The sequence below is a fragment of the Amblyomma mixtum genome, chromosome 10 (genome assembly GCF_055824585.1).
Source record: "Amblyomma mixtum isolate Tamu chromosome 10, ASM5582458v1, whole genome shotgun sequence".
NCBI classification, from domain to species: Eukaryota; Metazoa; Arthropoda; class Arachnida; order Ixodida; family Ixodidae; genus Amblyomma; species Amblyomma mixtum.
The window spans coordinates 37,488,755-37,611,163 of NC_143021.1; the positions used below are offsets into that span (position 1 = coordinate 37,488,755).

Genomic DNA, 122,409 nt, shown 5'->3' on the forward strand with positions numbered 1-122,409 from the left:
GTGTCATTATGCTTGGCAAGGTAAGGATGTTTTTGCCTGCGCACGTGCTCATAGAGCCTCATACCTTTCATTCACATTATAGTGCATTCAAAGATCTACGCTTTTGAGTACTTCATCACTCCCCTGCTTTTTCTTTTCGATGTTTTAAGCATGTGCAAAGTTGCTTCTCGCTGCTTTGTGGTTAGCGATTAAATTCTTCGCTGGAATGTCTTTTTGCTTGCTTCGAAATTTTCTTTGTTCATTGCTGTTATCTGACTAGCAAGGTATCTCACACATAGGCTGAGCTACTTTGTTTTCTGGGTGGTAATTCTCAGTCTTTAGTTACAGTCGCGAAAAAGACACAACACAAGGCAGAAAGACGGGACTAAGCGTCGGGAAAATTCTCAATCGCTGGGACAAGTTTCTTTTAACGGTCTTGTTATTTAACTTTCACTTTAATTCTGGTGAAAAGTGCTCTCTTTAGCTATCTGCAGCTAACACAGATTGTGACGATTCGTGCGCATACGCCTGCCAGCACAAACCCGGTCAGTGACTTTCCCTGGAAGCGGCTGAGCGCACCATCCTGGCGTCGTGTCGCAACGGAGAGACATGGCCACATAAGATGGCCGTCGACGATTCCCACGGCGGCGGTCGACCCTGTCACGAGGATTCCATTAAGAGCTGCGTGGAGTGAACCTGGTCAGCCACTTTCCCAGGAAGCGGCTGACCGTAACATCCTGGCGTCGTGCCGCAACGGAGAGACATGGCCACATAAGATAGCCGTCGACGATTCCCACGGCGGCGGTCGACCCTGTCACGAGGATTCCAATAAGACCTGCGCGGAGTGAACCCGATCAGCCACTTTCCCAGGAAGCGGCTGACCGCACCATCCTGGCGTCGTGTCGCAACGGAGAGACATGGCCACATAAGATGGCCGTCGACGATTCCCACGGCGGAGGTCGACCCTCTCACGAGGACTCCAATAAGAGCTGCGCGGAGTGAACCCGGTCAGCCACTTTCCCAGGAAGCGGCACCATCCAGGCGTCGTGTCGCAACGGAGAGACATGGCCACATAAGATGGCCGTCGACGATTCCCACGGCGCGGTCGACCCTGTCACGAGGATTCCAATAACAGCTGCGCGGAGTGAACCCGGTCAGTCACTTTCCCAGGAAGCGGCACCATCCTGGCGTCGTGTCGCAACGGAGAGACATGGCCACATAAGATGGCCGTCGACGATTCCCACGGCGGAGGTCGACCCTGTCACGAGGACTCCAATAAGAGCTGCGCGGAGTGAACCCGGTCAGCCACTTTCCCAGGAAGCGGCACCATCCAGGCGTCGTGTCGCAACGGAGAGACATGGCCACATAAGATGGCCGTCGACGATTCCCACGGCGCGGTCGACCCTGTCACGAGGATTCCAATAACAGCTGCGCGGAGTGAACCCGGTCAGCCACTTTCCCAGGAAGCGGCTGACCGCACCATCCTGGCGTCGTGTCGCAACGGAGAGACATGGCCACATAAGATGGCCGTCGACGATTCCTACGGCGGCGGTCGACCCTTTCACGAGGATTACATTAAGAGCTGCGTGGAGTGAACCCGGTCAGCCACTTTCCCAGGAAGCGGCTGACCGCACCATCCTGGCGTCGTGTCGCAACGGAGAGACATGGCCACATAAGATGGCCGTCGACGATTCCTACGGCGGCGGTCGACCCTGTCACGAGGATTCCAATAAGAGCTGCGCGGAGTGAACCCGGTCAGCCACTTTCCCAGGAAGCGGCTGACCGCACCATCCTGGCGTCTTGTCGCAACGGAGAGACATGGCCACATAAGATGACCGTCGACGATTCCCACGGCGGCGGTCGACCCTTTCACGAGGATTACATTAAGAGCTGCGTGGAGTGAACCCGGTCAGCCACTTTCCCAGGAAGCGGCTGACCGCACCATCCTGGCGTCGTGTCGCAACGGAGAGACATGGCCACATAAGATGGCCGTCGACGATTCCCACGGTTGAGGTCGACCCTTTCACGAGGACTCCAATAAGAGCTGCGCGGAGTGAACCCGGCCAGCCACTTTCCCAGGGAGCGGCTGACCGCACCATCCTGGCGTCGTGTCGCAACGGAGAGACATGGCCACATAAGATGGCCGTCGACGATTCCTACGGCGGCGGTCGACCCTGTCACGAGGATTCCAATAAGAGCTGCGCGGAGTGAACCCGGTCAGCCACTTTCCCAGGAAGCGGCTGACCGCACCATCCTGGCGTCGTGTCGCAACGGAGAGACATGGCCACATAAGATGGCCGTCGACGATTCCCACGACGGAGGTCGGCCCTGTCACGAGGACTCCAATAAGAGCTGCGCGGAGTGAACCCGGTCAGCCACTTTCCCAGGAAGCGGCTGACCGCACCATCCTGGCGTCTTGTCGCAACGGAGAGACATGGGCACATAAGATGACCGTCGACGATTCCCACGGCGGCGGTCGACCCTTTCACGAGGATTACATTAAGAGCTGCGTGGACTGAACCCGGTCAGCCACTTTCCCAGGAAGCGGCTGACCGCACCATCCTGGCGTCGTGTCGCAACGGAGAGACATGGCCACATAAGATGGCCGTTGACGATTCCCACGGTTGAGGTCGACCCTTTCACGAGGACTCCAATAAGAGCTGCGCGGAGTGAACCCGGCCAGCCACTTTCCCAGGGAGCGGCTGACCGCACCATCCTGGCGTCGTGTCGCAACGGAGAGACATGGCGACGATTCCCACGGCGGCGGTCGACCCTGTCACGAGGATTCCAATAAGAGCTGCGCGGAGTGAACCCGGTCAGCCACTTTCCCAGAAGCGGCTGACCGCACCATCCTTGCGTCGTGTCGCAACGGAGAGACATGGTCACATAAGATGGCCGTCGACGATTCCCACGGCGGCGGTCGACCCTTTCACGAGGATTCCATTAAGAGCTGCGTGAAGTGAACCTGGTCAGCCACTTTCCCAGGAAGCGGCTGACCGTACCATCCTGGCGTCGTGTCGCAATGGAGAGACATGGCCACATAAGATGGCCGTCGACGATTCCCACGGCGGAGGTCGGCCCTGTCACGAGGACTCCAATAAGAGCTGCGCGGAGTGAACCCGGTCAGCCACTTTCCCAGGAAGCGGCTGACCGCACCATCCTGGCGTCGTGTCGCGACGGAGAGACATGGCCACATAAGATGGCCGTCGACGATTCCCACGGTTGAGGTCGACCCTTTCACGAGGACTCCAATAAGAGCTGCGCGGAGTGAACCCGGCCAGCCACTTTCCCAGGGAGCGGCTGACCGCACCATCCTGGCGTCGTGTCGCAACGGAGAGACATGGCGACGATTCCCACGGCGGCGGTCGACCCTGTCACGAGGATTCCAATAAGAGCTGCGCGGAGTGAACCCGGTCAGCCACTTTCCCAGAAGCGGCTGACCGCACCATCCTTGCGTCGTGTCGCAACGGAGAGACATGGTCACATAAGATGGCCGTCGACGATTCCCACGGCGGCGGTCGACCCTTTCACGAGGATTCCATTAAGAGCTGCGTGAAGTGAACCTGGTCAGCCACTTTCCCAGGAAGCGGCTGACCGTACCATCCTGGCGTCGTGTCGCAACGGAGAGACATGGCCACATAAGATGGCCGTCGACGATTCCCACGGCGGCGGTCGACCCTGTCACGAGGATTCCAATATGAGCTGCGCGGAGTGAACCCGGTCAGCCACTTTCCCAGGAAGCAGCTGACCACACCATCCTGGCGCCGTGTCGCAACGGATAGACATGGCTGTATCGGATCTGGCAACCACGGTCCTCAAGATTGGCAACCATGCTGTGCAAGCCAGCCAGCCGGGTTGCTTATATAAGAGCGCTAGCGCCCAATAAAGACCACTGTTACTCTGCACCTCGAGATCGGCGGTTTTCTGCGTTGCATGCCATCTTGAATGACACATGGTGTCAGAAGTTTCTTCTCACGCCGATTCCCGCTTCGACTGAGCCAGCGATGGATGGATGGATGGATAGAAGCGCCCCCTTTGAAACGGGGTGGTGGCAATTGCCACCATGCTCAGCTTTTATTTCTTTATTATTTTTTGTTTACGGTGTTGGCAATTCTCATTAAGATTCGCCATCATCTTTACCTACGGTTTCCTACAATTCTAACCTTATGCCACATCTCTGCCACCCTCTGCCAACCTTGCCACATCTCTGCCAACCTTATGCCACAGTGCTCAATGCATTATGTTGTGTGTCAGTGCCCAATTAAATGATAAACTGGGGGCATTATGTACTACCAATCATATTTACTTTTCAGCAGGTGCTTTTGACTACTTCATTGGCCAGCACCCTGTAGAGACCCCAGCGCCGGTAGATCGTCGCAAAGAGTTAAATTATTACCTCAGTGAGCTGGTTCAAGACATGCGAAAAAATAAACATCTTTTGGAGTTTTTGATGCATTATAATACTCACCAAGCTACCAATACTTGGTAAAAGCTGGGAGCAAATAACACAATTGCACATCGACTGCAATACGAGTCGCTGATAATCGCAGATTACCAGTTTCTGAGGCTCTGTATATTGCAGCATTTGGCATGTACACTTATGGCCCCAGTTTTTGGGCAGATTTAGTCCAAGTGGGATATATTTGAAGCATTTTATTCCTGCCTTTGTCCTGTGATACAGGGCCCTCCTGTATACTACGGGCCTAGCCTGTAGAATACAGGACTGTCCTGTATGCCGGTATATGAATTTTAAACCGGAACCGCATACCGGGTTATTGTACAGGATTTGCGATACCGGATTACCTGAGTATCCTGTACAAAACAGGAGAGTCCTGTATTATACAGGACTGTCCTGTTTTATACAGGATATTCCGGTAATCCGATATCGCAAATCCTGTACAATAACCCGGTATGCGGTTCCGGTTTAAAATTCATACCGGATTTTTCAGTAGGGGAGACATAAATCCTGGAGACCTGCGCGTTTCTTTAAGGCTGTGACGCTGGTGTTACGTGAATAATCGGAGTAAATAAAATGAACGGCGCGGTTCTGCAATGATTCAATGTTATTTATTAGGTAAGATTGGTAAGGGTCCCAAATAGCCGAGGCATATTCAATTTTAGGTCGAATTAGAGTGGTATAGGCATGAGCACGGAGGTGAGGAGGAGCATGCTTTAGGTTATGTTTGAAGAGACCTAATGACCGATTAGCAGATGCAAGCATAAGGTTAATATGGTGGTTCCTTGCTAAGTCTGAATGAAGGTGAAGTCCTAAGTACTTATACGTGGTGACTAGCTCGAGTGAGGTATTATTTAAGGAGTATGCTGTTTGAATTCGAGACATTCGGTTAGTAAAAGACATCAATTTAGTTTTTGGATGATTAAGTTGCATAAGCCAGGTTGAGCACCATGCTGTTACTGAATCCAGGTCAGATTGAAGGGATTGGCAATCGGTGTTAGAATAAATTTTGCGATAAATTACACAATCATCAGCAAAAAGTCTGATATGGGAAGAAATGGAATCCGGTAAATCGTTGATAAATATTATGAAAAGTAAGGGGCCAAGCACACTTCCTTGTGGGACTCCAGAGTGTACTTGGCTGAAAGACGAATTGTGGTTATTGACAGTTGTAAATTGAGACCTGGAAAAGAGAAAATCTTTAACCCATGCAATGACAATAGGGTTAATATTAAGCAGTGCTAGTTTCATTAATAACCGGTTGTGAGGTACTCTGTCAAAAGCTTTAGAAAAATCAAGAAATATGGAGTCTACTTGAAGGCCAGCATCAATCGATGAATGTATGTCTTGAATGAATCCGGCAAGTTGCGTTTCGCAAGAGTAGCCTTTACGGAACCCATGTTGATATTTAAAGATAATGTTATGTTCTTCAAGATAGTTAATTACCTGAGAGTGAATTACGTGTTCAAGAAGTTTGCAAAGAGTGCTAGTTAATGAAATGGGTCGGTAATTTAGTGATGAGGAACGATCGCCAGACTTGAAAATTGGCACAACTTTAGCTAGGCGCCAGTCCAGCGGAATCACGCCTGATGATAGAGATTGTGAAAAAATAGCGGACAAGATGCGATGAATACCACCAGATGAATTTTTGAGTATTTTGTTATTAAAGCCAAGGTGATCTGATGCTGATGTTGTTTTAAGCTTCCCTAGTAAGGATAAGATACCGGTCTCACTGATAAATATTTCGGACATTGATGTATTAGAAGTGCTGACAGAAATGGGAGGTAGAGGGAGATCTTCACGGGTAAAAACGGATGTGAATGCGTTATTGAAAAGTTCGGCGCATTCGGCCACTGGAACACTGCTGCCTTTCGCGTTAGTAAGAGTAATGTCAGGATGATTAGCGTGGTTTATTATCTGCCAGAACTTCCGTGGATTGTTTGTTAGCATTGCCGGTAGATCGTGTGTGAAGAAGTGCCTACGTGCAGATATCAACTCAGACTGATATTCCTTATCACATAGTTTGTACCGTTGCCAAGATTCGGAGTGTCTGTTCTTGTCGGCTTGTCTGTAAAGGCGCTTTTTCTTGTTATTAAGGCGACGTAGATGCCTATTAAACCAAGGCGCTGTGTTAGTGCAAGGGATACTGATGACGGGTATGAATCTGTCAATGAGAGTAGCAAGTTTCACGCTGAACAGGTTCCAGTTCGTTTCCACGGAGCGTGACGAAAAATCGTGAAGAAAATGATCAGCAAAGACTGACAACTGAGCGTTTATTTCGCCGAAGTTTGCTCGGTTGTAGCACCTTATTTGTTTAGTACGAGTTACCTTTTTATGGGGCACAAAATTCAGGTTACCCGTGATTATGGAATGGTCGGAAAGGCCTTCTAAGAGCGCAATGTTGGAGCAAAGGTAAGGATCACTTGTCAAGATAAGATCGAGAATATTGGCTGTAGTGGCGGAACGACGCGTAGGTTCCGAAATAAGTTGTTGCAAAGAGAAATCGAGACAGGACTGGAGGAAAGCCTGAGCTTCGGGATCATTGGCAGGAGCTGTTAAAGACGACCAGTTAATAGCCGGAAAGTTAAAGTCACCAAGTAAAAGTAAGCTTGAATTCGGGAAACGACAAGTAAGATCAAGGAGAGGGCTGAGTCGGGCTGGTTGGTTCATGTTGAATGGTACGGCAAAACAGCGCTGACGGACGGGACGGAAGAAGATGAGACAAACACATGCGCTGACTAACAACCAAATGGTTTATTGCGAAAGAGGGGTGCAATATAAAGCATAGAAGGGAAAACTGCGGTGTAAACATGACAAGGCATACATTCGGGATATCATCAATGATTAAGAAAAGCGATCTCCTGTGGGAATAGAGCCACCGATGGTTGGCTTACACATGAGTTGCCTAATGTGTGAATGTGAAAGGCCTCCGATATCAGGCGTGAGGTGTGATCTCTATACTTGGCGATGATAGTGGTTTGGTCTAAAAACGCCTCACATTTGTCGCAATCTGCGAAATGAATGACCATGTTATTTCGGCGTGACTTGTTTTCTATGTCTTTCGCGTGTTCGCGTAGCCGATCATTGACGCACCGTCCGGTCTCCCCGATGTAAAATCGGCCGCATGACAGTGGAACCTTGTAGATCACACCACAGCAACAGTTGACAAATTTGTTTCTGTGTTTCTTCTGACATGCCTTCTTTCCATTTTCCTGATTCACTCTCTTGCACAGGCCTCCCAACTTGTTCCTGGCAGAGAAAAGGAGCTTCACGCCGGCTTTGTTCACAATCTTTGGATCGAGCCTCGCTCCCGTTCTCAGCGATCTGTTTTTAGCTTCGTGCGATAGACAACTTCAAGCCAAGCTTGACGGCACCGTTCTTAAAGTTATGCGTTATGTAGATGACTTTTTAGTATTTTATCTCAAAGGTGACGCCCAACAAACTGTTGCTCAGATTTTTGACGTGTTCAGTACTGAACTTAACAACCTACAATTGACCACAGAGCTACCTACTAACAACAAACTAGGTTTTTAGATCTGGAACTTGAGCTATCGTGTGCCCATATCTGTTGGATGTACTCCCCGCGATCCCAGAAGAGCCTGCTCCCCTTCCGGTCGGCCCACTCTAAGATAGTTAAGCGCGGGATAGCGAAAGCATGCATGAAAGCCGCTCTGTTTAGATCATGTGCGCATAAAACCCAAGCCAGCTTTGACGCGCAGGTTACTAGGCTTACCGCTGCAGGCTACCCGACGAAGGTCTTATCTGGCATAGCAGAGTCGATATTAAAAGAATGCAGAATTCACAAGGAGAAGCGCAAACTGGACAACAAGAACATAACATGTATTCCGTATGTTCATCAAGTATCGCACAACCTGAAAAAGATTGTGAACAAAGCCGGCGTGAAGCTCCTTTTCTCTGCCAGGAACAAGTTGGGAGGCCTGTGCAAGAGAGTGAATCAGGAAAATGGAAAGAAGGCATGTCAGAAGAAACACAGAAACAAATTTGTCAACTGTTGCTGTGGTGTGATCTACAAGGTTCCACTGTCATGCGGCCGATTTTACATCGGGGAGACCGGACGGTGCGTCAATGATCGGCTACGCGAACACGCGAAAGACATAGAAAACAAGTCACGCCGAAATAACATGGTCATTCATTTCGCAGATTGCGACAAATGTGAGGCGTTTTTAGACCAAACCACTATCATCGCCAAGTATAGAGATCACACCTCACGCCTGATATCGGAGGCCTTTCACATTCACACATTAGGCAACTCATGTGTAAGCCAACCATCGGTGGCTCTATTCCCATAGGAGATCGCTTTTCTTAATCATTGATGATATCCCGAATGTATGCCTTGTCATGTTTACACCGCAGTTTTCCCTTCTATGCTTTATATTGCACCCCTCTTTCGCAATAAACCATTTGGTTGTTAGTCAGCGCATGTGTTTGTCTCATCTTCTTCCGTCCCGTCCGTCAGCGCTGTTTTGCCGTACCATTCAACAAGTAAGATCGCTTAGTAAATTAGAAAACTGACTTGCGAATGAAGAATTCATGTCCGGAGGGCGGTAAATGACGCCAATGATGGCGACCGTGGGACCACAACTCAACCGAACCCATACCGATTCTATGTACGACGTGACCTCGATAGGCACAGCAGTGAGCACTTTATTGACAGCCAGAAGAACGCCGCCACCTCTACGGCCCGTGCGGTCACAACGAAATATGTTGAATTCGGAGTCACAGGCGAAAATGACATCATCAGGAACCATGTCATTTAACCAAGTCTCGGTAAGCGCGATGACCGAGGAGCAGCATGAATCAATTAAAGAAGAAAGAGCTACGTTTTTAGAAAGAACACTCCTTATGTTAGTGTACAGAAAACTGACATCGTCATTGGAGCAACGCTGCGCGTTTGGCCGTCCGGGTGGTTTGCCAGCCACTTTACGAGAACTGGAAGGGATGCGTCAGGCAAGGGACACGCGCACTGCGCTAATGGTTTGATCATCCCAGAAATACGAGACACCATTGATAAGCAGTTTATCAAAAGACAAACGGACCTTGTCACCTTCTTTTTTTACTGATTTGGCATACTTCCACAGTTGGCTGCGTTTCTCACGAACCGTTTTCGAGTAATCTCGCGAAATGCTGAAATCGGTATTTTTGAGTTTATAGCCCTTACTCATAAGCGTTTCGACTTCTTTTTCGTTGAACAGCTTTGCAATAATGGGTCTCCTTTTTTCCTGAGAAAAACGGCCTATGCGGTGAGCACGGGCTTAGGAAGACAACGTGATACCAAGTTTGCTAGAACAGAATTCGTTCACAAGACGCTCAGAGTCTTCCCAAGTTTCAGACTCATCAGTGTCCTGAACACCATAAAAAAGAATGTTAGACCGGCGGGAACGATTTTCCAGGTAGTCAAGTTTTACTTGAATGTTGGATACATCGTGTGTACAACTCGTGGCAGATACTGTGGTAGGCACTGACTGTTTTTTAAGTTCCAGTTCCTGCACACGGGTAGCTAAAGACTGTAAGTCACTTTGAAGAACTGGAATAGACTCGATTTTAAGTTCAAGTTCATGCACACGATCGTTTAAAGTCTTCATTTCATTTTGCAAGCCAATATGAATTGTAAGAATCTTGTTAACACTTTCGAGGATATTCGTGTGGTTCATCTCAAGCCTTTGAACAGCTTCATATACCAGTTCGAGCTTTTCCTCTTGGCCCTTCGTCATAGGGCCTGGGTTTGTTTCAACGTCCCCACCCAGGACCAAAATGCGCCAAATGTACACTGCCGCCGAGCGGAAACGTTTCAGAATATGGGGTGGCCACGACACTGCTACAAGACAGACATCATCATCACGGTAACAAGAACACTCGTAATAACCAACCTGGAACAGCAGGAACGGTGAGTGGCGAGGCATCACAGCCCTTCTCTGTTTTCGGCCTGATTTTCTGCTATCTTTTACTTCCATTGCCATGCCCATATAGTTTCCCCATTGTCATTCTGTCTTCCTTCACCACGTGCTTGTCTTAGTGTGGAGCCTTGTACACTCCCCTCATCTTTTAGTCGATCTATTTTTATCTCCCCTTTTCGCCGCGTTATTTGTTTGGCTCTTAACCTTGACAAGCTTGAAAAGCGCTTTTTGCAGTAAATTTCAGTACACGATGTCTCTTTTCATTCAGGGTTCCCCCGGCACCATGCTTTCATTTTCTTATTTTATCTTAATTTTTTGCTTATTTTCCACACGCTGTAATCTTGATTGTGCTCTTCTTTGCGCATGCTCATCGCTTGATGGTGGTGATCGGCTCCTATATATTAGATGTGATGGAATTTCGAGAATGAAGTTGCAAGTTAGCGCCTGTCCTGTCCACTTCTGTGTCGTCCGTGTCCTTTTTGCGCTATGTTTTCGAAGAGCCAATATGTTGGCCTGCAGTATTTTCAAATAAATAAATAAAATTTCCCAAAAGGAGAGGGGCATCAAATATTGCGTCTCTTCAGTGTGCTATGCCCAAGCTAATGGCTTGCTTGAGAGGTTTAATAGAAGCCTGAAGAACTTCATTCAACTTTCTGCCTTGGAAGGCATCCAGTCGACTGTATTGGAGTATTTGGCCGTGTACCGGGCGACCCCGCATGCTACTGCGGTAGTCTTGCCGGCTACTTCCTCGCCGCCAGCCCAGAACCCGTCTCGACATTGTGGGCACACCTTCGAGGGAGTTCTTTCAACAGCCTGCCTTGGCTATGCGCCGGCTACGTGCCCAAGTTCCGGGTGGGAAATTATGTGCGAGTCCGTAACCCAGCGCGTACGGGAAAGACGGAACTATCCTACTCCAAGCCCTTGCGAATAACAAAGCAGCTAGGTCCAAGTTCTTTCCGCCTGGAGGATGGTCGCACATGGAATGCATCCAAGCTGGTGTCTAGTCCAGAGAAATGTCTGACCGAGAGGAACCAGCAGTCGTGCCAGCTGCCTAGCTACTGGGGAGGACCTAAACCCAGGTGCTGTGGACAACTGGAAACTGTGCCTTCAAGCTCCACCACCACTTTCGAGATCACCGCCTGATGCTTCAGGTTCATTTCAACCCCCCTGAAAACGACAGTCCTTCAGTAGCGGGATCAAGAGAACCGTCTACTGGGGACAGACGGATGCTGTCACGTTTCTGGGACTTCTGTAGTGTCTTCTCATTTTTTTGCGAAGGTGATGATGTGGTGTTATCATGTGTTCTTGTGTAGCCTTTTCCTTGTTGCGTGTTGACAACCTGCTGAACTCAGATTTGTGCAAGTAACGTTGTGCTCTGTTGTTTGTTCGCTCTTACTGGAGGTTGGGCTCTGTGCCCGGTGTCTTCTCTTATTTTCGCGCCCTTTTCCCTCGGGCTGCGATACAACAGTGGCGACCCCAAACTTTCTTTTTGTTGCAGCAGGCGGTAGACTTTTTTGAAGCGAAAAGCTTCACTAGGAACGAAACAGCGCAACTAAAACGAAGGACCAAGAAAAAGAGGCACGAACACGCGCTGACTTACAACTGACTGTTTTAATCGGAAAACCACATATAAATAATCTCTAATCGCTGCGTCACAGCCTCACGTCGTCATCGCAAACTACTAACATAAAAAGAAAGGAAAAAAACCATTGGCGACAGGTAAGCACCTGCAGGCTCCCACGCTTTTCCAACAGATATATCTCGCGCTTAGACAAGGCTATCGAAGTGCTGCTCACACATGAGTCAACTTCTGTGCAGATATGATACGCCTATACTACTTCCCGTACCAGTTGTTCTTTATGGCGATACAGCTCCGGTTCGTCAGAACTGGCTGCACATTGCAAATCCTGCCTATGCACTCCGTACTTTGACAACACTGTGTTCAGAAAAGAAAAAACAGCGCTAAATTCTACACAAACCACACAGAAAGACGGACAGGACGGGCGCTGACTCCAACTAAGTTTATTGAAAGCCACATGTAGCATATATATAGCCCGAAGAAGGTAAACGCATGCGCATTTCCCACATGGCAACAACACCCCCACACACAAGGACGATAACTTCTCATAATCGCGTATTTTTTAACAATCTGTGCTCACTTCCTCGTAGGGAAATAGAAGTGGTGCTGACGCACATGCCACCCCTCTCTTTGATAAAAAAGGCTTCTGCCAGTTCGCGAGCTAATCTATCTTTACTTCTGGTTAGAATTTTAATCTCTTCAAGTCGTGGTGCACACTGCTTTTTATTTCCATCAATGCAAGAGCGGCAATGGGCGGGAAGGTTTTCGAACGAATCCGATGCGTTCCCTAAGGACCTTCTGTGTTCCCCGGCACGCTCGTTGACGCAGCGTCCGGTCTGACCGACGTACACTTTGCCACATGTAAGGGGGATCTCGTAGACCACTCCCGTGGCACACCTTACGTACGGCTTTGAGTGCTTCTTCCCACACCCAGATGTGGCTTTCGCACCGCTGCTAATCTTGGGGCACATCTTTGCCAGTTTGCAGGGGGCGGAGAAGACCATGGGGACTCCGTACTTGTTGCCAACTCGTTTTAAATTGTGGGACACCTTGTGCATATACGGTATCACCACTGGTCTGGCTTCACCGAAAGGTTCTTTCCTCCGTTTCCCCTTTGGCTTGCCCTTAAGTTTCTGCAGCAATGCCTCGGTTACGGCAGCCAAGACGTGGTCAGGGAACCCTGCTTTACGCAGTCTGTTCACCTCGCCCTCGAAGCTCTCCCGCATCATGTGAGAGCACGACTTGAGGAGTGCTGATTCCATAGAAAGGGTGGCGATAGCCCTCTTGACAGTTTTGGATTGAGCCGAATCATACGGTAAAAAATCTTTCTTGGCCCTGGGCAGGTAGCGCCAGCAAACACTTCCGTCCCCCAGCTTAATATTAAGGTCCAAAAACTGGAGGCGGTCCTGTTCAGGAAGCTCAAATGTGAAAGAGAGCCCCTTCCCATGTTGTCCGAACATTTCTAAAATTTTTGTGGCAGTCTCCTCATAGCGGCCTGTGTCATGTCTCTTTAAGATCACTAAAAAATCATCAACATATCTAAAAATCTTTAGGACAGTGCCGTCGTCAGTTAGTGATGCCAAAATGTTGTCAATGGATGCGAGAAAAATGTTACATAAAACTGGCGCGACACATGAACCGATGCAAATGCCCTGGCGTTGTAGGAACCGCCGGTTGTCAAACTGGATGAAGGTGGACTTAATATAAAACTCTAAAAGAGACATAAAGTTATCAACACTCACCCCTGCCTTATTTTGAAATGCAATAGTGCCGCTTGCCTCAATACATTGTCGAACAGCAATGAACAGGTCGCTATGGGGCACAGAGTAAAAGAGATCTACAACATCTATAGAGAAGGCGTAACCAACCTCCTTTTCCTTCTCCAACGCGCCCACAACATCTAAAGAATTTTTCGTGAAAAAAGGATCAGAAACGTGCAAATCCCTCAGGTTCTTAAGCAAAAAGCGGCTGATGTGTTGCTGCCAAGTACCTTTCTCACTAACTATGGCCCTAAACGGTGCATCTGGTTTATGGGTCTTAACAGCAAAGAAGATTGACAGATAATTCACGGAAGAGTTCAAAACACCTCTTGCCAGGCTCTGCAGCTCCATGGATTTGCACAGGTCAACAGCCTTGCCCTTGATCCTGGTGGCGGACGGCTTGATTTCCACAAAGTTCTTCGATATTGCTTGACAGGCTTTCTCATTGTAGAGGCCCGAAGGCATGAGAACAAAGTTCCCTTCTTTGTCCGCCTGCAGCAGGGACAGGCCGTTCTCCTTGCAATAGGCGATCACCTTGTCAGTCAAGGCTTTCCCTCTCGGAGCGGGTTTCATCAGAAGTGTGGTTCTTGCCAAACTGTCGACACCGTCGAGAACGCACCTTTCTTCATTTTCTTTTTCTGTATTCCTTGCGACACGCCGATTGAAAGCCAACAGCTCGTGTGCCGGTATCGAAGGTTCAAAACTGTATTTCGGACCTTTTGCCAAGACGTCCTCGATGTCTTTTGGCACATTCACGTTGCCTAGAACCACAGCTCCGCTCTTGTTTGGTTCCTTCCTAGGATGCTTTATATATATATATGCACAAGGTGTCCCACAATTTAAAACGAGTTGGCAACAAGTACGGAGTCCCCATGGTCTTCTCCGCCCCCTGCAAACTGGCAAAGATGTGCCCCAAGATTAGCAGCGGTGCGAAAGCCACATCTGGGTGTGGGAAGAAGCACTCAAAGCCGTACGTAAGGTGTGCCACGGGAGTGGTCTACGAGATCCCCCTTACATGTGGCAAAGTGTACGTCGGTCAGACCGGACGCTGCGTCAACGAGCGTGCCGGGGAACACAGAAGGTCCTTAGGGAACGCATCGGATTCGTTCGAAAACCTTCCCGCCCATTGCCGCTCTTGCATTGATGGAAATAAAAAGCAGTGTGCACCACGACTTGAAGAGATTAAAATTCTAACCAGAAGTAAAGATAGATTAGCTCGCGAACTGGCAGAAGCCTTTTTTATCAAAGAGAGGGGTGGCATGTGCGTCAGCACCACTTCTATTTCCCTACGAGGAAGTGAGCACAGATTGTTAAAAAATACGCGATTATGAGAAGTTATCGTCCTTGTGTGTGGGGGTGTTGTTGCCATGTGGGAAATGCGCATGCGTTTACCTTCTTCGGGCTATATATATGCTACATGTGGCTTTCAATAAACTTAGTTGGAGTCAGCGCCCGTCCTGTCCGTCTTTCTGTGTGGTTTGTGTAGAATTTAGCGCTGTTTTTTCTTTTCTGAACACAATGTCACACCAACTAGCCCAGCAAAAGGTACTGTTTGACAACACTGTTGTGCTGTATCGCCATAAAGAACAACTGGTACGGGAAGTAGTAGAGGCGTATTATATCTGCCCAGAAGTTGACTCATGTGTGAGCAGCACTTCGGTAGCCTTGTCTAAGCGCGAGATATATCTGTTGGAAAAGCGTGGGAGCCTGTAGGTGCTTACCTGTCGCCAATGGTTTTTTTTTCCTTTCTTTTTATGTTAGTAGTTTGCGATGACGACGTGAGGCTGTGACGCAGCGATTAGAGATTATTTATATATGGTTTTCTTATTAAAACAGTCAGTTGTAAGTTAGCGCGTGTTCGTGTCTTTTTCTTGGTCCTTCATTTTAGTTGCGCTGTTTCGTTCCTTAAAGATGCAATACCAACTCGCCCACTATGCTATGTTGCTACAAGCTTCACTAGGCTTGTCAACACCGCGCTTCGCGTGGGCCACCCCTGGGCGCCGCCGCGGCGCGCCCTTCTTCCTCCTCGTCACCCCCTCCGTTCTCCTCCTCGCCACCGGTTTATCCCTTGCCGCTGCTGCGCGGTCTTCGCCGTCCCAAAAGAAGGTTCTTTCGCAAGGCGTTGCGAGAACGCAGCATGAGCGGCGGCGGCGGCCGTAGAAGAGGCGCAGACATTCGCCATGGAAGGAAGAAAAGAAGACCCAGAAGTGGTAGCGAGGGAGTTGGCTCAAAATCTACACCGCTATCGTGGTGCTCCCGGTGCACTGTGCGCGAGCTGCGACAGCCATGACGTCAAACAAAGCGTAACTGTAGCTTTTCGCTTGTATATCCAGGCTTAACCAGAGCTAAGCCACTGCCAATTTTTTTGTAGGATACCGTTAGTATGCCCCAATGTCACAGAAACGTTCGTTTTGTTCTAGTAAACTGTAGAAGGCGTACCGCTCGCGTTTTTTTTGTAAATCACGTGAATTTTTATTCTTTAGCTTTGCTTAATCATATTTTTAAAAGTGTTTTCGAAAAAAAGAAGGGCCTCACCGGCACCGCCGCTACGCATGCATTGGCGCTTCATAATAAAAAATTGGCTGTGGCTTCGCTAAGGGTAAGCCTGGATAAGCGAAAAGCTCTCGCTGCTTTTCAGCCAACTCCCAAGCTACCACTTCTCTATCGGTGTTTCTGCGCCGTCCGACTGTTGCTTCTTCTCCTCCTTCCATGGCGAGTGTCTGCGCCTGTTCTATGGGCAAGCGCGCCCTATCATCATCATCATCAGCCTGACTACACCCCCGAGGACATCATCATCATCACTGCAGGGCAAAGGCCTCTCCCATGTCTCTCCAATTAACCCTGTCCTTTGCTAGTTGCCGCCACTGTATCCCCGCAAACTTCTTAATCTCATCCGCCCACCTAACTTTCTGCCGTCCCCTGCTACGTTTGCTTTCTCTTGAAATCCACTCCGTTACCTTTAAGGACCAGCGGTTATCTTGCCTTCGCATTACATGTCCTGCCCAAGCCCACTTCTTCCTCTTGATTTCAACTAGGATATCATTAACCCGCGTTTGTTCCCTCATCCACTCCGCCCTCTTCCGATCTCTTTAAGGGGCTGCGAAACACTGCTTGGGGGGATACTGGCAATACTTCAGGTGGGTTCTTTATGTCACACAGATGCTGACTTAAAAAGAATTACAATAATCGATGCACAGGAACGGGAGTTATTCAATGAAGAAATTTCAAAATACAAGGAAACAAAACGCAGCCCTCAACTCGATTTTGGCGGGGCTTCCCACTCCTATTTCGCTCTCCCGATGACGGCACCTGGCGCAACCAATCAAAACAGCCTGCCAGAGTACGTCGCGGAAGTTTGCACTCCATGGTTGCCTGCTCTCTGTAACTCGTTCTTGCTGAGACTGGCGGCGTCGTTTCCATGCCAGAGCGCCCCTGGTGATGTATTTTTAATTTACTTGCTTTGCAGGGCTTTTATCTAAGACAAACAAGTTGTTTTTGTTGATCTAATATAAAACGCAGACAGGTGACAAAATGTGTCTCTATTTATTTACACAATTTGCGTATATTTACTGTTTGTCCGATCATCAAGCTCGCGCCAGGTGATGTCATATCCGCTGCTAAAAACCCGCCACTGTGCGGCGCTACCATCAGAGCCATGAATTTGTTTTTGGGAGGACATTAAGATATTAAAAAACGGAATATACGCGGTATTACCGACGCTAATAGCACCATTATAACTCACTGTATGCGACCAACAGGCAAAACAGTCAACAAAGATTGTGTTTCTGGGCCCCTTTAACGTTACACCTATCATTTTCCTTTCCATAGCTCGCTGCGTTGTTCTTAACTTAAGCTGAACCCTCTTTGTTAGCCTCCACGTTTCTGCCCCATAGGTGAGTACCGGTAGGATACAGCTGTTATATACTTTTCTCTTCATGGATATTGGTAAGCTACCATTCATGACCTGAGAGAACCTGCCATACGCGCTCCACCCCATTCTTATTCTTCTAGTTATTTCCCTCTCATGATCCGGATCTGCGGTCACTACCTGCCCTAAGTAGACATATTCTCTTACTACTTCTAGCACCTCGCTACCAATTGCGAACTGCTGTTCCCTTGCAAGGCTATTGAATATTACTTTGGTTTTCTGCATGTTAATTCTCAGCCCCACCGTTCTACTCTGCCTGTCTAGCTGATTGATCATGCTTTGCAGTTCTTGTCCTGAGTGGCTTAGCAAGACAAATCAGCGAATCGCAAATTACTCAGGTATTCTCCATTAACTCTTATCCCCAACTCTTCCCATTCCAGTCCCCGGAATACCTCCTGTAAGCAGGCAGTGAAGAGCATTGGCGAGATCGTGTCTCCCTGCCTGACACCTTTCCGTATTGGAATTTTATTGCTGACTTTATGGAGAACTATAGTAGCTGTGCAATCGTTATAAATAACTTCCAATATTTTCACATAGCACTCTTCCACACCCTGATTCCGCAATGCCTGCATGACAGCTGAGGTTTCCACTGAGTCGAATGCTTTCTCGTAATCAATGAAGGCTATATATAGGGGTTGGTTATATTCTGCGCATTTCTCTATCACCTGATTGATAGTGTGAATATGGTCTATTGTCGAGTATCCTTTACGAAAGCCTGCCTGATCATTTGGTTGACTAAAGTCCAAGGTTGTCCTGATTCTATTAGCGATTACCTTAGTAAATACCTTGTAGGCAACGGACAATAAGCTGATCGGTCTGTAATTCTTCAAGCCCTTGACGTCTCCTTTCTTATGAATTAAGATAATGTTAGCGTTCTTCCAAGCTTCTGGTACTCTCGAGGTCACAAGGCATTGCGTATACAGGGTGGCTAGTTTTTGTAGCACAATCTCTCCTCCGTCCTTCAGCAAATCTGCTGTTACCTGATCCCCACCAGCTGCTTTCCCTCTTTGCATTGCTCCTAAGGCTTTCTTTACTTCCTCCTTCGTTACTGGCGGGATGTCCCATTGCTGTGCTCGACTGCCCCCCTCAGTTACTTGATGATTACATTCGCTACTGTATAGATTTGTGTAGAACTCTTCGGCTAATTCAACTATCTTATCCATATTGCTGATGACATTGCCCTGTTTGTCTTTTAGCGCATACATCTGGTTTTTACCTATGCCCAGTTTTCTCCTCACTGATTTTAGGCTACCTCCATTCCTTAGAGCATGCTCGATTTTCTCCAAGTTAAACTTTCTTTTGTCGGCTACCTTGCGCTTATTTATTAACTTAGATTATCTGCTAGTTCTATCCTGTCTGTGGAGTTAGACGTCCTCATGCTTTGACGTTTCTTAATCAGATCTTTAGTCTCCTGAGATAGCTTGTGGATATCCTGTCGAACCATCCTACCACCTACTTCTGCGGCGCACTCTGTAACGATAGCTGTAAGATTATCATTCATTGTTTCAACACTACGGTCGTCTTCTTCAGTTAAAGCGGAAAATCTGTTTTGCAGCGACATTCTGAATTCCTCTACCTTCCCTCTTAATGCTAACTCGTTAATAGCCTTTCGATTCACCAGTTTCCTCCGTTCCCTCTTCAAATCTAAGCTAATACGAGACCTTACCATTCTGTGGTCGCTGCGACGGACCTTACCGAGGACATCCACATCCTCTACGATGCCAGGGTGTGCACACAGTATGAAGTCTATTTCATTTTTAGTCTCACCATTGCGGCTCTTCCACGTCCACTTCCTGTTTGCTCGTTTGCGGAAGAAGGTATTCATAATCCGTAAATTATTTCTATTTGCGAACTCTACTAATAACTCTCCCCTACTGTTCCTAGAACCTATGCCATAGTCACCTACCGCCTTGTCTCCAGCCTGCTTTTTACCTACCTTTGCATTAAAGTCGCCCATCAGTACAGTGTACTGTGATTTTACTTTGGTCATTGCCGATTCCACATCCTCATAGAAGCTTTCAACTATCTGGTCATCATGACTTGATGTAGGCGCGTAGGCCTGCACCACTTTCAGCTTGTACCTCTTATTAAGCCTAATTACGATAGCTGCCACTCTCTCGTTAATACTGTAAAACTCCTCGATGTTGCCAGCTATATCCTGATTTATGAGAAATCCCACACCTAGTTCTCGCCTATCTGCTAATCCACGATAGCACAGTACAAGCCCGCCCTTTAGTACTGTATACGCCTCATCTGTCCTCCTAACCTCACTAAGCCCTATGACATCCCATTTAATACTGGCTAATTCCTCCAGCAGCACTGCTAAGCTAGCCTCACTTGATAAGGTTCTTGCGTTAAACGTTGCCAGGTTCAGTTTCCAATGGCGGCCTGTCCGGAGCCAGAGATTCTTAGCACCCTCCGCTGCGTCACAGATCTGACCGCCGCCTTGGTCAGTTGCTCCGCAGCCGCTGGGGACTGAGGGCCGAGGGTTAATTGGTTTGTTACCCCGCCTTTCAAATGTGCACTGCGCACGGCTGCGGTGAAAGGTCAAACGGTGGTGAGGATGGCCGCCTCTTCTGTAGCCGCCGCTGCCGCTCACGCGTTCTCGCAACGCCTTGCGAAAGAACCTTGTCCTCTTGGGACGGCGGCGGCGACCGCGCGGCAGCGGCAGCGGCGAAGGGTAAAAAATTGGCAGTGGCTTAGCTCTGGTTAAGCCTGGATATACAAGCGAAAAGCTGCAGTTATGCTTTGACGTCATGACAGTCGCAGTTCGCCCACAATGCACTAGGAGCACCACGATAACGGTGTACGCAAGCGCATTATTAGCCCTATTTCCGCATGCGTAGCAACCGTGGTAGCAACTGTGGTAAACACGCGGCTGCAGCGAAAGGGCAAACGGTGGCGGGGAGGCGAGCGCGCAGTAGCCATCTCTCTCGCCACCACTTCTGGGTCTTCTTTTCCTCCTTCTATGGCGAATGTCTGCGCCCCTTCTAGGGCCGCCGCCGCCGCTCACGCGTTCTCGCAACGCCTTGCTATAGTGCGTAGAATATACTGGAGTATTCTAGGCACTATAGCCTTGCGAAAGAACCTTCTCTTGGGACGGCGGCGGAGACATCGCAGCAGCGGCAAGGGGTAAACCGGTGGCGAGGAGGAGAAGTGGCGATGGAGCCGCGCGGCCTCTTTTATGGCCGCCGCCGCCGCTCACGCGTTATCGCAACGCCTTGCGAAAGAACAATCGCCCGGCGAAGGGTAAACCGGTGGCGAGGAGGAGGAAGGGCGCGCCGCGGCGGCGCCCAGGGGTGCCCACGCGAAGCGCGTTGTTGACGAGCCTAGTGAAGCTTTTAGCTTCAAAATCTCTGCCTCTCCCGCAACCGAGAGTAGAGTAAGCATGAAATGTTTACGGGCTTAACACATTGGTTGTAGATGGTGCTAGTCAAAATCTTAAAATGGGTCTAGTGTTCAACACACCCCACCACACATACTGTGCACTGGTCCATGTGGACGCAATCGTTTCCTGTGAGTGTCTGGCTCTTCCGCCCTGCCTCGTCAGCTGTATCTGGTTTCTGTCAGGTTTCATTGCTCGGCTTAAAGGGACCCTGAAAAGCTCTTTGCCAAGGTTAGCAAAAGCCCACGAGAGATCGGTATTCCATCACTTGTCGCCGCACCGCAAAAATTGTTAAGCGAACTCCATCAACACCGAAGATATCGCCGATTAAAAATGATGTTCCTCCTCTCCCCCACATACCACCCTCAACTCATACACGCGGGGCTCGCTCCGAAAAAAAAAAGAAAAGACGGGCCGATGCTCCGCCCATGCATACGTCAGGCAATGGCGCTCTGCTTGTTTACTTCCGGTGGTCGCAGACACATGTGCGAAAGTGAGTGCGATTCACTGCGGTGCGCTGTTGCGAACGGCGTCGCAACGTCCGATCGCAGCTCGTCGCCTGCGTGCAACTTGCTAGATGTCAACGACGAGCCGCGCGCGGCAGACGCAACGACGGGAAGCGGGAGCCAAAGCGAGCACGGAGAGCGGCAGCGTCGTGATGACGTACAGCGCGCTCCTCAGGGCGCTCGGGGCCGAGCCACACCGGGCCGGCCTGCCAGCCTTGACGCCGGCCGCCGGCGAGTGAAAAACGCGCTAGTATTGTTTGTCACGTTTATAGCAAGCCCTCGGATAGATGCATGTCAAAAATGCATCACTTCTGACGGTCGTTGGCCAATACCGAGCTGATCGTACAAGTGATGAATGCGATACTAGCAAATTTTATCCCATAGCCGCTTTGGCGCTGCTGCGGCGCTTCGCCTGCCGCCTGCTAGCTCCGTTGCTGAAGGCGTCGTGGAAATCGAATATATATTCTATTATGGGACGAGTTCGCAGTAAAGCGATGTGAAGAGTAGGCCTTTTGATATAGCGCAAGCGACTTCCGAAGCGCCGTCAGCGATGCGAAACCATTAGGCCTAGCGACGACTAGGGCAGCCTGGAACCAGCGCGCAGTTCGTCGCCCGGAGTTGCCGCAGTCGGTGTCGTTGCCGAAAGATCCACTTTTTAACAGACATGTTGTCGTTGCTCGAATCTAGAAAGCATCATCTCTGGTAGAATGTCTGTTTTCAAGGGCGTCCGCAGAATTTTTTGCAGGGGGGGGCCCCATTGGTTGTTGGCGCCGGAGGGGGGGGGGGGGTATGTTCGTAGCAAAAAGGCACTATTTGCGGAGTAAATTTATTTATTTATATACAAATAAAATAAATAAGTAAAATACACACATGAAAGAAAAATTACAAACAGCAAATTAAAGCGAGGCTAGGAGAGATACATTGGAGTTTATCAACGAAGAAACAATTAAAATTAATAAAAATGCAAAAAGATACTATCACTTCGTGGAGAAGAGTGCTCAGTCTTGCTGCATACGGGTTCTCGACACACCCGGATTGATGACCAGCACACAGCACAATATGTTCACAAACACGCAACGACAGTCACTCAGTCAGTCTTCCTTGAACAGAAACTGTAGACGCCTCGGATTTTTCTGGGCGAATTGCGTGATGACACTGGTGATAAATTCATTTCTGTGCTTCATTACACGCTCTCGGTGCACACTCATCATACAAAGGCCGTCCAGTCTGTCGTTTGTCATCGTTGAGCGTAGCCACGTTTTCACTCTCCTCATTGTACTGAAGGAGCGTTCGACCGTACAGGTAGTAACTGGCAAAGCCAGAGCCACCTCAATGGCTTTTGCAACACCAGGGAAGAATGTCTTGGCCTGATGTAGAAGCTCGCAGTAAGTTATTTCTGATGGGTCCCCAGTTTTGTTGCACCACATCTCGTACCAAGAGATGGCCTCTTCCTTGAAGTTGTCGATGCCGTAAAAGCACTGGAGTTCTTCGGCGAGAACAGCGAACTCAACACGGCTCAAGTGCTTCATTTTTGATGGATGCAGCTGGAGAAGTTTGAAGCTCCTCTCATTGCTTTCAGAAAAGCGCCGAGCTAAAGAAGCAGTGAGGGAGTCCAAGTACGGCACATATATTGCCACACGGTAGTATTCCTCTGGCGACTGAATCCCGTAGTTGTCTCGGTGGGCCTGACGAGAGACTTGTCTTGGTACAGATATCACCACATTTAAGTGATTGGCTGCCTCCCTTGCTGCATTCATGATGTTAGAGAACTCCTCTACAGCGTTTGTCCGGTGGCCGCGAAAAATACGTTGTAGCTCAGTGATGTGGCCATGCACAGAATGGAAGTCCATGGATACACCTTGCAGAATGTTCGTAGCTGGTTCGAGCCGAGCGCTGTACTTCGCTACAATATGCAAGCAGACGATGAAAGATGAGCTTGTTGTTGCGCAGTAGAGGATGTGAGCTCGTTGTCTAGTTGCAGCGTTCGAGCATGATTCCGTGGACGCGAGCTGCTCGAGTGCTTCGACTATGGCCACGTAATGCTGAGAGAAGATCCTAATAGACTTGTACTTTGCAGACCATCTTGTCTCACACAGCATCGGAATGTTGGGCACCAATTTTCTCCGGAGCACGCTCTCGCGGAAGAAGTTTATGGTTTGTTTGATTATCCCAATTGTGTTTCGAATTTCAGAGACGTCGTTCAAATCGTTGATGACGAGATTTAGTTTGTGACTTGCACAGTGGAAAAATAGTGCCTTCGGGAACTGTTTTTGTATAATTTTGTTCACTCCAGCTTCTTTTCCAGCCATTGTAGAGCATCCATCGTACCCCTGTCCAACGAGGTTCGAAAGAATCAGTTCGACATTCGTCAAAAGCTTCAAGATTGCCGCGGCGATGCAAGCGGAGTTTAATTGCTCCAGCTCTACAAATCCCAAAAACTGCTCTCGAACGCACACTTCGACTTCCGCCTTGTCAATAAAGCGAACGCCTATAGACATCTGCTCTTTTCCTGAAATATCTGCAGTTTCGTCAGCAAGAACGGAAAAAGCAAACGCTTTGTTAGTTTCGGTAACTATCTGCTCTCTCAGGATGTCGCCACAGATTGTGATGATCTCGTTCTGGACGCGGACAGAAGTGTACTTGGCATTGCCAGCAGAAGAAGCGAAGTGCTCCTGAAGTAGAGTATCTCCAGCTTCTACACGAAAGTCAAGCAGATCATTGAAGACTCCACTATCGGACTGCTTGCCGCGAATCGGCAAGTCATGCGTCGCGCAAAAGACAATGGTGGAAACTATTGGAAATAGTTTCTCACGGTTCCTTTCAACTTGCGCGTGCAGTGCTCTGTTCAGCTGCTGTACAACGGGTAGCTGCTTGCCTTTCATCACATCCATAAAGTTCTGTGAGGCCGTCATTGCCTCCTGGTGCCATTGGGATTTTACGTGATCCCTGCACGCCTCGTGCATTTTTCTGTAGTTACTGAAAGCGCGCACGATAAAACTACCTTGAGTACCCCGGTGAACACGCGGAGGAAAAATGACGCAAAAACGACAAAAGGCGCCTTTCGCTGTCGCTGAGTACGCAAGCCAGGGGGCGTAATCTCCCAGCCACTGATGTCGAAAAGGCCTCTTTCCAGGTGTTACATCCTTCTTAAAATCATATGTGACATTTGGCGACCATGGCTTAGTAAGAAGACGTAACTTCAAAAAGTCCGGTATGCCAGTGAGTTTAGCTTTGCCTAGAAACTCTCCTAAGTCATATTCTTGAGGCAAGTTATTTGTTTTCTTGATGTTGTCTCCGGACTTCGATCCCAAGCAAGGAGAAAGGGAATCGTTTCGGCTTACTGCGTGACCGGAGCTCGCTGGTGGAGTTCCTTCCATGGAGACGACGACGCCGGCTACTGTCCGGTGATGAAAGGTTGCATCGCTCTGGTCAAATCCGGACTTGAATCCCAAGAAAGGAGAAATGGAATCATCTCGGCCTGCTGCATCACCTGAACTCACTGTTGACAGAGTCCCTTCCATGGAGTCGACGACATCAGCTACTGTCCGGTGATAAAAGCTTGCATCACTCTGTTCAAATGCTACACCGTTGTCACATGTCACACCAGAATCTGCAGGGGCGCATTTGGATAATGATTCGTCAGACAACCGCTGACGCTTGAAGAAGCGTCGAATATCCATCATTCGGGACCGCGCGAGACAAAGCTGGCTATGGAGTTCCTCGGGGTTGGTAGTGTTAAAAATATATACACATTGATTGGAAAAACGGTTGAATGCGTACGTTGAAAACAAAAAATGACTATGTATGCAGCGAAAACTTATTTACAAGATAAATGCACGCTCGCAGCTTCATACACCTCGCTCCATCTTGCTCGCGCAACCGCACAGTCGAGTATTTGCACACACACTACTCGCCGCTCGTCGTTTTCTCGTCCGCTGTCTTGGTTGTTCTCAGCTTCGTTGACAACCGGCCACTAAAAACACCGAAGCACAAACAAAGAGGCGCGCACACGCAAGGAACGCCGCGCGACTTCCGAGGGGAAGGGACACTCGCCACTCCGGTCGGAAAATTTGTTTTGTGTGTTTTTATGAGGTTCAGAGCCCCAAAACGACTCAGGCTATGAGGGACGGACGGTCTCTTTACCGTGCACTGACATCGCACAGTACATGGGCGCTGTTGGGATTTGAGGCCCAGCCAGAGGTGACAGGCGAGCCAGGCAGGCGCCATCGGGCTGCCTTGACCAAAGGCGCTGGTTTCCGGAGAAGACGCAAGGAACGCTGGTGTGGGGCGCCTCTGGAGACTGCGTCGCCGTGAACAAAAGCAGCTAATCCCCTTTGCCGAAAATTCTGAAAGCGGCGCTTGTACCGAACTGCGCTCTCCCGTGGATCGGAGGAGACAGCGAGCGGCGGCGGCGCCAACTCATCGCCCGCTTGCCCCTGAGCAGTCCGACAAAGCGGGGATGGACACGGCTGATTTGTCCCTCCCTCCTGAAGAATTCATCGGTGGCCGGGGTGTGCACTGTCTGCCTCCGTGTCGCTATCTCTCTAGAGATCAAAGAAACAGGCACACATCTCAAGACGGCTCGAAACACATGCTCGCCGGTGCCGCTGTATGTCTGCAACGACGCGTCCCCGGACGCGGCACTTTGCAGATGTGACCCAAAGCGTGGAAGCAGGGCCGCTTTTACTCTTTTGGCTGAGCGCACCGCCGCCCCTGACGTGCGGCCATCACTCACGGTTCGAGTGAGTGATTTTCCAGGGGGGTGCAGCCGCCCCCCCCTGCCCCCCCCTCCGGACGCCCATGTCTGTTTTGTATTTCCTTGTGCGAATGTCAAGTACGCCGAGCATGCCGGCCGGCCGACCGGCCTGGATCAGGTCTGCCGGCGTCATAAAAAATGAGCTAAAGAGTGTTCTTGACGTAAATAATAAACCCTAGGCTAAGAAATGTGAAAAATGTGTCATTTTTGAGGATCGCTGACCAATACTGAGCTGCTGGTAAAGGTAACAACTGTGATACGAGCAAATTTCTGGCCACAACCGCCTTGCAGCTGCCGCTGGCCTGACGTTGGGGTCCGGCTCGCCTGGCGCCCGCTCGCTTCGCGGCTGAAGGCGTCGCGGAAAGTGACCATACTATTACTTTATTGTGAGATGATGCTGTTTACTGTAAAGCGATGTGTAGAGTAAGCCTTTTATTATAGCTCAGGCGACTTCCGAAGCACCGGCCGCTGCCTCTTCGACGCGAAACGAGCTATAGGCCTAGCGACGACCACGACAGCCAGGCAGCAGCAGAGCTCGTCGCTCGGACAGCCCGCGAGCGGTGCCGTTGCCGAAAGCTCCCAACATAAGCAGGCATGCTTTGTCGCTGCTCGAGTATAGCTGGCAGTCTTTCTGATGACGATCGGTGCCGCGCCGTCTAAGTTTTCGCACATCTGTCTCCTGATTGCTGCTCGAACAGCATGGATCCGGAGCTCGAAGCGCGGCTGCGTGCAGCCACCGCTGAGATGGGCTTCGAGCCTTTCAGTACACGCCATACCGAGACCCACAGGGCGACGACAGCAGCGATATATATAATTCTAGTACACTATAGCAGCGACTCGTCGGCGCAGCTAGGAAACTCGCAAAGGCGGGCGCCGAGATTTGACGAAAACACATGTTTTTGCGAGCAGACGGATTTCCTTCTTTACCGGAAGTACCACATTAATTTCAAGAAATGCGCTGGATTCTTACCTCTGTATACGTATGCTTTTAAAAAATAATAAGCAATCAATAAAATAATATTTCAAGGAGCATCAGTGCTCAGTTTCAAATGAAATGTTGCAAAAATTGCGCGTGACGTCAATATTGGCAGAGCCAATGAGAAGGGTCGCCCAGTCCATGGCCAAGGCTGCCCAGTTTACGTCAAGTGGTAGGGGCGGGTAAAAACGCGCGGTGAGGTGTCGCCCTAATCGGCTGTGAGCGGCAAGTTTGAAAAATTGTTTGTAAATTATTGGTTCCACGCGCAGCTTTCTGAATCAGACTAGAATACTCGCAGAGACCACCTCTACAGAGTTGTTGCAATAAAATATGATTGAAGAAACCATTTCAGGGTCCCTTTAAGCAGCTGTGACGGTGGCGGCATTGAAACGCAGGACGATGCCGAAGCGTACGCGGACACGACGAGACGCAGGCCTGACAAGAATGTATATGCAGCGCGTTCGAATACTCCGCGAGCGTGTATACATCTACCTGCCAAAGGGGGAAACGTCATGAGCTAAATGCCCAGCGGCCGGTCTTTTACATGCGTGAGTGTGGGACCGCAGCGCCATCCTTGGGGACGGCGCGGAAACAGTTTTTCCGCCCAAAGCCCTTCTCGCCCTGGAGGGAGCCCTGGGACTCCCCTCTTGCTCTAAGCTGCCCTCTCTCAGAGTCTCATTAAATCTCTTACGGTGCCCGGATGCTCTCGTTTCAGTGCCTGTATGAGTGGAATTCAGTGCCCGGATGTTGGCTCTCGGTCTCGGCGTGACGTCACCACACTGCCGACAACGGGAGCTAAAAAAATGGCCTGGCTTAGCTTATGCTTAAGCCTAGGATGCGAAGCATAGTAGCCTAAAAAATTAAACATTACCTGGCTATACCTGGTTAGCCATTTCATAGACAAGAACAATTCATGTGTTACTCTGCTTCTTCCTTTATTTTTCTCAAACCAATAAATACACTATGATGATCAGTAAAGTAATTCGTTTCTCACGTTGCTTCTTCCGGTAAGCACGCTCCTTTACAAGGCGCTGTTCCCGCTGTTCAGGAGTTTCTTCAGCACGCATTTTCCGTTTGGTAGCATTTCGCCGCTCGAACCGAGTAGACGTACTCGAAGCTTCATCCTTCACCTTCATCCTTCACCTCGGCATCGGTTGTCGAACGCTGCCGTCTAGCTGCATACTGTGCATGTCGCTTGGCAAGCCGTACTTCTCGTTCTTCTCCCGTTCCCGTGGCTTTTTGTAACTTGCGCTTTGCGGTCTGGCGAGCCGCCCTCTCCCTGGCCGACATCTCGCTGCTCAACTGACTCAACGAGTGCGTCGCCTTTTGCGTGACGTCAGTATCTCCTAGCGGTAGGAGCGGGAGTTAGGCCGCCGGCGGAGGCTGTGCGTCCGCAAGCGAGCGCACGAGGCCCCAGCTTTCACAGCTCTTGTGACGTCATATCACGTGGTGCGCCGATGAAGGTCAAGTGGTAGCTACGCGGCCGTGCGCGGCGCAGCAAGGAAGAGCTCGGTTGTGCGAGTAATATGCTTCGCATAAAAGCATTCCATGCTTAAAACGGTGGTGAGGAGGAGAAGCGGCGACGCTCAGACGACGGAGTCAGCGCGCGGCGGCGACGACGGCTGCGGCAGCAGCGGCCACCTGCGCTCCGCGTGACGTCGTCGCTCGGTTTCGCGCATGCGTAGCTGTGGCTAAAATTGATCGCGGCGCACGCCAGACCCGGTGTTGAGCCTAGTGAAGCTTTTCGCTTCAAAACGGCGCTTCCGATCATGTAATTTTGTGATCATAAAAATACGTTAGGCGTTCGTCATTGGACCTCCCGCTAACGTTCTCAGTTCATCGCTATCTGTATCTTGCATTGCCTGTGTCTTGCTGCTTGTACATATTTTTCACGAAGACAGCCGCTTTCATCACAGAATCGGTTTAATGCATTTAGTCTAGAGTGTGAGCGCTAAAGCAGCGCAATTTACTATTGCGCGCCTTCAGGGTGCGAAGAACTAGCGGCGACGAAGGCGGTTCTCCAGCTGTCTGCTTGGCGCTCGTGGGGCTCCTTCTACATGCAGCGCCCTATCATGGAAAGCGACCGTCGCCGGCGGCAGACGGCACACTTCCCAACCCAAAAGACGCGGGTTCGATCCCGGCCGCGGCGGCTAGAATTTCTTTGGAGGAGAAATTCTAGAGGCCCGTGTACTGTGCGATGTCAGTGCACGTTAAAGAACCCCAGGTGGTCGAAATTTCCGGAGCCCTTCACTACGGCGTCTCTAATAGCCTTAGTCGCTTTGGGACGTTAAACCCCACAAAACCAAACCAAACCAGTTTAACCTCTGTAGTTTAACCTTGCAAAATTTTAGCACGAAAAACACGGACAGAAAGAGTAGACGACACGACCTTCATCCTTCACCGCACCTTCATCCTTTATATTTCTACATGTTTTCGAATAAACTTCCCGTTGTTAGCACTCGTGTCGTCTACTCTTTCTGTCCGTTTTTTTCGCGCTAAAATTTTGCAAGATGTATGTCATGTTGTAGTCTAACCCTAGCACGGTGACGATAGGCAGCGCCACCAGACATTTCGGCTCGTGGTTAATCGGCACAAAATTTTGTGGGAAGAGGCACTTTGGCGGTTAATTCAATACGGCAAAGAAGGTATTTCGCAGAAAACTGTCGGAAGCCTTTTAACAATTTTCCTGCCTCAGCCACTGGCTCGTTTCCGGTGAAGCTTGCCAAATACTGCGGTAACTTTTTTCTCGCGGTAAGTTTGACATGGTGCTTACCTGGTTCAGCCGCGCATATAGTGAACTTGAATACTTTCTAGTTCACTATAGCCGCGCATAATGCAAACCTGGAATCGTCCGCCAAGATAGACGATTCGAAAACCGCCAAACGCCGTGTTTTCGCCAAAGGGCGATGGTGGCGCCATCATTTGTCGGCACAGAAAAGTGCCAAGAGGCGAAAGGCGCCGAGGCGAGCGTTGCAAGTTGCGCGGGTCCTTTGATGGCGCCACCATCGCCCTTTGGCGGCAACCCAACGCTGGCGGCTTTCGGCTCGTCGATATCTGGGCAGACGATTACGAGTTTGCCGCATGCGCGGCTGAACCAAGCAAATAACGTTGTCAAACTTGCTACGACAGTAGTTACCTGAATACGCAAGCTCTATGCGCAGTTTTACCGGAAATGAGAGAGTAGTTGAGGCGGAAAAATTGTTTTAGATCGTCATAATGAATATGCACAGTACTAGTATGCGCCGATGGATGCGCACGTAGCGCATCCTGGTTTACCCGCTTTGCCTGGTTTACCCGCCGGAAACCACCTTCGATTTTTCAGCATGAGAGTTTCGGCGTGTGAAGGGAAAGTGCTAATGCGCGGCAGTGTAGCCGTGCGGCGGTCATGCAGCTAATGCGCTCAGCGCCTAGCGAATTTCTGTCTGACCTTTTTTTTTTCTTTAAAGCGGGCACCACAGAGTTGCTTATGACTGCCCACGCTTGGCGATTTGGACATTTCTGTTACTTTTTACACGAGTAGAAAGGAATGAATGTGCAGGTGAAAGGGTATATGCAAATCAGGTGCCCCCGCTTGGAATCGCGCAGCACTGTCCGGCGGCGCGGGCGAGGGAGAAAAAGCGCTGGCCACCTGGGCGCGACCTATTTCCAAAGGGCGCCGCAGCGGGCTCATCGCGTCGTCCTCTCCGGCACAATAACTGCGGTAGCGTGGTCAGGGCAGAGTTGCGGCATGGACGGAGAAACGACGGAGGCCAAGCGGCGGCGCCTGGACGGCGAGGCGTCCGGCCCCGAGCAGCCGGACAATGGCGAGACGGACGCGCGGCCCAACGGCGGCACGGACAGCGTCGCCGCCGACGCTTCCGAGGCCTCCAAGCGCGCATTCGTGAGTGGCTCTTTGTCGGGTGGTGGCGCGGGGCCTGAGACTGCTGCTCTGGTCGCGCAGCGCGTCGCGGCAGCGGGCAGCCCCGGCACGCTGCTCTTCTGCGGGGGCACCAACTGGGACACCATCGGACGCAGGCCCAAAGACAAGCAGAAGGCGGCCGGTGAGTCCTTTGTGAAGAATGACAGTCCCTGTTTGCTTCAAACCCTGTTCGCGCGGGTATCAAAGCATCTGTGCAGGTGGGGACGCACTGTGATTTTTCTCAAGTGGTATTGCGCAATTTTAGTGACGTCGGTGTGTACAGAATAATTGCAGAGGAACTGCGAGTGCCCGTAGACAGCAGTCAGCCAGGTCAAGCGCTTTGGAATATGCAAGCCTATCCTGAAGCAGTTTTGCACTGATGTAGGAGGTTTTACTCAGTGGAGGTGTGAGTACCACAGTTGTGTGCTCAGTTATGTTACACCGTCTCATCTCTTCTCGTGTGAAAGTGCGCCCTGCCTGTGCTGAATTTGGCCCCACAGTCCAGAATGTGGAGGCGTCACAGTCCCATGTCGTCTTTTTCCAGGGTGACAGGGGCAGAATAATAACAAAACCAATTGAAGGTTGCCTCCCTGTGTTGGCGCACTGCAGGTGGCTCGGCATCCCAAGACCGCAACCTGTGGGGCCCCCATCGCCTGGCCTGGCCGCACCGTGTGAAGGCTGTCTTCTCGGGCTGCTCGGCCTGCCACACTGTGCTGCTCACGGAGGAGGGCCAGGCCTACACCTGGGGTACACTTACTCTGCTTCCTCCTAGGCAGGCAGTGTGTTTTCAAGCCACCATTCCTCACCCCCCCCCTTGGGAGCAAGTGGTGGTGTGTGTTGGCACAAGAGTTTCAAGTGTGCATGCAAGCAGTCAAAGAATTGGTGATCGGTTGGCCCAGCCACTCTGTTTGGGAATGGTTGAAAGTTGAAAGTTTATTGAGGAATACAAAAAAAGTTGCAATTATATACAGCGAGAGGTCCCATGGTACAAGACCGCGGGCGGGACCTCCCTTGAAAATCAATTTCAGTATGCAACATAATATAAAATACACAACACATTAATTAGCGACACAACAGAATAAATATAGGCACATATAAAAATAAAAATAATGCTGTATAAAAATGCTCTATCATTTTTTTGTTCACACAACCAGTCAGGCACTGTTTAAGATGAAGAGAGAGAGGGGAAAGGCAGGGATGTTAACCAGAAAGGTTTCCGGTTGGCTACCCTTCACTGGGGAAGGGAATGAGGGGATTAAAGCATGCTCTATAAAGACTGCCCCTGCATATCCTCGCGAGAGCGCCTGAAGAACAAACCCTGGTTGCGGCTATAGCTGATGCTTGGGGCAGTATCTACTGTTCATCATGCTAATTTCTTTCGAGTGCAAACAAAGGTGTTTTTTGCACAGTTGAGCAGGTGTGCAGGCCACCCGTTTCTGTCTTGACATTTGACAGCCTAGCTGGTGCAGGCGCTGTGTCGTTCCTGTGCTTCAGAATACGAGAAGCCCTAATCCAAGCTTCCTGCTGGTGGAAATGGGAAACAAGTCTTGCTGCCCAGCATGCCTTGAGAGCAGCACTTGCAGTGGGCGTCATGTTTATGGTGCAAAATTTTAAACAAAAAATTCAGGGGCACTTTGGCTGTCTAAAGTGCGTAGAGGCGAAAGCGTTTTCCTCACCACTTTGGCTGCTTCTGTGGCACTGGTGGCGTCACATGTAATTGAGTAGTAATTACTAAGTGATGACAAATCACTGATTAATGGTTAATTACTGATTAATGCCTGAATACTAATTAACTGCTAATTAATGACGCTTAAGCTTCGCCTTTAGGAGTGGAACGCGACAGCGTGTTGTAGGGCTGCCAGGGAACGGTGGTTCGGCCGTTCAAGAACGCAACGCTTTTTGAGGAAAGGAATTGGCGCAGTAATTCTCTGTCATCTCGGTGGACACCTGAACTGCACCGTAGAGGAAGGGAGGAAGTGGGAGTGAAAGAAGATAGATAAAGAGGAGCCGTAATGAAGAAAATGAAAATTGTATTGGAGGAAAGGAAATTACGCAGTAACTGTCTGGCATATCTCGGCTGACACCCATCAAAATTCAGGGGGGGGGGGGGGGGGTGCACTTTTTTGACCTAAAGTGCGGTCACTGATGTGTGGTTAAGATGTTAAGCTTCGCCTCTAAGAGTGGAATGCTGTCACAGCGTCTTGCAATGCTGCCAGGGAGTCCATAGAACGCCATCGCCCATTCGGTTCTATGCCTCGCTCAGCGGTAAATTGGTTTTTGAGGAAAGGAAATCTATCTGTCTCTCATATCTCGGTGGACACCTAAACCTCACCGGAAGGGAAGGGAGAAGGATGGCAGTGAGCGAAGACACCGTACTCACTAGACGCGCCTTTGTTCATTCGAAACCATCGAGCTGGCATGGCGGAGTGGATAGCATGCTCGTCTCGCACTGCGAAGACCGGGGTTCGATTCCCGAGCTCGACCAATTTCCTACTCGGTTTTATTTATTTATATGACCTGACTAGAAAAGTTAATTACGCTAATTGGGTAAATAATCAATTAACTAAGCTCAGTCCCACTTTCTTGGAGCATCACTATAGGATCCATTCAATTGGTTGCATGGTTACTAGCCAAAGTACAATTGGCCCCGTTTGTAATTGGCGCACTGTGACGTCACGACCGTTTCAACCAACTGAAAAGCGTGACATTTCTGTCGACAACTGCTGCTTACAACGATGAGACATTAAAGGCTTTTGCCTTAAAATGTACCAAGCAGATTCTGGTGGTGACATTACTGCCAGCTCCAGTGTGTTGGCTGCAAGTGCTTAGATGAGCAACTCCAGTCAGGGTGTTTCCATCAGCTGTGGCTCTGCAGTGAGCGCATTTTGATGAAACTTTCAGTGATTACGTATCCTTATGCCATAGAACATAACTCAGGTTTCATTATCTGGAGTGTCAGAAAAGTTGCTCTCATCACAGTGATCTTAGTATGGGTGCATCAGTTAAAGAGAAATTTGTAGTTTTTTTATTTTTTTTTTGCTGGTTTGAGTGGCCAGTCATGCAGGATAAGGGGAAGGGGTTGTTGTTTTATGACTTTTTTTTTTTTTTCAGAAATCGCACCACTCTCAAGCAAGTTTAGTTATCTTGTTGCCAGAGCTATTTAAAACTTCACATTGAGCATGGTACATGCATATTCTTGTTCCCTGTAAAGTTGTGGTCCAGGAAGTGCCCTGGAGCTGCTTGTTGGCTGCACAGTATAAAAATGAGAGTTTGGTTTAACAAAGAAAAACATGTCAAAGGATTTGAGCAGCTGTCATTTTTTTTTCTCATCTAAATGCCTGTGATGCTTTTTTTCCAGCTGAACTGTGGAACAGCTTTGCTCATGCTCAGAAACTGATGGAAGTCAGCTGAAAGCAGCAGTAAAACCTGTGGTGGCAAACAAAAATTTGACTTGCCACATTTCTACTGTGCAGGTCATGATGAAACTTGGACGGCAGGTTCCTCATTGATTCTTCGCATTTATTATTTTATGAGAATCACATTTTCGGCTGTGCTTTCAGAATCGCCAAATTTAGAGGCCACCAGGGAGCGAGAAAAGGCAGCAGTTCCGACATTTAGCACCTGGGAGAGAGATGTGGAAACAGAAGAAAGGAAACCGTCCTTGTATACTCTCGTGGAAGAGTGAGCCTCTTGAAAATAAATTCTGCTGGCCAAACGCATTTACAAACGTTAAAATAATAGTGATTCCAAATTGGCCTTGAAGAATGAACAGCGCGGTGGTATCTGAAATTAAGAAGAGGCATTCAATGCAAGCACTTTTCATATGGTTTCAAGAGCGGCCCACACATGTTGAGGTTCATCCGATTAAGAAGAAATAGCATTCGTGGCAGCGCAACTGGAAATCCATTCAGCTGTCAACCTCCGAAAAGCTGACCAACTTGCCTGACAGTTTGTGTTGCGGAGCAAAAAAAAGTGATCACAGAAAGGTCCTTATTGTGGGTGCAGGATGATATTGCAGAAATCACGAATATGAACCCACACCACAAAGAACACCTTCACAATCTTTGAGATTTTTGCATTGCAAAATTTTAGTTAGGGCAGTAAGGAGATGCTTGGGGCTGAAAATCTGGGCACTGGCAGTGTGGTTGTGCTGCCTCTTTCCACTTGCTTACAACCACACACAATGAAAAAATAACAACTGAGGTACACCTGGGCTATGTCTCATGTCATTCTTGCGTATTCTTGGTAAGAACTGGGGTATCCTCTACTCCGGCAGAGGCTAGCGTAGTTTCAAAGCAGTTGATTTTCAATTAAAGTTTCTAAGAAATCGCAAAAGCTAAGCATTTTGCACTCCCTAACTCCCTGTGATTCCATTTGGAATCGTGCAAAAAACTTATAAAGACCCAGATTGATTTTCTGATATTATCTATGCAAGAAGGATAGATGCTCAGGAATACAGTTGGGACAGCTGTGCCAATTGCCCGATTTTGATACAAAATGCGATTTGCTGCGCCAAACACCAGGCCATCCTGACACAGTTTTGTGCTCAGTATGGCGCAGCTTTCTGGTTTTCGCAGGAGTGTGTAAATATTTCAAGTTTTAAATAGTTTGCGAACAGTGATTTGCTATTTGATTTGATCCATTATTCAAAATATTTTACCCTTCTGAATAATGTGGAATTGCGGGATGTTTTGTAAATCCAAACTCCTTCTGGCCAGCTGTCGTGGATGAGATTCACTAGTTCCAGTATCTTGTCACAGCAGTTAACTTGCTGTTGAATGTCACCATGTAAGAAAGTAATGCTTTGACAGCTGTTGAGAGCCGATGCAGCTGGCCACATGACAACTCCCAGCCCCGGTCCAGTCGACGAGCAGTAAATTTTGATCGAGTGAGTGGCGCACGTCTTGGGAAGGTAGCCAAGCTGTGGACGTTTTGATAGAGCCCCGGAACAGTGTATTTGAAGCCACTGGGCACAAGTGAAGGCTTCGGGCCTGCTCTGTATCGTGGTGCATGTCCTTTGCATGTGTTTGGTTTGCGACAGTAATTGGCGCGATTAATATCCTGTCGAGAACAGAGGCCACAACCAGTGCTCTGCTTTTAGACGTTGCGAATAGTAACACCAAGTTTCCACTCTTTGTTTCCCGAGGCATCTTGTTGCGATAGCAGCCATCAGTTCACTAGTGAGGAGATGTCTCACCATGCTTCAAGATTTTGTTTGAAATGGCCACTAGGAAGATCAGGACAAGTTTGGCACCGTGTTATATAAGCGCGCAAGTTGGCAGAGAGAGAGCGAATTGGTTAGAAATAGAACAGAAAGAGGAAGCGGCGCATCTAGAGGACCCACCGTTAATTGATGGCTTTGCCACAAAGTGGGATTAACACCGGGATAGCTGGTTAAGCATCTTGAATAAACAGCGCGAACGAAGACGAGCACAAGAAAACGGACGACACAGCGCTGACTAGGGTTTATTGCTGATCATACAAGTATAAATACATAGATGTCGGCAGAGAGGGAAAGGTATACAAAGTGCGAAAAAACAACAACAAAAAAACATAAATGTGACAACAGCAACAGAAGCGCGCTAGAAATCAGCGGAGATTATCAGCACCCAGGAGTGACAGCTCTTTTTGCAGTAGTGTTAGTGAAGGAGTGCTTACACATGCATTTCCCTGCTTGAATGTGTTGTAGACCTCGATAATTTCCCTCGCAGTTTTTTCCCGATTTTTGGCAATGACCTTAGTTTCATGATATAGCGGTACGCACTGTTTTTTCTCTTGTCTTTGCCCATTCACAATTCCGGCAATGAATGCCGAGGTGACCGGAAACTACTTTTGAGACTTGGCTATGTTCGCTCAGCCTTTTATTGATACATCGTCCCGTCTGTCCAACGTACTGCCCTCCACAGGGCAGAGGGATGTTATAAACAACCCCCTTATCACAAGGGACGAAGCGTGACTGGTGCTTAGTTGTGCACTTAGCCACTTTTCCTTTGTTCTCATTAACAGATCGGCACAAACCAGCCAGACGATCAGGCGCGGAAAACACAACATCGACACCTGCTTTTTTCCCAACATTTTTCAGGGAGTGTGAAATTCCATGTAGATATGGAATCACAGCGACATGTTTGCGGTTGTTGTCCGATTCCTGGCCGTCTCGTGTAGCTGGTTCTGACTTGCTCTTCTTTAGGGCCGACTCAGCTACTGACGTGACAAGTTCTAGGGGGTACCCTGCCGAGAGCAACCTCACTAAGCTTGCTCAGGACATTGCGAATAGCGATAAACTAAGTCTTAATATGTTCTTTTCTGCCAAAACGCACAAGCCTGACTGCCCACTCCGTGTCGTTGTCTCAGAGAGGGGTACTTGGCAGAAGTGCCTCGCTGAATTCATTAAGAGGCAACTCGCCGTAATCTCTGTTGACGATCCTTTCCAGGTAAAAAATTCGGACCAAGTAACTGACTTCCTGACGACGCACAATGCTGATGAACTTCTAGCTTTTTCTATTGACGTGAAAGACTTGTTCTATTCGATTCCCTATGGCGAACTGTTAACCAGTGTCAGTGAATGCATTGACCGACATGGCGTGGTTGCCTTTCAAAACGTGTCCGGTATCTCTGTAGCAAGATTTCTGCATCTGCTTTCCTTGTACCTGCAATCAACTTTCACTGAGTGGAACTCATCCATCTTCATTCAAAAAAACGGCATATGCATAGGCTCCTGTATCGCCCCCATACTCAGTGACATTTATCTCGCCAGATGTGACCGTGCTCTCAACGAACGCCTTGGGAAAACTAAGGTCGTAAAAACATTTAGATTTGTCGACGACTACCTTGTTTTTGTTAAGTGCTCTGGACTGGAGTTTGAAGCCGAGGTGTCTCGTAGTCTGTCCATTTTTTCTGACGCTCTCTCCCCTCTTGAGATCACTTATGAAACCCCTGTTCACAACCGCATCAAGTTTCTAGACCTTGGCCTGTACTTCACTCCTAGCCAGGGCTTTCGAGTCTCGAGGTAACAAGCTCCTTCTTGCCATTCCAAGCTCATTGAGAGGGTCCTGTTTGAACAGCTCATTAACAAAATCCTGCTACCACAGACTGCACTCCAGCATTTCACACCAGGTAAAAAGGCTGCTCTCGGCAGGGTACCCCCTAGAACTTATCACGTCAGTAGCTGAGTCGGCCCTAAAGAAGAGCAAGTCAGAACCAGCTACACGAGATGGCCAGGAATCGGACAACAACCGCAAACATGTCGCTGTGATTCCATATCTACATGGAATTTCACACTCCCTGAAAAAAGTTGGGAAAAAAGCAGGTGTCGATGTTGTGTTTTCCGCGCCTGATCGTCTGGCTGGTTTGTGCCGATCTGTTAATGAGATCAAAGGAAAAGTGGCTAAGTGCACAACTAAGCACCAGTCACGCTTCGTCCCTTGTGATAAGGGGGTTGTTTATAACATCCCTCTGCCCTGTGGAGGGCAGTACGTTGGACAGACGGGACGATGTATCAATAAAAGGCTGAGCGAACACAGCTATAAAGTCTCAAAAGTAGTTTCCGGTCACCTCGGCATTCATTGCCGGAATTGTGAATGGGCAAAGACAAGAGAAAAAACAGTGCGTACCGCTATATCATGAAACTAAGGTCATTGCCAAAAATCGGGAAAAAACTGCGAGGGAAATTATCGAGGCCTACAACACATTCAAGCAGGGAAATGCATGTGTAAGCACTCCTTCACTAACACTACTGCAAAAAGAGCTGTCACTCCTGGGTGCTGATAATCTCCGCTGATTTCTAGCGCGCTTCTGTTGCTGTTGTCACTGTAGGGCGTAAGCTGCTCGGAGATCCTCAGAGAAGACAAGACGTCTGTTCTGTTCAACCGTTTATTCTCTGAGTAACGGAGCTGCGGCGGGGAGCGCGGGAGGCGCACCCCGCCGCTGCGAGAGGGAAAAGGGAGGAGAAGGAAAGAGCGCGCCAGATGCGGGGGCACGCGGGGTGCGGTCGGGTTCCTTTGAAGGGGGCGCCGCAGACTTCGACCGCAATGGCGTTCACCTCACGTTGCCGGGGACGTAGGGAAGAAGCACGCGTAAGTTGTGCCGGCGAGGGCTGGCGCCATGGCTGGCGCACTACACGGCTCCCCCCTGAGAGAGGAAGCCAAGGCGACGAACGATTTACTTCTTTGGGCAGCTGGGATGCCAGTGGACGCGACGAGCCGGAGGAGCTTGCTGTCGGTCGGAAATGAATGGGGCTGTCGCAAGTGCAGGCGCTGAAACGCAAGAGACTGGGGCCTCGATGTACGCTGGCTTGAGTCGTTCAAGGGCCACTGCATCTCGCGTTCCGTTCAAGTCTACCAGGAAAGTGGAAGGACGGCGCTCAAGGACGCGGAAGGGGCCGAGATAATGTGGTTGGAGGGAACCACGCACAGGGCCCTAATGCACGAAAACATGGGTTGCTGTCTTTAAGTCTGGAGTCACGTACACAGTGCGTTGGTGTTCTCGCGTCGGCTGTGGTTGAAGGTGGCGGAGGATATGCCGGAGCCTGTCGACGTATTCACTTGCTGTGGACGGGACTGCGGGTTTCGCGCTTTCCAAGAAATCGGCTGGAAGACGAAGAGAGGTTCCGTAAACAAGCTCGGCACAGGCGCACGAAAGGTCTTCTTTGAAGGCAGATCGGATTCCGAGCAGTGTGAGCGGAAGAGCTTCGAGCCACTTGACGGGGGGTCCGTGCGCCGTAAGCGCTGCTTTGAGGTGCCGATGGAAACGCTCTACGAGTCCGTTTGTTTGTGGATGGTAAGATGCAGTCCGTAGCCGTGCTGCTCCGAGCAGCTCGAGACAGTCCTCATTGAAGACGTGGCAATCGTTTGTGATACCTCCACAGGTACGTCAAGGCCCGTTTGGCCCATCGATTTCCGCAAGAAAATCTTCGAATCCTTGCACACCCTTTCTCACCTTCGTGCAACTCAAAAGCTGATCACATCCCGCTTTGTCTGGACCCGCATGAACACCGACATTCGCGACTGGGTCCGCGCGTGTGCACCCTGCCAGCGTGCGAAAGTACACAGGTACCCAGTGCCCCCAACGCAGCGTTTCCTGCAGCCCGACCAACGCTTCGCAGTAGTCCATATCGACATCGTTGGCCCCCTACCCCACTGCCAAGGCTACCGGTATTTATTGACATGCATCGATCGCTTCACCCGATGGCCTGAGGCTACACCAATCGCCGACATCACAGCAGCCACTGTCGCCGCGGCCTTCGTCTCTACTTGGGTAGCGCGGTTCGGCTGCCTCAGAGAAGACAAGACGTCTGTTCTGTTCAACCGTTTATTCTCTGAGTAACGGAGCTGCGGCGGGGAGCGCGGGAGGCGCGCCCCGCCGCTGCGAGAGGGAAAAGGGAGGAGAAGGAAAGAGCGCGCCAGATGCGGGGGCGCGCGGGGTGCGGTCGGGTTCCTTTGAAGGGGGCGCCGCAGACTTCGACCGCAATGGCGTTCACCTCACGTTGCCGGGGGCATAGGGAAGAAGCACGCGTAAGTTGTGCCGGCGAGGGCTGGCGCCATGGCTGGCGCACTACATCACATTTATGTTTTTTTTTTTGTTGTTGGTGTTTTTTCGCACTTTGTGTACCTTTCCCTCTCTGCCGACATCTATGTATATATACTTGTACGATCAGCAATAAACCCTCAGTTGTTAGTCAGCGCTGTGTCGTCCGTTCTCTTGTCTTTTGTGCTCGTCTTCGTTCGCGCTGTTTATTCAAGACAACACACAGTGGGAATTGGAGCATTGCGTGTCTCTACTTTGTCTGCATCCTCTCTGCTGGTGTTATTTTTCGTGATATGTGTCAAATCACCCAGCTCTACTACTGTGGAGGAGTTTGTGCACTTGTGCATTGGCAAAGAGTAAAATCAGCTTGCACAGAATATGTCTGGGTATCAGGAACAGTTGCAGGCAGAAGGACGTGGCTAGGGGTAGTTTATTTAGGGACAGCTTGCATTTGCAGGCATAAGGATCTAGTAAACGGTCTCAGTGACTGTAAAAAAACAGCTCGGAGATGGTGCTAGAATAATTCTTGTGGGGGATATGAATGGTCGCATGAATGGTCTAAATGGATACATGCACAGATTGTAACGAGCAGCACACAATCCAAAGACCTCTGACCAACACGTGGGACAGAGTCTGCAAGAGGCATAGTGCAATTGACGGCTTCTGTTATTTCCCTGGGAAGCTGGTTTCTATGCTTCCAGTCTATGTCGAGGTTGGAACGGGCCTCTTAAAGGCTCCCTCTTCCAATCTTGCCATCCATTGGCGTGACTGCTGAGGCAGGAGTGGCAACGGCAGGTGTATTTTGTCAAGTATAAGGGCAACCTGCAGCTTATTGGATGAAAATAGCCTTTGGAAGTCTGATTACCATCATTGTGGTTAACTGCTAGATCATTCCGAGCCATTCCCCAAATAACCAACCCTGAAAACTGTCCGTGGAGTTGGGTTGCATAACGGACCTCAAGGAAAAAGCTTCCAAAGGACTCGGTCACCAGGATGCAGTAATGTGACAAGCACACATGACACTGCTACCAGTGAGTGTTTGAGCTCCTGGGTAGCTGTGATGCAGAACATGCTCGGGCCAAGCCTGGAAAAAAAAGGTTCAAGCGTACCTGCCAACAATAGGAGGCTTCTGAAGAATGTTGACTGAGGCTGTGGTGATGGGAATCTGCTAGAGGAACTGTTGTGTAGTTCTCGTGTGCGTCGTCAGTGTGGCACACAGCCATGTTACCGTGCAGGGCGCAATGACAAGGGCCAGCTGGGCCAGTCCGATCTGAAGCGGCGCGATGTGCCCACCTTGGTGGAGACACTGCGGGACTCTCTGGTGGTTGGGGCAGCTTGCGGCCGTGGGCACACGCTCTTCCTCACCGACCACGGCGTGGTCTTCGGCTGTGGCGACAACAAGATGGGCCAGTGTGGCGTTGGGTCGCAGAATGCCTCGGTGCACGTACCCACGCGGGTGGCCTTCAAGCTGCGCCCCGCGGTGCGTGTCTCGTGCGGGGGTGAGTTCTCGGTGCTGGTGGACTGCCGGGGCCACGCGTACACCTTCGGCTGCCCCGAGTACGGCCAGCTGGGCCACAACACGGACGGCCGCTACTTTGTCACCAGCAACAAGCTGCAGTTCAAGTGCGAGCTGGTGCCCCGGCGGGTGCAGGTGTTCATCGATCGCAGCCGCGAGGGGCACGTTGTGTCGGTCGATGACGTCCACATCGTCGACGTGGCCTCAGGTCTCAACCACACGGTGAGTATAGTAGAGGGGAGTCCCCACATGTCGCAGTGTCATCCCGTGCTTCCTGCATTGCAGATAGCACTGGACGAGCGCAAACGGTGCTTCTCGTGGGGCTTTGGGGGTTACGGGCGGCTGGGCCACAATGAACCCAAGGATGAGATGGTGCCCCGGCTCATCAAGGCCTTTGACGGACCCAACCGGGGACTGTGCTCCATCCATGCTGGCGGCACCTTCAGTATGGCTGTCAGCGAGCTCGGTAAGCTTGGTTGGGCGAAAAAAAGTACCGTGTTTACATGCATAATTTGCTTACCCCTAATTTTTTGCCTGTATTTGTAATGAGGTTGGTGTCCAACCAAGGGCAGCCAGTGACTGCAAAAGAAGCCTGTACAGTTTCCACAGAAGCTTCAGAGTTAAGGAAATATTATATTACGAATCTACTCCACCTTGCGGGATTCGTCTTGACATTTGTACAACTTTGATCCCACTTCGAGTTAATACTCAACTCGATCTCTCCCTACCGTATGGTAGCCGTCCTGGTTAACTCAGTTCGTTGAGTGACTGCTCTGGTGAACTGGTGGTCCTGGGTTCGAATCCCCGACCAGGACGAATTTTTTTTTTTAAGAGGGGGACACGGCTCTTTGCGGCCAAAAATTGGTCAAAAATCGTATTTTCGATCTTTTCATTTTCACGATCCTGAGGTCATTGCGCAGCTATCTACGAATTTTAGTTGAAAAGTACCGCCTAATTCATGCATTATAGCGTTCCAAAGACGTGAAACTGCATGCGCGGCCCTTTAAATTGAGGTCTAATCGCACCGAACTTTGACTGCCCGCAGTTCGAGAAATATGCGCTCTGCCAGCGCCACTTTGGTTTCATTTGAAAGGTCTCTCTCTGTTCATGCTATTCCCATATTCTGGTTGGCAACTATGAGCAAGCCCTAGAAGCGGTAAGCAAAGAAACAAAATTGGGCAAAACGCGCTCTGCTATTGGTTCTCAAAATCACGGGACCAAAATGGCGACTTTTGGTTGGTTGACGTCGACCAACCAAAAGTCGCCATTTTGAGTGAGTCGGGCAGTCCCACTGTCACGGTGAAGTCAGGTTCGTTGAGCGCTAAGTGCGAACTATTTCAATTTACGCAAGTCTTAGGTTAAAAGATCTAAAAGGGAACGAACGGTTGAGATCCGAGGCGCGCTGGGAACTGTATTGTCGCATCCTGGTGTCTACATTCAGCGACAACGCCGTAACTGGCGGTGCTTAGCGTGACACCGAGGGTTGAGGGAGCGGAAGGTAGAGCTCAGAAGCGTGTTGGGTGCGCTGCATCATCGCATCCCGTTATCTACAATCAGTGATGAAGCGCCGACGCTTTGCGATGACCCGATAACGACGTCGCCGGCGGTGCTTAGCGCCACTGCGAGGAGGGATCAGGGCGATTCCTGCTGCATACAGACAGCATAATTGTAACTGTGCAGATGAAGAAGCGATACCTAAGCAGCTTCCGTTGACAGCCAGCAACGGCACGATAGATCGAGCTTCCCGGCAAAGCTGGTGGCACGGCGGCAGCAGCGGCCGCGAAACGACGTCCCGCAAAGTGCGAAATTTAAGAGTAAAATACTATATATGAAGAATGCCTGAGGAAATTGGACGATAACAGGTGGGCAGCTAAGGTATTTAAATACTCATACGGAAAGAGCATTGAAAAGAACTAGGAAACTAACCAGTAAGTATGCCAGACACGAGGATGGAGAAAGAAAGAGCATTAAACGACAGGTTAAACACGCGGAAGTTGAAAATTGGATTAATTCAATGGAAAAGAAACATAGTGTAGAACTGTATCGGTACTGGAAAAGGCAGAGCAGGAAAGAATTTTTCTATGATAACTCAAGAGGCAGTGCCCTACTCTTTGAAGCTAGGCCAGGGTGTCTTAGAACGCGCAGCTACAAAAAGAAATTTAATGAAGATGACGACACATATGCTGTGTGTGGTAGATCTGTGGAAACAATTTAACACCTCGTACTCAAATGTGATAGTATCCATCCAGATGTCGATGCAGGCACAGTCACTCTTCCCGAGGCCCTAGGGTTTAGAGATAATAATGGTCATGTAGATATAAATCTGTAGTGGAAGTTATCAAAAAGCGATTGGAAGATTGGTGGCTGAAAAGCAGAAAGGTGACATCAGGTTAGAAGTGTAGGAAACCGTAGTGAAAGAAGATAGTGAATCTTAATGAGAATTAACAACACAGTTGAACAAAAATAAAAAAAAAGCTGAGCATGGTGGCCACCACCCCGTTGCAAAAGGGGCGCTCCTATGCATCCATCCAATCCGAAACCTTGACAAAATAAACTTGCTTCTCAGTGTTTTGACGTCGTTTGTTAGGGGCTGGCTGTGATCACAGCGTTGTTGTTAGGTTCAATCGTGAGCCAGCCACAACTTGGGGTAGGGCGCAGTGCAGAGGCACTGGTCTCGGGTTCCAGCCTCCAGACCATGCCATCTGTTCGCCGGCAATTTCCTTGTTGCAAGCGCAATTGTGTCGACATCTACCCTTGGTGCCACAAAAATATGCCAAAAATGTTTTTCTCCGATTTCTCAAAACTGCAATTCTGGCACATTCAGAATTTTGGAGGAGCGATATCTCCAGTGCTATATCAGCTATTAGTACAATTTTTTTTTTTTTTTAGAAAAATAAATGCACAAATTGTGCAGTAATGCTAACTTTAAACCACTGCTTCCTTGGGAAGATTTTGAAAATAAATCTTTTGTCTCAGTCATCAAAATGAGGTTTTTCTCTGTCAAGTTTGACCAGCTGTAACTTTCGTCCAAGTCGTCCTTGAATGCTCATTTATACCTTACCGCACTCCTTGGTGACTCTAGATCATTTATAAATGTAATCTTCTCCACAAGTTATGTTAATGAACCAAGCTTCCTCCAAACAAAAGACATACTTTCCATGACAAATCTAACACTTGCTGCTGCAGGACGAAACCGTTTGCAGTTTTAGAATCAGCACATGAAAATGAACAAACAATGAAAATTTGGTATAAATCTGTCCATAAATAAAGAAAATATAGTTCTCAAGAGGGGTGTCCCCCATTAACTACAAAGTTTGTGTGGAAGCCAAGTAGCTTTCCTTTGTTGCTGTCAGCTGCGCTTGGGTGGATGCCAGTGAGTAATTACCATATTTACTCGCATAATAGGCGCACTTTTTTTTTTTTTCTAAAAAACCAGCTCAATGTTCAGGGTGCACCTATTGCGCAGGGTAAATTTCCGGAAATTTTCGACTCGCGAAATGGAACTTGCCGCGTGAATGCACCTGTGTACGGGCCATACCCTCTTTTCCTGAAGGAAATATTTAAAAAAAAAAAGAAAGATCCATGTAAGGGCTGCCCCTGAACTTTCCACGACCCAGATGGGAATAGCCTTCGAATTGGCCTCCTCGATCAGCTCCGGCTGCGCGCAACGTCGCTTAAATCATAGAGGCCACACACAGGCACTTCCAGGTGCCGCCCACGGATGGCGCCGGAGGTCATGGGCCATCATCATCATCATCAACTTTTTCCTTCGCTGTGAGCTTTTGCTCTAAACATCAGCATCAGTATCACCAGCTCCAGTTTTTTGTGCCTGTCAAAGGCCCAGGATCTGTGGTAGCGTGTTGTGGCTTTCGTGTGCTGCCGCCGAGCATTGCTATTGTAGCACAGCGGGCAAGCACCTTAATAGCCACACGGCTATTCGCAGTCGCAGACCTCCCCCTTGCGGTGGAACTGCCGGACCATTGGCTGCTTGGTTTGTTACTAGTCAGCCAGACTGCATGCGAGGGCCTCATTTTATCTCTGTTTGCCCCTGCCTGCTAGCTTGAATAAGACAAGCTGTCAGTGTTGTATCATATTGGTCAACAGTGCTTGACCATTTGCGATTGTATTGTTGGGCTTTGCAGTGCACGCCCAGCGGGCTTTGAGCTGGGCGTGCGTCATGCCATCATGCGGTGAACTGTATAAGGTGGGGCAGGTCGGGGGCATGTCTTATATTTGGAGTGAGTTTGGCGGTATGCAGTGTATATTGGGCGTTATGAGCTTGCTGAAGTTTTTTAGCACATGTTCTCAAATATTGAAGAAGCGTAGCTTGTTGGGCCAGTTGGTGCATGGTAAGTAGAAAACCAGCGGAAAGGACGCGTTCACAAGGAGAAGTACTCAGGAAAACGCTGGAAACACAACTGAAAATTCTTTACTTGGTGAATCGCCAACATCAGAACAGGGCGCATATGCGCGAGAGCAACCGCAAACGTTAACAAAACAGCAAACACAAAATTGATTAAGCGACCGAAGATTGCATGTGGCAACCTACGTCCCATTCGTGAAACTGTACTCTTTTGCTGGGAACCCAACAGAGCTGTCGCTGACGCATTCAGCTCCTAACTGCTTGATTTTGAAGGCTTCTAAGATTTCTCGTTCTATCTGCATTTTGCCGCGGCCGATGGTTTTGACATTGGCGAACAGAGGGGTGCAGTCTTTGCAGTGGTTGCAATGTCTTGGCAGATTTGCTGTGTTGCCTGGCTGCAGCGAAGTGCAGTGCTGCCTCATGTTCTCAAAAGTTTGCATAATTTGAGCGCCCCCTTTTTGAAGCCTTAATTTGAAGAATGTGAGCAAATACGGTACGAATGGCAGTATGGACTTGATGCTTACCTGGCAAATGAGCTCAGTGGATGTCAGGCACTGGGAGGTGGCCAGATCCAGAGGAGCATGCACACTGCGCTGCTGGCAAAAGGCCTCAAGATAGCTCACAATGCGGGCACGAGCCCTTTCTCGTGACACCTGGAGCACTTTCGATGAGACAGCCCTCGTGTGTTGGATTTGCCGTGCTGCAGCCTCACGGCATTGTTGCAAAGCGATGGCCACGAGGGATAGCATGCAAGCCGCATTGTGCGAGACACGGTGGCTAGACTGTCCCACCTGCCCAGGTTCCAAGAGACTGTGTAGGATGAAGGTGGTCACCACAAAACAATAACCGCAGGAGGCAAGTGTGCCTGCTGTTGTATTTGCCTGCACATCCATAGCAGTGTACAGCAGCCACAGTGGCTCTGGATGGCTGTCGGCAGACTGGCTTTATCTACACTCTAGCACATGCTGACAGGCTGTTCTGCGAGGGAAGGACTAGTTAAGCACTGTAGTAGGTGCGAGGTGTAACTTGTGGGGTAGTAATGGGGGGGGGGCAAATGCGTTCACCCCACTCAACTGCGGCCAATACCGCCACACCCCACCCCGTGATCGCGTGCGCTACCAAGCGTACACCGATCTGGCGGGCCTTGCTCTATGGGGCAAGAAAGGAACGACACTCTAAATAACACATACAAGGAATTTATTGGTGCAACAACGATAACACCAGCTAGCAACAATATACGCTAAGAAATCGAGGACGTCGAACTCACCAGCACGGTTACGGCCGAACGTTTACCCATGCTAGGGCAGGAGGGAAACTCCTGATGGGATGAGATGCGGATGTATGCCCCCCCCCCACGAGGCCTCGCCCCACTGGTGGAGAGCGGAGCTCCATGCTGACATGTCAGTGTGCGTCATATTCTCTAGCCGAAGTGCAAGTGCTCTTCCCTGCACACGCAGCAATCACACCTTCTGTGGCACTTATGTCACTGCAGAGAAATCATCACAAGGTAGTGAGTGCCATTCAGAAATGCAACAGCTGCGAGCTGAGATGGACTAGAAATTTGCAATTCCCAAATATTAATGAGGTTCGGATAGTAAAAAGCATTTTTATCACAATCTGTAAGCTCTAAAGTACCTCATTAGTTTCTTCCGAAGAGTACTTGTTCAGATATCTGTGAGTAAAGTGAGTAATGGGACCTTTCTGGCTTATGAAAGTGCCTCCCGAATCATGAGGTTCAACATCGCTTTCAGCAGTACTAATGGCTTCATGTAGTAGGGTCTTGTTTTGAAAGCTACATCTTTCTACTATCTGTTTTTAGCAGGAAAACTGTCGAGTGGTCAAAATGTGTGCGCGTGTAGATGCTTTTGCATCACATGTGATGTATGTCGACTCCAGATTGGATGTCGGAAAGCGTCATCTGCCAGGCAAAAGTGCGTCCATCGCCATTCTGGCATGTCACATTGATAGCCACTCGGCTAACCTGCTACGATGGCTGGCGGGCATCGGAAATTCTGAACTGCTAACGCTTTCTGCAAAAATGAAAAAGACGGCGACGAGCCATCAGATGGGCCCAATGTTGCAGTGGGCCTTTTCGGCAGGCCCACGGAGGGTGCAGACGTGTGAGCTGCAGCCGACAGTGTGCGACAGGCAGTGCGTGTAAACACACTTTCTCTCTCTCTCAACAAGTAGCAGCAGTTGAACGAAGAACAGTGACGACTGTCTGCAATGTCTGCAACTCTTCCGACTTCGTCCTTTGCCGAAGTGCCACATGATGGAACCAACGAGCTGTGAATGAACTGCTTCAGTAAGCGCAGTGCAAAGTATGCGGCAGCCTTGTTCGGGGAAGCGGCAGTGGGTTGACCACAAGGCTTTCGCCAAGCACACTTTAGAACTTCCAAAGTGTCGTCGGTAATTTTTTTTAAGCTTGTTCTGAGCCATGGTACCTACGGAGAATTGAGGGTTGGATAAAGTTTGCTCAGGGCCAGTGAGGTTGCTACAGTAAGAGCTCGTTAATTCGACACTGACGGGACCGCGAAGAATTGTCGAATTATCCGAATGTCGAAATATCGAATGAAAAACAAAAAACATTTGCTGCCACAGGACGTACTTTTATTTGGCAAAGAAATCTGTTATCGTCTGCTTTTTAGGGCGAATTTGAGCAGCTACGATAGCTCTAACAGCTGCCAGGTGCTCCGCGGCACACACACTGTCAGGGATTTGTTCACAGAAGTCCTCCCGCACGGACAAGGCTTCTGCGGCTTCTTTCACCGTGCGCTTCGGCATTTGGGGCAACTGCTCACAATCGTCACCTTGCGACGAATCATTGTTGTCAGCGCCTGTCACTTCTTCAATTATTTCGTCCTCGGTCAGCTGACTGGCAACGGTAAAACCATCATCAATCGACACATAATCAGCAGGCCGCACTTCATAAGGCAAGACACTCTCGAAACAGCTGTCATATTCTGTGGTTGCAGCTGAGTCAGCTGCTTCGGTCGGCAGTTCCTCTGCACAGCAGTTCGGTTGCACAGGAGTGTGGGCCCATTCGTGAGCAAGTGTTCAAAGCGCTAAGGGGCGTAATATCATATTTTTTTCCCAGCTTCCATACACAGAAGCATGCGTTGCAAGACGTGTGTCCTGTACTTGCATTTTAAATGTTGTATTACGCCCTGGGCTGAAGGGCTGTGCTTGCATTTGGCGGGAGGAACACACGCTTTGTCCATTCCAGGCCTGAAACCTTGCAGTGAGCACTGCAATTGTCCACAACCATGAGGACCTTCCGTTTTTCCAGCTGATGAAGCCATGATTGGAATGTGCTGGTTGTCATCCAAGCCTTCCTGTTGGCTTGATATCTGCAACTGCAAGGTGCCTCGCATTCTTTAAGCATCTCGGCTTCTGTGCCTTTCAGACGACTAGGAGCAGCAGACAGACGCTCTGTTCCCATCGTGTTGGCGGCAATAAGCACAGTAACCCTTTCTTTACTTCTTTTGCCTGCTGTGCAGGGGTCATCGTTGAAGGTGATAGTTTTTTCAGGGAGTGCCTTAAAAAACAACGCTGTCTTGTCGGCATTGAATACATTCCGAGCGTCGAATGCAGCTTCTCGGCGTTGAATACCGTATTTACTCGCATAATAGGCGCACCCCTAGTTTGGGCGCAAAAAATCAGATTTATTTTTTTCCGCGCATAATAGGCGCACCCCTAGTTTGGGCGCAAAAAATCAGATTTATTTTTTTCCGCGCATAATAGGCGCACCCCGAACTTGGCACTGTGATCAATACTGTATTTACACGATTGCAAGCCGACGCCTCGCCGCCCCCCGCCCCCCAATCTTTATTTTAACAAAGTTTTTGCTGAACTGACTACTAGTCCTCACTAGTGCTGCTGCCGTCGCAGCTGCTGCGGACCCACAGCACGTACAACGACATAGCGTGGAACAGCCGCACACAGTTTTCAGGGATGCTCACTTTAAACGTCTGTTTGGAAAGCTTCATCAGCCAGAAACCTTCCCAACTTAGGACCCCGAAAACCGCGGCGATAGGAGTCGCATACGAAAATTTAGGCACGCCGCAGTCGCAACTGCCGCACTTCTCGTCCACATCAAATTTCCGGCCTGCCGCACGCTTGCCGTGTTCGAGATCTAACTCCCAGCCGTGTAGCTATTAAGGCGCTTGTCCGTTGCGCTAAAATATCAACGCTCGGCGGCAGCGCAAGAAAGTCACAACTACGATGAACTAAGACGCTACGACAGAAACCGGCCCCTTGACAGCCGTGAAAAAAACGAGCTGGTGATGCTGATGTCGATATAGATAGGGGAGAAAAAGTTGATGATGATGATAAGCTTGACCTTGGGCGCCATCCGTGCGCGGCACCTGGATGCGCGTGTGCGGCCTCCGCGACCAAGCGCGCGTTGCTTGCAGCCGGAGCTGATCGCGGAGGCCACGGCGCGTGCATTTCGAAGGCTATTCCCGCATGGATCGTGGAAAGCTTGGCTGGGCCCTTACACTGATATTTTTTTTTTATTATTTCCTTCGGGAAAACAGGATGCGGCCCGTACACGGGTGCGTTTATGCGGTATGTTCAATTTCGCGAGTCGAAAAATTTCCGGAAATTTTACCCCGCGTAATAGGCGCACCCCGAACTTTGAGCCGGATTTTCTGGAAAAAAAGTGCGCCTATTATGCGAGTAAATACGGTACATTCCGAGCGTCGAATGCAGCCAGGTGTTCACGGAGCCACTCCTCAAAGACATCTTTGTCCACAGAAGCCCTTTCGCCACACACACTCATAAAAGTCAGATTGTAACGGCTTCTGAAACGAGCAAGCCAACCTTCAGAAGCTTTGAACTCCTCAACGTTCATTTTCGTGGCAAACCTTTCGGCCAGGTCACAAATGAGTGTCCCACTCACAGGGAGGTAGGCCTCACTGTAGGCTTCACTCTCCATAATGCTGCTTTCAATCTTTACATAGGTGGCCAAGGTGGTCCTTTTAACACCATACTTGTCCATCACATCAGTATTTCTACTTTCGTCGCTGTGTCGCCATCGCAGCAGGACACAAAGGCAGGGGTGGAATTGCTGCGCCATTTGCACCATGGCCCGCCATAAGGATTTCCCTGCGCCATCCTGGTCCATGGACGGCAGATTGCGCCTTGAATAGTTTCTGGCGCCACTCTGCGCCGCGCAGAAAGACTACTGACAGTTTCGGTTTCTGTTTGCCTGTGAGTGTTGTGCTTGGCTTTTGGCTGAACGCACCCCTGAAGCTCGCATCAGCGGCCAGTGGCGCCAGCTAGCGTGGCGGAGGCGCGTCCGTGCCTGTCTGCGTGCATAGTCAGCGTAGTGCGACGCATCATACATGTGCAGTGAACGACGGCAACTGTGATTTTGCGCAGAGACACAGAAAATTGAGAAATGGTGAAAAGTAAATACTATTTTGCTTTACTCAGTGCTGTTAAACTGACAGGAGCGAACCAAGAAGTGGTGAGGGTGAAATTACAACCCATGTGCGCTGCGGCGGTTGTTTCCAACCGCTTTTATCATTCTCTGTTTTCGTCACAGTCTAGAAACTGCATATTGCCGCAGAGTTCAAGAAAGAAGTGTACGACAGAAACATCGGGCTAGAAGCTAGCCCGCGCAATCACACCGTGCAGCGTGCGCGCCAGGGCACCCCAGCATGCTGCTGAGCCAGCGGATCAGTGCAGGCGACAGTGTGTATGCGCTGAGGGAGTTTTTCCCTGTGGAAGGGCTTCCTCACGTATAAGGGAAAGGCCGTTGTGCTAGGGCGTGCGCTCGAACTGCGTTGGCCAACTTTTGCAGGCTGCGGGTCGTTCGAAACTGGGCTTGGCCCGCGAGGGGCGCAGCGGGTTTTACGGAGCCTCTCCCATACGCACACCCCTAAAGAAAGCCAGGCGCCAGGCCGGGAATCGCTTGTATCCATTTTTACTGGTGGGTGTCCGGCAGTGGGTTTCGAACCAACCACCTCCCACAGCCGAGATGGGCGCTCAACACAACTGGGCCACGACTGCGGTTTGTGCTTCTGGAGGAAGCAAACGGCAATCTACCAAACATCCTTGTACGTCTGGGAGAAGTTGATTCCACTCTGATGCAACATAAGAAGGCAATTTAAAATTGACTTTGTACAGTGGTTGACAGTGTGCAAAAAATTGGCTGGGGCGTAGCTAAGGTTAAGCCTGGATATCTCGAAGCAAAAAGCTGCAGTGATCCGTGATAAACACTTGCTTGCGGCGAACGTCAAACGATGACGCGTGGCAGCGTTTGCCCGTTCTGTGGGCAAGCGTGCCTTATATACCCCTCCTTTCAAATGGGCACTGTGCACGGCTGCGGCGAAAGGTCAAACGGTGGTGAGGAGGAGAAGTGGCGGTGCACATGTGCAGTAGCGCGTGGCGGCGGTGAAAGGTCAGGCGACGGAGGCAGCGGCGCCGTGCGTGACGTCGCTCAGTTTCGCGCATGCGCCGAAGTGGCAAATCTGGCTTCCGGCTCATGCGAAGCGAGGTTTTGACTAGCCTAAAAATCTCCTCTCGCTTTAAAAATCTCCTCTCTTCAACTGTTCTTCTGTTATTTATCTCAGTTTATTAATATTTGGTAACGTGCAATGAAGGAAGTTGCAAACATATTCGTACAGGGCTTGTCTATACAGTAAACCTCGTTAACCCGGATCTCACGGGACTTTGATAAATGTTCGAGTTAACCGAATTCCGGATTATCGAATGTACCAAGAAAACGAGAAAGAAATGTACGCAGCATGAACATACCTTTATTGCTTGAAAAACTGCGTTATTTTGGTTTGTTTCGTCGCCGGCATCTGCGCTAAAATGATTTTTTTCAACCCCATCAGGGGATGGTTCGCACGCTCACTGTCACGGGATTCTAGTACGCAGAATTCCTCTAGAACGGCGAGAGCCTCGGCGGCCTCCTGCACAGTGCGACGTCGCGGCGGCTGATCTGAATTGTCATCATCGGAACACTTATTCTCCTCTACACCGAGCACTTCCGATATGATGTCATCGTCAGTCAGCTGGCCAGCCACAGCAACACCATCGTCAATGGCAATTTAGTCGGCAGGCAGGAGAAACTCCAAGCTCCTGTCATCCGTCACTTCGTCACCCATCCTTTCAGCGTCCTCGGGAGGCACATCTACATCACAGTCGTCAGGGCAGACAAACCCACTGTGCCTGAAGGAGTTCGCAATGACCTCCGCCAACGTGTTGCTCCAGACATGGGCTAAGATGTGGACCATGCTGAAGAGGTTTATGTCATATTCTCGCTCAGCCTCCTTGCAGAACAGCATCCTTTCCATCACATGCCATCTGTACTTCGTCTTCACGTGCTGCATGATGCCCTGGTCCAGCGGCTGTAGAGCAGCCGTCGTGTTTGGCGGCAGGAATGCAAGCTCGATGCATTCCAGCCCTGTCACATTGGTGTGTGCGCTGCAGTTGTCCACGACAAACAGAACCTTGCGGTTTTTGGCAGAGAAGCGGCGGTCAAGCTGCCGCAAGCAAGTTTTTAAAAAATATCCACGGTCATCCATGCCTTTCTGTTAGCTTTGTATTCTACAGGCAGGCGTCAAACGTTCTTAAAGCACCTAGGGTGATTCGCTTTGCCTATCACGACAAGTGGTAGGCGCTCCGTGCCCAACATATTTGTGGCAAGGAGCACAGTTATCCTTTCTTTGCTCCTCTTGCCTCCAACGCACGGGTCACCCTTGAACGTGATCGTTTTGTTCGGCAAGGCCTTGAAAAAAAGTGCCATTTCATCGGCGTTGAAGATGTTGGCAGGTTCATAACGAGCCAGGTACCGGGGAAGCTCGGTCGACTTCCAATCAGTGATGCAACATTCATCTACCGCTGCCTTCTCACCACATACGTTCCTGAAGACCAACCCATGTCTTTCTTTAAAGCGTGCGAACCATCCTTCAGATGCACTGAAAGAGTAAACGTTCATTTTCGCTGCGTATCTCTCAGCCTGCTGACAGATCAGCGGCCGCTGCGCATATCTGCGATCCATCATAGCAACGCATTTTCTAACGCCGGATGCGCTGCCGTCCTGAGCCTTTTTCTTGCTCCGGTGAACTTGCCGCTGTCAAATGCTTCGAGAATTTTTTTTGTTTTTCACGTAGTCACTCAATGTGCTCCGCTTGATCTCATACTTTTTCATTATCTCTTGCCAAGAAACGCCTTCACCGACCTCCTTTAATATCTTAACCTTCGTTTCCAAATTATTGGCCGGCTGCTGTTGCCGTTTCGCTGGGGGGGGCGGCCGCCATAACAGCAAAGTGTGACGGCAGAGACAACACGCACCAGTCTGCGCGCAATGCGTCTTGTCACACTCGCAACTCAAAGAAAGCAGCTGCAGCGTCGGCGTAGACGTGGCGGCAGTGACAGCACACACCAGAGGTCGAACGCAACGGCACGAGTCCGCACACAACACGGCTTTTCACACACTCGCAAAAGAACACAGCTGCAGCGCAGGCGTAGCGTGGGTCGAATGGGCAGGGCAGCACGCGCATAGATCCGGTGACAAAGTAAGCCTAGCAAGCCGTCCCGTCGTCTCTGCAACTTTTAGTGGTTGCTGGATGGTGGCTAGCGCCACCTGGCCACTGATCGCTCTCTCACTATCATCATCCCATCTCTCGTGTCCTGCGGCCGTTTCTCGTCTTGTTTCGGTTTGTGTGGCTCTCCTCGGCTGCGCCGGCTGTCACTGTCTGTCTAGGACGTGAGTAAAAAAAACCAGAGAGGTGTACGTCTCCAAAAACAATGTTTACTGCAACAATCACGATCAACTACAAAACTAAAAAAACACAGGGTTACATCACATAGATAAACATGCAACAATCAGGCAGAGTTCCCACGCGCAGGTGGTTTTAAGAACAACATCAAATAGTTCTAATTAGAGTCTTTTGAGTCCATGTAGAAATCGAATGAATGATAATGAAAACAGTACAATCGGTACTTAAGGTGGATCAGGAATGTCGCTAGAGGAGACCTCGCCGGGGCCTGCGGTGCGTAGCCGAAGGAGCGTCACGACGGTCCGGATCGTTGCCGGGATGCGTCGGCCTGGGAGGGCAACCTCAGAGCGTGTTTCCTTCACCGGCGTCAAAACTCGAGTCCCTTTGTCTCCTCTCGGGGCGGCCGCACGGAGGGGACGCTGTGGCACACCGTCCTCCTCGCCCCGCGGGTGCGTTGCGCCCATGTATCTTCGCGGCCGTGGATTGACACGCACTTGCGGTCCCCGGAGCTGCGTGCCCACGCCGTCTGGTTCTCTGCTTTCTTCGGTCTCCGGGCAAACGATTATTGCTTCCGCGCAAACGCGCGCACTTTGCACCGTCTGCTTCCCTCCCCAGCGGCTACGTCTGCTTCGTCCGCTGCGTGCCATACTTTCTATCTTCTTTTCCTTTCTTGGCGGGGCGTCTCGCACTCAGCCGTGACACCGGCTTCGTCGTCGGTTAGGGGTGTTTGAACATTCGGGCTGCCGAGTATGGACGTTGCGATAGCTCTCGCCGGGTTTGTCAGAGTAAACTGATACGCGGCTAAATGCTGCCGAGTTAACAAGCATTTAACACCATTGAACTACACACATTTTTGCCGGGACTGCGGTGCGTGTCCGAGTTAACCAAATTTCCGAGTTATCGAGATCCGGGCAAGCGAGGTTTTACTGTACATACAGCCAGGCACCAGCAGTGTGTTGTGTGCATATACTAGACTTTAGACCTATGGCTGCTCATTCCAGTTGTTTCTACATGTATTTCCAGGCAGCTGCTGTATGTGTATTGAGGGACCAGTTGGTCAGACGTACTGTTTAAATGGTGAATGTAGCATTAAGACAGCATACAGAAAACTAGAGGACAGGCTGTTTCAAGTTTTTCTGTGTGCTGTCAGTGCTACCATCATAGTACAAGCTGGAGTGTTTGATAGAACTACTGGGGATACTTTGGTAGAGTTAAGTATTATGAATGCACAATGTATTTTGAGGAGGAAGTAGCTGGGAGTGGCAACACATTTTGCAAGTTTTATAGATCAAATGGCTCGTTGTGTATGTGTAAGGTCTATACTGCTGTGAAGTGCAGTTTGTGCTAGTTTAATATTGATAAATCCACATTTTAGGTGCTCCCAAACTGCTCCATAACTCTATTTTGCTTAGGAGGGTAGATGTGTAGGCCAGTTGGTGAGACATGAAGGAGCTAGACACCGCAGCGGACACGGGACAGAGAAAGAAGACGACACAGGGCGGTACTTGCAACTGTGTTGCAAGTACCGCCCTTGCCCTCTATTTTGCCTGCTCCAAACCTGCTCCAAGGCCCGGTTTGTCAGTTCCACCCCTGCAAAGCTGAGGCGTGCAGGCACTGCGCGCTACCCACTCGAAAGCAGCACAGTAAACACGCTGGCAAAGTGTGCAACTACCAAAACAGGCGCTGCCTTACGGTTAAATAACTGCAATCGCAGCAGCGGCAAGAACACGTGGAAACGACAACACACGCCAAAACGGGACTTGCTGTTGATAGGGTTATGCGGACAACACCAACACGACTGCTGCAACACAACAAAGCACACAGAAAGACGCTTTGGTCGCCGCTAACCTCGCTTCCCTTGCCCTCTCTCACGCTGCTGATGACGATGACCATATGGATGGCCTGCCAGTCGTACAGTAGCGCCGTCTTTTTCCTTTTTGCTCTACTCGGTGCACCAACTGGGCAGGCTGCGGAGTGAAATAGAATTAACTGACGCAGAGCAAAATTAGTTCGAATTAACGAGTTTTGCCCCATAGGCTCCTATGTATAATTGTAGGGACCTCACATGCACGTCGAATTATCCGATTTGCCGAATTAACGGGGGCTGAATTAACGAGCTTTCACTGTACCTGCAATCCCTCTAAGGTGAACTTGCAACTTGTGCAGTTATGAGCACAGGCAACAGCCAATGTTTTTGTGCTCTAAATATCTGTGTGATCATGCGAAGATTGCCTAAAAAATTCGCTGTGGCTTAGCTTGGTTAAGCCCGGTAATTGCGAAAGCAATATCCGTACCTACGCCATGGTTCAGCTGGTAGTGTAGCTAGTGGTGGTGCTTGTGGTAAGACTTGTGGCGATGCATCTGTTATACAATCCAATCCAATGTAATCTAATGTAATCCAACCCAATCCAGTCCAGTACAATCCAGTCCAGTCAGGCCAACGTTCATGTGCACCGCCGTCACACACGGACGGCACGAGATCACGAAGCAATTAAGCCGCTGGTGGTTGGCACAGCTACTGCTTTCTAGTGACGTGAGTCGAGCCTAATCTCTTCAGCGTAACGCCACAATCGCGCTCCTAGCGGAGAGCGCAGGGGTTAGGCACCAGTGGTGGCACCATCGCGGCTTGCGACGGCGCGATTCGGTCGCCCTTCTCTTCGGCGTGACATCACAAAGCACCTGTTGTGCTCCTAGCGGAGAGCGCAGGAGCTAGGCGCCGGTGGTGGCACCGCCACGGCTTGCGACGGCGCGATTCGGTCGCCCTTCTCTTCGGCGTGACATCACAAAGCACCTGTTGTGCTCCTAGCGGAGAGCGCAGGAGCTAGGCGCCGGTGGTGGCACCGCCACGGCTTGCGACGGCGCGAGTCGGTCGCCCTTCTCTTCGGCGTGATGTCGCACATGACGTCACACAGAGGTCAACTAAAGGTGGCACCGCCGCGCCATGGCAAAGGTTGAAAGTGCAAGTAGTAAAGCTTTCGCTTTAAAACAATCCTGCAGCTGCTCTTGTGATGGGGAAGTGTGTGGTGACCTCCTTCTGCTCGTACCTGAACTTTTCAGATCCGGGGAATATTAGCTGACAGAAATTGGTTGACTGGAGGGGACTCATCACACATCTGCATGGGAGCTGTTATAGAACTATTTTATTTTATTTTTTTATTTACATAATACTGCAGACCTCATGTGGTCCAAGCAGGAAGGGCAGATAAGGCATAATTACAAACGCCATAAGTTATTACATAGGCAAAAGGTTTACACATGACACAAATGAGGAAATACACAATTCAAAGGAAATACACTACACATCAATCAGCACACAAGAATTCATTTCTAAGATTATTTTCAAAATTATCACTTGATACGATCTGTTCGTGCAGTGCATTCCAATCGTTTATTGTGCGCGGAAAGTAAGAGTATTTAAACGAGTTTGTTTTTGCAAAATATGGTGTTAGGGCATGGGAATGTTGGTGACGGGTTTTTCGTGTAGTCGAAGGTGTAACATAAGGTGAAGAAGAAATTCCAAACTTTCCCTGGATGAGTGAATGAAGAAACATTAATCGAGCAATTTTCCGTCTGATATGAAGAGGTTTGATTTCGTTGGAGGCCATTAAAGCTGATGGGGAATCAGTTCTCTTGAATTTATTGTAAATGAAGCGCACCTTTTTTGGTGTACGGATCCCACACTATAGCCGCATACTCAAGTTTGGGCCGAATAAGAGAGTTACCGTATTTACCCAATTCCAACGCGCCCCCGATTCCAACGCGCACCCAATTTACGGCACCAAAAAAAAAAAAAATTTTCAAGCCCCGATTCTAACGCGCGCCCGATATCAGTAATGAAAAAAAAAAAACTACAAGCCCCGCTTCTAACGTGCATGTGACTTCCACGAATGAAAATAATTTGCAACCGTTTTTATATTTTAAGGGGAGATGCGGGTGAAAAAACCGCGATTTTTTTCGATAAAGTCGATTTTGTATTTTCTTGCGTTTTGTATTCCCCCAAGCCTCTTCTTTTATGTGTAAAAAAATCAAAGCCAATAATCAATGGGAAGTTAGTAAAGAATACTATTAAAGCACTCGTGGTGGCTCGCGAAAGTGCGAATTTGACCGAATTTCGGGAACGCGGCATTTCGCTCCACGGCGTCGCCCGCTCTTGAATATTCGCGGGGAAGTAGGCCTACCCATCGTCTACGACTGGTCTACGAGAAGCCACTTCGGCAGCGGCGCATTCTTGATAAAAATACAAAAAAAAAGATCGTTTCCCGCCCGAGTCGAGCGTCGCGACCAAGACCTACTGAACTACAGACCTGCACATTTGGCACTGCTCCAGCGCGCATGTTCTAGTTCATGCCTTTTGCCGCTAGGGAACTACGGGAAGCGTGGCGCTACATTATACCTGTTGAACAAGATGGCCTCCTCCATCATTTTATTTCAAAGAAGGCAGTTTCGTCGTTTGTCCACGTAATCATTAACATCCATTTATCTATGCTAGGCATGGTGGTGCTGACGAAAAGAAAGCGGATAAAAAGAAAGACGTTTTTTGTACTCATCCAGAGCGAAAAAACTCATTATTGTGGATATTTTTATCGTTTATGGGAAGATAGCAGAAGAAGACGAAACAAATGTATTAAATATCTTGCGCAAATAGGCAAACGATGATGATGATGACAGCAGACGAACAGGTCAACCGAGCGCCCTCAACGGCCAATAAGCTAACGAAAGTTGGCGCACGCTGCTCCATAGGACCCCGCCAAATGTGCAGGTCTGTAGTTCAGTAGGATTTGGTCGCGACTGGCCCTTCAAATCACGTGGTACGATCGGAGCCGTTCCATTGGCTACGAGCATTCCACCGCACGGTCAGGCGCAGACGCTCTTTCTTCGTTCTGCCGCCACCGAGACGTGAACCAACGCTTCTGCCCGGGTTTTTCTCCTATCTCCGCTATGGATGTGACTGAGAAACGAGATTTTCGCTCACGCAATTTCCTGACAAAGCATCAGTATAAAGGAAGACGCCCCAAGCGCAAGCGGAGAGCTCCGGTTACGGGAGGTTCGTCTGTGCTAGGCGTAACTGCGGCAACGGCGATGCTTCTTGCGGAGCATCCATGACTTCATCAGTGCGTCTGAGCGAAAGATAAAGATCTTCGACTGTAAAAACGGGCGCGGGAGCGCTGTTATCTGTGAGATCGGCATGATGCACGACCTCGTCAGCGGCGCGGCTTGCCCCGCCTGCGGACGATGTAATCTCTGTCGGCCGCAAAACAGAAAGGAGTCTCATCGTTTTTGGAACTTTACCGCCGAAATGACGCGTTTCCGACAACCGTTGTTTCATCAACATATTCTTCGATCCGCGTATCTTGATCGTGCAACGGCAGTGATGAGGCGTCCGCCCGCGGGATACCGTCGGACGGGATACCGTCGTCGTGAACGCGGTCCGTGGTCGCTGAGCACGCGACCAATGACAAGCGCCACACCGGTTGAAAACGGCTCCTGCGACGCAGAAAACGACGAGCAAACGTGCTCCCATGTTTCCAGCAGTTAGTGAGCTCCCACATCGTATAATGGCGATGACGATGGGCAGCTATGGGGCAGTTTCGGTTTGCACTCGAATCCAACGCGCATGCGATTTTGAGACGTATTTTCCCCGAAAAAAGGTGCGCGTTGGAATTGGGTAAATACGGTATATGCTAATAGCTTAACGTGACTGGGTGCTCCTTTGAGCTTGTGTTTCAAAAATCCAAGTTTTTTTAATGCAGATGAACAGATGTAATCAATATGGTCGCTCCAGTTAAGCTGCGAATTTATTAAAACTCCTAAATATTTGTATTTTTCTACTTCCGAGATAGTAGTGCCGCAAGCAGAGTAACTAAAGTGGATAGGCTGCTGTTTCTTTCTTGTCATGCGCAAAACCTCAGTCTTATCAGAATTGAAGACCATTCCTGATCTGTCACACCAGGCCACAATTTCGCGGAAGGCATCATTCAATAATATCTGGTCAGGGGTGTACAGCAAATCGGCAAATAAACCAATTTTAACATTTCTATCAACGGAACACACACTGTCGTTTACATAGACTAAAAATAACAGTGGACCTAGTACACTTCCTTGGGGCACGCCAGATGTCACTGGAAGTAACGTGGAAGAGATGCCACCAATATCCACAAACTGTGTTCGATTTTGTAGGTAGGAAGCAATCCAGTTTACTAAGGTCAAGGGCACGCCTATTAATTTCAGTTTTTCAGCAAGTTTATTATGGGGAACTTTATCAAACGCTTTGCTGAAGTCTAAAAAAATTATGTCCAGTTGTCCTGATTTATCTAATACGGAACTAAAGTTATGGATAGCAGTAACCAACTGCGTGACAGTTGAAAAACCTTTCCTGAAGCCGTGTTGAAATGGAGACAAGCATCATTTAGAGTTTAATATTTCAAGTATGTGGTTAGCGATAATGTGTTCGATTAGTTTGCAACAGGTACTCGTCAAAGAAATCTGACGGTAATTGCCTAAACACGCGCGGTCCCCCTTTTTATGCAGAGGCCCAACTCTGGCTGTTAGCCAGTCGGGGGGCAATGAAAAAGACGATAAGGATAAACAAAAAATTTTTGTTAAGAAATGAGCTAATGATTCAGCATAACGGCGTAAGAAGGCGTTTGGTATGTCGTCTGGACCATGTGAACTTTTGGTATCTAACCGGAGTAGGGATTCAACAACGCCTTCGTAGGATTGATTCTTCAGGCGGAAGGTCAAATACATGTTCATTGGCACTTTCTTTAGAAAACACAGAATGAAAGTAGGCATTGAAATGCGTTGCAATCGATTGAGGACACGTAATCACGTTGTTATGCACAGTGATTTGGTTTATTACTTTCTGTAAAATAATGTTTTTTTGCTGATTTAATGCTAGAAGAAAGCTCTTCTGCTAAAATAGCTAACTGACTAGAACTGGAGTTCTTAGTTTTTTTCAGCCGTTTGAGCCTTCGTTTTAGGTGAATGATGTGCCGATTTATCCAGGGATTTGCTTCCTTTAAGCGCTTCTTCTCATCGGGTATGAAGTTATTGATACAATATTTACAGTGTTCCTTGAACGTGTTCCATAACTGTGTGACACTGGTTCCCTCAAAGCTTTCATAAGCCAATTCTAAATAATCAAGGGTGGATTCATCTAGTGCTTTTGAATAATCTTTTACGTTCTTATGCTTTGCTTTTTCTATACGTCCATGGACTACAGGTAAAGATGCGACTACTAACTTGTGATCAGATATCCCGTCATGAACAGATACTGTGTAATCACAAAAAGAGCGGTTTATGAATACTAAATCTAAGATTGACTCAGTAGAACCATGCATTTTAGTTGGTTAGGTGACTATTTGCTGAAGGTCGTGGGACAACATTATACCATAGAAAGCGTCAGCATTTTCAGAGCACCCAAGGTTTTCGTTAGACCAGTTTATGAATGGCAGATTGAAATCCCCTGCAAGAATCAAATTTTTATTCCTGTAGTTGAACAAAAAATCCTGCAGCTTATGCATATAGTCCAGGTCTGAATTAGGGGGCCTATACAGTGCACATAAGATGAAAGTGTAGCCACGATACGTGATTTTCAGAGCAAGGCTTTCATGGTTTTCTGGTGAATTTAGAACTATAGCGGAAACATTCGGTTTTAGTAAAATGGCTACGCCACCTCCTCGTGACGCCCTATCACACCTAAATACAGTGTATGGTGGAGGAAAGATGCAATCATTAGTGATATCACAGTGAAGCCAAGTCTCGGTAATAACAACTATATCAGGGCTATGAGTAAACAGAGCGATCTCAAGGGAAGTTGCCTTGTTCACTATGCTTTGGGCATTTATGTTTAAGATAACAAGGTCACAAAGAGCTGGGTTATCTAAGGTGGTCTGTCAATCAGACTTACTAGAAGGGAGAGGAGAAAGGCTAATCCGTTGTTCAGTTGAATCGTTCCAAGCGTACGTGCTGTTGCCGATTTTGAGCTTGTCATGAACGAGATAAGCCTTCTTTCCATCCTTCCTTTCGGCCTTGCAAGATTCCCAGAGCAATTTTCGTTTTCTTAGTGTCTCCTTAGAATAATCATTTTGTATGGAAAAGGCCGAACCTTTAAGTTTACTAACATTTGCATACAGGACCTTTTTTTCATTAAAATCTTGAAAGAATACGATTACAGGATGGTTTGAGTTGTTTGCTTTTCCTATTCTATGTATACAGGCAATGGAAGACATTGAGACACCAAGGTGTTTTTCAAAGACCTCAGAAATCACCTTATTTTTGAGTTCCTCTTCAGTTTCAGAGGTATCTTCTATTATGCCATGTATTATCAAATTCAAGCGACGACTGCGATCCTCCAGGTCAGTGAGCTTTTGATGTTGCTTGGAAAATGACTGCTCTATCGAATTCATATGCTGTTCGATTGAAGCAAGTGGTTCAATACCGGGCTTGAAGTCGTCAAACAGATGTTCTATGCGATCTAGTCTAGTTGCTAAGGAGCTGAGAGATATATCTAGCTTACTTTGGAAAGTTTTCAGTTCCGAAATTTCCTGCTGTTTGATGGTTTGGGATTGCATGATTTTATCGGAACATTTCCTGAACAGGGTTGCTTTCTACATCACCGCATAAAAGCAGTTTGCACACAATTAAGCATTCATAAGCAATGCACATCAAACGCCGGGGCAACGGCAGGACCAGCAACACACGGTTATCGCTTCTACATGAGGAGCAGCAACCAACCTGGATAAGCAGAAGGGGAGGCATGCTTAGAGCCAGTGTTCCGTGTGGTCCGCCGTGCCCAGTGAAGTCGAAGCGCTGGGGATCTGCCTTTATACCGGTTGTTGAGGATGACGTCACTCCCCAACCGAAGTGGCCGGCAGGGGGATCGGTGAAAGTTGTATCAGTTGATATTGGCAAGCGGGTGTGGTTGTAGCATGTGTCGTTTTCATCGGCGAAGCCCAGCAGCAGAACCTGGATAAGCAGAAGGGGAGGCATGCTTAGAGCCAGTTTTCCGTGTGGTCCGCCGTGCCCAGTGAAGTTGAAGCACTGGGGATCTGCCTTTATACCTGTTGTTGAGGATGACGTCACTCCCCAACCGAAGTGGCCGGCAGGGGGATCGGTGAAAGTTGTATCAGTTGATATTGGCAAGCGGGTGTGGTTGTAGCATGTGTCGTTTTCATCGGCGAAGCCCAGCAGCAGAACCTGGATAAGCAGAAGGGGAGGCATGCTTAGAGCCAGTTTTCCGTGTGGTCCGCCGTGCCCAGTGAAGTTGAAGCGCTGGGGATCTGCCTTTATACCTGTTGTTGAGGATGACGTCACTCCCCAACCGAAGTGGCCGGCAGGGGGATCGGTGAAAGTTGTATCAGTTGATATTGGCAAGCGGGTGTGGTTGTAGCATGTGTCGTTTTCATCGGCGAAGCCCAGCAGCAGAACCTGGATAAGCAGAAGGGGAGGCATGCTTAGAGCCAGTTTTCCGTGTGGTCCGCCGTGCCCAGTGAAGTCGAAGCGCTGGGGATCTGCCTTTATACCTGTTGTTGAGGATGACGTCACTCCCCAACCGAAGTGGCCGGCAGGGGGATCGGTGAAAGTTGCATCAGTTGATATTGGCAAGCGGGTGTGGTTGTAGCATGTGTCGTTTTCATCGGCGAAGCCCAGCAGCAGAACCTGGATAAGCAGAAGGGGAGGCATGCTTAGAGCCAGTTTTCCGTGTGGTCCGCCGTGCCCAGTGAAGTTGAAGCACTGGGGATCTGCCTTTATACCTGTTGTTGAGGATGACGTCACTCCCCAACCGAAGTGGCCGGCAGGGGGATCGGTGAAAGTTGTATCAGTTGATATTGGCAAGCGGGTGTGGTTGTAGCATGTGTCGTTTTCATCGGCGAAGCCCAGCAGCAGAACCTGGATAAGCAGAAGGGGAGGCATGCTTAGAGCCAGTTTTCCGTGTGGTCCGCCGTGCCCAGTGAAGTTGAAGCGCTGGGGATCTGCCTTTATACCTGTTGTTGAGGATGACGTCACTCCCCAACCGAAGTGGCCGGCAGGGGGATCGGTGAAAGTTGTATCAGTTGATATTGGCAAGCGGGTGTGGTTGTAGCATGTGTCGTTTTCATCGGCGAAGCCCAGCAGCAGAACCTGGATAAGCAGAAGGGGAGGCATGCTTAGAGCCAGTTTTCCGTGTGGTCCGCCGTGCCCAGTGAAGTTGAAGCACTGGGGATCTGCCTTTATACCTGTTGTTGAGGATGACGTCACTCCCCAACCGAAGTGGCCGGCAGGGGGATCGGTGAAAGTTGTATCAGTTGATATTGGCAATCGGGTGTGGTTGTAGCATGTGTCGTTTTCATCGGCGAAGCCCAGCAGCAGAACCTGGATAAGCAGAAGGGGAGGCATGCTTAGAGCCAGTTTTCCGTGTGGTCCGCCGTGCCCAGTGAAGTTGAAGCGCTGGGGATCTGCCTTTATACCTGTTGTTGAGGATGACGTCACTCCCCAACCGAAGTGGCCGGCAGGGGGATCGGTGAAAGTTGTATCAGTTGATATTGGCAAGCGGGTGTGGTTGTAGCATGTGTCGTTTTCATCGGCGAAGCCCAGCAGCAGAACCTGGATAAGCAGAAGGGGAGGCATGCTTAGAGCCAGTTTTCCGTGTGGTCCGCCGTGCCCAGTGAAGTCGAAGCGCTGGGGATCTGCCTTTATACCTGTTGTTGAGGATGACGTCACTCCCCAACCGAAGTGGCCGGCAGGGGGATCGGTGAAAGTTGCATCAGTTGATATTGGCAAGCGGGTGTGGTTGTAGCATGTGTCGTTTTCATCGGCGAAGCCCAGCAGCAGAACCTGGATAAGCAGAAGGGGAGGCATGCTTAGAGCCACTTTTCCGTGTGGTCCGCCGTGCCCAGTGAAGTTGAAGCGCTGGGGATCTGCCTTTATACCTGTTGTTGAGGATGACGTCACTCCCCAACCGAAGTGGCCAGCAGGGGGATCGGTGAAAGTTGTATCAGTTGATATTGGCAAGCGGGTGTGGTTGTAGCATGTGTCGTTTTCATCGGCGAAGCCCAGCAGCAGAACCTGGATAAGCAGAAGGGGAGGCATGCTTAGAGCCAGTTTTCCGTGTGGTCCGCCGTGCCCAGTGAAGTCGAAGCGCTGGGGATCTGCCTTTATACCTGTTGTTGAGGATGACGTCACTCCCCAACCGAAGTGGCCGGCAGGGGGATCGGTGAAAGTTGTATCAGTTGATATTGGCAAGCGGGTGTGGTTGTAGCATGTGTCGTTTTCATCGGCGAAGCCCAGCAGCAGAACCTGGATAAGCAGAAGGGGAGGCATGCTTAGAGCCAGTTTTCCGTGTGGTCCGCCGTGCCCAGTGAAGTCGAAGCGCTGGGGATCTGCCTTTATACCGGTTGTTGAGGATGACGTCACTCCCCAACCGAAGTGGCCGGCAGGGGGATCGGTGAAAGTTGTATCAGTTGATATTGGCAAGCGGGTGTGGTTGTAGCATGTGTCGTTTTCATCGGCGAAGCCCAGCAGCAGAACCTGGATAAGCAGAAGGGGAGGCATGCTTAGAGCCAGTTTTCCGTGTGGTCCGCCGTGCCCAGTGAAGTCGAAGCGCTGGGGATCTGCCTTTATACCGGTTGTTGAGGATGACGTCACTCCCCAACCGAAGTGGCCGGCAGGGGGATCGGTGAAAGTTGTATCAGTTGATATTGGCAAGCGGGTGTCGTTGTAGCATGTGTCGTTTTCATCGGCGAAGCCCAGCAGCAGAACCTGGATAAGCAGAAGGGGAGGCATGCTTAGAGCCAGTTTTCCGTGTGGTCCGCCGTGCCCAGTGAAGTTGAAGCGCTGGGGATCTGCCTTTATACCTGTTGTTGAGGATGACGTCACTCCCCAACCGAAGTGGCCGGCAGGGGGATCGGTGAAAGTTGTATCAGTTGATATTGGCAAGCGGGTGGGGTTGTAGCATGTGTCGTTTTCATCGGCGAAGCCCAGCAGCAGAACCTGGATAAGCAGAAGGGGAGGCATGCTTAGAGCCAGTTTTCCGTGTGGTCCGCCGTGCCCAGTCTATTTACTATTTACAGGATACAGTAGACTTGCGATAATTCAAACTCTGATCATTCGTACTTTTGATTATTTCAAACAGATTTCAAAGGCTGGCTATATTTTCAATGCATTTTAAAGCCACTTGATTTGTACCATTATTTCTTTTAAATTCAGAAATTTTATGAATTAGTCAAATTTAAGCCAAATTTTGAAATTAACCAAATTTCGAGCCCGGTGCTCGAAAGAGCAGCGACCGAGGTCGGGTGAATCAGGTTTGAAGCACCACATGAACTGAAAATCCGACCCCTCCTGCCAGTTGGCTCCGGCACAGCCCAGAGGGGGGCTGTGTTGGTTGGAGCTGCCCCTCAGTGGCATAGTTTCGTTTTCTGAGCTTCGCTACCAGCCCACGACGATTGCGGCTGTCGGACATGTGTCTGCAAACTGAGCACAGCTGTGCGCTGGTATATTTTTCCTCTTAGAAGGTGTCTCACCATTCCGGTGCAAATGTGCGTTTCCCTCGCGTTGTTAACGTGCGTTCATTACGAGCTGTTCGTGTCCTTACATGGACACTGCCACGTGGGAGGAAACTCCACTACCACTCCATCGCCCTGCTTTCCCAAAGTGTGCATGCACTAAAAATCACAGAATTGCGAGAAACCGTCATTGCTGCGCAATTTTTCATTTAAAAGCGGACGACCACTGCCTGTTTTTTCATCAGTTAAATTTGCTGCAGTGTGAAACAGTTTCAACAAGCTTTTTTTTTTTAGCCATTCGACGTTTTGAAATTCGGATGATTCAGACCTTTTTTTCATCCCTTGAAGTGTTTCCCTTGTGAAACCAGTCCATTATTTGCAAATTTTTTCGACCAGACTTGAGTAGACAAAGTTATTACTGCCTTTCACCCATATTTTTTGTTCTGTTAACGTATTTAGCTACTTCTGCATAGATAAATAGGTCCAAAATACTATTTGTATGCACAGGTATTGATAGAGGAAATTGCGTTTACTCTTGGGTCATGCTAAGGTGCACTTTTGATTATTCAGACAAAAATCTCTGGTCCCTTGAAGTGTGAATTAGTGAGAGTACTTGGTGGTTAGTATCGAACTAGTGCTTCGGATGCCAGCTCAGCCCCAAAGAAGGGGAATGGAAAGCTGTGCCTCGCTTGAAGCAAGCCTGCAGGGATTCCTTTGTGGCCAGGATGTGCCACAGTGTGGAGACAGCCTCTGAGACCTTGTAACTGGTAGCAGACAGGTGGGTGCAGCAGCCCTCTGAAGGAAGGCTCTGTGGCAAAGGCCTCGTAACAAAACCCTCAGGGTGCAGCCTCATCACGAGCAAAGTACTTGAAGGAATTGGTGAGCGCTAAAAAACACGCGCTTCGTCCTGTGTGTTCGTCCCTTTTTCCGTGTTTTTCCTTCAAGTATGTATTTCCAACTAGCCCCAGTAGCAGCTGTTTTGACGAGCAAAGTGAAAAACTCACCTTGCTGCCAGCCTCGTTGAGAGCCGGAGGGAAAACACAGCCCTCTGTCACCAAACGTGAGGATTAATTGCTGGCCAACTGAGGCTATTCTGAAGGAGCTGGGGATCAATCGAAGCAGTGTGGAAAAAGACCAGAGAATTTTCGTCAGGCCATGAAGAAGAGGCGCGTGTGAAAGAAAACAATTACGTGCCTGATTTTATGCCACAATTTGTTGAAATAAATGCTTTGTAACTTCTTTCCTCATTGTCTCAAAAATGTTGTTTTTTACCGTGACGTACCTTGATGTGGCGATTGGGTTAATTCTTAATGCATATGAAAGCTTACATATACATGTGTGCAACAAAATAAAAAAGTTACTAGTTTTGCTTACAGAACTGTAATTAATCGTGCGCATTTATAACCTTACTTTGGAGAAAGGTAGTTCCCCGCTCAACGTGAAATGCACAAAAGTTTCATTTGCATGCTGCAACTACCGACCAGTGTCAGATTTTTTAAAAGGTCTTGAAAAAGTTCTGTCCTGGCTCAACTCCTTTGTTAACAAGCATGAACTTGTTTTTAAGTGGATTCAGAAAAGGGTGCTCTACCGAGTCCACCCTTCTGGTTCAAAAGGAATTAATACTTCAAAACATGGAGGCGAGCAAACTGATGCTAGGGGTATTTGTAGGCTATAGTAAAGCTTTTGAATACCTCAGCCCTATTGTACGTCTTAATAAGCTGTATCATTATAGCATTTGGGGTGTACCCCACTCAATCTTAAAATCATACCTTGCAAGGCACATGCAGTCTGTAGTGATTGATGCCAATCTGTCATCCTTTAAAGAAACACCATGTGGCTTCCTCAAGGCAGCGTATTGAGACCGTTTTTATTTAACATCTACGGGAACGATGTGGTTCGTATCGGTAAGCGTGCCAAATTCGTTTTGTACACTGATGATACCAGTTTGTTTTTCATGTCAGATAATAGCTCACGCCCGTTGCATGCCTCCAATGACACCCTCTGCAAGTTGCTCAATTCGTGGAGCAAAAACAGTTTAAGAAAAAACCCTAAAAAATCAAATGCTATACTGTTTGCTGCAAAAACAAACTAGTAAGTTTGATTGCCGGGCTGCGCTTGGGCAGCTTTACAGTTGATACAGTAGAAAAGCACAAAGTTTTAGGAGTGGTACTGACTCACCGTATGAATTGGGATGCGCATATACATCAACTCGTCAAAAAGCTTTCTTCCACTGTTGGCTTAATACATTGGTCTCGAGACATTTTTCCAGCAAACATTAAACTTAAGTTTTTCGCTCCGTCTTTCAGTCCCACATTAACTGTTGCACGTTAATTTGGGCCATGACTACAAAAAAAAAACAAAAAAACATAACTGTGCTATATAGGCTCGGAAAAAAAGCTGTCCACTGCTTTGGTAATGCTTGATATTGTCACCACACTCATGATCTGTTCGCTCAATTCAAGTTAGTGTGCAGCAAATTTAGAGTTACCGCCTACTATACCTGTGGCACTTTTCAAGCGTATGTTACCAGGAGTTCCTGAAGAAATTGTGTACTCTTACATGGCAGACTTGCACATATCGCACCAGCTCACCTGAGGAATGGTTCATGCCGCGGCCGCGCACAAATTATCTTCTGCAAACATTAACGTACAGTGTACCATTTCTGCTAAACAAGCTTAAAACATTTTTATGGTTCCATTAACCTACCTCATAAAGAACTGCACAACATATTTGTTGCTAGGCAATTTTCTTACAACTCAGTTTTGATTTTGTTGCTGAAATTATGTGATTGGACATACGAAATGAGTGTGTTATTTGCCTTCTCATCGGGACCTCACATGTACAACGCTTTATAGTACTATTCGCTTAGTACTTTATAGTACTATGCGCTTCTTTCCTGTCGTCTCTATCCTTTTTCCTGTGAACGTCTTTTTAACGCGCAGCCTTTCAAATGTGAATATGGTACAACTAGCCCGTCAAAAAGTCTTACTTATAGTGTGTTATTTGCCTTCTCATCGGGACCTCACATGTACAACGCTTTATAGTACTATTCGCTTAGTACTTTATAGTGCTATATAGTACTTTATAGTACTATGCGCTTCTTTCCTGTCGTCTCTATCCTTTTTCCTGTGAACGTCTTTTTAATGCGCAGCCTTTCAAATGTGAATATGGTACAACTAGCCCGTCAAAAAGTCTTACTTATAGTACTAATTCTATTCATTTGTAGCGCAGTTTTACTGTGTGCAGATTGTTTTTCCTTTTCTGGCTAAATTATATTGATGAATGGAGCACGTCTATTCTATTGCAATATTCTTTTTATTTCATCTATTGTACTGTGTATGTAAGGTAATTGTATGTATTCTGTTGCAATACAGTGAAATCTCGATACAGCGAAATTCGCGCGGTCGCGAATAATCGTTCGTTATTTTGAAATATCGTAATAACGAAAGACTTGCGAAAAAAGGTAGTAGTATTACTGGACAATGAAATGACTGCCTGTCTCGTCACCCTGTGGAGCCGCCAGATCCTGGAGACAATGACCTCGGCCCGTGCTTATTCAATATCTCTGATCTGCTTAACATCGCGGCCGAGTAACGGCAAGATTCCTCCTTGCGTCCTCTTATTGACCGCCTCACCTGTGCCAACCCCGATCCTTCGCTCCAACTCTTTGTTCTTCAGGATGACATCCTCTACCGCCGCAACCTTCGCCCTGACGGCCCTCCGCTCCTGCTCGTCGTTCCTCAACGTTTCCGCTCGTCTGTCCTCGCGGAACTACACGACCTGCCCACCGTGGGCCACCTCGGTGTCTCCCGCACGTACGATCGGGTCCGCCACCGCTTCTTTTGGCCCGGCCTTTACCGTAGTGTTCGGCGTTACGTTGCCAGCTGTGACCTCTGTCAACGCAGGAAGCGGCCCTCCACTTTGCCTGCCGGCCTTCTGCAGCCTATCGACGTACCTCTGGAACCCTTTCATCGTGTCGGACTAGACCTCCTCGGACCTTTTCCTACGTCCAGTTCCGGCAACCGTTGGATCGCCGTCGCGACTGACTACGCCACTCGGTACGCTATCACACGTGCCTTACCAACCAGTTGCGCCACCGATGTCGCCGATTTCCTGTTGCAAAATGTCATCCTTCATCACGGTGCCCCACGCCAATTGCTGACGGACCGCGGTCGCTACATTTTGTCCTGGGTAGTTGACGACATACTCCGGTCCTGTTCCACGCAGCATAAACTCACCACAGCGTACCATCCTCAAACGAACGGGCTTACCGAGCGCCTGAATAGGACCCTCACTGACATGCTATCTATGTACGTCGCACCCGACCATCGTGATTGCAGTGGTGGAACTGCTGCGCCAATTGCGCCAAATTGCGCCAAATGGGAAATCCTGCTACATGCTGCTACAAAATCGGTTTTTTGCCTACTTTTGCGCCACGCCTGCGCCGAAATATCTCTGAATAGCTCCAATAACTCTGCCGAGAACGAAACCGAAACACATTTCCGTGAAACCAAAACTGATGTCTGCTGGCAACACTTCCGGCAACGCATCTGCCGGGAGCCACATCGCCATCGCTGCTTTGCAACCGAAGGTGAACAAAGGGACCACTGTCAGCGCACTGCCTTTGTGGATGGACACTTCACGTCTTCGATGTCTTTGTCAAAGCTGAAAGGCAACAAAACTTATGACTAACTTATATCGGGCAGAAAATCCAGCTGCCATTCCTATGACCAAGGATTAATCAGAGCGGTGAAAGGATCGCGGAAGCGTCAGCTGCAACGGTTGGAGGCGGATGCAGGAGGAGAGACCCGTGCAAAACAAGCGAAACAAGACTGTGATGTATACAGTGGTGAGCAGCCTTGTCTAGAGCGCTCGGGCGGTGCACTTCCTTGCAAACAAATCCAGATTTTGTGGCAGCCTCTAGGGTCCAGCTGCAACGCTTGCACGGAAGTAGCGCCAGATAGCCTCGTAAACAAAGCAGGCACGAAAACTTTTCCCTGTAATGAGGGGCTGCTCTCTAATTTCGGTTTTTGTTACCAAGTGCGCACTGCTCAAGCGCTCTAGACAAGGCTGCTCACCACTGTACAGGACAAAGACACCCAGAAAAGAGGTCAGAATGTAGAGAAGGTACAAGAAGAGATCAGACTGGCCAGGAATATGATCACCAATGCTGAGCTGCTTTTCACAAAAGGTGTCAAGTCTAAACATTTTGCAGACGTTGAGAGTGGACAAGCCCTTCTGAAGAATGGACAAGAAAAGCTCGCAGCGGCACTGTCTAAGCTGGAGTGATCAAGAAAAGGGAAGAAATAGTACCTGAAAGTTTGTTTTAAGAACGGTATCATTTTTTATAGTTCTGTTGAGCATTTCGTTATGTCGCTCTTCTGAATAAAAACGGCAGTGTTTTTAGGAGAACCTCCTGTTTTGCTTATTTTCGGCTCTTTTTAAGGAACCAAGCACTTTAAACTGCATTTGGGATTGAAGCTTGCTCTTGCATGGCTGTGGTTGCTAAAAACGTCTGAACAAATGCCTGTTCCAGAAATACAACAAAGCTTCTTTATTTAAAATAACTGTTTTTTGGCATGGAATTTTGGTACGAAGCTTTTTTTTTGTGCTACAAAAGCTCGAATTCTGCTACGAGATGCCATTTTTCCTGCTACAAAACTTAAAATTGCTGCTACAAACTGCGATTTCTTCTGCTACAAAAGCTGCTACAAGAAGCCAGTTGCCAGTTCCACCACTGTGATTGGGACATTGCCTTGCCCTATGTAACATTTGCTTACAATTCATCGCGGCATGACACCACGGGCTATTCGCCTTTCTATCTTTTGTATGGCCGGCATCCTGCGTTGCCATTGGATACACTCCTGCCGCCTTCTTCGGCCTCGACCACGGAGTACGCACGTGACGCCATCGCTCAAGCAACCTCGGCCGTCTCATCGCCTCCCAGGCCTACCAGAAGTCAGTTTACGACCGCCGACATTGCCCAGTACACTACACGCCAGGATCACTTGTCCTCGTTTGGTCTCCCTCTCGCCATGTCGGCCTTTCAGAGAAACTCCTACATCAGTATAAGGGCCCTTATCGCGTGCTCCGTCAGGTGACCGACGTGACTTATGAGATTGCCCCCCTCGATCCTCCGTCGTCATCCACCACCCCTACTACTGACGTTGTTCACGTGGTTCGCCTCAAGCCATACAGTGCACCTGCTCCGTCTTCCACTTAGCATCGGGACGATGCTTTCGCCGCCGGGAGTTGTGTCAGTGGACAACAAAGAAGACAGTGCTGTGCTCGTGCAATGAGCGCGAAGAGGACGAAGTGTGATCTGTGCGCCGTTGGCCGGCAGTGGTTCGATTGAGCTGCTGTGAGCTGCTGTCAGCATTCCTCAGTGACTACTCCTCGTGTGCCTACATTTACGTAACAATACTGTACCTTCAGGAAGGGCACACAACAAGCTATGTAATTTTCAAACAGGAACACAAACGAGAGGTTCAGCGCTCGTTTATTTGAAGAAATCCGTGATTCTGGCGGGTGCGACACAGGCGCCCCAGGACGAACTCTTCAACGTCGTCAACTTTTTGGTGCACAGAATCAGGCACATCGCTACAACGTCCGATGAATGTGCGAAGTTTGCCTATGGATGCAAGAACCTCCGCACTAGACACAGGTTCGTCCGCTTGGTCTGCAGGCGGCGAGTCGGCATCGTCATCCAGTTTTCTTCGCCGCGCTCTTCATACTCGCGAACGCTGCTCACGATGTCTTCTACAGTCAGCTCTGCTGAGTTTAGGGCAGCATTTTCCGACTCGGCGTAGTCGGCAAAAGTTACAGAAGAGTCTACAGAGAGTTCATCAGTGACTTCAGTCCGCATCTCTTTTGCACTGTCGTCATCCGTGCTATCAGCGTCATCGCAGTCTTCTGTGTGAAGCGGCGATTTCACAAGGCCAGCTTTCCTCCAGCAGCTGTTGATGGTCGAGGCCTTTGCGCTCCACCACACCCCAGTTACCATTTCGGCAGCCTGGCGGACATTTATGGCTGTCGGGAGTCCGAGCCGAAGGTTTAACAGCGCTGCACCAGGCGCTTCCGAAACTCTGTTTTTACGCACCTTATAATCCCCTGATCCAAGGGTTGGAGCAACGATGTGTTTCCTTAAGCGTGAACTGCCGTCGCTTCATCTTGACGCTGGCGCCCGCAGAATTCATCGTCAGCACAGTCAACACGCAGCGGCGAGAAACGACTAGGCCTCGCATTCACGGCGGCCGCACACAAAAAAAGAAAAGCGCGGAGGTAGTCACATGCACACCGTGGGAGAAAAAAAAAACGGAGGAGGAGAGACGAGCCAACTTCCGGTTGCGAGGCGGCTTCGGATTGGACTGGGTTGTATCGGATGCCTGCCCTTGGCGATTAGCAGAGAGCGTGTGCCTCTCGGGGAGTTGGCTCACTTCTCCGGGGTAAGTTCGTAATAATGAGGTGCATTTATAATTGGTGGGCAAATAAATTATGCTCGTTATTCTGAAATGTTCGGTATTTTGAAATTCGTAGTGAAATATTTTTACATTGAAAATATAGATATTTTGGCGGGGATTTTGAAAAAGTTTGTAAATATGAAAAATTCGTTAATGTGAGGTTCGTAGTAACGAGATTATACTGTATTCGCTTGTATTTGAACCATTGCATGACCTGTGTATGTAGAGTCGCCACTGCCAAAATGGCTCCCTGACCTTTTCAGGCTGTTTTCAGAGCTTTTTGTCTGAAAAGCCATCAACATTGCACCAATATTAAAAAATAAATTTGATTTGATTTGAATTTAGCACTTTAAATTTGGGTCAGTACATAAGCATCATATAAACACTTGAATTTTTACACTGTTGCTGCTAAAATTAAAGTGATGGTTGCAATCTGGGGTTATTTTACTACCGAACAAAGAGACCAAGTTTTTGGCATTATTTGTTGCCCAAGCTAAATGATTTAACTTGGGTGCAGTGTTCATTCATAAAAAAAAATAAAATAATATCTTGAAATCCTTTAGAGGTAGGAAAGAATTGATTGCATATTTGTTTTTAGAATGCTGAAATGCACTGGGCATATAAGTCTGTAGGTTTAAAATTAACGAAATTTGTGTAAAGACGAGAGTCTCCCTTCAAGATTAACTTTGAGGGAACAGAAAGTTCATCCTGGCAGAACTGTATGAGCATATATTAGGTGGTTCGTATATGCGTTGCGTGAAAACAACGCAAAGAGAGGATAACTGCAAATGGAGCTGAGAAACGGAGCATGAAACAAGCTGACGACGTTATCCTGAACTGAAGGTGGTCTTTAGCATGGCTGTGGGCAACTCTGCGAGCAGGTGAACCATGTGCCTTTCCGGCCACTATCTGGCCGTCCATTTGTGAGGAGGTGAAGACTGCAGGTCGAATTTATGCATTAAAATTCAGGAGTTTAAGGAAAGAAATATACGAGAAAGGAAAATCTAATTAAAGTATTGAAATGAAACGGGGGGAAAAAAAACAAGACACAAGAGAACCAAGAGGAAAAACAAAAGGAAAACAAAACTCTCGCGAGAAGACAGTCAAAAAGGAAAGTCACACTTAAATTTCTTTGTGTCCCAGTGATGAGCCTGGTGCGTCGATCGAGGAGGCGTGGCCGGGCGTCGGGGCAGACTTTAGGCACGTGTGTTGGGTTCCCTTCGTTGACACCCGGTTGGCGACGTTATCCACGGCGGCCTCAACGCTGCCATAGAAAATAGCGTCTGTGTGGTCCGGGCATGGCCCTCAGGTCCGGTAGCCCAGGTACGCCACGGAGATGTCAGAGGTGGCCCGTGTCGAGAAGCTGTCGGCTGGGCGGGAAGAGAGGCGCCTGGATGTGACGGCCGAGGCTCCCGACGACGGCTGTCCGGGTCTGGTCACCCGGACGTCTGCGGCTGAGGCCCAAGCCTGGTAACTCGGGGCGCCAGCAGAACAGGTCCACCTCCGTCGCCGACCGCCGTCTTCCTCTTCTCCCCTGCACGTTCTCTCTGCCACGTATTCCTTTCCTTTTCTTCTTCGTCCGCCTCCCGTGCGTCTTCTGTAGCCGCAGTGTGGCGCTGGCTCCTTACACCATTACAGCGTGTTTGTTGAAAGTTTTTAAGGCACAGTTCAACGAGCACTTTGCATACATATTGTATTTTTCCAGAAATTGGAAAGGTCTCCTGGCAACCGCGTGTGTTTACAAAAAAATAGATGCTAAACATTCACATGGGTTTATCTTTATTCGATTAAGCTTTGACCAAGCAGACAACTGTTCAAGCATCTCATTACATTTTATTATCATATGTTGAATATTGAACCAGGGATCAGCATTGTGCTGTCATGGGCATACATAATGAACTCAACTATGTCGTTCACATATAGATTTAATAGAAGAGGACCTAATTCCCTGCCTTGTGGAACACCACATGAAATGGGCAAGAATGACGACATGTTACCCGTTACATGTACGCACTGTTGCCTTTTTTGCAGGTAAGATTTCAGAAGCGTTGAGCATTTCCCACGAATTCCAAAGCCTGCAACTTAGTGAGAAGAATGTCATGATTGAGGGAGTCGAAAGCCTTACTGTAATCAACAAACATTGCAAGTGTGAGCATCTGTTTTTCAATATTTTCTAGAATAATTTCTTTTAGAGTCAAAGGAGCAGTCTTCGCAGTCGTCGTTGATCTGTCTTTCCGAAGACCAAACTGTGAATTTGTGATGTTTCTATCTTCGAGGAACTTATTTATCCGAGAGAAAATTATGTTTTCTATGCCCTTTGAAAAAACTGGAAGCACTGATATCGGTTGATGATTGTTGGCGGAGTTTCGGTGCTCAGGCTCAAAAAAGTGCTATGTACTTTGAATCAATCTGTTGGGTACGGAAAAATGGTCTCCTTAACGATGCTCCTAAAGTCTAATGCATCAGGAGGATCATTTTTGGAGCGGCTATGTTTACAAAATGATAATTGAAATAGTCCGCAAGTGCTTTGCCATGTAATTTGTTGTCATTCAGCGTCAGAGAATGTGGCATACACTTTTTGCTTTCTCGACCTAGAACATTGTTTATCACTTTCCATGTTTTGTCGGGGCGTCGAGAAGCAATATCAGCAAACAAGTGTTCGTAGTAGGCGTGCTTTGCCTGCTTCAGTTCACCGTTTATTTTATTTCGTAGTTTTTTAACCTGACCTGGCAAAGAACGAACAGACACGGTGCACACCTGTAGTCGTTGAGAGTTGTCAGTCAGCCCGTGCCGCCGTTTAAGCTTCAAGCACGCTCTTATGACTCCCCAGTCAACACCACCAGGGTCAAAACAAAACAAAAAAAAAACACCACCAGAGGCTCTGGCTGTTGTTTGTATTGAAGGACTTTGCACCTGTGTGTACACATCTATGACCTAGCACACAGCTTGGAGGAATTGACCTGATCAAGCAGTTGCATTCTACAAGCATTCATTTTGGTCCCAAGAAAGGACACAAAGAAACAAGACATTCGTTTCACATTTACCAGTGCACATCGGCAGCGTGTGGAGGATCGCAGGGCGACGGTGCCATATGGTGCCTCGTTCCTGTCAACAGCACGCAGCAGCAAGGCTTGGTACACAGCAAGCGGCGGTGGTAGTGGTACGCGCTATGCTAAAAAGTACCTCGCTTCGGTTTGGATAAGTCAGGGAAGGCCATTGATCGATGTTCCCTTCTGCGCCGTCGACACGGCGTTGAAGCTTTGCTGGGCATCCACATGGTTGTTGTAACCATGGAAACGACACTGCCAGCCTTGGCAACAATGAGTTACAGCGGACGGGCAACCATAGTGTGCAAACTTCTGCGATGTGCTTAGATAGGCTGTTTTGATTGGTCCCAGCCAATGTCGTTACTGGGAAAGTGAAATGGGAATGGGAAGCCCCACCAGAATCGAGTTGAGGGCAGCATTTTGTCTGCTTGTATTTTGAAATTTCTTCATTGAATAACTCTCGTTGCTAAGCGCTGATTCGTGTAATTGTTTTTGGGTCAGCATCTATGTGACAAAGAATTCACCTGAAGTATTGGCGGCAGCCCTTAAGAACTGTTTCACAGCACCTTTAAGGCACGTTTGAGGTGTCCGCCGAGATGTCAAGATGTGAGAGCGGTTGCGCTCTTTCTTTTCCTCAAAACACATTCTTTCGCATTCCTCCATGTAAGCAGACTTAAGTGCCCTCAAAATTTTTTTTAAGTTTACTGCGCGGACGCCCCATGAGTGCCATTTCCGGTCGCTGTTAAAGTTCATCTGAACTGAATAACATGCGAAACAGTTGGTTGTAAAGGGACCATGAAGTGCAGAGGTTAGGAGAAGCACATAAGCGATTGGTATTTCATTACAAATTTTTAAGCTAGCATTATTAGCACACAAGCGATTGGTATTCCATCACAAATTTTTAAGCTAGCGTTATTAACACCCAAGATATCGGCAATAAAATATGATGCCCCTCAAGAGAACAGGTCAGGACCCCATCCTGCTTACGCCACCTGGGCATGCCCAGATTGGCTACTGGCGTATACGTAGGGGCAGATAAGAACACGTGGTGAGATGGCACCCTAATTGGTTGCAAGCTACTGCGAGCTGAAGTTTAAAAAAATTATTTTTTAAATTATTGGCTCCACGCAGAGCTCACAAATACAAAGAACACCACTGCAGGTCTGTTGTGCTAGAATATGACCGTCAAAATCATTTGAGGGTCCTTTTAAGTGGATTTTTTTTCACATTGACCCCTATGGGAAGCCAACCAAATGGTCTCACATTGTTCATCTTATCCAAGAATTTTTGAACAGGAGTCTGCTGTATTTGAATGTTAGGTTGTCACACACCACCGGGGCTTGTTAAAGCTATTCTTGCTGCTATGCGTCAGTGTCGCGTCACTTATGCATAGAGATGTAAAATTTCTGGAAGTTTTGAATGCTGTAACCAGCCGGCGGGACGACGCTTACAGCAGCATGGTCGGTGCAAGAATGAACCACTGTTTATTGAAGGCACAGCTTTTATAGGCATGAGCGAGAGCGCTGTACCTACTGCGCATTACTGTTGCGCATCGGCGTGATGCAATCACTGATGTGCGGCACTGATACGAACACGACACGTGTCCGTTACATCCTCCCTCGGGAAAGAACAAAATGAGACACTTCAATATAACTTGATTAAAGTGTTCGTCATAGCGTAGCCTCTGTGGGGGCCGGGAGGTCCGAGTTGATCTTCTCACGGTGGGCGGCGATGGCGATGGGATGCTCGACGGATAATTGTATCCACTTGCTGGTCGAGACGATTCCTCACCGTTTGTAGCAGAGGTCACTCTAGAGGATTGTGCACCTGATTCAGCTGGTGTCGTAGGTTACTGTGTACGGGGCTGAGAACCCGAACAAGTGTCGTCGTCGCTGTCACTGGTGTACTGCTCCGCCGTCCTAAGCAGATGCCGGCGGTTCCGCCGCAGCATACGTTGATGTTTGGTTTGTACCAAGTAGGATCGTGGAGCGCTTTCAGCAACGACCTTCGCTTTACGCGACCAACCAGCAGCATCCTGAAGTCGCACCGTTGAGCCTCTGTGTAGTGCTGCCAAAGGGTTTCCAGCCCTGGCTTGGTGGCGTTTCCTTACTGTAGTACGAGTCACCCTGCCGAAGTCGGGAAGGTTAGAACGAAGTCGCCTTCGCTGAAGAAGCTCACCCGGAGAATGCCCATCTTCCAGCGGTGTAGAGCGATATGCAAGAAGACCAAGCCAGAAGTCCTCCCGGGCGTCGAGGCTCTTTTTTCAGGATCCGCTTCACGATCTGCACTCCTTTTTCCGCCAAGCCGTTCGACTGCGGATAACGGGGGCTCGATGTTATATGATGAAAGTCATATGCTCTGGCAAACGTGGCAAATTCATGGCTCGAGAACTGGGGTCCGTTATCCGTGCATACTTCCACTGGTATACCATACCGGGCGAACATGGCGCTAAGGGCTGCGATCGTGGTTTCCGCAGTTGTGTTGTCGAGCGTGTCGACCTCGGGAAAATTTGAAAATGCATCATACGCAACCACGTACGACTTGCCCGCATAGGAAAAGATATCTACTCTGTACCAAGCACATTTTGGAACGGGTCGCATTAGCAAGGGTTCTTCTGGCTGCCTGTACGCGTATTTTCTGCACGTTGCACAGCTTTCCACATGGGCAGTGATGTCGCCATTCAGACCAGGCCAAAAAATAAGTTTGCGTGCCCTCTCCTTACATTTTTGCATCCCAAGGTGGCCCGCATGAATTCTTTCCAACATGATTCGTCGCATACTTTTCGGTATGACGACTTTAGTGCCTTTCAGCACTACTCCATTAACGACAGAGAGTTCGTGCGAAAATGGCTTGAGTTCACCTGTCACTGGCTGCCCGTCCACCAAGCATGCTATCACAGTCTGGAGGTAGCAGTCCCGTGCAGTTTCCAGCTGTAGCGACCGCAGCGTTTCGGAGGTGACCATGTAGCCCAAGGACTGGACGGCGTGAACCTCAACGTCGTGTGTTGTGCCAGCTTTTCTTCGCCCTGATCCTTTGTTGACCGTGACAACATGTCAGCGAGAACCAGATGTTTTCCTGGAATGTACTGCAAGACAAAGTCGTACTTTAGCAAACGCAAAAAAAAATCGTTGCACTCGTGGTGGCATGTCAGCAATTTCCTTTCGTGCTATCGCTACCAGCGGTTTGTGGTCCGTTTCGATAAGCACGTTTCTACCGTACACGAACTCGTGAAACCTTTCGCAGCCAAAACATATCCCAAGTGCCTCTTTCTCAATTTGGGCATAATTCTTCTCGGCTTGCGTTAAAACACGAGATGCGTATGCTACGGGCCTCCACTCACCACTGTAGTCTTGCAGTAATGCTGCACCAACGCCGTCTTTTGATGCGTCACAGGTAATCTTGGTTTCTCGCTGCGGATCAAAAATTGCGAGAAGGGGGGCGGTGGTCAGGATTTGTGTTAGTTTTTTCCACTCCTGCGCATGGTTTTCCGTCCATTGAAATTCTGAGCTTGTCTTGATAAGGTCACGTAGAAGCGTCGTTCGCTCGGACAGGCGTGGCACAAACTTACTAAAGTAATTGAGTACACCCAGCATTCGCTGAACGTCACTCTTGGACGTTGGTGTTGGTATATTCACCAAGTTTTTGATTAGCTTAGGGTCAGGCGATATGCCCGTTCGGCCTATGATATCGCCAAGGAATCTGACTTCTTTCACCCTAAACTTGCACTTCTGGATGTTGAAAGTCAAGCCGGCTTTCTCGGCGGCTTTTAGCGCTGCTATCAACCGCTCATCGTGTTCTTGTCTACTGGAACCCCATACTAAAATATCGTCAACATATACCAGTACGCCGGGTAGGCCATCAAAGACTTGGCTCATGCTTTGTTGAAATACCTCTGGTGCGGAAGAAATGCCAAAGGGCAGCCGGAGAAAACGGTATCTCCCGAACGGCGAAGAAAAAGCGCATATCCTCGAAGTCCGCTCATCAAGCGGTATCTGATGATAGCGCGAATTTGCATCAAGGCAGCTGAAGTACTGGGCATTTGTTAAACGGGCTTCCAAATCTTCTCGCCTAGGAAGCGGGAAATGCTGCCTCTTGATGAACTTGTTGATAGCCCTGGGATCCATACACACCCTTAGCGTGCCATCTTTCTTCTTTGCCAAAACAAGGGGCTGACCCAGTCGGTAGGTTCGTTCACCCTCACAATGATGCCAGCACGTACCATTCGGTCAAGTTCTTTTTTAAGGGGTTCTTCTAGCGCCACCGGAACTCGTCACGCTGGTTGCACTACTGGTATCGCTTCAGGTGACAAGACCATACTGTACGCCTGCTGCAAACACCCGAGGCCCTGGAATATGTGCCCGAAATTTTTCAGAAGGTCATCAGTTGTGGTCTTGTCTACGGCACATACCCTACGCTGGACTAGCCCCAGAGCTTCACTCGCTTCTAGCCCAAGTATGGCTTGACGCCCATTTTTCACCACAAAGAACTTCACTGTGGCAGAAGTGTTCCCAAGACGGACTTCAAGCGTACACGTTCCAAAACACGTTATGATGCCTCCGTTATACGCCCGCAGGATCGAATTAGTCGGCTTCAGTTCTTCTGCTCCCCGCAGTTTTTGGTAAATCGACATAGGAAACAAGCTTGCTTGCGATCCGGTGTCCACTTTAAAACGGATCGCACAGTTACGAACTTGAGCCTTGACCATCCAATCCCTCTCGCGCTTTGCCGTGGTGACTTCTAGGATGTCAAAGTCCGCGTCTTGCTGTTCTCGCACTTCACTGACCCCGGCTGACGCGCAGCAACTTGCGAAATGGTTCAGCTTGTGACACAAACGACACTTCTTTCCAAAAGCTGGGCATTGCTTAGGTTTGTGCCAGCGGTTGCACTTACGACAACGAAACTGTTTTTTTGCTTCTTTCCCCTCTTTCGAGGGAGCCGCACGCCTCGAAATCGCGTCGACACTGTCGTCCCCTCTGTGCCAAACTTCATTCCGCTGTGCTAGCGTCTCTGCTGCTCTGCACATTTCCTCTGCTTTTTTCAACGTCAGCTGGTTGTCCCGCAGCATCTTCTCACGTAGTCGAGGATTACACGTGCCAAATACAATCTGGTCCCTTATCATCGATTCTTGCAGCGTGCCAAAGTTGCACTGTGCCGCTTGCTTTTTCAAGTCACGAACAAATTTTTCAAAAGGTTCTCCCTCCGCTTGCTTTCTTGAACGGAATACGTATCTTTCATGTACTTCATTGCTAATTTCGGCACAATAAGCATCAAACTTGCTCACCAAGGTGCTGTAGTTCGTCTTGTCTTCATTGTCGCCAAACTGGAAGTTGTTGAAGACGTCCAAAGCGTCGTCGCCAGCAATGTTCAACAGGAGTGCCGCCCTCGATGCTTCCGATCTGGGCTGGTCCTTAGTCTCCGTCGCCTGCAGAAATAACTCGAATTTCTGCTTAAAACGCTTCCAGTTTTCTGTTACGTTACCAGTCAGCCGCAATGGCTCTGGTGTCTTCAGCAGGTCCATAGCACGCCGGACGCAGGGTCGATTTCCATAGGCCTCAAAGGGCCGCTTCTGACACCATGTAACCAGCCGGCGGGACGACGCTTACAGCAGCATGGTCGGTGCAAGAATGAACCACTGTTTATTGAAGGCACAGCTTTTATAGGCACGAGCGAGAGCGCTGTACCTACTGCGCATTACTGTTGCGCATCGGCACGATGCAATCACTGATGTGCGGCACTGATACGAACATGACACGTGTCCGTTACAAATGCAGGAAAAAAAATCTAAGGAAAAACAGTTTTTTGTTTTCAGGAAATATTGGAAACGTACTGGGAACATACAGTAATCCCTCGTTATAACAAAATCGCTTTACTCGAAATATCGCTTTATTCGAAATTTCTTCCGGTCCCGACCCGAACACATGCATTTTAAGCCGCATTACTCGAAGCGCATGAAGAGCTTGACCCGCTTAGAGCGAAGTGGCGAGCGGAGGCATCACCGCCACGGGGGCGACCTTTTGGGCATGCAGTGCAAAATTAATACCGCCGACGAATTTGACTCATGCAGGCATAGAACAGGCCACAAAAGTACCAAACCCACGATCGATGACCTGCCTAGTAACGGGCACCAAGGGAGTGCCGAGTGTCCCCTGCTCAGCGGGGCCAAATTCCATGGTGCAGCGCGCCCGAACCATTAAATCTCGGTCGGAAGCGCATTCCTGGTGTTCCCCGTGACAGAATCCACACGAAAATAAAGTTTTCCTCGCGCTTTGCGATGGCAGAATACCGCGGTGTCTTGGATGCGGAAAAGTTGTTGGTCATGCTCGATTTGCACCATTCGACTAGACAAACGGTCTAAATGTGTGGTAGGGTGACTGAATTTTGTTGTTACGGCGGGACACGTGTGCGAAAAGCGAGTACGATTCACCGCGGCGCAAAGTTTCGAACGGCGCCGCAGCGTCCGATCAGCTCACCGCCTGCGTAACGACGGGCCGCTCGCGGCAAACGCAGCGACGGGAAGTGGGAGCCAATGCGAGCTACGGAGAGCGGCAGCGTCATGATGACGTAGGGCGCGCTCCTTTGAGCCGGGCCGGACTGCCCACGGCCGGTCTCGAAGCGCACGCGATAGAGCGAGCGCGTCGAGACCGGTCGTGGCCTGCCAGCCTTGATGCCGGCTGCCGGCGTCTGAAAACGCTATAGTATTGATACGTGGCGTCACACTACCCCGGCACCTCCACCAGAACCCCGGCACCTCCCCGGCACCTCCACCAGGTGGCTAGAAGCAACAGTAGAAACAGCAGAGGTAATCTGCTACGCAAGGAACCGACGGCTTGGGGTAGTCTCTCAGCACACAAGCGCGCACCTCAGCGTCGTCTTCGATACAAAACCACTTCGTCGTCCTCCCAGCATCCGTAGCAGTATTGTTTGTTCAAGTTCATAGCACGCCCTGGGATAGATGTAAAAAATGCACCATTTCTGACGATCGTTGGTCAATACCGGGTTGCTGGTAGAGGTGATGACTGCGATACCACAGCCGCCTCGATCGCGCGCGGCGGGGCGCGCCATGGCGATACAAGCAAATTTCATCCTATAGCCGCTTTGGTGCTGCTCCTGCCTGATGCGGTTCGCCTGCCGTCTGCTAGTTACGTTGCTGAAGGCATCGCAGAAATGTAACGTCTCTTTTATTATGGGACTAGTTGACAGTAAAGGGGTGCCTAGTGTAGCGCCTTTATTTGAGTGCTGTCCAGTCCCGAAGCGCTAACAGCTGCGGCATCGATGCGAAACCGGCTAGGCTTAGCGGCGACCAGGGAAAAGCGCGCAGGTTGTCACCCAGTGTTCAGGCAGGCGGCGTCGTTGCCGAAAGCTCCACTCTTGCACAGGCATGCTGTCCTTGCTCGAATCTAGGAGGCAGACTTTATGGTAGCATGGCTGCTTTGTATTTTCTTGTGCGAATGTGAAGTAAGCCGAGCCTGCCGGCCTGTCGATCAGCCTGGATCCCATCTGGGCCACAAAAATGAGCTAAAGCTTGTTCTTGATGTAGATAATAAACTCTGGTATAAGAAATTTGAAAACTATCATCTTTGAGCATCGCTGACCAATACTGAGTTGCTGGTAGAAGTGACAAATGTGCTACGAGCAAATTTTGTAGCGAAAGATACATTGGCCACGAACTTGCGATTGCGCTGTGGCAGTGCTCCAAGGAGGCACAGAGACCGACCTTGAGCCGTTGCTTAGCAACCGCCGCAGCTGGCGGACTCCGCGCGGTGTCATCCGCCAGCTTCCTCGCAGTTGTGGCGCAATTAAATCTCGACTGTTTTAGCTTTTTTTCGAGCAGTCGCTTATATCGAGTTATCGCTTATAACGAATTTTTTCGCCGTCCTTACTTCGTTATAACGAGGGACTACTGTAAATGCGCAGAAAATTTATTCCAGGTAGACCCGACAATAGACACTTGTTGATATGTTTGCACTATTGCCTGGTGCTTCCCAAAGGCTTGTGGATATTTCAGTGTGCAGTCACAGCCAGGCAAAGAAGGTGTATGTGGGGAAACACTGAGAGGTCCAAGAAGACATGTTTAGTCTTCGCGATGGCTTCTCATCTGGTTAGTCTCTCCAGAAGCCAGTCTAGTAAAGTGAGATTCACCAAGGTACAAAAGGAAGCTGGCTGTACTTTTTAAGAGTCCAGACTGCGCCAGAGAGACTGGATTGTTGAAGCCTTTGAGCTTTAAAGGCTCGCATTTGAGCTGCTGTCAGTTGCACTTGCGAAGTGAACTCTTGGTGGTTGAATATGACGTGGCAAACAGGAGAGAAAAATCGTCCACACCTGTTACAGTACAAGATGGTATTCTGATGTAATGGCTATGACCACAAAGGACGCTCTTCTTCTTTATTAGCCATTAATGTGCTGCAGCGAGGAAATAGCAGCCGATTGAAAATAAGGTTTTCACCATATGTTGTCACATCCCCATGTATAAAAACGCCAGTTGCCTTTTAGACCGCTGTTTGCAACTAGCCGTTTAATGGCTGAACTCAAGAGGAAGAAATGGGCTTGGGCAGGGCATGCAGTGCGAAGGCAAGGTAACCATTGGTCCTTAACGGTAACGGAATGGATTCCAAGAGAAGGCAAGCGTAGCAGGGGGCGGCAGAAAGTTAGGTGGGCGGAGAAGTTTGCTGGGATACGGTGGCCGCAACTGGCAAAGGGTTGATTGGAGAGACATGGGAGCGGTCTTTGCCCTGCAGTGGGCGCAGGCTGATGATGAATAGATAGGTAGATAGATATGTTTATTTGAGTGTGCCTCAACAGCCAAGTGGCCTAAACGAGCGCACACTAGGTCAGATACATCAGAATGACCACTTAAAAACATTTAAAACCAGGCATGAAAACAACAATTAGGCAAATATGTCCGTGTCAATAAACGTTTTGTTATACAGAATTTGTAAATGAGTCATTGGACAGATGGTGTGCAAATCGGGATAAAATGTGTCCAAACATTTTGCGGCTTTTGCATGCGGCACACGAAAATTCAGTGACATCAGTAAGGTACCACAGTTAATGAAACCGCGCATGACTTTTTGCATCGCCTGTCGCCAAGGGTACACATATTGAGGTCTACCAAGAGAGAATCATAGTCGTAGAAACGACGGCGACCAATACATCTATCATAATAGATGCGTATGAACTTACGCTGGACATTTTCAATTTTCATGCAGTAGGTGACAGATGCGCTATTCCAGGATACTGACGCGAACTCAAGACACGGTCTCACAAGGGCACAGTATAGCGTGCGTAGACATTCGGGCCGTTGATTTTTGTTAGTCTAGAAATAAGACTAGTATGCCTCAATGCGCGTAACACAATTGAATTTGCAGGCAATCTAAAATCAAGCCTTGAATCAACAACAACACCAAGGTCTCATACATGGCCACACGAGAAATTTGACTCCAACGTAACTGTGTTGCGTTTCCTAGTTAGAGACAGGACGGAAGTCTTCTTAATATTCAATTTTAAGCGATTCATCAAACACCAGTTCTCGACGTTGTTAATGTCAGCTTGCAATTGGCGACAGTCCTCAATATCTCCAATATTACGGAATAATTTGAAATCATCTGCGAAGAGCAAAATTCTCGAGTTCTTGGCATGTAACGGCAGATCATTAACAAACACTAAAAACAACAGCGGTCCTAAGTTGGAGCCTTGAGGCACTCCCGAAGATGATAGAAATTCGTTGGACACACTGCCGGAAAATCGGACCATGTTACGGCGGCTGCCAAGGTAGCTTTTGAGCCACCTGCAGTGCATGGGGCAAAGTCCGTATCTTTCCATCTTCATCAGAAGTACCTCATGGGAAACCATATCGAAGGCTTTAGTCATGGAAAAGTAGATTGCATCTACCTGACTGCGATTAAGGGGGGACCCGGCTCTTAGCGATCGAAAATCAGCCCAAAAATCGAATTTTCAAAGTCTCCATTTTCGGGATCCTGACACATTTCCGCACCTAATTACAAATTTCGGTGCAAAAATAACCCGTATTTCCGACGCTAGATAGGCCGAAAGAACCGAATCCGCGATCGCGGCCCTTTAAATTGAGGACAAATCGTGCCCGATTTCTACTGCTCGCAGCTCGGGAACAACGCATTCCACCGGCGCCATTTTGGTCTCGTTCGAAAGTTCGCGCTTCCACCTTTTTTTTCTTTCAAGCAGCAACCCTGAGGCTGCTGCGGTCGTGGATAAAACGATCACAAAAAAAAAACGCGCAGCGTGCATTGCTATTGGCCAGTTCAGGCACGTGACCAATATGGCGGCTTACGATTGGCTCCGTCGGAACGGGTGGCCATGGGCGCCCAACAAAGACGCCATTTTGTTTGAGACCTGCCCGACGCGCACATCGCCATGCCTGGAGGTCCGACAAAATTCCGTTCTGTCAACCGCTACGGGCGGAGGCGAAAGAAAAGCAAAAAGCGCGTAGATGAATCGGTGCCGTCCGAAGGCTTAGTGGGTGCTCGGCAATCGACTGCAGATGCTGCGCCGCCGGAAAACATCGCCGCCCCGACTGCGTTGGACAACGTGCACCGCGCCTCTCTTCGCCGCGACTCCGGCCGCGTAACAATTGACGCCGCGGAGCGTGAAAATGAATCGACGCCTCTGCAACACGTTGTGGATGCCCAGCAATCGAGCGTGGATGCTGCAACGTCGGAAAATTGTGCCTCGCCGGCTTCGCTGGGCTGCCTGAACAGTGAGTCTGTTCGCGGCGACTACGGTCGCGTGAGGATTGGCACGACGGTCGTGACGAGCAGCGAACTGCAACGAGCGAGTGCCCGTGAGAAAGCTGCGCTTCGACAGATTGACTCAACGTCAGCAACAAAAAGGAAGCTAGAGCGTTTCAGGAACAGTACAGAGGAAGCGTCGCCTGTGTCAGCTGCTGATTACGTCATACTAGATCTCGCCGTTTTGAATGTGCTTGTGAGTCTTGCGGCGTGTAAAACGTGCCGCGGGTGTGTGGAGATAGTGCGGGGTGATCGAGATTATGGCATCGCTACGAAGCTAGTATTAATGTGCGAAAACTGTGGCGAAGTTTCGTCCGCGTGGAGCTCTCGGAGGGTTGACGGCGCTAAACGTTGCAACCCCTTCGAGGTAAACATGCTCGCGAGCCGTGCAATGCTATCAACTGGCAACGGCCAAACGGCCATGAACGACATTTTTTCGGCCATGGGGTTGTCTGGGCGAGCAATGCACAAAAAAACTTTTCAGAAACACCTGAAAGCTGCCCTACAGCCCGCTGCCACGCGAGCAGCGGAAACCGCAATGAAGCAGTGCGCGCGTGAAGTGGCGACGCTGTATGAAGAGTTGTGCTTTGGCCACCGAAATAATATTGCCGTACGCTTTGACGGGACATGGATGACGCGGGGCCATTCGTCGCATATCGGCGTCGGAGCTGTGATCGAGCTTTTCACCGGCTATGTGTTGGACTACGTCGTCCTAAGCAATTTTTGCTTAGGTTGTGAACTCGGTCCGAAACCTGACGCAGAGGAATACGAAGAATGGCAGGAAAAGCACCAGGTCAGATGCCAGAAAAACATTGTATTCTAATTCCGTGGCACGCGTTGGGGATGCGGCCACTCCTCAGATAGATGACAGGTCGCAAACACAAGGAAAATCGAATATTTATCCAGGCATTTACAACTTGTAAAAACGCGGTGCTGCCGCAGTCGTGCAGCGCGGTAGAAGGAAGGAAAGAGTCACGAGTTACGTAACATGACACCTCCGGAGGGAGGTGTAAAGAGGGAGAAAGCACGCGGGCGAGAGGGAAGGCGCGCGGGGAGAAGGAAGAGAAAGAGCGGGGAGGAGAGAAGTCCAGTGTTCGCAGATGAAGTTGGCGCCCGGGCGGGAAATTCAAACTGGACTCGGGACAGCACACTCCCCGTCTGGTTATACATATAACCACTATGTGATGTGTTCAGTCCTCACACGGAATAAGCAGGACTGTCTCAGTCACAGGACGGAGAAACGTCTTAATCACTCCCCGTGTCGCCGTCTTGATCTCGACCTTTCGCACCCTGCCGTCCACGCTCGCGATGGCGTTCACAATGAGTCCCATGGGCCACTCGTTGCGATGAATCTGGCTGTCTCTCAGGAGCACGAGGTCACCTGCCTTGAGATTCCGAGTTGTCCCCTGCCACTTCCGACGACTCTGCAGGGTGGTAAGGAACTCGCGTCGCCAACGGCACCAAAAGGTGTCGGCCAGCCACTGAACCTGCCGCCACTGTCGCCGATACACATTCTTTTCACCGAAGGCTGGTGGCACTGTGTTGCCGCCGACTTTCTGGGTCAGGAGTGTTGAAGGAGTCAGCACTTCCCAGCACTCGGGGTCCGTTGAGACAGGAACGAGGGGTCGGGAATTTATGATCCCCGAGACTTCCGCCAAGAAGGTTACCAATACTTCGTGAGTAAGGCGACGAGAGGTACTCTCAAGAAGCATGGAGTCCAAAATTCGCCGTGTGACTCCTATCATTCTTTCCCACACTCCTCCCATGTGAGAAGCATGAGGGGGGTTGAATACCCAAGTGCATCCTTGGTCTGACAGGAATGTTCCTAGCTTCTCGTGGTCTGGGCCACTGGTGTCCAGTTTTAGTTCTGAGCACGCTCCAACAAAGTTCGTACCACAATCGGACCTCAGCTGCTTTGCCGGGCCCCTTATGGCGAAGAATCTCCGGAGAGCATTAATAAAACTTGAGGTGTCCATGCTCTCGATCACTTCGATGTGAACAGCGCGGATACTCATGCAAGTGAAGAGCACGGCCCACCTTTTGCTGTTGGCCTCACCGCCTCTGGTCCGACGAGAAGCGACTTGCCACGGGCCAAATACATCTAATCCGACATAAGTGAAAGGCGGCTCGCTGCTTAGCCTTTCTGCAGGCAGGTCTGCCATCTTCTGCTGCAGCTGCCTTCCTCTGAGCTTGCAACACGTAACACAACTGTGTATGTATGAGGCGATGCTACGCTTAGCTCCGACGATCCAGAACCCAGCTGCCCTGACTGCTCCCTCAGTGAAATGGCGGCCTTGATGTTTTACCAGCTCGTGGTAATGCCGCACAATCAGGGTGGTGACGTGATGTCGTCCTGGCAAGATGATGGGCTTCCGCTCTAGCTGATCGAAATGGTTTGCTCTGTCTAGTCGGCCACCAATTCTCAAAAGACCGTCGGAATCAACCCATGAGTCCAGTCTCCACAGAGGGCTTGACTTCGGAAGTCGCTTTCCTCGTTGCAAGCTTTTCAACTCTTCTGAAAAGGCTTCTTTCTGGACAGACAGAATAATGACTGCCTTCGCTCGGGCTAGGTGTTCTGTAGAAGGTCCTAGTTGTCGAGATGAGCTGTTATGCGGGCAGTCTGACACGTTGTGAGAGGTGCCCCGAAATTTGCTCACCAGCCGCACGAGCATTGCAACTGCGCGAGTCAGCTTAATCCAACTCGAGAAGCGCTCGAACCGCCTGCTGCCGAGTTCTTGCACGTCTACACTGGTTGCGAGAACGTTTGCCTGGGGCCGCACCTCCGTGTCAGAATCAGCATCGACCAAGTCGAACTTGCCCTTCAATACCCGCGAGCAGTGTTCTTGATGATACAAAAACTCCGGGCCTGTCAGCCAGGCCGATCCTGACATTTGGGCTGCTGGCACAGACCTTGTTCCGAGGTCCGCAGGGTTCACGTCTGAAGGAACGTAGTGCCATTGCTCTGGCCGTGTAGAGCTCCTGATGCGTTCGACCCTGTTACTGACATACACATAAAACCTCCGAGTCTCATTATGTATGTAACCTAGGACCACCTTGCTGTCAGTGTAGAAATTTACAGCATCAAGCTCCATATCTATTTCACGACTGACGAGCTCTGCTAGCTCCACTGCCAACACCGCGCCGCACAGTTCAAGCCTTGGGATGGTGTGTTCCGGATGTGGTGCTAGCTTAGCCTTTCCTATGACGAACCCGACATGGCACGCACCATCTGGATATGTCACTCTGAGGTAAGCCACTGCAGCCACAGCCTTGGTTGATGCGTCGGAGAATATGTGCAGTTCCTTGCGCTGTGCGGTAGTGAGTGAGGCATGGGAATAGGTGCGAGGTATGTCCAGCTGCTCGAGCAATTGCAAGGAGTCTTTCCACGTCTCCCACGCGGCCCTCTTGTCTTCAGGAAGTGGACAGTCCCAGTCGCATGTCCCAACGACCAGCTCTCGGAGGAGGGACTTCCCTTGAACGATGACTGGAGCAACAAACCCAAGTGGGTCGTACAGGCTATTCACCACTGACAAGACACCGCGTCGAGTGAATGGCTTCTCTTGGATTGGAGTCGTAAATGTGAAGACATCCTTCTTCAGGTTCCAAGAAACTCCCAGACTGCGTTGGATTGGCGGCGTGCCATTGCACAAGTCAAGATCCTTCAAATCCTTGGCACGGTCTTTTTCTGGAAATGCTTCCAACACTGTAGGGCAGTTAGAGGCTATTTTGTGGAGCTTGAGGTTTGACGCGGCCAACATCTGCTGTGCGCGGCGTATCAGGCTGATGGCTTCCTTGTCTGTAGAAAGAGACTTCAACCCATCGTCCACATAGAAATCCCTCTCGATGAACTGCCTGACGTCGCTGCCAAATTCTTCCTCTCCTTCTCGTGCTGTTCTCCGCAGCCCATAGGTTGCAACTGCTGGTGAAGGACTATTTCCAAACACATGAACCCTCATTCGATACTCCACCACGTCACTGTAGATGTTGTTGTTGCGGAACCACAGAAATCTCAGATAATTTCGGTGGTCGTCTCGTACCAGGAAGCAGTAGAACATGTGCTTTATGTCCACAGTTATGGCCACGGGTTCCTTCCGGAATCGGATGAGCACTCCGAGCAGGCTGTTGATCAAGTCTGGACCGGTAAGCAGCACACTGTTTAAAGACACGCCTTTGAACTGTGCACTGGAGTCGAATACAACTCGTGTTTCACCGGGTTTTCGTGGGTGGCAAACACCAAAGATGGGGAGGTACCAACACTCTTCTCCTTCTCGAATTGGTGGAGCTTCCTCGGCATGGCCGTTTTTGAACATCTTGTCCATGAAGGCCGTGAACTGTTCCATCAGTTCTGGTTTTCTCTTCAAGGTCCGTTGGACAGCAGTGAGGCGTGACTCGGCCAAGCACTTGTTATTCGGAAGCCATGGCCTTGGAGAACGAAAGGGGAGAGGCGCTATCCAACTGTTGGATTCGTCCTTTGAGAACTCGTCGTCCATCAGCTTCAAGAACTTCCTGTCCTCGACAGAAAGGGAAGGTCTGTTGTCATCCTCCGTTGTCTGGAACAGCGTTTCAGCGATCTCATCGTCATAGCTGTGTTTCCTAGCAGCGTGCTGAGCTGGTTGGAAGCATTGTGTCGACCGCTGCATGGCAGTGAGCTTCTCCTTGACCAAGAAATGGTTCTCACATGGCTCGAAAAGGGAGGGACGTCCATTTTCGAGGACGTTTGTTTTGAGGTTGCTGACACAGTCCGGTGTGCGACTTCGACTTATGCAGACATTTCCTACGATGACCCATCCCAAATCCAGTTTCTGAGCAAATGGCGCATCAGCCGGTCCGTTGCGCTGTTGTCGAACCTTGTGTATTCTGAGGATGTCTCTCCCGAGGAGAAGTAGAATCTTGGCCTCAGGGTCCAAACAAGGAATGAATTTAGCAACAGCTTTGAGATGAGGGTGATGCAATGCCACTTCCGGTGTTGGGATCTCGGTCCTGTTGTTAGGCATTTCGTTGCATTCGATAAGCGTTGGCAACGGAAGCTTCACGGAGCCATGTATGTCTTCTATGAGAAAGCCAGACGCTCTTCTTCCTATTGCCTCCTTAGTTCCAGCACATGTCTTTAGTGTGTAGGGGGAACTGTGACCATTGAGTCCGAAAATGTCGAAGAACTCTGTTCTTGCAAGGGACCTGTTACTCTGGTCGTCTAAGATGGCATACATTTTTGCAGTCTTGTGAGGCTGAGTCGGATGACTGACTTTCACCAAGCAGATCTTAGAGCAGGATTTGACACCGTTGCTTTGACCGCAGACCTCTGTGCACTTGGATGACACCTGAAGTGCAAAATCCTTGTCTAGAATTGCATCTTCAGCATCGTTCTGAGCTACAGGAGGCCTGTGGCTGGCATTTCCAGCATGAAGCGCCGTGGCATGCCGATCGCTACCACAATCGTCACATTTGAGAACTGTCTTGCAGTCTTTTGCAAAGTGGTCTGTCGAAGCGCAGCACCTGTAGCATATCCCAAACTTTTTCAGCAAACATTTTCGTTCATCCAGCGGCTTTTCCCTGAATGCGCGACACTTCCGGAGGGGGTGAGGCTTCCTGTGCAGAGGACAATACTTGGCTGCATCATGCCACTTTAATGCGTTTGAGGGCGGATGGTCAGTGCTTGCTTCCACGTCCGTCATTTGCACTGAGATGGGTGCTCTTCTCGGGCTTCCATCCGATGCCCATCTGTCTGCTCTCGTGAGCCTTGAAGGGGAGCTGCTTGCGGAGCTGAGTTTGAAGCTAGGATCGTTTCTCGTTTTCGCTTGGTCCCTGATAAAGCTGGCAAAGAACGAGAAAGGGGGAAAGGCGACCTGATGATTCTGTTTGTACTTGGAGCCTTTGGCGATCCACATGTCTTGCAAGCGCTGGGGCAGCTTTTCTACAATGGGGTTTACCCCTCTTGCAGTGTCGAGATAGGAGAGCCCAGTCAGGTGAGGGTCACATTTTGCTGCCTCAACTTCAAGAAGGAGGTCTCCCAGCTCTCTCAATTTCTGGGTGTCTTTGTCGGTCAGTCTGGGGAAGTTCGAAATTCTTCGAAAGATGGCCTCTTCTATAATTTCTGGGCGACCATAGCATTCCTCAAGTCTTTCCCAAACTACCTTTAACCCGGCCTCTGGGCTGTCGACGTGCACGGAACGCAGCCTCTTCGCGTAGGTTGACGATTCGGTCCCAAGCCATTTCACGAGAAGGTCAAGTTCCTCGCTTGCCGTGACTTCGAGAGTCTGAGTCATTCCCTTGAACGTAGATTTCCACGACCGGTAGTTTTCAGGGCAGTCGTCGAACTTCGTAAGGGAGGTACTCACAAGGTCGCGCCGAATCAGATACTTTGCCATGGCGGTCAGTTCAGGGGCGTTAGCTTCATCTCCCGGATGACGAGCAATGTTCTGCGTGATGCCTTGGCTGCGAGCGCTTGGTGTGCATGGAGCGCGGTCTTCAGGTGCTTCATTAGCGTTCTGACAGACGTAATGCTCCCCGCGGTCATGCTGTTGCGATTGCTGGCGCGAGCCGATGCGCACGTGAGCCTGGTCAAGCACGTAGTCAAAGGTACGTTGAGCGCGGTCTTCGGATGCCTCGGAGACAGTCCGACAGATGTGATGCTCCCCGCCGTGCTGATCTACGGCAGCCTCCAGGACGTCCGCTTGCGCTTCCGCGGCGGCCGCTTCTCTTTCCAACCGCATGACTTGTAACTCTGTGTCTAGCTCGGCTTTCTTGCGTTCGATTGCCGCAGCCGCACTTTTCTCTTGTTCTTCCAGTCTGGCCTTTTCCAGTTTCACCACGGCTTCTTTCCTCTTGAGAGAAGCCTGTACTCGCGCCGCGGCGGCCTCCGCTCTTGCTCTGGCGGCCAGCATGCTTGGCGTTGTCGAGACGGCCGAACGCTCCGAACGAGCTGAGCGCGACGAATGCCGTGACTGCACATAGCTTGCTGCGTTCTCAGAGCATGCAAAATGAGACTGGTCCGGACTCACTTGAGCAGCGGGCGACTTGCGGTCCTGTGACGCCATGTCGTCCGTGGCTGCGATGCGAAAACGGAACTTCTGAAGAGCGGAGCCAGCCAGCGGAGCCTAGGTGCTTTCGAAGATTGCGCGAGACACCGACTCGACGTTCAACGCGTTTTTACTATTCTGATTCCGTGGCACGCGTTGGGGATGCGGCCACTCCTCAGATAGATGACAGGTCGCAAACACAAGGAAAATCGAACATTTATCCAGGCATTTACAACCTTTAAAAACGCGGTGCTGCCGCAGTCGTGCAGCGCGGTAGAAGGAAGGAAAGAGTCACGAGTTACGTAACATGACACCTCCGGAGGGAGGTGTAAAGAGGGAGAAAGCACGCGGGCGAGAGGGAAGGCGCACGGGGAGAAGGAAGAGAAAGAGCGGGGAGGAGAGAAGTCCAGTGTTCGCAGATGAAGTTGGCGCCCGGGCGGGAAATTCAAACTGGACTCGGGACAGCACACATTGACTGCAAATCGGGTCAGATGGAGGTTGAGGCAGGCCTCATTTTATTTCAGAGATCTATTGAGCGCCACAACCTCCGCTACACGACTGTCCTCTGCGATGGGGACAGTCGCACGTTTGATGCCATAAACCAGGCGCAAGTTTATGGGTTTATATCAGTTCAAAAAGAAGATTGCGTCAATCATGTAAAGAAAAGAATGGGAACAGCTCTTCGCAACCTCGTTCACAAGCACAAAACTGAAGACGGTCGAAGCTTAGGAGGCAAAGGCCGACTAACGGGTGATTTGATTTCTAAGCTGAGTACATATTATGGTCGTGCTCTCAAGTCGCATGAAGGCGACATAAACAGCATGAAAAGGGCAGTCATGGCCACATACCGCCATGTGACATCTACGGATGATCACCCTGACCACTCCTTGTGCCCAACTGGCAGGGATTCATGGTGCCGGCACAATGCCGCTGTTGCAAAAGGAGATGCAGCACCCAAACACAGCTACAACTTACCACAAGATGTAGCTCGTGCACTGCTGCCAGTTTATGAGCGGCTTTCGGAAACAAAACTCCTGGAAAGGTGTTTCCGGGGGAAAACACAGAACTCTAACGAGAGTTTTCATTCGGTCCTCTGGAGTCTGGTGCCAAAAGAGCGTCACTCCTCACTGTTTGCCGTCGAAGCAGCTGTCGCTGAGGCGGTGCTTCGCTTCAATACAGGGTGTCAGAATGCAGCTGCCACAATTCTAGGCGAGCTGAAAACTAACATGCCAAGAGCAGGCCTCAAGAGGGCTAAGGAGAAAGATGTTGGCCGAAGTCGCAAATGTGACAAGAAACATGAAACTTCAAATGTGTTGAAGAAGGGTGTGAAGCGAAAGCACCGGGACTCTATGCACCCAGATTATGCTCCTGGGGCATACTGACTGCATTTTTCTAGCTCCTTTTAAGTTTTGTGTGAATAAATAATCTGTAAAACGTTTTTCTTCGTTTTCTCAAAACTGTATTTTTGAACGTGTTGCAGGTTTGGAGGTGCGATATTTCTGGTTCCGCATGTGCTATCATCATAATTCTTTTTTTTTCATAAAGGTGGACTCTTGGAGAGTGCAAAGATATGAATATTTTTGTGGTGCTTTTTAGGGAAATTTTTTTAAAACATTTTTTTCTTGTGTGTCCAGATAGGCATTTTTTTGTCCACAGTTTGAATTGCTCTAACTTAGGTTAAAATTGGTCCAGAACATTTATATTGGCTTATTGCACTCTCTGTTTGTTCTAGATTATTGCAATATGATAATTTTCAGTATAACACTTATAGTTTCGCAATTAGGTCACCTCCAAACAAAGAACATGAATTACCTAATATCTTATGAACTAGATGGCTCACAGAAAATATAATTACATATTTGAAATCAGCATAAAAAAATACACAAACAGGGCAATTTTAGTCAAAATCTACCTGTAAATAAAAAAATATTGCTTAAGACCAGGGTCCCCCCTTAAGTACATGTGGCCCAGTATAATCGAGAAAGCTGCATAAATTCGTTTCCACAGATCGACTTTTTAAAAACCGTGCTGCAGAATTGAGATCTTCTGTTTGAAGTATGAGCCCATGCGTTCGTACATAACCATTTCAAAAACTTTCGCAAAAGAACAAATCAGTTACACAGGTCGAAAGTTGTTTACATCAAAAGCATCGCCAGACTTGAATACAGGAACAACTATTGACAACTTCCAATGACAAGGAAAAACACCAGTTCGCAACGATAAGTTGAACAAATGCGCCAAAACAGGGCCAAAAATGTCAGCGCATCCTTTGATTACGAAGCTGGGAATTTCCAATTCCTGTTGAAAGTTTTGGCTTAAGTTCCTGAATCTCCGAAAGGACCTCATGCTCGGTGACAATATCATAAGCTAAACAGTCAGCGCTGTCTTCAAAAATGATAATAGCAGTTGTGTTATCATGGCGCACAAAACAAGAGCTGAAGTGATCAGCAAAAGCTTGGCACACATCCTGAGGTTTAAAACAGATACCATTGCTCGTCTTTATCACGGCAGCACTAACATTATCATTTCTTTGCTTGCGCACAAAATCCCAAAACCTGCTTGGTTCCTTTTTAAAGTTCTGTTCAAGAAGTTTGTGGTACTCGGCTTCATCACGTGCAATTAGTTTTTTCACAATTTTTCTGCATAATGAATATCTTTGGTACCAATATTCACTTTCTGATGCTGAACTACGAATTATTTTGAAGCAGAAACATACTACTAGCGCACTTTTCTTGCTTAATTTTTGTTTTGATATTTTTGGACGCAGTAATCCATCACATTTTCAGTGTTCACGTGAATACAGTCTACGACCGAATTTTCGAACATGCCCAATATTTCAGACATCTTCGCAGCACCGCCACGAGCCCCATAGAATCAATGTATAAGGACATCTGAAATTTCGGAAGCTCGAACCCCCCGCCATCCAATTTTTCGGACTTCTTGACGCGACGGAAGGACCTCAGAAGGTCCGCACTTTTTTTTTTTTGCAGATTCGAGGGCCAATTTTCAAGGTGTGGCCCATACACGCGATGTGCGAATTTTATTTTTGTAATTAAAAACACACCAATCAGGGAATGAGCGGCATTTATTCTGCGTTCAATCATCTCTCACGGAGTATTTCGACTCTGAGCTGGTGCTGTGCTCTGGCGCATGCTCATCCCACAAGAAGCCGCGCAGCACGTCCTCTGTCAACGCGTAGCCGTTGTTCCGCACTTCCGTCACATAAGAGAGCAGCTCTTCTTCCAGTTGGGGAAAATCACACGACTTGCCTCGGAAAGCGCGCTTCTTGCATCTTGTGTTTCTCAATGCATCCTTTTGGTGGCACCGTCATTGGACGCACTCCTCGGCCACATCGAATTTCCTGCCCACCACACGCTTGCCGTGTTCAAGAGCTAACTCCCATCCGTGTGGCTATTAAGGTGCTTGCCCATCGTGATAAAACTGCAATGCTCAGCTGCAGCATGCGAAAGCCACAACCACCACAACTACGGCAACTACGGTGAACACGCTAAAACGCAACAAAAGTAAAAGCAAAAAATGGCTGAAGCTGGCGATATTGATGCCGATGTGGATAGCGGGAGATCGCGGCCGAGAAAAAAGTTAATGATGGCTGCGACCTCGGGTGCCATCCATGTATGGCACTTGGAAGCTCTTGTGTGCGTGCGTGGCCTCCGCAATTAAAGGGACACTGAGGAGAAATTGAAGTTGGCTTGTATCGACAGAATACCAGCTCTTGATTACAAAAACGCCACTCATACTGACAACAAAGCTCTTGTAACGTAGAAAAGAGCAAGAATCAAAATACAGGTATCGCCGCCACAGGCCAAACTCGCAAGTACAAGCGTGATGACGTCATAGGACAAAGCAGTGTTGCTAGAACCAATGGTTCTAGCAACTCTAGGACCCGAGAAGCCACAAATCCCTGAGGCGCAGCCAATGCATGCGCAAATCTTCTTGACGTCGCCAGATGGCGCCACGTGCCCGGCAGCTACGTGCGCTCCTGAAGCATCAGGACCAATCAGCGCCCGTTTTCCGGCGGTAGGCGGGCTCCCGGTATCCGCTAGTGGTAACAAGGTACACGGTATGCTAAAGGTGTCTATTTGCGAGAACTTCGTTGACGACTTCGAGAACGAGATCCATCGTAATGCTGGCAAAACGCCAGTGCAAACGTAATCGAAGCGACTGTAGCGACGGCCGCAATAGCCGATAGATGCCTTCAACGTGCGGCCGGCAGTAGCTTTCTTTTCGGCTGCTGCTAGGCCGCACTGCGGGCCGCCAGAAATCACGGAGTCTGCGGTACGTCATGCGCACGTCATGTTTCACGTCACTTAGTCCTGTGTCGTCATAGGAGAATCCCAAGTTTGAATCAAAGCAGCGGGAAAAACTTTTTCAACTTCGAATCCAAATTTCTTAGAAATAAATGCATCTTTCGCTGCCGGCCAAGTGGCAACAAAGCCATGACATGCCGAACTATCGGATTTTACTGTAAAAAAATATTAATAGTGCTCTCCTCAGTGTCCCTTTAAGCGCACCATTGCTCGCAGCTGGAGCTGATCGCGGAGGCCACGGCGCGTGCATTTAGAAGACTATTCCCGCCTGTGTCATGGAAAGTTCGGGTGCAGCCTTCACACGGATTTATTTTTTTTAACATTTCCTTCGGAAAAACGGGGTGCGGCCCTTACACGCGTTTATACGGTAATGTGTACAGTGGTGCCTCATTAATTCAAACTGCAGGAGAGATCGAAAACTTGATTAAACAAAACGAAATTCTCCATTTCTCGGTTCTTACTGTTTCGCCATCTTCTTGTTCCGGGCCCATCGTACTGCGGGCGTAGTGCAGTTCCCGCAGCGGCGTGTTCGCTTTCCGGTTTAGACTTTGTCCCAGCCCGTGGGTTCGTCGGCGACATGCCGAGGGCAGCACAGCCAGGCCGAGCTCATGAAAGCGGTCACCGCGCGTCGTCCATGCACATGTCGTGCGGCGAAATATAGTTATGAGGAGCTTTAGAATGAGTGCAATACAGCTGGCCGCTTCCTCCGGCATATTGGTAATAAGTTCGTGATTTTTTCAGTGAAATTTGATTTTCCAGACTGCCTGATTTTTCGGTCGTTTTCGCGGTCCCTAGAGAGTCCGAAAAATCGGTCGTCGACTGTAATTGCCGAGTACTTCATTTACAAGCCTTGCAGACCACGTCTCTCTCAATTTTTGAGTCCTCCCATGACCAATTGTGCATGAGAGATTGGAATTGGTGAGTCTGCAGTGCACAGCATCCCCTCGCCTTGCATTCAGCTGCTGAGAGAGCATTGTGGTGTCTGTGCAGGGGTGCTCTACTTCTGGGGCATGAACAACCATGGTGGCGAGGCGACTATGTACCCCAAGCCCATCCAGGACCTGACAGGGTGGCACGTGCGGGGCATCGGCTGCTCCAACAAGAGTATCGTGGTGCTGGCCGATGAGAGCGTCATCTCCTGGGGACCACACCCCACCTATGGGGAGCTGGTGAGCCTTTGTGGGGGCTGAAATGATGATGCTCGGGTTCAGCGGGTGACGTGTGGCTGCTGCAGGGCTATGGAGAAGGGCGGCAGAAGTCGTCAACGACACCGCAAGAGGTGCGCCTGCTCGAAGGCATCCACATGCATGCCGTGGCCTGCGGACTGGGCCACTCGGTGTTCATTGCCCGCGACGACACGGAGGAGGAGCGCACCCGCATCCGCCGCCTGCCCGAGTTCCAGCCATGAGCCACCACTGTACATACATCATGTATCCTTGGCACCCGACACGATCAGCCAGACTGCTTGTTGTTTTACTCATTCCGGCAAATACTCACATTGGGGCACGCATCCCTCCTGCTTATGATGTCATCCAGATTGGCCTCTGGGAAGTGCGCGCATGTGGAATCCAGCTGGTCAGGGTGCTCGGGAGGACTGTGTCCACCAGCCACTCTCGCTGCTGCTCCTCCAGTCAAGCCAAAGTTGTGAGCAATAAGGGATAAGCTGCCCTTGGTTGTGTGAGAATCTCCTGCCATTTTGTCCCACCCTCTTTTTGTCTCTCTTTGTACAGGTTTAGCCACACGTGTGTGATGCAGGCTGCTGAAGCCACATCTGGCTAAACAGTGATTGGCCACTCATCATGTTTGTGCAACATGACCTCATTGTATGATCTCAGGACAATAGATTTTATGTTTTGATAATAAAACAGATTTCCAAAGTGCACCAGTGGCTGTCTTTGACTTGTGCTAGGGCCATAGTCACCTCTGCTGCATATTCAGGCCCTGTCAGAGACGTGTGCATTCACAAATAGGCCGTGTGTTTCTGCAAAGTTCTGTCATGGCTCCTTGTGCATTTCGTGAGTAGCCGAGTTGAACCCGCACAAATCGAACTCGCAAAAAGTGCCGAGTTCGATGTAACGGGTGATTTGATATAAAGTAGCAGCAAATTTAACGTGTTGAAAAAATTGTATTTATATGATAGCCACTTGGTGTGAACAGGCTTCCGAGCAGAATAATCGTGAATTTGTTTTTCTGCCATGGAGAGAGCACATTTTTCAATGTTATCGACGGACTCTCAACAGCTGAGATGGCAGCCTTCTGTCAGTAGTGACCATGCTGAGTGCACGGAATAAAGTACAGGTTCTCTATAGTCCTCTTCACAGTGGTGTCCTGATCAGCCACGACGTTGGCAGTGTTTTCTTTCGCAAGCTCCCCATGGTCTCAAAGCCACGTGCGGCTGCCCCATCACAAATAGCACCACGGAATTCGGACGTCGAAGAACCCTCAGCTGCCCCAACGCCTTCACACGCAGCTGTGCATGCACGTCTGGCTCCATACACACCATGTCTGTTCTCTGCCTTAGCCTGAAAGTGAGGCTTCAAAACGGTGCTCAGCGTTCATCTCGGAGTCGTGTATGCTGTGGCAACTTCAGATTTCGTCGCACCTCATTCAACTCGCTGGATAATTTAGTTTCATGGGAAAGGGGAGGTTCTGTCATTTCGTGGCTGCCATGCTGCGCATACAGAGACAACAAAAACCACATGAAAGCGCTACGAAGGACCAAATAAAATCAGATCAAATCTTTATTCAGCAGTCTTCCGCATATGACAAAGGAATGCTTGGACAAGAGCAAAAAAGCTGCAACAAGTAGCTTGACGAGGCCCTCGCCCCTGTTTGATTGGCAGCGCGAAGGTTGTTTACTCACGTTAAATGCATATTGTTTGCATATATGTGTTGCATCTCACAGACAAAAGCAAGACAAATGTATTCACATACAATAGCATCCCACGTACAGGCCAACATGTTTGAAAACATGCAGCAAAAAACGAAAAGCGCATTTCTGGTCCAGTTCAGACCACTTTCACTCGGGACGTACAGACATACAAAAGAATGGTACAAACCTAATACAAAAACAAGTATGCTGCAAAATAAGAGAAAACGTTAAAAAATTTTTTTTAAATGGGGAGACCAGCGTTCGTCATTAAATATTCTTGCCATAGTTTTCTAGTCATGGTGCTCGGGTCTATATGTCTCTTTTCAAAGCTATTCAGCAGGAATGGTGCACGATATTGCAACCTGTTAAAACCATTATTGGTTCGGGAAAATGTCTAATCCCATATTTCTCTTTGCCTTGCGCTGTATGGCAGCTGCAAGGATTTTTTGAGGTGGCTCAATTGGGTGTTTTAAAGGGACTGTGCAGTGAATTAAAAGTCACTTGTAAATGTTTCAATGCTTAGAAATGATGCTAAGAAGCATTCACACCAAGTATGAGTCTTCGGAACTGAGCCAGCAATTTATTACGAATTTTTAAAAACCGCGTTTTTTTTTAAATTCGCGGGTTGATTGGTGTCTTCGTAGGGACCGACTTTGAAGCTAAAATCGGGAAGACGGACGTCACTAGTCCCGTGACGTCGGCAGGCCACCACACGTCAGTCGCTCGAGCCACGGCGTCACGGGCACGCTTCCGGTAGCCATGAAAATCGTCTGCTCGAGCCGCCGCGCGAGATCCAGGGCATTGCCTTCACGCATATGCTTTCAATATAACTCTGCCGCCTCTTGCTGTTGGGAGTTCGGGAACCACTCGCAGTGCCTTTGTCGCAGTGACAAGCAAAGAAATCCGACGTGCGACGCGATCCAGGAAGGCGAAGAGAGACCGGAGAGACGCTGCTGCTCAGCGAGGTGCTGGGTGCGACAACCGGAAGTCGCAAACCAAACGTCAGCGAATGACGTATTCGTGGGCGGGGCCCAGTCCCAGAGCGGTTTTCTTTATTTTTTATTGGTGCTCCGCGCGCACGAGTTGAGGGGGGAGAGGAGCGTGATTTTTAATCGTCTATAACTTCGTTGTTATTGATGCTAGCTCAAAAATTGCGCTGGTGTGACGAGTGATGGAATGCATATCTCTTGTTTGCTTTACGTAATCGCAATTAATTTATTCCATAGTCGCTTTAAGCTGTATGCATGCCTGACAGTAAGGACACGAAGTGATTGAAACAAATCCCGTGTATGGGGGCGGATAGCTTTCTTCTGTATTAAAAGTCATTTGTGAGATGATGTCCCCCAAACAGGCGGGAGGAATAAGGCATTGTATAGAAGCTTGAGTTTCGGTGGAAGCACCTGTCGCAATCTACAAATCATTCCACATGCCCTCGCCAACTTTTCAGATACAAGGTCGACATGAGTGTCCGAAAGGAAATTTTCGCTAATAACGACTCCTAGTGTTTTAACCTGTTTCGCAAGCTCTATTATAGAATTGGCAAAATAGATATCCAAGCAACGATTTGCTTTTGCACCGGCGCAAATAAAATACATTTGGTTTTTGCTGCTTTTATATTTAAGGAATTTGCTGTGTTCCATAGAAACAATCTATCAACGGTAGTATTAGCTAAGATTGAAAGTTCCTTGATCTCCTTGGACTGAAAGAAAATGCTGGTATCATCTGCATAGACAACAAAATATGCTTGATCACTAATGCTTATTAAATCATTAACATAAAGATTGAATAAGATCGGCCCCAGTATACTGCCCTGCAGAACCCTGCCTTCACAGGGAGCAAAAATGAATATTCCCCTGTAATAGCGAAGCACTGTTTTCTTTGTTCTAGATATAATTTTAGTAATTCTAGAGGTATTCCACGAAATCCATAATGTGCTAATTTGCATAATAAAGAATGCCTTCAAAAAATCTACAAATATGCCGAAGGTTAACTTTCTTCAAATCCACTACACAAGTATGTACTCTTTCTGCATCAGTAGAGCCAGTTCGGTTGACATCTGCTCTCGAAAACCGTACTGCTGAGACGTTATAATAGAAAACTTATTGCAAAATGTTGTCACTCTATGATAAATAACTTTTTCCAGACCTTTTGAAATAACAGGTAATCTTGCAACTGGTCGGTAATTGGATAAATCATTTCTGTCTCCAGACTAATTGTACAACACCGAAACCTCTGCCAGCTTTATTTTGTCTGGAAAAACACCTGTAGACAAGTATTAAACACATGGGTAAAAACTGGTACCAGGAGATCGAGTACAAACTTAATAGGTCCAATTTGAAATCCATCTATATCACGTGCTTTACTATTTTTTAGTGCTAAAAATGCGGAGAATATTTCCTCCGGAGATGCCAGCTCAAGAAACGTACTGTTTGTAATCTGCGTCTCTAGGAAGCTCGTGGCAGTTTCATCGTGGACTCTCAATCAAATTTATGAAATATTCATTAAACTTGTTCGCCAAATTTTTTCCTTTAAATACTTCATTATTAACTGTTATTTCAAGTTCTTCATTTTGAAAGCTTCCCCTTTGTAACAGTAAAGCAGCAGAGGCAGTACGTACAAAAATTAGCAGAAGTAAAGAGTTCAGACCTGTGAAATGCAAGGTGAAATAAAATCACGCTCTGCTCCGTGCACTGCCCCGCTGCCAAGTGGTTCCAGCGATGGTCGTGGCGTCCTTTTAAGCCAGGCAAAATGAGCGTGTCATGCTCCACAAAACCGGTCAGTTCACCGGCGAATCTGAACGCCGCCGCTGTACCTTATTGCAGCTGTACCGCAGGCACATACCTGGTCAGTGGTCGAGCGTTTCGCCTGTGAAATGCAAGGTGAAATAAAATCACGCTCTGCTCCGTGCACTGCCCCGCTGCCAAGTGGTTCCAGCGATGGTCTTGGCGTCCTTTGAAGCCAGGCAAAGTGAGCATGTGGTTCCACAAAACCACTCAATTCACCGGCTCATCAGGACGCCGCCGCTGTATTTTGATGCAGCTGTACCGCAGGCACCTACCTGGTCAGTGGTCGAGTGTTTCGCCTGCGAAATGCAAGGTGAAATAAAATCACGCTCTGCTCTGTGCACTGCCCCGCTGCCAAGTGGTTCCAGCGATGGTCTTGGCGTCCTTTTAAACCAGGCAAAGTGAGCATGAGGTTCCACAAAACCACTCAATTCACCGGCGCATCAGGACGCCGCCGCTGTACCTTGATTCAGCTGTACCGCAGGCACCTACCTGGTCAGTGGTCGAGCGTTTCGCCTGTGAAATGCAAGGCGAAATAAAATCACGCTCTGCTCCGTGCACTTCCCTGCTGACAAGTGGTTCCAGCGATGGTCGGAGCTTCCCTTTTAGCCAGGCAAAGTGAGCGTGTCATGTTCCACAAAACCGGTCAATTCACTGGCGCATCAGGACGCCGCCGCTGTACCTTGATTCAGCTGTACCGCAGGCACCTACCTGGTCATTGGTCGAGCGTTTCGCCTTTGAAATGCAAGGTGAAATAAAATCACCCGCTGCCAAGTGGCTCCAGCGATGGTCGTGGCGTCCTTTTAAACCAGGCAAAGTGAGCATGAGGTTCCACAAAACCACTCAATTCACCGGCGCATGAGGACGCCGCCGCTGTGTCTTGATGCAGCTGTACCGCAGGCACCTACCTGGTCAGTGGTTGAGCGTTTCGCCTGTGAAATACAAGGTGAAATAAAATCAAGCTCTGGTCCGTGCACTGCCCCGCTGCCAAGTGGTTCCAGCGATGGTCGTGGCGTCATTTTAAGCCAGGCAAAGTGAGCATGTGGTTCCACAAAACCACTCAATTCACCGGCTCATCAGGACGCCGCCGCTGTATCTTGATGCAGCTGTACCGCAGGCACCTACCTGGTCAGTGGTCGAGCGTTTCGCCTGCGAAATGCAAGGTGAAATAAAATCACGCTCTGCTCTGTGCACTGCCCCGCTGCCAAGTGGTTCCAGCGATGGTCTTGGCGCCCTTTGAAGCCAAGCAAAGTGAGCATGTGGTTCCACAAAACCAATCAATTCACCGGCGCATCAGGACGCCGCCGCTGTATCTTGATGCAAATGTACCGCAGGCACCTACCTGGTCAGTGGTCGAGCGTTTCGCCTGCGAAATGCAAGGTGAAATAAAATCACGCTCTGCTCTGTGCACTGCCCTGCTGCCAAGTGGTTCCAGCGATGGTCTTGGCGTCCTTAGAAGCCAGGCAAAGTGAGCATGTGGTTCCACAAAACCACTCAATTCACCGGCTCATCAAGACGCCGCCGCTGTATTTTGATGCAGCTGTACCGCAGGCACCTACCTGGTCAGTGGTCGAGCGCTTCGCCTGCGAAATGCAAGGTGAAATAAAATCACGCTCTGCTCTGTGCACTGCCCCGCTGCCAAGTGGTTCCAGCGATGGTCTTGGCGTCCTTTGAAGCCAGGCAAAGTGAGCATGTGGTTCCACAAAACCAATCAATTCACCAGCGCATCAGGACGCCGCCGCTGTATCTTGATGCAGCTGTACCGCAGGCACCTACCTGGTCAGTGGTCGAGCGTTTCGCCTGTGAAATGCAAGGTGAAAAAATATCACACTCTGCTCCGTGCACTGCCCCGCTGCCAAGTGGTTCCAGCGATGGTCGGGGCTTCCCTTTTAGCCAGGCAAAGTGAGCGTGTCATGTTCCACAAAACCGGTCAATTCACCGGCGCATCAGGACGCCGCCGCTGTACCTTGATTCAGCTGTACCGCAGGCACCTACCTGGTCAGTGGTCGAGCGTTTCGCCTGTGAAATGCGAGGCGAAATAAAATCACGCTCTTCTCCGTGCACTTCCCCGCTGCCAAGTGGTTCCAGCGATGGTCGGGGCTTCCCTTTTAGCCAGGCAAAGTGAGCGTGTCATGTTCCACAAAACCGGTCAATTCACTGGCGCATCAGGACGCCGCCGCTGTACCTTGATTCAGCTGTACCGCAGGCACCTACCTGGTCATTGGTCGAGCGTTTCGCCTTTGAAATGCAAGGTGAAATAAAATCACCCGCTGCCAAGTGGCTCCAGCGATGGTCGTGGCGTCCTTTTAAACCAGGCAAAGTGAGCTCGAGGTTCCACAAAACCACTCAATTCCCCGGCGCATCAGGACGCCGCCGCTGTATCTTGATGCAGCTGTACCGCAGGCACCTACCTGGTCAGTAGTCGAGCGTTTCGCCTGTGAAATGCAAGGTGAAATAAAATCAAGCTCTGCTCCGTGTGCTGCCCCGCTGCCAAATGGTTTCAGCGATGGTCGTGGCGTCCTTTTAAACCAGGCAAAGTGAGCATGAGGTTCCACAAAACCACTCAATTCACCGGCGCATGAGGACGCCGCCGCTGTGTCTTGATGCAGCTGTACCGCAGGCACCTACCTGGTTAGTGGTCGAGCGTTTCGCCTGTGAAATGCAAAGTTAAATAAAATCACGCTTTGCTCCGTGCACTGCCCCACACACAAAACCACTCAATTCACCGGCGCATCAGAACGGCGCCGCCGTATCTTGATGCAGCTGTACCGCAGGCACCTACCTGGTCAGTGGTCGAGCGTTTCACCGGTGAAATGCAAAGTGAAAAAAATCACGCTTTGCTCAGTGTGCTGCCCCGCTGCCAAGTGGTTCCAGCGATCCTCGTGGCGTCCTTTTAAGCCAGGCAATGTGAGTATGTGGTTCCACAAAAGCACTCAATTCACCGCCGCATCAAGACGCCGCTGCTGTATCTTGATGCAGCTGTACCGCAGGCACCTACCTGGTCAGTGGTCGAGCGTTTCGCCTGTGAAATGCAAGGTGAAATAAAATCATGTAGTCAAGGGTTCGACGGCATACCGTCTGGTCAGGAATCATGGCTTGACGAGATTCACTGGTCACTGACCATGGTCAAACAAAAACAAAAATGACGTTTACAAAATGACGCTACAAAAAGCCCGGGACGACGAGCCGGTTGCTCATTGTGAACAAGGGAGCCGTAGCGCTCCCGAAACGCCATTTTTGTTTTTGTTTGACCATGGTCAGTGACCAGTGAATCTCATCAAGCCATGAAATAAAATCACGCTCTGCTCCGTGCACTGACTGCCTCGCTGCCAAGTGGTTTCAGCGATGGTCGTGGCGTCCTTTTAAACCAGGCAAAGTGAGCATGTGGTGCCACAAAACCACTCAATTCCCCGGCGCACCAGGACGCCGCCGCTGTGTCTTGATGCAGCTGTACCGCAGGCACCTACCTGGTCAGTGGTCGAGCGTTTCGCCTGTGAAATGCGAGGCGAAATAAAATCACGCTCTGCTCCGTGCACTTCCCCGCTGCCAAGTGGTTCCAGCGATGGTCGGGGCTTCCCTTTTAGCCAGGCAAAGTGAGCGTGTCATGTTCCACAAAACCGGTCAATTCACTGGCGCATCAGGACGCCGCCGCTGTACCTTGATTCAGCTGTACCGCAGGCACCTACCTGGTCATTGGTCGAGCGTTTCGCCTTTGAAATGCAAGGTGAAATAAAATCACCCGCTGCCAAGTGGCTCCAGCGATGGTCGTGGCGTCCTTTTAAACCAGGCAAAGTGAGCTCGAGGTTCCACAAAACCACTCAATTCCCCGGCGCATCAGGACGCCGCCGCTGTATCTTGATGCAGCTGTACCGCAGGCACCTACCTGGTCAGTAGTCGAGCGTTTCGCCTGTGAAATGCAAGGTGAAATAAAATCAAGCTCTGCTCCGTGTGCTGCCCCGCTGCCAAATGGTTTCAGCGATGGTCGTGGCGTCCTTTTAAACCAGGCAAAGTGAGCATGAGGTTCCACAAAACCACTCAATTCACCGGCGCATGAGGACGCCGCCGCTGTGTCTTGATGCAGCTGTACCGCAGGCACCTACCTGGTTAGTGGTCGAGCGTTTCGCCTGTGAAATGCAAAGTTAAATAAATTCACGCTTTGCTCCGTGCACTGCCCCACACACAAAACCACTCAATTCACCGGCGCATCAGAACGGCGCCGCCGTATCTTTATGCAGCTGTACCGCAGGCACCTACCTGGTCAGTAGTCGAGCGTTTCACCGGTGAAATGCAAAGTGAAAAAAATCACGCTTTGCTCAGTGTGCTGCCCCGCTGCCAAGTGGTTCCAGCGATCCTCGTGGCGTCCTTTTAAGCCAGGCAATGTGAGTATGTGGTTCCACAAAAGCACTCAATTCACCGCCGCATCAAGACGCCGCTGCTGTATCTTGATGCAGCTGTACCGCAGGCACCTACCTGGTCAGTGGTCGAGCGTTTCGCCTGTGAAATGCAAGGTGAAATAAAATCACGCTTTGCTCCGTGCACTGCCCCGCTGCAAAGTGGTTCCAGCGATGGTCGTGGCGTCCTTTGAAGCCAGGCAAAGTGGGCATGTGGTTCCACAAAACCAATCAATTCACCGGCGCATTAGGACGCCGCCGCTGTATCTTGATGCAGCTGTACCGCAGGCACCTACCTGGTCAGTGGTCGAGCGTTTCGCCTGTGAATTGCAAAGTTAAATAAAATCACGCTTTGCTCCGTGCACTGCCCCACACACAAAACCACTCAATTCACCGGCGCATCAGAACGGCGCCGCCGTATCTTGATGCAGCTGTACCGCAGGCACCTACCTGGTCAGTGGTCGAGCGTTTCACCGGTGAAATGTGTGGGAATCCTGGCTTTCCGCCGTCGCCTTTGCGCGGCTGTGCCGGCTTCCTGTGTTGTTTCTCCTCTTTCCCTTGCTCCCGCCTCAGGCGGTGGAGAGGCGGCTGGGTGACTAATCACTGTCATTTAGCCACAGCTCCGCCCCGGCTCCCCAAGGGCCTTTGCCATTGGCGCGTTTTGGCGGGAATCCGGGACCCGTTTTGGCGGCCGCGCATCCCGCGACCGTCCGAGCGGGGCCGAGAGAGAGAGATCCCTCCGAGACAGCGTAAGGTGCGTACGCTACTGTTTTGTCCGTGCCGGCCTTTGCCGCTCGGACCAGTGCATATACTCGAGCTCGCCCGCACGTGTCCTCTGACCTGCAGCGGCTCGAGCCTGTCCAGCGGGGTCCAGCGACATCTGACAGGCGTACCTTGCGTTGAATGCCCACTCTCTCTCGCAACTGGCGCCCAACGTGATAAGTCATTGGCGCTTACGCCTTTGATGACACATTAGCCGAGCAGGTCGCCTTGCCGATCACGCTTGCGCACCATGTCTACCCCCAGCGGGGCACTCGGTAGCTACATCTCGGCTCCCTACGGAGTTGTAGCGTCGTTTGATCCGCTGGCTGCTGTTCCTTCGAATAGCTAGACACCGTGGTTGGCCGCGGCCCCCAGTGGGGTTCACGGCGAGACAGCCCAAAATGTCGACCACGCGGCTCCCATTGGAGCTGTATGGGAAGCACCCTGCGGTGCATCCGCTGGTCGCATGCCTCAGCTGTGTAAGCTTTCCGCCCACCCAAGCAACCACCGATATCCTTCGGACGGCCGACAGAGGTCTGTTTCGGATGTTCTGTACGTCCGCTGAACATCCGCAAACAGCCGGTAGACGTCCGTCGGCCGTCCGAAAGGTGGCCAAAGGTATACGGTTCGCCGGACGACGGACGTCCAGTTGAGTACGTCCATTGGCGGATCTTTCTCGAATATTCGCATATATGGTGCATGCGTGCTTTATTCACTCCGCGCGATGCAATAAAACCAAAAACAATTTGATGAATAGCACGCATATTTTATTGTGGTTGATGATACATCAGCAGAGCAATGGGTTATATTCGGAAAATTTCTTAAATGTGACTCTTCAAATGTGGCAAGCTTGGGACACACATCCGTAATCTTCCCACCCACAGGATTTCTGAAATAAAAAAGCACGCGGCAAACATCAGTCATGTGAAACAAATGGCACAATGCAGCAGCCCAAGTTAAAAACATTGGAACCAATTAATAGAAGTGCTGCAAGTATAACAGACAATGCACTTTAACAAACACCTCAATAAGTATAAGACAATAACAGCGCTCACTTTTCGACACCACATTTGACAATGTACCTGTTCTTTATTTATTCTCATGGGCCTTAGGGCACTAACCTGCGCAGCAGTGTACGCGACTGCGCACAGAAAGCCGCAAAGCTTCCGTTGCGAACCACTGCGAACTACACATGCTTCCTATGGTCTGCCTTTCGCGCGTTGTCACTCTTTATACAAGCACAGTGAAACTAGCGATGTCTTAAAAATTAACAAGATGCGAAAATACTCCGTCCCGCAACTTTGAAGAGGAGTGGGAATTAGCCGCGCGAGTTGAAGGCTCCCGCAGCTGTGTAATGTAGGCTCCCGAAAGTGTGAGAACAGCACACACTTGTGGAAGCCATCTCCTCGCGCTTACTGCTCCCACTGTCCTGTGAACGAATGTTATATGAGCATGCTCCACTGTCCTAGAAGCAAGTTCCAAGAAGTGTACTGGATACATACCTTCGTAGGCAATCACATGCGCACTAAGCCTTCTGTAAACCAAGGTCGACGCAGTACGGGATTCCGGTGTTCCAGAAGACCTTCGGGCGCTCCTCGTATCTTTCGAATTGCTTAAGTTACATACTACTTTCGTCCACAGACCGAACAAAGCCACACATTATAATAACAGAGCTATAAAGCTCTGCGCGACAACACTACGCGACAAATCAACAACATCGCTACGGAGTCGTACTGATGGCTTGGATTGGACTGACCGCGAACTGACATCTATGATGATGGTGATAGCAGAATGCACGGGATTTTGATTCTTACGAATGGTTTCAATGGCAAGTTTAGCTGTCTCACAACTCCACTAATTTGGAGAAGTTTTACAAATATAAAAGTAGTCATTGAGTTCTTGCAAAATTCTGCAACACCTGCTTCTCTTCTTAGATAAATATAACTCGTTGGCGGCTCTTGCACTGCAGGAAGGAGTGGAATCGCACCAATTTACAAACATCTTCACGTCAAACTCTCCAACTGATGCAAATAAAACAGTATACATACACGAAAGACGCGAATTTTCTGTGAAATAAAAAACGTCCATACTCACAGCTTGGGAAAATACTCGGCCTTACATCCTTCGGACGTACACCTCGTCTCTCATGCGGATATACAAAAGTGGACACTGTCCGTACGTCCGGCGGATGTACGAATACGGATATCCGAAATCGGATTGTGTTCGTACGTCCGATGGACGTCCGATCTCGGCAAAGGACGTTCGGATCTAGCTCGTACGTCCGACGAATATCTGTGGTTGCTTGGGCAGTGCGAAAGCAGTTCGTGTCACGCTGCCGCAACCGGCAGTTTCGAACAGCAGCAGCCGTGCCCCGCGAGCAGTCAATTCTGCTCTGGGAACGGCGAGGCGCTGGCCCGGTTCCCTGTGGAAACCACGCCGCTCATCGAACTAGGAGCCTTGCCTCCCTCGTTCGTGTAGCCCGCCCAAGCCTCCACTTAGGCAGGGGTGCAGTGCGCTCAGTTGGCTGATGCGGCTCCGCGAGCCTGCGGTTCGGCTGGCGCGCTGGGCTCTCCTGATACAGCATTACGACTTTTCCGTGCAGTGTCGAAAGGGGAGCACAAACGTGGTAGCTGACGCGCTATCCCGTGCCCCACTCGCCAGCGGCGCCTTGATGCCTGTAGGCGGAGGGGGCGAAACAGCGGACGAGCCGCCGGGCGGCAAGGAGTGGGAACCCGCAAACGGGTTAACCCATTCCGCTAACCAGGCGAGCAGCGCTTCGCAAAGCGGACGAGAGGCAAAGCTCTTCATGAGCGCCTCGGAGGCGCCGACGCGAACGGAAATTTTGGCTGCAAACCTGAGTGGGGACGAGACCATGCTCCCCTGTGGGATGACTGGAATCGTTTTCAGCCGTAAGAGCTACTGAAAGCCCAGCAAAATGACCCCTTTTGTCGCGAGGTGAGCGACGGTCTCAGGGAGACGGAGCGCCGTGACGCTACTTGTATTGTAGCGGGCGCAGGGGGGCAGAAGCCAGCGTGTGTCGCGGCGAACCCCGGGGATTCATATTTGCTGGACAATGACGGGCTCGTGCTGAAATACATAGCCACCGATGACGAGTCCATCGACCCGTTCAAGGTGGTTATCCCCAAAAGTCTGAGAGGCGCACTGTTGAGATTCTCTCATGACGAACCACTGGCCGGTCATCTGAGTGGCTCCAAAGTTTTTGCAAAACTGAGTCAATCGGTGACGTGGCCCGGCATGAAGCGTGACATTATCCGCTATTGCCGTTCCTGCCATTTCTGTCAAGCGGTGAAGTCACGGGGTGGCAAGCCGCCTTTAATGATGAAACCGATTGACAGTGTGCGTCCGTGGCAGATGGCCACCTGCGATTTGATGGGGCCTTTCCCCAGGAGCAAGCAGGGGTTCATTGACCTGAAGGCCTACGCGTCACGGTCTGATGAGCTTGCGCCGGTACCCATTGGTATCAAAGGCAAGCGCAAAGGCACAACTGGTGCTGCGGAACGCAAGCGTACGGAGCACCGGTACAATCTGAGGCGACGGTCACCGGTGTGATTGATGCCGGACGGCGGACTTTTCCGCAACCGAAGGCACGCAGCCTCAGCTAGCTGGCGAGCTTTCTCGTCAGGCCCTACCCAGGCGAAGCACGGTGTGTTATTTTTTTTTGTTTTTGCAGCATGCTCAGTTCCAGCCTTGTGTGTTTATCTATTTATTTATTTGTTTTGTTTGAGTCAGTTTCTAGCCACTTTAGTTTCCCCGCTTGTACGTCTGTTTTCGTTCTAACGTACCGAGATGTACATAGGCAACATGCGTTTGCGTTAGCCTTCAGTTTTTTTTTTTACTTCAGCCCGCTCGTGCTTGCTCTTATCTTCCAGAAGGAATGGATTGGGTGTCGTTTGTACAGCGCGCCTTTTCTCATTTCCGGCCCGACTGTGGGTGGTTGGCTCGTTAAGGAGCCGTGTGTCGCGCGGTGCGAGTTTTGTGCGGCCCGTATGGAGGGGAAGTTGGCGGGGCGTTTGGGGCGATGGGGGCGGAAAGTGCACCCTTTGACCCTCGCCGCGGCGCCTCTGGACGCTTCTGATGGGGGGGGGGGTCGCTGTCGCCGACCAGCGTCCGCGCACTTGCGGGTGTATGCGTGGTTGTGGCTGTGACTGTGTGCGCGCGTAACCATGAGCCAAGGCGACGCCTGTGAGTTGTGCCGTTGTGTCCTTCTGCGTGAGCGCGAGGATGAGAGGGACCCCTCGCTGTGGACAAGGTTACACATCTGGACGCCGCTGAACGTCCTCGCCCGTTTCAGCCGGCGTGAAGGGGGTGCACTAACTTTCTTGTGCCCGAACGTGATGTCGTGTCCAAGGGCGCGAGGTCAGTGCTCTGCCGCGGCCCCGTCGTCATCAACGCACCCTACATCAACGGAAAGAAGACCGCCATCAGTCGTCGGCCCTCCCAACACGTTCAACTTGAAGTCTGCGAGCGGTGAGTCGCCGACCGGTCTACTGGGCCGCGCCATCGAACTTTGGCACGGACTGCCTAACGTGCTGTGGCATGCACCGCGCATTGTACCGTGTATATAATCTGCGTGCTGTTTAGTGTTATTGAAGCGTACGCAAGTGTTGTTTTGCCTTGTTTTCCGTTGTTTGTGTGTTTAGTTTTTTTGGCTGGAACTGAAGAGGAGCTAGTTTTTTTTTGTGTATTCATTTCTTTATTTTGGAACTGAAGTGTAGCTTATTTTTTTTTGTGTATTGATTTCTTTATTTTTGGCCGCGTGCTTTGCCGATGGGTGGGAGGGCATTTAAGGAGAGGGGGATGTGGGAATCCTGGCTTTCCGGCGTCGCCTTTGCGCGGCTGTGCCGGCTTCCTGTGTTGTTTCTCCTCTTTCCCTTGCTCCCGCCTCAGGCGGTGGAGAGGCGGCTGGGTGACTAATCACTGTCATTTAGCCACAGCTCCGCCCCGGCTCCCCAAGGGCCTTTGCCATTGGCGCCTTTTGGCGGGAATCCGGGACCCGTTTTGGCGGCCGCGCATCCCGCGACCGTCCGAGCGGGGCCGAGAGAGAGAGATCCCTCCGAGACAGCGTAAGGTGTGTACGTTACTGTTTGTCCGTGCCGGCCTTTGCCGTTCGGACCAGTGCCTACTCGAGCTCGCCCGCACGTGTCCTCTGACCTGCAGCGGCTCGAGCCTGTCCAGCGGGGTCCAGCGACCTCTGACAGGCGTACCTTGCGTTGAATGCCCACTCTCTCTCGCAACCGGCCCAACGGTCGACACGAGAGAGAGATCACAGCACTGCCGCGGGGACATTCTCCTGCAGCGGCGTGCTAGCGGTGCGCATTACTCGAGTCGCTTCGTGCGCGCAGCGGAGCCTTGCTCCTCGCGCGCCCCCGGGACGGGGTGACTATTGAGTGTGTGTGTATCAGCTGGAGGACGATGTGAATAAACGTCTCCTTTGTGAACTTGGAGGCCTATTTCTTTGCGGCGAATCGCTCTCCTCCCAGCGGAGGTTGAGTGCGCTGCAACGGTGTCCCAGTGTGTGTGGTGACGGCTGATCGGGGCCCTTGGCTCGCGCGAAGCTCGAACCCGCGGTGGGTGGTGGCCTGTGTCCACTTAGAAACCCACAAATGCAAAGTGAAAAAAAATCACGCTTTGCTCCGTGTGCTGCCCCGCTGCCAAGTGGTTCCAGCGATCCTCGTGGCGTCCTTTTAAGCCAGGCAAAGTGAGTATGTGGTTCCACAAAAGCACTCAATTCACCGCCGCTTCTAGACGCCGCTGCTGTATCTTGATGCAGCTGTACCGCAGGCACCTACCTGGTCAGTGGTCGAGCGTTTCGCCTGTGAAATGCAAGGTGAAATAAAATCACGCTTTGCTCCGTGTGCTGCCCCGCTGCCAAGTGGTTCCAGCGATCCTCGTGGCGTCCTTTTAAGCCAGGCAAAGTGAGTATGTGGTTCCACAAAAGCACTCAATTCACCGCCGCATCAAGACGCCGCTGCTGTATCTTGATGCAGCTGTACCGCAGGCACCTACCTGGTCAGTGGTCGAGCGTTTCGCCTGTGAAATGCAAGGTGAAATAAAATCACGCTTTGCTCCGTGTGCTGCCCCGCTGCCAAGTGGTTCCAGCGATCCTCGTGGCGTCCTTTTAAGCCAGGCAATGTGAGTATGTGGTTCCACAAAAGCACTCAATTCACCGCCGCATCAAGACGCCGCTGCTGTATCTTGATGCAGCTGTACCGCAGGCACCTACCTGGTCAGTGGTCGAGCGTTTCGCCTGTGAAATGCAAGGTGAAATAAAATCATGTAGTCAAGGGTTCGACGGCATACCGTCTGGTCAGGAATCATGGCTTGACGAGATTCACTGGTCACTGACCATGGTCAAACAAAAACAAAAATGACGTTTACAAAATGACGCTACAAAAAGCCCGGGACGACGAGCCGGTTGCTCATTGTGAACAAGGGAGCCGTAGCGCTCCCGAAACGCCATTTTTGTTTTTGTTTGACCATGGTCAGTGACCAGTGAATCTCATCAAGCCATGAAATAAAATCACGCTCTGCTCCGTGCACTGACTGCCTCGCTGCCAAGTGGTTTCAGCGATGGTCGTGGCGTCCTTTTAAACCAGGCAAAGTGAGCATGTGGTGCCACAAAACCACTCAATTCCCCGGCGCACCAGGACGCCGCCGCTGTGTCTTGATGCAGCTGTACCGCAGGCACCTACCTGGTCAGTGGTCGAGCGTTTCGCCTGTGAAATGCGAGGCGAAATAAAATCACGCTCTGCTCCGTGCACTTCCCCGCTGCCAAGTGGTTCCAGCGATGGTCGGGGCTTCCCTTTTAGCCAGGCAAAGTGAGCGTGTCATGTTCCACAAAACCGGTCAATTCACTGGCGCATCAGGACGCCGCCGCTGTACCTTGATTCAGCTGTACCGCAGGCACCTACCTGGTCATTGGTCGAGCGTTTCGCCTTTGAAATGCAAGGTGAAATAAAATCACCCGCTGCCAAGTGGCTCCAGCGATGGTCGTGGCGTCCTTTTAAACCAGGCAAAGTGAGCTCGAGGTTCCACAAAACCACTCAATTCCCCGGCGCATCAGGACGCCGCCGCTGTATCTTGATGCAGCTGTACCGCAGGCACCTACCTGGTCAGTAGTCGAGCGTTTCGCCTGTGAAATGCAAGGTGAAATAAAATCAAGCTCTGCTCCGTGTGCTGCCCCGCTGCCAAATGGTTTCAGCGATGGTCGTGGCGTCCTTTTAAACCAGGCAAAGTGAGCATGAGGTTCCACAAAACCACTCAATTCACCGGCGCATGAGGACGCCGCCGCTGTGTCTTGATGCAGCTGTACCGCAGGCACCTACCTGGTTAGTGGTCGAGCGTTTCGCCTGTGAAATGCAAAGTTAAATAAATTCACGCTTTGCTCCGTGCACTGCCCCACACACAAAACCACTCAATTCACCGGCGCATCAGAACGGCGCCGCCGTATCTTTATGCAGCTGTACCGCAGGCACCTACCTGGTCAGTAGTCGAGCGTTTCACCGGTGAAATGCAAAGTGAAAAAAATCACGCTTTGCTCAGTGTGCTGCCCCGCTGCCAAGTGGTTCCAGCGATCCTCGTGGCGTCCTTTTAAGCCAGGCAATGTGAGTATGTGGTTCCACAAAAGCACTCAATTCACCGCCGCATCAAGACGCCGCTGCTGTATCTTGATGCAGCTGTACCGCAGGCACCTACCTGGTCAGTGGTCGAGCGTTTCGCCTGTGAAATGCAAGGTGAAATAAAATCACGCTTTGCTCCGTGCACTGCCCCGCTGCAAAGTGGTTCCAGCGATGGTCGTGGCGTCCTTTGAAGCCAGGCAAAGTGGGCATGTGGTTCCACAAAACCAATCAATTCACCGGCGCATTAGGACGCCGCCGCTGTATCTTGATGCAGCTGTACCGCAGGCACCTACCTGGTCAGTGGTCGAGCGTTTCGCCTGTGAATTGCAAAGTTAAATAAAATCACGCTTTGCTCCGTGCACTGCCCCACACACAAAACCACTCAATTCACCGGCGCATCAGAACGGCGCCGCCGTATCTTGATGCAGCTGTACCGCAGGCACCTACCTGGTCAGTGGTCGAGCGTTTCACCGGTGAAATGTGTGGGAATCCTGGCTTTCCGCCGTCGCCTTTGCGCGGCTGTGCCGGCTTCCTGTGTTGTTTCTCCTCTTTCCCTTGCTCCCGCCTCAGGCGGTGGAGAGGCGGCTGGGTGACTAATCACTGTCATTTAGCCACAGCTCCGCCCCGGCTCCCCAAGGGCCTTTGCCATTGGCGCGTTTTGGCGGGAATCCGGGACCCGTTTTGGCGGCCGCGCATCCCGCGACCGTCCGAGCGGGGCCGAGAGAGAGAGATCCCTCCGAGACAGCGTAAGGTGCGTACGCTACTGTTTTGTCCGTGCCGGCCTTTGCCGCTCGGACCAGTGCATATACTCGAGCTCGCCCGCACGTGTCCTCTGACCTGCAGCGGCTCGAGCCTGTCCAGCGGGGTCCAGCGACATCTGACAGGCGTACCTTGCGTTGAATGCCCACTCTCTCTCGCAACTGGCGCCCAACGTGATAAGTCATTGGCGCTTACGCCTTTGATGACACATTAGCCGAGCAGGTCGCCTTGCCGATCACGCTTGCGCACCATGTCTACCCCCAGCGGGGCACTCGGTAGCTACATCTCGGCTCCCTACGGAGTTGTAGCGTCGTTTGATCCGCTGGCTGCTGTTCCTTCGAATAGCTAGACACCGTGGTTGGCCGCGGCCCCCAGTGGGGTTCACGGCGAGACAGCCCAAAATGTCGACCACGCGGCTCCCATTGGAGCTGTATGGGAAGCACCCTGCGGTGCATCCGCTGGTCGCATGCCTCAGCTGTGTAAGCTTTCCGCCCACCCAAGCAACCACCGATATCCTTCGGACGGCCGACAGAGGTCTGTTTCGGATGTTCTGTACGTCCGCTGAACATCCGCAAACAGCCGGTAGACGTCCGTCGGCCGTCCGAAAGGTGGCCAAAGGTGTACGGTTCGCCGGACGACGGACGTCCAGTTGAGTACGTCCATTGGCGGATCTTTCTCGAATATTCGCATATATGGTGCATGCGTGCTTTATTCACTCCGCGCGATGCAATAAAACCAAAAACAATTTGATGAATAGCACGCATATTTTATTGTGGTTGATGATACATCAGCAGAGCAATGGGTTATATTCGGAAAATTTCTTAAATGTGACTCTTCAAATGTGGCAAGCTTGGGACACACATCCGTAATCTTCCCACCCACAGGATTTCTGAAATAAAAAAGCACGCGGCAAACATCAGTCATGTGAAACAAATGGCACAATGCAGCAGCCCAAGTTAAAAACATTGGAACCAATTAATAGAAGTGCTGCAAGTATAACAGACAATGCACTTTAACAAACACCTCAATAAGTATAAGACAATAACAGCGCTCACTTTTCGACACCACATTTGACAATGTACCTGTTCTTTATTTATTCTCATGGGCCTTAGGGCACTAACCTGCGCAGCAGTGTACGCGACTGCGCACAGAAAGCCGCAAAGCTTCCGTTGCGAACCACTGCGAACTACACATGCTTCCTATGGTCTGCCTTTCGCGCGTTGTCACTCTTTATACAAGCACAGTGAAACTAGCGATGTCTTAAAAATTAACAAGATGCGAAAATACTCCGTCCCGCAACTTTGAAGAGGAGTGGGAATTAGCCGCGCGAGTTGAAGGCTCCCGCAGCTGTGTAATGTAGGCTCCCGAAAGTGTGAGAACAGCACACACTTGTGGAAGCCATCTCCTCGCGCTTACTGCTCCCACTGTCCTGTGAACGAATGTTATATGAGCATGCTCCACTGTCCTAGAAGCAAGTTCCAAGAAGTGTACTGGATACATACCTTCGTAGGCAATCACATGCGCACTAAGCCTTCTGTAAACCAAGGTCGACGCAGTACGGGATTCCGGTGTTCCAGAAGACCTTCGGGCGCTCCTCGTATCTTTCGAATTGCTTAAGTTACATACTACTTTCGTCCACAGACCGAACAAAGCCACACATTATAATAACAGAGCTATAAAGCTCTGCGCGACAACACTACGCGACAAATCAACAACATCGCTACGGAGTCGTACTGATGGCTTGGATTGGACTGACCGCGAACTGACATCTATGATGATGGTGATAGCAGAATGCACGGGATTTTGATTCTTACGAATGGTTTCAATGGCAAGTTTAGCTGTCTCACAACTCCACTAATTTGGAGAAGTTTTACAAATATAAAAGTAGTCATTGAGTTCTTGCAAAATTCTGCAACACCTGCTTCTCTTCTTAGATAAATATAACTCGTTGGCGGCTCTTGCACTGCAGGAAGGAGTGGAATCGCACCAATTTACAAACATCTTCACGTCAAACTCTCCAACTGATGCAAATAAAACAGTATACATACACGAAAGACGCGAATTTTCTGTGAAATAAAAAACGTCCATACTCACAGCTTGGGAAAATACTCGGCCTTACATCCTTCGGACGTACACCTCGTCTCTCATGCGGATATACAAAAGTGGACACTGTCCGTACGTCCGGCGGATGTACGAATACGGATATCCGAAATCGGATTGTGTTCGTACGTCCGATGGACGTCCGATCTCGGCAAAGGACGTTCGGATCTAGCTCGTACGTCCGACGAATATCTGTGGTTGCTTGGGCAGTGCGAAAGCAGTTCGTGTCACGCTGCCGCAACCGGCCGTTTCGAACAGCAGCAGCCGTGCCCCGCGAGCAGTCAATTCTGCTCTGGGAACGGCGAGGCGCTGGCCCGGTTCCCTGTGGAAACCACGCCGCTCATCGAACTAGGAGCCTTGCCTCCCTCGTTCGTGTAGCCCGCCCAAGCCTCCACTTAGGCAGGGGTGCAGTGCGCTCAGTTGGCTGATGCGGCTCCGCGAGCCTGCGGTTCGGCTGGCGCGCTGGGCTCTCCTGATACAGCATTACGACTTTTCCGTGCAGTGTCGAAAGGGGAGCACAAACGTGGTAGCTGACGCGCTATCCCGTGCCCCACTCGCCAGCGGCGCCTTGATGCCTGTAGGCGGAGGGGGCGAAACAGCGGACGAGCCGCCGGGCGGCAAGGAGTGGGAACCCGCAAACGGGTTAACCCATTCCGCTAACCAGGCGAGCAGCGCTTCGCAAAGCGGACGAGAGGCAAAGCTCTTCATGAGCGCCTCGGAGGCGCCGAC

General features: G+C 49.8%; 3 protein-coding genes across 5 annotated transcripts; all 3 read left to right on the forward strand.

Annotated features, from left to right (window-relative positions):
• The first annotated feature begins 30,681 nt into the window (after positions 1–30,681).
• LOC149325594 (protein RCC2 homolog) lies at positions 30,682–102,255 on the forward strand. Of its 3 annotated transcripts, none has more exons than XR_016286352.1 (7): positions 30,682–31,280; positions 31,748–31,885; positions 41,896–42,398; positions 42,462–42,642; positions 101,364–101,542; positions 101,608–102,017; positions 102,104–102,255. XR_016286352.1 is itself a non-coding variant. In XM_089563720.1 (7 exons), exons 1-7 carry the CDS (start codon positions 30,767–30,769, stop codon positions 101,779–101,781), a joined length of 1,629 nt encoding a protein of 542 aa, XP_089419846.1. In that variant the 5' UTR covers positions 30,691–30,766; the 3' UTR covers positions 101,782–102,255. The 3 variants fall into 3 exon arrangements, 2 of the variants coding, with proteins under 2 accessions (XP_089419845.1, XP_089419846.1); XM_089563720.1 differs by having other exon boundaries at positions 30,691–31,120; positions 31,181–31,280; positions 101,608–102,255; XM_089563719.1 differs by having other exon boundaries at positions 101,608–102,255.
• LOC149325595 (uncharacterized) lies at positions 42,654–91,877 on the forward strand. Its single transcript, XM_089563721.1, has one exon. It carries the CDS (start codon positions 88,656–88,658, stop codon positions 89,850–89,852), a length of 1,197 nt encoding a protein of 398 aa, XP_089419847.1. The 5' UTR covers positions 42,654–88,655; the 3' UTR covers positions 89,853–91,877.
• LOC149325596 (uncharacterized) lies at positions 94,507–101,340 on the forward strand. Its single transcript, XM_089563722.1, has one exon. It carries the CDS (start codon positions 96,465–96,467, stop codon positions 97,425–97,427), a length of 963 nt encoding a protein of 320 aa, XP_089419848.1. The 5' UTR covers positions 94,507–96,464; the 3' UTR covers positions 97,428–101,340.
• Positions 102,256–122,409: the final 20,154 nt, after the last annotated feature.

Bases quoted from the DNA above. Each gene is read 5' to 3' on its own strand.
- LOC149325594 (XM_089563719.1), top strand. From the start codon at position 30,767: ATGAATGTGCAGGTGAAAGGGTATATGCAAATCAGGTGCCCCCGCTTG. The intron at 42,399-42,461 runs GTGAGTATAGTA...CCTGCATTGCAG, and splicing joins CCTCAGGTCTCAACCACACG to ATAGCACTGGACGAGCGCAA. The intron at 42,643-101,363 runs GTAAGCTTGGTT...GTGTCTGTGCAG, and splicing joins TATGGCTGTCAGCGAGCTCG to GGGTGCTCTACTTCTGGGGC.
- LOC149325595 (XM_089563721.1), top strand. From the start codon at position 88,656: ATGCCTGGAGGTCCGACAAAATTCCGTTCTGTCAACCGCTACGGGCGG.
- LOC149325596 (XM_089563722.1), top strand. From the start codon at position 96,465: ATGAAGTTGGCGCCCGGGCGGGAAATTCAAACTGGACTCGGGACAGCA.